General features: G+C 36.8%; 3 protein-coding genes, 1 long non-coding RNA gene and 1 pseudogene across 5 annotated transcripts; 4 read left to right on the top strand and 1 right to left on the bottom strand.

The window, feature by feature from the left end:
• Positions 1–24,482: 24,482 nt before the first annotated feature.
• LOC145103743 (uncharacterized) lies at positions 24,483–26,813 on the top strand. 2 transcript variants are annotated; one of them, XR_013706829.1, is made up of 4 exons: positions 24,483–25,105; positions 25,266–25,357; positions 25,679–25,727; positions 25,809–26,813. It is a non-coding gene; the product is annotated as an uncharacterized LOC145103743 (long non-coding RNA). The 2 variants fall into 2 exon arrangements; XR_013706828.1 differs by having other exon boundaries at positions 25,679–26,813.
• Positions 26,814–32,364: 5,551 nt separating this feature from the next.
• On the top strand, positions 32,365–33,350 carry LOC145104202 (uncharacterized). Its single transcript, XM_079041476.1, has 2 exons — positions 32,365–33,272; positions 33,344–33,350. The coding sequence occupies exons 1-2, from the start codon at positions 32,365–32,367 to the stop codon at positions 33,348–33,350; spliced, it is 915 nt and encodes a 304-aa protein (XP_078897602.1).
• A 36,547-nt stretch (positions 33,351–69,897) lies between these two features.
• On the top strand, positions 69,898–70,510 carry LOC145104200 (kirola pseudogene; annotated as a pseudogene).
• Positions 70,511–86,650: 16,140 nt separating this feature from the next.
• Positions 86,651–88,865, top strand: LOC145103741 (MLP-like protein 34). Its single transcript, XM_079041010.1, has 4 exons — positions 86,651–86,934; positions 87,113–87,580; positions 87,745–88,212; positions 88,372–88,865. The coding sequence occupies exons 1-4, from the start codon at positions 86,685–86,687 to the stop codon at positions 88,644–88,646; spliced, it is 1,461 nt and encodes a 486-aa protein (XP_078897136.1). The 5' UTR covers positions 86,651–86,684; the 3' UTR covers positions 88,647–88,865.
• A 23,159-nt stretch (positions 88,866–112,024) lies between these two features.
• On the bottom strand, positions 112,025–112,952 carry LOC145109776 (protein C2-DOMAIN ABA-RELATED 7-like). The gene is made up of 3 exons (XM_079046939.1): positions 112,700–112,952; positions 112,499–112,594; positions 112,025–112,412 (listed from the first exon to the last, which is right to left on the bottom strand). The coding sequence occupies exons 1-3, from the start codon at positions 112,814–112,816 to the stop codon at positions 112,113–112,115; spliced, it is 513 nt and encodes a 170-aa protein (XP_078903065.1). The 5' UTR covers positions 112,817–112,952; the 3' UTR covers positions 112,025–112,112.
• Between the last annotated feature and the right edge of the window lie 31,227 nt (positions 112,953–144,179).

Raw genomic sequence — 144,179 nt, 5'->3', positions numbered from 1 at the left:
GGTTTATGGTTTGACCCGCAAATTACCTTGTATTTCCATAAGGTCATACTTTAATATGCTAATAAGACACAAACAAACAAAATCCCCGTTGAATATTTTGCAAAACTTTTAACTGCTAAACAACATATGTAAATATTTAATATACAACAAGTGGGAAGGAGGTTTAGCACGGAAGCAACATGTCATAAACTCGTTATTAAGATCCTAATCCATTGATGTACCACTTCCAAACCGTAAACTGGATATAAGGAAAAACTCTTCATATCCGACATTCATACAAAGTAACGCACATAAACATACATACACATGCACCTAAACTATACATATAATACACATGCTCATACACACACACACACACACACACACATATATATATATATATATATATATATATATATATATACACACACACACACATATATTATTATTCTTATTATTATTTAACTTTGTTGTTATTAAACCTTATACTCACATGCACACACATACATATACATACCAAACCATATACCATATACTTACATGTTGATACATACATACACATGCCTGTATATACATACACATACATAAACATACATAAATACTCTTGCACATAAATATACATACACAGAAACCTAAATTCTAAACCATAAACGATGAATCCTTAACACATACATATCTTAAACCCTAAATCCATATATATGTTAAACCATAAACCCTAAACTCATATATATGTTAAACCCTAAAGCCTATAATCACATGATTACACATATATATACATACAATAGACATACATATATGTCACATACACATAGGCATACAACATATGTTAAACCCTAAACTTTATACTCGCATGCTTCCAGACACATACATACATACATCAGAACTTAAACCCCATACTCAGATGTTGAATACATGTACGCACACATACAACTACACATACATGCACATTTATAATAATAATAATATAATTATAGTAAACCTAATATTAATTAAAAACATATAGTTATATAATAAAAAAATTAATTATGATAAATCTAATAAAATAATAATAACAATAATAATCAAAATAATAGTAATAGTTATTATTATATTTAAACTAATAATATTATAAAATAATTATAATTATATTTATATTAATAATAATCTGAAATTATAATTATTATATTTAATATTAATATAAATAATAATAATAATAATAATAATAATAATAATAATGAAAAGGAGGAAGACAAAACAAAAGGAGGGAAAAACAAAAAAGAAAAGGTGGGAAACAATTTCCAGATTCATACTATTATATTTCCTATGAAATTCCAACAAAATTTTAATTTTTAATATTAATTAATATTTCGTTGGTATTTTGTAGGAAACTTCCGATGCTTTTCTGCCGGAAACTTTAGGGTATCTATTTCCGTAGGAAATGTGTAGGAATTTTGTTGGATTCTACTTTTGTCGTAAGTTTTTAGGAAATTCAACGAATATTTCCTACAAAACACTTTGGTTGGAAATATTTTGTACCTAAAACCAAATATTATAGTAGTGTATAGCTCGTGTTCTCTAACTTGAAAACACAGCACACCATCGTCATGGTCAGGCTAGATCACTGAAATGAGCATTGCATAGATGAGGAGTGTGTATTTCAGAAATCTAACCATGACCTAAAACATAAAATTATAAATAGGGTCGTATAAGCACGAGAATGAGGCAACCTCTCCCTTATTTTCTTCATAAAGTGCACCTTGCCCTTGATGGTTAATAAAGCCTACTAATAACCCTGATTCAAACGACATTTTAGAGAATATAGCTAGATATAGAAACACTTGCAAAAATACAATCACACACTCGTGCACATACAATTACACCAACATGAATAATTTCACACAGATGAAAAAAACACACTCGTGACCATTCACATACCTGCTGTCTTACAACACTTACGAGTGTATTTATCATTCACGTTGTGTTAGGATCGAGACACGAACACGAAACTCTCTCTCTCAGCTCACGAATTATAGATTAACAAGAACACAAAGATTTAAGGTGGTTCGGTCTATTTCTGACCTACGTCCACACGATGGTAACTTGGAGTTTTTATTTATCTTCAGTGATGTTGGTTTTTTTTTCTCATTTACAAAATACAGAGTAATCTCTTATATAGAGATGGAAATCAAAAGTAGTCAAAAAAAACACAGCCGAGTCTTAAACCAGACTTTAAGAAAAAAAGCCTCAAAACATGGTCCGTAAGAACCGGATCACCATTCCTTTTTAATCAACATTTTTGACTAACTTTTCTGTGGATTCACACTCAACAATCTCCCACTTGAAGCCACGGAACAATCTTCACTTGTGCTTCAACTGTGCATCTGTATTTCTGTAAAACACTTTTGATCTTGACTCCATCCTAGTTACCCGGCCTTCTCTTCAAATTATCCTGAAGGCCAGTTGAAGCTATGCAAAGCTTCAACTTCTCTAAGGTGACAACCTTAGTCAACATATCAGCTGGATTTTCAGTTCCTTTGATCTTATTCAACTTCAGAGTGCCATCATTAATTCTTTCTCTGATGAAGTGATATCTCAGCTGTATGTGCTTTGTCTTCGAATGGAAGACGGGATTCTTTGCAAGATGAATTGCACTTTGATTGTCACAAAATAATGCACAATCATCTTGTTCTTTGCCAAGTTCGTTGAGAAAATTCTTCAACCATATAAGCTCTTTGCTTGCTTCAGCAACTGCCATATACTCTGCTTCTGTGGTTGAAAGGGCAACACTTTTCTGTAGTTTGGACATCCAACTTACTGCAGTGCCGCCCACTGTAAAGACATACCCTGTGGTGCTTTTGTATGAATCTTTACAACCACCAAGATCTGCATCTGCATAACCATTCAGAACTACGTCTTTTCCCTTAAAATTTAATGCCGTCTTTGAAGTCCCTTTCAAGTATCTCAACAACCATTTAACTGCTTCCCAATGTTCTCTTCCCGGATTGGACATGAATCTACTAACAACTCCCACTGCATGAGCTATATCTGGTCTCGTGCATACCATTGCATACATGAGGCTACCAACTGCGGATGCATAAGGAACTTTAGCCATTTCTTTCTTGTCTTCATCTGATCTGGGTGACTGAGCTTTAGAAAGCTTAAAGTGACTTCCCAAAGGTGTGCTTCTGATCTTGGCATCTTTAAGGCTGAATTTCTCTAATACTTTCTCAAGGTACTTTTCTTGAGATAGTGTTAAAGAACCATCTTTGTTTCTGAATATACTCATCCCGAGTATTTGCTTTGCAGCTCCCAAGTCTTTCATTTCGAACTCTTCAGACATCTGTTTCTTCAACTTCTTGATCTCTGACATGTCTGAACCGGCAATCAACATATTATCTACATAGAGTAGTAGAATGATATAAGAACCCTTAAACTTCTTGATGTAACAACAATGATCATTGTCACATCTCTTGTAACCAACTTTTCTCATGAAGTTATCGAACTTCAAATACCATTGTCTGGGTGCTTGTTTCAGACCATACAAACTCTTCTTCAATTTACACACCAAGTTTCCTTTGCCTTTATCCTGAAAACCCTCTGGTTGTGTCATGTAAATGTCTTCATCTAGGTCACCGTGTAGAAAAGCTGTCTTGACATCTAGTTGCTCTAGATGCAAACTTTCTGCTGCTACAATACTGAGAACAAGTCTGATAGTGGTCATCTTCACTACTGGAGAGAATATTTCATTGAAATCAATTCCTTCTTTCTGTTGAAAGCCCTTGACTACTAATCTTGCTTTGTACCGTTTGGTACCATCATGTTCATCCTTGACCCTGAAAACCCATTTATTCTGAAGAGCCTTCTTCCCAACTGGAAGCTTTGTTAAGTGCCATGTGTTGTTCTTCTCAAGCGACTTCATTTCATCTTTCATTGCTAGCTCCCACTGCAATGAATCTTTCAACCCTATAGCTTCAGAGTAACATTGGGGTTCACCGTTTTCTGTCAAAAGAATGTAGTTGACAGATGGTGAGTATTTGTTTGGTGGTCTTGTGACTCTGGAAGATCTTCTTAGTTGAACTTGAGGTGTGACTGGGGACTCTGGAGTTAGAGGACTGGTTTCATCATCTTCAGAGTCATTACTGGAATTATCCCCTGAGCTCCCACTGTCAGTTGAGTCATCCCCAGATTCAGGGATTTCGACTGAAGCTTCTTTCTTCTTTTCATCATCTTCAAACTCAACATACTCCTTCTGAATTTCTGGACTTTTGTTGTTTCTGTCTTTGTATAACTCAGTTTCGTTAAAGGTGACGTTCTTGCTTCGGATTAACTTTCTGTTTTCACTATCCCAAAGCCTGTAACCCATTTCGTCTGACCCATAACCAATGAATGTACACTTCTTGGTCTTTGAATCAAGTTTATCTCTGTCACCATCTTTTAACAAACTGTAAGCAGTACAACCAAAAACTTTCAGGTGTTTGAGACTTACTTCCTTCCCTTGCCACATTTCTTCTGGTAATTTAAAATCCAAGGGAACACACGGTGAACGGTTGATCAAGTAGGCTGCAGTGTTAACTGCATCAGCCCAAAATGTCTTAGGTAAACCAGAATTCAACCTCATGCTTCTAGCCCTTTCATTCAGAGTTCTATTCATTCTTTCAGCTACACCATTCTGCTGAGGGGTTCCTGGGACCGTCTTGATCATCTTTATCCCTTGCTTGGCACAATAGTCAACAAACTCCTTGCTTATGTATTCACCACCATTATCCGACTTCAGGCATTTTACCTTCAAATCAGTTTCATTTTCAACAGCAGATTTCCATATCTTAAAAGTATCAAATACATCAGATTTATTTTTAAGAAAATAGACCCATACCTTGCGTGTTGAATCATCGATAAAGGTTACATAGTAGTTTTTGCCTCCTAGAGATGAAACTGGTGTTGGTCCAAATACATCCGAGTGAACAAGCTCCAATTTCTGAGCTTTCGGTGTCTTCCCCGTTTTTACAAAAGTAACCCGCTTTTGTTTCCCGAGAACACAAGATTCACAAAATTCAGTTTCGACTTTCTTCAAGTCTGGAAACTTTCCTTTCTGAGCCAACATCTTCAATCCCTTATCGCTCATGTGTCCGAGTCGTTGGTGCCATAAATTAGATGGACTCGGATTGGTGGTTACTGCATGAACACCATCACCAGGTATCTCTACCATGTATAGAGTGCCTTTCTTCTTTCCTTTGGCAATCACCAAGTTGCCTTTGATCACTTTCCATTGTCCACCCCCAAAGTGAACATCAAGTCCTTCATCATCCAACTTACCAACTGAAATCAACTTTCTCCTTAAGTTTGGGATAACCCTGACATCTTTCAATGTCCAGGTGGTTCCCATGGAGGTCTTCAAATCTACGTCTCCTATACCCGTAATATCAAGCACTTGATCATCGGCCAAACTAACTTTGCCAAAGTCACCTGTTTGTAGGTTCTTGACCATATCTGGGCATGAGACAGCATGGAAAGAAGCACCCGAATCCATAATCCAGGATTCCATTGAGCTCTCAACACAGCATATGAGAAAATCTCCCAATTCTTCAGAGGATACATTGTGTACTTCTTTCTTTTCAGCTTGTGGTTTTGGACATTGGTTTCTAAAGTGACCTTTTTCTTTGCAATTCCAACATTCAATATCTTTTCGGTTCTTGGACTGCCCCCTTTTTCTAGACTTTGATCTGCCTCGACTACGTCCTCTTTCGTTTCTTCTTCCTCTACTTTCTGTATGCAATAAAGAACTAGAACTAGAACTAGAAGTCTCACCATTGCTTCTCCGTCTGATATCTTCATTTACAATCAAGTCACGAATACTCTCGAAAGTGAGTTTAATAGTGCCGGATGCACTACTAACAGCTGTGACGGTGCCTGACCAACTATCGGGCAAAGATGATAAAAGGAGGAGCGCTTGTACTTCATCTTCAAACTTTATTGCAACCGAGGCTAAACGAGAGATAATCGAGTTAAACTCGTTTATGTGAGCAGTAACTGACATGCCTTCCTTCATTTTGGTGTTAACCAATTGTTTGATGAGGAACACTTTGTTGGAAGCGGACGGCTTCTCGTACATGTTGGACAAAGCCTTAAATACTCCATAAGTAGTTGTTTCATTAACAATGTTATACGCAACACTCTTTGCCAATGAAAGCCTAACTACACCCAAGGCTTGTCGATCCAACAACTTCCATTCTTCATCATACATGTCATCCGGTTGTTCGCCCAACATAGGCAAATGCAAACTTTTCTGATACAACATATCTTCAATTTGCATCTTCCAAAATACATAATCGGTTCCATCAAACTTGTCAATTTTGATTTTACCATCTTCTGCCATTTTTGCAATTTTCTGAAAGAACAGGGACCTGTCTTGCAATTTTCTGAAACTTCAGGGACCTGTCTTGCAATTTTCTGGAACTTCAGGACCGGTCTTTGCAATTTTCTGAAACTTCAGGGACCAAATCTGAGTTTTTCAAATTCTGCTACAGTGACGCTACAGTGACGCTACAGTGACGCTACAGTGACGCTACAGTGTCGTCTTCTCCGGCAAGTCTCCGGCGTACAGTGTCGTCTTCTCCGGCAAGGCTCCGGCGTACAGTGTCGTCTTCTCCGGCAAGGCTCCGGCGCTACAGTGTCGTCTTCTCCGGCGAACTGGTTTTCCCGGTCACTATTCCGGCGAACCTTTGACCGGCGATTTGGACGTCTTCCGGTGGTCGAAAAATTCAGAAAAAAATATTTTCGGAATCTTCGGAATGAGACCTTTCCAACGGTATACACCAAAATCGTTTTTGACGAAAACAAATTTCGACCAAAAAACTGAAAATCACCTTCTGGAGCTAAACCAACGCTCTGATACCACTTGTTAGGATCGAGACACGAACACGAAACTCTCTCTCTCAGCTCACGAATTATAGATTAACAAGAACACAAAGATTTAAGGTGGTTCGGTCTATTTCTGACCTACGTCCACACGATGGTAACTTGGAGTTTTTATTTATCTTCAGTGATGTTGGTTTTTTTTTTCTCATTTACAAAATACAGAGTAATCTCTTATATAGAGATGGAAATCAGAAGTAGTAAAAAAAAACACAGCCGGGTCTTAAACCAGACTTTAAGAAAAAAAGCCTCAAAACATGGTCCGTAAGAACCGGATCACCATTCCTTTTTAATCAACATTTTTGACTAACTTTTCTGTGGATTCACACTCAACACGCTGATCAGGAGTCACTTAACACTACTTCAATTTTAGTCAAGGAAATGATATTGTGTGTTTATAAAGCTATAATAACAAAACAAAATAACATGAAAGGATAACCTACTTGTTAGAATGTTCTCAAAACATGTATAATTGTTAAATGTACTAAAAACAAAGGATTATTTATTACTTATTTGCAACGGAAGCATGTTTGATCATCCGAAGATCCCATGCTTAGGCCCGGTTTTAAGAGGGGGGGGGGGGGGGTGGGGCAAGAGGTGCAGCCGCACAGGGCCCCGAAAAAAATAGGGTCCGAGTTTTAGTTAAATTATATATTTAGTAACTAAATATATATGAATTTATTCAAGTTTTTGCATAAACGTTGGGTAGCCCAATTTATTCAAGAATCTAGCGAAGAGCGTTTATATAAATTTTTCAGTTTTTTGCATATTTCCGACGGCAGCAAGAAAGATGAAGTAGCGATACATAACGATTTAAAACATGACTTTCAAAGAGGTTCCCAGTTGAACTGTTGAAATGAAACTGGATATATACATAGAAATTTCTAAACAATATGGAAATCCTAACGCCATAAACCAAAGCGTTTCAGTGTTGCTATATTCAGAAATCGACAATCGTAATTATTTGGTAGACGAGTGATAGAATCGAGACAGACATTCTAAATCCAAACCCAACCAAAGAAAGGAAGGATACTTGTTAATTAAATGTGAAGTACAGCATTTATAATGGTGTCAATTTCAAGTACATCATTTACAAAGGATCCCAAGTGTCGATTGTCGGAATTAAATTCGGCATAATGAGTGTTTGTACCAACTTTTGTTCCTTTTTACAGATGTAGATCGAAGCGAATGGCGTCCGTCAACTTCAAGACCCATGCTCACGTATGACGTACCGAGTGAGAAAAGCCTGTGTGTTGTTAATAGAAGTTGCAAAGTTCTCTGATTATTCCAATTAGACCTCTTTGGCCTACACCCCCGGCTAGGTCCCCATCCCTTCATAAAAACCATCGATTAGATGAACGTACAAGTTACAACTAACCTTTACTTTGAATGAGTGCCATTTATTATCTATATAGGTAGGTGTGTGTGTGTGTGTGTGTTTATATGCATAGTGGAGTGATTTGAAGGAAACAGAAACAAATATAAAGAGCGAAGACATATTTATTTATATCAAAACGGTGTTTGTTAAGATAGAATGCAGCATGTACATTAAGGAAGATTAAAAAGTGCAGAGTTCTAAGGTTCCATGAATCAAGGGTCAAAATCATGCGACTTAAACTCGTAATATAAGGAGAAAGAGAACCAACAATCTCGACCAGTCAATTGTCTCTCTCTCTCTCTCTCTCTCTCTCTCTCTCTCTCTCTCTCTCTCACATGTACAAGTCAAAGATCTCACATATATTCAGCTATTGGTTGATTTCTTTTCCAGCTAATACTAGCTGACAATAAGGAACTTTCGAATGGAACAAGTTTTTCAAGAGGACCAAGGAGTAAAATCAAGAAAAATAATGAAGAGAAGGAAGGATTCTAGAGCAACAGCTCCAGTAGTTTTTCTCATTTGGCTACTCCTACTTTTCACTCATTTTCCTCCATCAACAGCCTATGATCACGACCGCTCTGCAGTATTCTCTAGTCGGAAAGCTAAATTCTTTCAAGCATCACTGCCACGGTTCCATTTGGTTTCAAGTGAACCGGGGATTGGATTTGGAGTTGCAGGAGAAGGCAATCTTTATGATGAAGACAAACGAATAATTTACACAGGTCCTAACCCTCTTCATAATTAGTTTCACTATCGAATAAACCCTTTAAAGATCCTTGCTGCATATATTCTGCACCAAGTTTGATGTTGTAGTCTTAGCGAGAGACATATATGTCCTTTGGAAACTATAAGTTTCATAAGCAAAGAGTATTATGTGATGGTTGTCTGCTTCTAAAGGGGAAATGCTACTTTTTAGTCATCAAAAACAAAGTGTCTCAAATCTGTACTTAGTAGGTTTTAGCAAGTACCTTTTAGTCCATAAAACATTAAATTGCAAGTCAAAATATAGTAAATCCTAAAAACACTTGATCTGTTTTTGTTTTGCCATACTGGTTATCATTACATAATATTGAAATCAAAGTAGTCTTGGTCTTACTCAAATTCAACATGATCTGCAATTTTAAATGATATATAGAGAGGGTTAATGATACAATGCCCCCCCAATAACTGGCAATTTTCTCTTTGAGTCAATAATCTCTTAATCGTATTCAATAGAGTAAAAATATTTTTTGGCATTTCTATTAAAACACCAAAATAGATTTTACGAGTATCTAATCCTACATGACATCAAATATGACATTCAATATGGTAGATGTTCATATTATGTCCATGTGGATATTTTAAAGTTTAGTATTATGATTATAACTATTATCGTTCCTTATTATTATAATCAATGGACAAATCGAAAAATCAAAACTGGTTCATCAACTTCACTGGATTTGTGTTACCATGGAAACATTGATTTGTGTTGACATCACCATTATATTCACCGGTTCTCCCATCATCTTCATAAACAAACTCTAATTTCATTGATGATTATTATAATAGATAATAATAATAATAATAATTATAATCATAATATTAAAATTAATAAAATCCAAATGGACACCATATGGATACAATTGTTGGGGATTGACGGACAAACAAATTACATATCAAAATAACAACATAAGCACAGATCTTAAACTTAAATTTAACAGTCCCCAAAGCTATATATGATCCGTTTAAAATAATTAAACCAACAATCATTCAACCATAAAATGTTTAGATACTACATATCTTAGAAGTGGAGACTCATTTTCCAGTGTATATCATAGTGCACATTAGTTATTAGCCCGTTGTTGTATATCACAGCTAGGCCCAAATTGTATTTGTATGATGTATATATGTATGTGCAAGTGTGAATGGGAAGTCAATTAAGATAATTGCAATCTATTATGGTATCAGAGGATTGATCCTTCTCTACCTACGGTCACTCTCCTTCTTTTCCACTAATGTGATCGGTTTTTCTTATTCTCCATTCTCATGGCCGAGGACAATCTAAAACCCATATAACATCACTAATATTAAAGCTTTTGTTCCCTTGATTCTTGACTTGAATCAATTGAACTATGATGCTTGTAGAGTTCTTTTCGAAACATATTGCAAAGCCTATGGTGTTTTCGATCATCTTGATGGCACCTCCAATCCAAAAGACGACAAAGATGGCACAACCTTGATTCTCTTGTTGCCATGTGGATTTATGGCACCCTCACTCAACCTCTTCTCACTATGGTTCTCAAAAATGGGTACAAGGCTCGGGATGCTGAGAAATCTCTTGAAGATTTGTTTCGAGACAACAAAGACACGTGGGCAGTAGAACTAGAAAACAAGTTGCGCTCTATGGTTCTTGGGGATCGAACCATTGTCGAGTATTATCGAAAAACAAATGTTGTTGTTGAGTTATTAGCCAACACCGGGTCTCCCGTTTCCCAGTTTGACAATATTGCCACTCTTATTCATCATCATGAGCCTCTTCGAAGCATTCTTCAAGATTGCTCCATGCTTGTTCTTAGAGAACAATGATTTGACCAGACCCGTCCCTCTCAAATCATTCACTCAAACCATTCTTCGGCTTGCCAAGTTCTCCATATTGATGTTGATAGCTCCCGATCTCATGCCCGGAGGAACCCTACCCGTGCTCCAAACCACAAAAATAACAACCAAGGACCTCCTTGTGGCAACCATTGTAGCCACAGTCGTGACACTTGCCACCAATAACCCTTTGTCCGATGTCTACATCAGCAGAAGCTGTTGCCATCTTCGGCGCTGCCTTGGCTCACCTACCTCCGCCTTGGTGGACTCACTCTCCGTGGTACAATTACCAACTGTTGAAATGGCTTCCTACCTCCATCCGTCACCAATCAACCGCTTGACAGCAGCCCGAAATCCTCGGACAACCTCTAACTTTTTTGGACCAATCTGGATTCCATGTTCCTCAATCATCTCCCATGCAAACACCTTGGAATTGATTCACCTTAGTATCAAATTATCAAGCCAAAGACATCAGTCAAGCCTTTAGGTCTATGTCTCTACAAGAGCCTAATGATTCTACATGGTTCATTGATGCGGGTGCTACTTCTCATTTAGCCTTAGACTCAGGTATTCTTAATTCCTTTAGTAATAATATATATTAATCCAGTTTTGGTTGACAATGGTTTCTCTATTTCTGTTACTCACACTGGTCACACCTTCATTCCTTCCAAACACATCCTCTTCATTTACATAGTGTTTGTAACAACCATTTTTCATTTACATAGTCGAAGATTTAAAAGGGGGGGGGGCAAATATAAGGTTTTTGGAGAAAATCTGATGCCACGACATGGTGTATGGAATATCGCGACATGGGATGGCACTTTTGGATCACGTGTAGTAATGAACAACATGATGTGGCAAGAAGGAGGCCATGATGTGGTGGCTGCTGCAACCCAAGCCCATGATTTTTAGGGTTTCTTCCATATTTAAAGCTTTTAACCCCAAGATTAGGGCATCCTCTTCACCCTCCATTCCTCCTTTTCAAAACACTATCCTCTCCCCTTGTCTTGTGAGCTCTTGATGGTGTTTTGGTCACTTAAAGGTTGAAGGAAGGCTACGTGGAGCTAAGGATCAGGTAGCAAGCTCATCTCTATCTCTTGGTGCTTCTTTTGGACTCTTATAAGCCTCCAAGTTTTCACATTTTGGTTCATCTTTTGTAAATCTAGGTTTTAAGCTCCTTTCCTTCGTGACATGTTGTTATGAATGGTTGGTTCATCTTTTGTAAATCTTGGGGTCCCTTGGTCATCATATGGTTCAGATATAGTCTTTCATGTTGAATGATGCCATGCATGGAGCTTTGACTCCATTTCTTACCATTTTTGATGTAATATTGAGAGAGACATGCATTGGACATGCATGTCCATAAAGTAAGGATTTTTATGGTTCATTTGATGGAAATGAGGCCTTCTAGAAAGTTGGAGCAAAGGATTTAACGAATTAAGTCCTTAATGAGAAAAATGGCTTCTACAGTAACCACGACGTGGCCAAGAGGTCACCATGTTATGGCGGGGTTCAGCCTCGTGACTATTTTGTCCAGCCATGTCTACGACGTGGCTAAGAGGTCACCAGGTCGTGGTGGACATTGACTTGGTTGACTGCTGACCAATGACTTTTGACCGGTTTGACCTTGGCTCAAACTTGAAGGATTTGGGTTGTTGATTGAGGTTTGTTCTGTGTTTAGTGTTAGTCGATTCGTGGTTATGATATATGCAAGGAGCGAGAGTGTTGTTGTGCATCTCTAGTTCCTTAGTTCAGGTGAGTTTCTCACTATGCCTTGCATGACATTGTATATCCTTTACATGATAGGGTAGAGATACTATTAGAGTACAATATGCTAGTTGACTAGGATAATTCCTTGTTATGCATGTGCAGTGTATGACACTTGGTTTCATGGTGTGCTAGACTGATAGAGTCTTGCATATGGATTATATGATACTGCTAGGTGTCATAATTGGCTAGGGTAGTTATAGTATTGACTATTTCTTGAATGATTACTCTACATGTTGTATTTAGTAAAGATTAGATAACCTTGGAACTCTTGGACTAATGCCTGTCTGCATGGTTTTTGTTTGATTTATTTCTTTTGGGTGGATCACTTATTTGACTGTATATCTGATCTCTCACTATATATGACTTATGCATTGTATGGAATATCATGATGTGGCCCCTGACATTTATATGTAGGACCGGGATTTGACCCTTGGAATTGTAGGGAAAGACCATGGTGGGAACAATGACAATTATATGAAGATCAGGCTTTGGCCCCTAGCAGTTGAGTTTCGGTTAGACCTGTTATATTTTTGGGCAGGGCCTATTATGTATGTTTGGGTTGGCCCTGTTATACTCTTGGGTTGGGGCAGTTACACATGATATGTGTATGTGGATATGAGATTTGGTTGATATGTGTTAGAGTTGAGGATTTTATGTGGATGCATTATATGTATGGTGGAATATGCGGTATACTTGGGAACTCACTAAGCTTTATGCTTACAGTTGTTGATTAAATTTTTTACTGGTTGTTCATGAGAAGAGCTTAGTGGGACTATACACATGCATCAGAGATATCCGTTTATGCAGTTTTGTAATTCAACTATGATAATGTATGGTTTCAATCAAACGAATTTCCATTAAGAGTTTTTGAGATAAAGGTTTTAATTGGTTAATCTATTTTATCAAAGAAAAATCTCTATGTAGTTTTTGGGACATTACAGTGTTCTTGTTACACCCGATATTATCAAAAACCTTGTCTCTTTTCGTAAATTTACTAAAGATAACAAATTTTCTATTGAATTTGATGAGTTCGGTTTTTTGTGAAAGACTTTCTGACCAAATAGGTTCTGTGAATTACATGTGATTCATATGTAAATTACATACGAATCACATGTAACTCATATGTTATTCATTTTTGATTTACATGTGAATCACATGTAGTTCATATGGGAATCACTTGTGATTTACTTGTGAATTACATGTGATTCATATGTAAATTACATATGAATCACATGTAACTCATATGTGATTCACTTGTGATTTACATGTGAATCACATGTAATTCATGTGTGAATCACTTGTGATGTACTTGTGAATTACATGTGATTCATATGTAAATTACATATGAAGCACATGTAACTCATATGTGATTCACTTGTGATTTACATGTGAATTTAAGGGTGGTAAATAGGTAAATAAAAGATTGGAAAGTTGTTATGATTGGAATACTACAAGTGTAGATATGAAAATTTAAGATTGGAATTGGAATTGAAATCGGAATGTGAAATTTTGGTTGGGCGGAATGGAATTTAATACTAAAAATGAAATCTTTATTTATATTTAAATATTTTTTGTTTATTGTAAATGCATAAAACAATTTTTTTTTTATTTTTGTATATGTAATGAGAACATTTTGGTCCTTAATAAAAAAGAAAAAATGAAAATATTGAGTACCTTTGATGGAAGCAATCATGGCCATGAAAGTCTATTCCACATTGGTGGAATATTTTGAACTAGTTTCAGGAAAGAAATTCCAAGTTCAATTCACTGGAAACAAAGAACAAAAAAAATTGAATTTAGAAATTACTTTTTCTTTATGTAATTCAAGTGCTCAAAAGTTGTTATGCTGTGAACAAAAAGAATTCAAGTTAATCATTATACATAATGATGAAGTGGTAAGTCTTTATGTTCTAACAAATACCTGAGAAAAGATCATTTGAGATGATAATATGAATATATGATCGTCATCTAAAACATATGAAATAAAAATATGGGGTTTTATAATGAAAATGAGTGATTCTAAAATGTTGACCTAAAAAAACATGTCTATTCTATTTTATGTGGATGAAAAATGGTGATATATCCTATGAAATCACAAAGCACCCAAACATAATGAAGATACTGCCATATATGCCATCTCTAGATCTATAAAAACTCATATCTTAATTTCAACAAAGGTATACGCCTTTGAATCCATTCTAAATTTCAATCGCAAGGTTACATTTGATTTATATATAGGCCTTGAAAGCGAACATATTTTCTATCAACTTTAGATATTATATTCAAAATTAATGTATGTTCCATTTAATTTTATGTCACGATGTAGAGAATTGCCAAATGCCAATTTGCTAAGTTATTTTACTCATCAGAAAAACACGAATGAATTAACTAGATGAAATAATGTTTTGTTAAATAAACAAGCATCAAAGTTTTCACAAAAAAAATCAAATAACTATAGCAATAGAATTCAGTTCCGATGACGGATAGTTGAACATGAAATTACAGTGATTATTTGCAATTTATCAATATTCACTGTCATTTCATTGTATTTTTGAACATTTTATGCTTATTACAGTGATTATTTGCAAGGTTCATCTTAGATGTGGTTTTAATATGTAAATATTTACCTGGTGAACAATACTAGAAAAACATGTTGTCAAAAGCATGTTATCCCCATTTCAGAAAGGAAAATAGTTCATCATTGTGTTGAAATTCAAGGTACATGTTTGCTTGAAAAACATTTGCACTTCTTAAAACATCAACTTGATCTGAATGGTCAATCACAAGGTCTAATGGCACCTGGGAAATATGAAGATTTGAAAGAATTAAAAACTGTTGATGCTTTAAAAAAAATATGTGAAGTGGATAATTAGAATATTACTTACGAATGGGTTGATCTTCTTGGAGTCACCACTGAGTCTATTCATAGCATCTCATATACAAGCAAGGTCAACTACAGCTAGAACTCCAGTAAAATACTAAGAAAATATCATGGATTATTATAAATGAACAAAGCAATGCAAAGTTGTATACTTGAATTAAGCCAATATACCTTGATATTAAAGCAACGCAACTAAATCTGGTTCAGGACTTTCGTCGGCAACTTGCGTGCACTTCAGAAAACCTGACAATTTGAATACAAATTGACTATATTTTCACCAGACGGGTCCATGTTAAAGAGAACAACAATATTCATAAGGCCACACATGAAGGAAAAGAGCACTAGAATTTTATATTTTCACGAAAATGTTCTTTTTAATAAGAAACCTTCTAAACTCTAAGTAATTTCAATATCACGTACTGTATTGAATCTGATAACTAACTCAGTATACGAACAAGCATATAATAAGCATATAGATTGTCAACTTAATTTTGGTAATGCAGAAAAAAAAAGTGAAATTTGATCTAAAAAACCGAAGAAATGCAGAAAAATAAAAAACTCTGTTTAGGCAACTTCTGGTGGAGGAAAATTGAGACCGAGATCGAGAGTTAGGGATCATTTTCTTCGTTCAGGTATTCAATCCACATAGGAGGTCGATATGAAGTCGGCGATTACGGTGTACTCCGGGGAACGAATTGATGGAGGATAAAACGATTCAAAATCAAAGCATCTTCAGTGGAGTTTTTTCTATGAAGAACGTGAGATCAAGGAGTGTGGCGGCGACAATGAAAGCTGGATAGATCTAGATGTAATCTAAAGCGAAGTGATGATAACACATCTATGTGTGTGTGTGTGCGAGAGAGAGAGGGAGAGAGAGATAGATAGATAGATAGAGATAGAAAGAGAGAGGAATGGATATGTACGTATGTTTGGAAGTCAGTTTTTACATTCCTAAATTGCCCTCTGTTTGATTTATTTAACATGCCCCATCTCTTTAGTTTTTAACTATATATATATATATATATATATATATATATATATATATATATATATATATATATATATATATATATATGTGGTTAAGTTCAAATGAGAACACTATTTAATGTGAGAACGTGAGAACACTACTTTATGTTACTATTCTACTATGAATTTAATATGTATAGTATTGTAGTAATTATAATATGAATATATGCAATTTTATATTGCTATTCTACTATAAAATTTATATATATATATATATATATATATATATATATATATATGTAGTAATTTAGTAAATTCTAATGTGAATGTTAAATATGTGATTGTTCATATATTCAGTGATGAATAATGTCATAAAGCTGTACATACAAAATTTTAATGTGAATATTAATGTGTGATTGTTCGTATATTTGTTGATGAATAATGCCATATCATTGTATATACAAAATTCATAGTAGAATAGTAACATAAAGTAGTGTTCTCACGTTCTCACATTAAATAGTGTTCTCATTTGAACTTAACCCTATATATATATATATATATATATATATATATATATATATATATATATATATATATATATATATATATATATATATATATATATATATGGAGTGGTTCAAATGAGAACCACAAATGATTAACAACCCTAAGAACCCCCATTAGTTAGTAAATATTTACATGATATTCTTATTAAAGATGTGAAAATCCTTTTTTTTCTCTTTTTGATACAAAAGGGCACACTGGAAATTTTTGTAGTATAATATTTTCATTCTTATATGCTTTCATATTTGAACACAAAACTTATATAAATTACAAGTTTATACAGTCCATTTATAATTTAATTCACAACTTAATACAAACCATTTTACAATAATTCACAAACTCAAAGAAATCAAAAATTCAAACTCTACTACAACCACCACCACACGCTGCCACTAACCACCTGTACGAGCATCGCAACCATCATTTTCTTCTAAATCAGATCTGTAAATGAAGTCATGCATTAATAACTTAAATACTACATTCACAGTCTAATAAAACCATTTATTTCACTCATTTTGAATTTAATGCAAAACTATTATTAAAACTAATGTATTCTTACATACTTATAAAACACAAAAAATAAATATATATTCAGAAAAAAATTAACAAAAAAATTTATACATAAATCATTCATATTTTAAATTGTGATTTTATATATTAAGCCGTGAATAAAATTTACATTATTTCAAAAGCAAACAAAAAAATTATAAAATAATCACAAGTTAATGTCAATTCATTCACAGCTTAATACAATCAATTCATAATTTAATACACAAAATTCACAGCTTAATATAGTCAATTCATAGTCTAAGAAGAAAATTCACAGTTTAATGCACTCAATTCACAGTTTAAAACACAAAAATCACAGTTTAATATAGTCAGTTCATAGTCTAAGAAGAAAATTCACAATTTAATACAATCAATTCACAGTTTAAAACACAAAAATCACACTTTAGTACACAAAACTCAAAGTTTAATACACAAAAAGTAAGCATCCACAATCATATTTTCAACTTAACACTCTTTATATAGTCAATTCAAAATTTATACACAAAATTCATAGCTTAACTTAATACAAGTAACTTCATAGCTTCATACACATAACTCACAGCTTAATCCAGTCAATTTACAGTTCAAACAGAAAATTCACAGCTTAATGCAGTCAATTCATAGCTTAAAAAGAAAATTCAAAGCTTAATTCAATCAATTCACAGTTTAAAACACAAAAATCACAACTTATTACACTAAATTCACATTTTAATACACAAAAAAGTAGTATTCACATCCATATTATCAACTTAAAACACTTATTACAATTAATACACAATTTTAAATAGAAAATTCACAAGCTAGTATAATAAATTCAAAGTTTAATTCAAAAAAATTATACATTCACAACTTAATAACAGTTAAAAGTAAGATTAACAAAATTATACGACAAATGAGAGATTAAAACATAAAATTTACACTTTAACAGAAAAAACAAACAAAAAAAAACTATATCATAGAGATCTACAACAGATGCAAGTAGAAAAACAAGTAGAAAACAAAACTTAACAGAGATTTATCTATAAAAATCGACATAACTGATTTTTTTTAAGATTTATCTTCAAAAACCAGATCTGATCCAGGCCAACATGAAATGCACCAGATACACCTGATCCATACATGAAATGCATCGTACACATCAGATTTGATGAAGATCTGGTGTTAGGTAGTAGATCTGGCGTTCGAAACTTCGTTAATCTTGAGATCTGGTGCGCCGACCAGATCTGATTTGAATTGGAAATGCACAAACACATCAGATCTGGTGATATCCGATGCAAATCTGATGAGATCTGATCCAGATCTAGAGAGATCTGATGTGGATCTATTGGTTCACAAGAAATCGGAGAGAAAATGATGAATATGGCTATAGATCTGTTGGAGTGACGGTGGATGATGAAGAAGATGATGTCGTCGTCGGAGGTATGTATTCGAAGTTGATGCAGCCGTAAATCTGATCTCGCTGGTCGTCGGTGGTGGCGGCTACCGACAAAAATCATAGCTCTGTAGGTGGAGGAGGATGAAGCTAGCGATGTATATGGTGGTTCGATCAGGTGAATCTCGGGTAGAAATCACACATCTGGATGACGACGACGGTGCAAACATGGATTCCGGCGAGGTGGACATCGGTAGCGACAGGGACGGCGGCTGGAGGTTCCTGCCACCGATGGAAGGAGGGAGAGAATTGATGTGTTTATTTTTTGAGAACTATGAATGAAAGAATCAAATCTAGCTTTTAGATCTAGTTTGCAACATCTAATAAAGTGTTTGTGAAACTAGACTCAAATGTGTTGTTATTTACAATAATGCCACTATTTTATTTTAACAACCTAAAATTAGAAGTTCTTAGGGTTCTTATTCTTTTGTAGTTCTCATTTGAACCTTTACCTATATATATATATATATATATATATATATATATATATATATATATATATATACCTTAATAATCATTTAGCATGTTTTGCTGAATTTTAAGAGGTACACCCTTTTATGCATCATGTATAACAAATTTATGCATTATAGACCTTAAATCGGCTTTAAACCTGGCCGCTTTCCTTATCTGTAGCAGGTTTTTGACTTGGTCATTTTATCCTTGATCGAGTCTCTTGAAGCATGAAATCCCGGCAAATATCTCTCAGTATTAGCCATCTTCCCCTATATATCAGGCCCTATTCATCTCCTTATTTAAACTGTTCATCTCCATCTCAAGTTACTCTCCATTCCGGGCCATCTTCCCCTATATCTCTCTTCCGGCCGATTTAAAGACTTGCTCCCCTCATTCTCTTCCCTATCTCTCTTCAGCAACTCGCAACAACAGTATACTCGCTCACCACCTCCTGTGTCTCTCCCTAAAGAAAACCTATATACCTTCGTTTCCATAACAATCAACCACCACAAACAGAAAAAAATACCATCAAAACCGCCACTAATTGCTACAGGTAAAACCTATTTCGGTAACCTGCTAGATTTTCTCAACTTCTTTATGCCTCTTTTGGAACAAAGGTATGCAAAGTTTGTTATCAAGTTCAAATATGTTGCAGATTCTATTTTTGTGTGTCTGTTTGTGACTTTTTCTGCTTGATTTTTTCAACTTTTGTACGAGCTCTAAATGAAAATCTGTATTATTTTGATTTTTCAATCCAGAGCAGGAATGGTTCAAATCGACCACCAGGTTTGATCTTTTTTACTTTCTTTATTATTGTCGTTATCCTATTTCCCAGGTTGGGTTCATCAATTTTGTCAATTGTTGTTACCCCCACACTCACCACCTTTTTTTCTCTTGCCCTTCCTCTATATAAGAAAAACCCTAAAACGACCTTTCCATTTTCCATCACCACATCCCAACAGGAACAGAAACACACTCACACACCACCATTTACCATTGCCATCCTCACCTTTTCTCTTTTATGCTTCCTCCCCAACGTTTCTGGCCCATATATTCATTTTGATTTGAACACGATTTGAAAGAAATAAATTGTTTTTTGTCAATATGGTTCCAATACAAATGCTTCTTGAGATGGTTCTTCTTGCTCTGCTTCCAAATCCGTTCTTACGTAAGAAGAAAAAAAATCAGAATCAAAACCTTTTTAACCAAAGTAAGTTATATTTAATATGATCGTGTGTGTGTTGTTGTGTGTTTGTATCTGAAATTGTGTATGCAGTTGTGGTTGTAATTTGGTGTTTCTTTATTACTTACATAACACACACCCCAGGTGTTTGCTATAATGCATGAATGAAGGTTTTAACTTTTTTTTATGAAAATCCAACAAACTGTAAATGTGAGCTATGTTAAGATGCTCTCATGTTTGAATAGGGTATGCATAATAGTTGCATATTCGATATAATTTGATAATTGAAGCTGTAAGTTCTCCAAATTTCATTTTATACTTGAATTTTCTTCTTTTAATGAAATCCTTTTATGTTTGTGTTAAGATATATCAAATAAGCTTTATTTTTTTAATTAATAGTAGAGGAGATAAATGGATTTTTTTTCAGTGGGGATAAATGGAGAGACTTGAAATTTTGGTTAAATGAATGAGAAGGACTCAATGTGATAATTTGAAGTTTTGGGGTGAATTTCAAAATAAAGGGCATTATGGTCTAAAACATGTTTATGTTTCCTTCTTGCAGATTTACCAGGTAAGAAAGCTAATTGATTCTCCAAAACTGTTTTCGATTTTATTGATTCTATATGTTTTTGGATGTACCGATTCAATTTTTTTTTCTCCAAGCAGATTTTCCAACATTAACACTTCTCAGACAGTAAATACAATATGAATCTATGCTAACAATTTTTATTTTATTTTATTTTTGTTTACAAGTACTTCAATGTTTGATTTTCTTGATGCCTTTGTTCTTTTTGTTATAAGTTTATGATACTTAAAGCATTTGATAGTTATTATATTTTTACAAAATTACTAAAATGATTATTTTAAGAGGTATTTATTTGGTTATAAATTTAGTGAATCATGTGCAAGTCTGGATACTCTGCACAAACCAGTTGATAACAAGATGAAATCATCCAATAACCTTGTTCATGTCGGTTTGCAAACAAATAAGGTATAAGAATTTAAAGGCCTCTCAACAATCATTATTCGTATTGAGGAAGTTCGGATTTTTTTTTCAAAGTTAGTGTTTTCAAGTTGTTTTGTTGATTTTATTTTCAAATATGGGTGTGTGCTGGGATGTATACCCTTTTTTGGTTCTTAGGTGTTCATATAAAGTCATAAATGACAAAAACACAAGTTTATTTGTATGCCCTAACTATATTTTGTAATTTTCTTTGTTGATGTCGTATTCGTTTATTGATCCTCTACAGATGGTGAAAATGGTTTTTTTTTGGCAATTGATGAGTAAGTTTTACTGTTTTATGATTTTAACCTTCTTTTGATTTTTTTTTGGCAGTTTGATTGACGTGGAGAATGTTTTGTTGATTTTAGCTAAATTCTATCACCAAGCAAAGTGAAACTGGAAACGATCCAAAGGGCATAAACGGAAAAGCAAATCATGCAAGTGGCAGTGAGGATGGTAGTGCAAAAGGCAAAGCAAAAGGTATAAAGGGTGGTGATGACATTGGAGCCTACACATATTTAAAAGGTTTGTGTTTAGCTATTCGAATTCCCATTTTAGGGCTATATGCAAGAAATACCTTTTATGAGTAATTATTAGGTTTTTTTCTGCTCTCAGTTTTAATTGGTTTTGGTTAATAAGTAATTTGATTAGTGGGTGTAGTAGCTAATAAGGATTATGAAATAATTTATAGTCTCCCATTCACTTGATGATAATGGATCAAGTGATTATGTTGCCTTTTCCGAAAGGGTACTGATGTTGTGGCTTTCCAGAAGCCAATTCTACCAATGTGCTTTTTCCAGGCTATGGGGAGCATCTAAAGGTTCTAATGACAACTATATCCCTACTAAATTGAGAGTTTTTGTGTTGAATTAAGGTTGTGATGTAGATCCTAGGCCAATGATTGCATTGCATAATTTTAGTTTATAACATTAGATTTTGGCATTGCCGATTTGGTTTATTTGCTTGGATTATGCAATGAATAAGCCAAGCCTGTAAATTACCTTTTAATACTTTTGTGATACACACACAATACATATATCATTGATTTTGGCCTATGATTGCATTGCAAAATTTTAGTTTATGAATTCATGTCTAATGACATTCTCAGAGAGCACTTATCAAGTTGGCATGTGTCAATAAATATCTTATTTATTTTGTTATAAATATGATATTTTTTGCTTTTTTGTTTGTTTTTGTTGATGTTTGTCAGGAAGATTCAAGCTAATTAAGACTTGCCCAAAATCATCATTCTAGATCATTGTTTATGGTACAAATATTTTCCTATATATTATTTATATGTATTCAATAGTGAAAATGCTTTTTTATTGTAAACAAATGAAAAATAATAGTTGATAAACAACAAAAGACGTTCATAATACTTTTGAGAGGATTGTGTTTCTGGTAAAATGATGATCAATAAACAATGATCTAAAATAATCTTGAATATATTTCTCCTTTTATTTCCCTATGTACATTTTCATATTAGTTGTGCTAGAACAATTATTTTAAATGTCTATCAATAATTTATCGTAAAAAATGTTTGGTTTGTGGACATGTTCATTGTTAAAACTTTGATGCGACCGTATAGAGCAAAGCGGCGGATCAAACTTCAGAAGCTCAACCATGAAATTTGAAGTACTATTGGACTAATGAACGACGTTCGTCTATCCGTATTTAGTTATACGACTGTTGAATCCGTATGATCTTCATTGATCTTTGAATTTTTTACCATTTATGTGTGAACGGATGATGTTAATTAGACTTAATCAAATTATTACAGATTTTAATATTAACCGGGTTTTACCGGGTTAATTGTCACCGACTCAACCTATTTTTTTTATAAATCCGATTGGGTCTTTCCGAATGGAAAATAGGCAAAGGCCCGCTTCTCCTTAGGCCAATTAGTTCGACCGAACATGACGATTTGGATTTTAAAACACTGATAATTATAAATCATTTTTTTATAATATAACATAAATATTTTCAATTTAACATAATATAAAATTACCAATATTCCCTCCCATTGTATATAATCAACGAAAAATGCAATTCACTCAGTATAAAGGCATCCTTTTAGACGCCGGATCAAATTCCATAAAACCATTTGTTAGGTTTAATCAATAAAAAAAGTTTTTATTTATTAATTTATTTATAATTTTTTTTAATAATCTGTCTGAAGATGACATGTTTTCACTCAAGCCGGAGAGAAAACAATCTCTAATTCGATTACGTTTCGAGATGACAATCAATAAAGTTATAAGGACAAATAATTCCAAATGCAAGTACTAATTTTTCAGAATCGGCTTTCTCGCATGACCAACTTTATATGACATTATCCGAAAGAATATCACGTGTCAATACAAAAGTATTAGTGAACGATGACGAACAATTCAACGATAATGAAGTCTATAAAGAAAATGTGATATATATAAAAGACTTGCATGATTAATAATGCACAGTCAATCATGTGTTCATGTACATATCTAAAGAATCTCAAATTTTCATTTTTAATAAATATTATTTTGTTTTTGCTAACATGACTTTTATTGATAATTGTTTAGATGTATTAAATTATTTGTGCAAAAGAACTAATCGGCTTTAGAAACTAATCTCTAAAAGAACGATTTGCACCCGTCGATTAGCGCGGGTAAGTTGCTAGTACCTTAATAAGCATTTAGCTTCAAATGCTGAATTTTAAAATGTACAAATCATATTGTTATATGTACAATAACTTTATACATTAAAAAAATCATAAATCTTAGGTCAACAATTGAAAAAGTCAAGATAAAAATTAAGAGATAGTTTATTAGCTGGCCTTTGAAGTTTGATTTAGTAGTCCTCACTTTCATTTCAGCCACTTGAATCGGTCAAACCTTACTTTCATAACAACTTGAATCGGTGAAACACGATCTATATTAACAGTTTAACACATCTTCGAAGGTTGATCTGTAACTCTCTCTTCGTCCGGAAGAGCGACAACCTTTACGGCCGCCAACCCCCGACACCACCACCACCAGTTCTTCCTTCTCCCACAGTTGGCTATGTGTGGCTCGAGTGAATGTGTTCGACAATTGCTCACGGTGGTGTCATGTTTTGTTGAAGGTCCGACTATGGTGTCGGGCTTCGATTTAGATGATGATGGATTAACCGTCTACCTCTGCCTCCACTATTAATCGCCGCTATCAGCAACCTTCACAGCCACCAATGGCTACCATCTAGAAATGAAGAATAGTAGCCATCCCCACCACTTTTGTATTTTGTCTCTTAAAATCCCTAGCCATTCCATCTCTCTGTATCTGAAAGACCAAATATATTTATCATCTATGTCTCTCAATCTCAGGCCACAACTGCCACCTCCTAAGAAGTCGTCGACTTCCACAAACCCTAGGTGCCTCCACGACCACCATGCCACCATCTTCAAGAGTAATCGTCGTGTTCTAGGGCGTCTGACCCGCTGGAGTCCATGACGACTACTAACACTGGTAGTTTTTTTTGTCTAATGTTAATTAATTAATTTTGTTATAGTTCTTTTTATCTAATACCTAATCAGAACTATGTGCTCCATTGAAGTGATCTTTCGACCAATTTAATATTGTATAACAACACTTTCAAGTTTGGATGATTATGTGTGGGGGTGTTTAGTTTTTCAGGACATTTGATGTTTTATTAGACGACACTATATGCAGTGGTTTTGGGGTGTGCAAGTTCGACTTTGTTGGTGGCTTGGATTTTAGGTATCCTCTGTTACGATCTCAAGTCCTAAACATCATATTTAGAAACTAATAATCTACATTCAAAGTAAGCAATGATTTCAACCCTATACGCATCAGTCTTCTGTGTTTTATGATCTTTACGTGTAAGTATTAATCAATATCTGTAAAAAGTTTTAATTTTGAGATTTCCCCAATTTTTCAATATTTCTGCTTAAACATCAATGATGAAGCCTTAAATTGTCTGTTCACAATCTAGGGTTCTTTCTTTTTGCATTTAGTATATATTTTCCTATTTTTATATGGGATTCTAACTATTTTTTGTTATTTTTCATGTAACAAAAGTCGAAACAGAAAATATGAAGGTGGTGGAAGATATGAGTTAGTTCTGTTGGTATGTAGTTCGGTTCTTACAATTTGGGGTATTTCAGTAATTTCACTTGCATTTTGATCACTATGGACCTACTACCTACAGAGTGTGAAGTTGTCAAAGCTAGATCTATGAACACAGTTGGGCGTTTGATTGGGGAAGTAAAAAAAAAATAGAAAGAGATTGTTGTGAAGTTGATGATCCTTGCATGTTTACAACCAACCTATGTTGCAAGTTGAATGTAGGGCCGGTGGACAACTGGTTATGTTTGTCTTCTGAGGTTACATTTAAATGTACCTTAATTTAAAACCAAGGTACTTTTTGTCACATTACACACATACATATACAACAACATTCACACACACACATACACACTTAATGTATATGTTTATGTGTGCGCCTCAATGTGTGTGATTTGGTTGCTATGCATGTATGGAAAAATGACCATTTTGTCCTTACAAGTGGTATTTCAATTAAATTAAAAAGTTAAAAATTAACTTTTATCCGACCCTTCTGTCTATATTTGTTTTTTTTTGTTTAATTTCTAGGCTATCTCTTCTTCCCTGATATCATGATTTGACCAGACCTTTTATTATTGTTTGTATATATATGTTGATTTCATTTTAACTTTATGCTAACAATAATGTGTAGTTTGGTCCTTTCCAAGAAAAAAAAAGGTTGAGTGTGCCAAGGTGAAGGTAAGAACCTGTTTGAATTTGCTTGAATTGTGTCGTTGGAGTCTGTTCATGTAGGTGGTAGGTTATGGACTTCCGGATTAGTAAAAGTCTTTAACATGGTTTCACTTTGTTGCTCAATTGTAGCAAGAAGTTTCTCATTTCTTTTTTATTTTTTTAATTCCAACTTATTGAGAAAAAGGAAGTTGAAGTTCCAATTACAAAATAAACAACAAAGATAGATACAAATAAGTATATTGTGTTATACGAATAAGTATTGTTGTAATGGAATAATTAAATGCAAGTGGGATGTCATTCTAACCTCATTTTTAGTTAACATGATACCATTCTTCTCATTTGGGAAATCGGATTTTAGGTGTAACACGTGATGCCATGCGCCATTTTAGTTAACCTATTATTTAATTGTGATTCATATTTGGCTTCGTCATCATTATGTACCAATAATAGCAATGCATTTTAATTAATATGATATTAGCAAAGTACTTTCTTTTCCCATATATTTATAACAACCAATGAGCTGAAATGTTGCTATAATCTCGAATATTAATAAATTACATTGCTACTACTTTTGAAAATATGTTCATGATTAAATTTTCAAGTATGTTGCTATAACAAAAAAGAAATTGAAAGTAAGTTGCTATATTAGTAAAATCTGAAATACAACGCTACAAAGGAATTGACCATAAATGAAGTGCATTGACTAATATATTTGTTTTCTATCTAATTTGTAATAAATGTGGTTGTGATCTATTGCCATATTAGTAAAATCTAGAGAACTGATGTAATGTCTACGGTGGACTAGAGTGTGGATTTTAAGAATGCAACTTAAATATCAATGTTTTTATTGGATAATACTTATTGTTCATTGGTTTGTATCTTTTAAATATGTACTTAATGGTTTGTATTTATTTTTTATCAACACATTAATAGGTCGAAAAGAATAAGTCGCAAAAAGATAGGACTTTTAAATAGTGGAAATAATAATGTCTTTCTTGAATATCTAATAATCCTTTTATGAATTTTATAATTGTTTATAATTTATTAAGATTATTATTTTATATTAGTTTAAGCAGAGACTTTTTCAATGTAACTTTTTTTTAATAACGATAATCAATCAACATAAGGATCAAGATGTAGTCTCTATTACATATTATGTATCTACCATTTTTAAAATTTTGATGAAGGAAAAATGTTCAGGTATTCAATCAAACTGAGTCAAATGTCCACATGTTTCCCATTATGTCCAAAGAGAACTATTCGTCGAAAGAAATTTCTTTTCTTACACTCAGTTGATATATAAAATTGTATAGTTGTTGAAGGATATTATAATTGCGATGTCCGTTTCAATGGATTGGTTCGACCAAATCCAAATTAGTTTTGGTTTTCAAAACATGAATCCAAATAATCCAAATTGTATATAAATCTGATTTGAACCAACCAATCTATAACTCATTTGGATCCATTTTTACTATTCAATTTTCAAGATTCAAAATTTTTAAAGAAAATACATAATTTTAACACTAACAAACTATATTTTTAGAGTTAAATCCATAAAATTATTCATATGATGTCATGAACCGGACTAAATTCTGACTTTTCATTTTTAATTCTTATTGGTTTCATTTGTGCTAGCATAACTCTTATTGATAATTGTTTAAATATATTTGCGCAAAAGAACTAATCACCTCTAAAACTAATATCTAAAATAAACTATCTGCACCTGTCGCTTGGCGCGGGTAAACGGCTAGTGTATATATATATATATATATATATATATATATATATATATATATATATATATATATATATATATATATATATATATATATATATATATAGGGAAAAGTTCAATAGAGAACCATAATTATTGGTTCTTCAAGGAACCAAATCTTTTTTTCAATTTCTAGAGCTTATTCTTTATCGAAAAAAAAATCTAAAAATATCTAAATTCATATATTAACATTGTGAATATGAAAAATATTTTTCGGATTCACCGTGTGAATCCGGATTCACATTGTGAATTTTCAAAGATTCACATTGTGAATTTGATGTAAAAAAAAAAAAATCGAATTTGATATCATTGGAAAAAGGATAAAAAGTTATGAATTTATGTATTTTTAGTTTTTTTTTTGGGATAATGACTTAAAAGGGTAACATATTATTCGATTTGTATACATTTGGTCACTGAATTTTTTTTTCGTCCACATTTACCCCTTAAACTTGTTAAACTGTACACATTCAGTTTTTATGACCTGTTACTCCAGGTTAACCGGGAAAAATGACTTGATAGGGTAATATATTTTTCATTTTGTACACATTTAGTCCTTAATATTTTTGTACATATTTAGTCCTTAACATTTTTTTTTGTTTTAAAATAAGTCCTTTTTTGTACTCATTCAGTACTTATGAATGATTTCTTTAGGTTTTTTTCACAACATCTTACGTGAGGCAATCATTGATGAGGTGCTTGGGGTTGTTGATGCTTATGTCCAATGCGATCTCGACTGCTTGGTTGCGTAAGTCTTGTGGTTTGGCTTAGGTCTTGTATTTTGAACATCGTAACTTCTTCATACGATATCAGATTTTAAGGATCTTTATCCACATGTTCATTTTTTGAGTCTACTACAACTTTCATTAAGATTATTTCGGTTAAAATGTAAAATATTTTTACTAACGATTATATAAAAAAAACATACATACATGCATTCATAAAAAACGTATGGACAGGGGAAGACGCAGTAATACATAGTAGGTGTTGCCGAGATGAAATAGGTGTTGCCGATACATGGAAAATAGGTATAAACGAAAAAAAAAGCGAAAAATTTTCCACTGCGAACAGAAAAAACAGGTGTTGTCGGTGCAACACCGGGACCATACTAAATCCGCCACCACGTATGGATATAAAAATCGTAAGTAAAAATATATTATTTTTTAATGGGAGTAATCTAAATGAAAGTTGTAGACTAAAATACGAACGCATGGATATAAAGATCGTTAAAATCCGAGATCATATGAAGAAGTTATGACGTTCAGAACATATTACCTAAGCAACCAAGTAGTCGAGATCGCGATGGATATAAGCATCAAAAGCCCCATACACCTCATTAATGAATGTCTCACGCAAGATTTCGTGAAAAACTAAAAAATCATTCATAAGTACCGAATGAATACAAAAAAATGACTTATTTTGCAAAAAAAAAAGGACTAAATGTGTACAAAGTGAGAAATATATTACCCTATTAAGTCATTTTTACCGGGTAACCTGGAGTAGTCGGTCATAAGGACTGAATGTATACAGTTTAACAAGTTGAAGGGGTAAATATGGACGAAAAAAAAACTCAGTGACCAAATGTGTACAAATCGAAAAATATATTACCCTTTTAAGTCATTATCCATTTTTTTTTGATAAAAAATAAGTTCTAAAAGTTGAAAAAAAGATTGGTTCCTTGGTTAATTATGGTTCTCTATTGAACCCCACCCTCTATATATATATATATATATATATATATATATATATATATATATATATATATATATTGCGAATCCGACTCTGATGTTGATACAATTCAAAAGTCACCGTTGATATCTCTCTTATGTATAATCAATTCATAAGATATGTATGAAGAACAATTCACGTGTTTGGACGTTTATTTTTTATTCGACATCATCATTTAGAACTTATGTTTATTACTAGAGCCCAAAACGAATCGATCGAATACCAAGTTTATTTGTATTTGCTCATTTTTTATTGAACAAATTATCCAATACCAAACATATAAATGAATGACATTTATTTTTCATTTTTGTTTGTTTTGCAAATTACTTTAAAAGTGTTGGTTTGTTTAAATTTCTTAAGATTTTAAAGAAACATAAATAATTATAAGCGAACGAACCTAAAAAAATCATAAATGAATCAATACAAACATAAATTATATAAAAAACATATGAAAGAAAATAAAAATCATAATAGAAACATAAAAAATATCTGTTAACACTTATTATATGTCGATCGTATTTTATAACATTACTTTTTGGTATTTTCAAGAATTCCAAAAATTATAAAATTTAAGCATCTTAGAAATTTCACTTGCCTCGTTCCGACAATATAATAGTATATGAATTTAATAACCAAACATAAATAAATATAAGCAAACAAACATGAATGAACGAAAATAACCAAACGTACAACGAATATTCATGAACGTAAAAGAACAAGTGAAGTTATTGTTTATATTCATTCATTTAACTAAATTAACAACTAAATTAACAAGAGAACTATTGTTTATATTATTTTCATTAATCAGATAAATGAACGTAAAGTGGGAAGATTCACAGACGATTTGTTGAATGTTTATTTACAAATCTATATTTACAACGCTAATTTTTTATATTATGAATAGGTATTATTATATTGTGAGTAGGTACCTAGTTGTGGAACTTTAATTTTTTTTTTATTTATTATTGTTTTAGACGCATTGTCACTTAATATAATATACAATTAATGCAATTGGCAATCTAGAGATGGGGCCAGCCTCACCAAATAAGATATGGTACGTGATCTGAATATAATCTCAAATAAACAAGGACAATAAAATATAAAAAAATTGGGTGGATGCATCCACCAATAAATTTCTCCAGTAAAACGCTGCTAGTTTTGGTAAGACAACCGCACGTTCGTGGAATATTTATTGGGATCACAAAAATGAAAAAAAGAAAAAAAGGACATAACAATGTTCATCTTTTAAGAAAGTATACCAGAATTTTAACCTTACTTCTATGGTGGAGGAGGCTTAACTGATGGCTTCTTCATACTTCTTTTTAGCTCGAGGGTTTTAGTAGGCAGCCCATGTGTTGAATTCCCATCATCAATTGAGCTTCTGAAATAGTGGTGTTTCGCGGCTCGCTCTAAAGGGAATATGTACTATATCAATACAAGAAACTGGATCTTACAACAAATAAAACTGTTGGAAATGCGGATTAATACCTTGAGAAAAAAAGGTTTAGATTTTATCTATTTTTCAATGATCTAGTAATGGTTCAATGAAATAATAAAGTGCATTGAAAATCATGAAATCCATAGTCACATCCTCACAAGTTCATCGTAGATAAAACTCTTGGAATTTCATTACATGAGTTTTATCGAATGTCATGGACTCAGACTCCAATACTTATAACAAATAATATATGGTATATACTTAGTTTTGTTTTCACAAAAGAAATAAAACTTTTTTTTTCGTAATAAATTAATGATCACAATACAATGAGTGAGAAGACAAACGAAGAAAACTGGATCGTTAAACCTTTTTATATGATAAAATCAATTCTTTTAAAAACTACATCCTTAGATCCAGAAACATAACATTGTTATGCATGATACTTTGAACTCTATTAAAAGAAAAGAAAAAAAATAACTGAAAAAAAAATAGAAAAAATGAAGGAAAAAAAAATAATAGTATTAAGGTAGTTAGAAAAATTTAAGTAGTAGAGTTGGTTAGTTTATTTAATGTAATGTCACTATAAGAAGCTTGTAAATTTGGCAAACACCTTTTGAGGTTGAAGGATTTTTTATGGGTATATTTTTAAGGCATGCAAAAATGAGTGAAATTGAGGTTGATGGGTAGTTGTAGGATGGTAAGTATTTGAAACTTGAAAAGTTAAAGAGCTCGACAATATAAATATATGCATGATTTTGAATATAGGTGATGTCTTGTTTTGTAACTTTGATAACCAATGCTTTATAAAGGAATTGAAAAACGGAGAGTTATCCTCTCTTGGAATATCTGATTTATTCGTTAGATTATTTGGTTATTATCCATTAGCTTGTCGTTATCTTTGTTTTCTTGTTAATCAAGAACTCTTTGTATTTAAACCATTTTGATAGTTGAATAGACGATAACTTTTTAATCCACTGAAATTTTCATGGTATTAGAGCAGGCTTCACAGGCTTGCAACGAACCTAACTGGAGATGACCGGTGAAAAACCAGAATCCTCGAAGGAACCTGATGGGACTCCCATCAATTCCAATTCTCCCTACTACATCCATGCGTCGGAGTACCCCAGGCAGATGCAAGTTAACGACGTCCTAGCCGATAACAACTATAATGACTGGGCCCAGGAGATGAAGAACTTTCTTTTCGCCAAGAACAAGGTTGGGTTCATAACTGGGTCAATTAAGAAACCAGGAGAAGATTCAGCCGTATACATGCCTTGGATGCGTGCAGATGCGATGATCAAGGGATGGCTAACTACGGCCATGGAAAAGGATATCAGAACAAGCGTCAAATATGCAGACACATCGAAGGAGATCTGGGATGATCTGGAGGAGAGGTTTGGAAAAGAAAGTGCTCCAAGAGCATATGAGTTGAAACAGTCACTCACCATCACGAGACAAGAAGGAACATCGGTTTCAGCTTATTACACCAAGCTACGGGGACTGTGGGACGAGATCCAGACCATATCACCACTTCCACGCTGTTCATGCTCCAATTGTACCTGTGATATTGGCAAAAGGCTTAATGAGTTCAAAGAAAAAGAAAAGCTCTACGAGTTCCTCATGGGCCTTGACAGTGAATACTCTACAATCAAGACGCAAATTCTTGCCATGAAACCCACACCCTCTTTAGGAACCGTATATCACCTGGTGGCTGAGGACGAACAACAAAGGGCATTTTCGGTATCCAAGAAGACAAGCACAGAGGCTGCATCATTTCAGACCTACACTCTAGGAAAGAAAGAAATCACTGCAGATTTCAGCCAACAAAGGAAGAAGTCTGCATCAAAAGACATTAAGAAGGTGACAGGAGAAGAGGTGGAGCATTGCAACCACTGTGGTAAGAATGGTCACAATAGAGACGGATGTTTCAAAAGAATCGGGTATTCCGATTGGTGGCCGAATAAAGCGAAACAGGAAAAGAATAAAACAAAGGCAGCATTCGTTGATTCAGGAACTAGTCCTATTCCAGGTCAATCGAATGAGCAATACCAGAACCTGATCAAACATTTCTCTAAAGATGGGTCAAACAGCAACACCGTACCCACAGTAAACATGGCTGGTAAGGTCGAAATTGATGATTCATGGGTCGTTGACTCTGGTGCTACTGAACATATAACATATAAACAAGATTTGCTAGAAAACAAAACGAGAAATCCATTGGACCCATCAGTTACAATACCCAATGGAGATCTTGTTTCCGTTGATGGAAAAGGAAATTGCACTTTACAGAATGGAATCAAAATTGAAGGGGTCTTGCATATTCCACAATTCAATTGCAATTTATTATCAGTCAGTCGACTGACTAGAGATTTACAATGTGCCATAACTTTTCTTCCTGATTTGTGCTACATGCAGGACTTACACTCGAAGAACTTGATTGGCGCGGGTGAGTGCAAAGGTGGTCTCTACCGAATGGGCTTGGCAGCAGAAAAAAAGAGTGCTATGATGACAACTGTTGATGTTGAGCTGTGGCATAAGAGGTTGGGTCATGCGTCCGAATCAAAGTTGAGCCAAGTCGATTTTTTGGAGAATCATTCTAGGAAATTAAAAGAAAGAGTTTGTGATTCATGTGTAAAAGCTAAACATACTAGGCTTCCATTTGCTCTTAGTTCAATAAAAACAAATAGTTGTTTTGATTTGTTACATGTTGATGTTTGGGGCAAGTATCGTACTCCTTCGATTTCCGGTGCTTCTTATTTCCTTACCATCGTAGATGATTTCAGTAGGGCTGTTTGGGTTTATCTTCTTAAACACAAGAATGAAGCAAGCAGCTATTTAATTGACTTTCACAACATGGTGAAAACGCAATTTTAAAAACAAACCAAGCGAATAAGAGCAGATAATGGAGGTGAATTCATATCAGGCTCCATGAGAGATTTTTATGCTAAGGAAGGAATCATATTGGAAACCACATGCCCACATACCCCACAACAAAACGGGGTTGTGGAACGAAAACATAGACACATTCTTGAGATCGCAAGAGAGTTGAAGTTTGAGGCCAATGTGCCAATCAAGTTTTGGGGATAGTGTGTTCTCACAGCCACGCACATTATCAATAGATTACCCTCAAAGGTCATTAAACATAAGACCCCATATGAAGTCCTGTTTGGACAAAAACCTAATTATGACCACATGAAAGTATTCGGATGCTTAGTTTATGCAAGAAACACGGAAACCAAGGGAGATAAGTTTGAAGTGAGGGGGAGACCAGGCATGTTCATTGGATATCCACAAGGCAAGAAAGGATATCGAATATTTGACCTTACCGATAAGAAGATCATTGTCTCTAGAGACGTCAAGTTTGTGGAAAATGTTTTTCCTTTCTCTGATAATATAGAAAGGAATAATAGCGAAGCAAGGCTCGATGATTTTCTAGGCAACACTGTCGAAGAAAGTGATGAACTAACACGAAGGGAGGCTGATCAAGGTTTACTTAGCGAACCTGAATTAGACCTGGGTACATGTGATGAGAACGAGACCACCATTGATCTAAACTTGTCTGAAGATCCAGCAGATCATGTTACAGAAGACACAACTGATCAAATGCAACCCACTGAAGAACAGAGAGATAAAAGAAGCAAGTCTAGACCCAAATATCTTGATGACTTCATTGTGGACTTGCCATCTTCGGTAGACCATGCATCACCCACCGCCAATCAACAACCTTCGACGGTACATCCTATGGTTAATTTTTTGTCTTATGATCGGTTTAGCGATTCACACAAAGCTTTTTTAACTTCAGTTAGCTCAAACTATGAGCCGAAATATTTTAATCAAGCTGTGCAGGATGTTAAGTGGAGAGAAGCGATGCAAAAAGAAATAAATGCTCTTGAAGAAAATGGAACTTGGTCACTTGAGGAGTTGCCAAAAGGAAAGCGTGCTATAGACTCCAAATGGGTCTATAAGATTAAATACCAACCAAATGGCGAAATTGAGAGGTACAAGGCATGGCTTGTTGCAAAAGGTTTCACTCAGTTGGAGGGGGTAGACTTTCATGACACTTTTGCTCCGGTGGCGAAACTTGTTACTGTCCGAACCTTACTTGCTGTGGTTGTAAAGAGAGACTGGATCATGCATCAACTTGATGTCAACAATGCGTTTCTGCATGGAGATTTGGATGAGGAGGTGTACATGAAGATACCTCAAGGTTTTAGCAAAGAAGGTGATACTAGAGTATGTCGGTTGCGAAAATCTCTTTATGGTCTCCGGCAAGCATCACGTAATTGGTATCATAAATTTACAACGGCTTTGCTCACAATCAATTTCAAACAATCGCATGCGGATCATTCACTTTTCATATACAAGCAACAGGGAAGTTTTGTTGCAGCCCTTATATATGTGGACGACGTCGTTATTGTCGGGAATGATGTTTCTAAGATACAAGACACAAAAATGTATCTAGACAAAATGTTTAGCATCAAAGATCTAGGCCCATTGAAGTATTTTCTTGGACTAGAGGTGGCTCGAACCTCGGATGGTTTGGTTTTGAGTCAACGTAAGTATACTTTAGATATTCTTGAAGACAGTGGGATGCAAGGTTGTCGACCTTGTAGCTTTCCGATGGAGCAAAATCTGAAACTAGATCAAAGCAAGGATAGTCCTGTTGTTGATGCTAGTCAATACGAGCGTTTAATTGGAAGACTTCTTTATTTACAAGCCACTCGGCCGGACATAGCATTTTCGGTAAACATTCTGAGTCAATTTGTTTCTGATCCAAGGCAAACACACTTGAATGCAGTGCACCGAATTTTACGGTATTTAAAGGCAACACCAGGTCAGGGAATATTTTTTCCAAAAGGTGGAGGAATGAATCTTGCGACTTATTGTGATGCAGATTGGCTTGGCTGTCCTGCCACCAGGCGTTCTCGTACCGGGTATTTGATTCTACTTGGAGGTGCACCCATCTCCTGGAAAACCAAGAAGCAGTCCATTGTTTCCCGCTCTTCAGCAGAGGCAGAGTATCGAGCCATGGGAACGTCTGTTAGTGAAACTTTGTGGTTACGTTGGTTATTGAAACACTTGGAAGCTCCTCCCGTTGGTCCTACACCTTTGTTTTGTGATAATCAAGCAGCAAGGCACATAGCTAATAATCCTGTGTTTCATGAACGAACTAAGCATGTTGAAATGGATTGTTATTTCGTCCGTGAACGAGTTGAGTCCAAAGAGGTTCGTCCAATGCATGTTCACACTACACATCAAGTTGCTGACTTATTTACTAAGGCTTTGGGTTCACAGCGTCTTCATTTTTTGCTTAGCAAGTTGGGCATTCGGAACTTACATGCTCCAACTTGAGGGGGAGTAAAGGAATTGAAAAACAGAGAGTTATCCTCTCCTGGAATATTTGATTTATTCGTTAGATTATTTGGTTATTATCCATTAGCTTGTCGTTATCTTTGTTTTCTTGTTAATCAAGAACTCCTTGTATTTAAACCATTTTGATAGTTGAATAAACGATAACTTTTTAATCCACTGAAATTTTCACTTTATTGGATTGATATTCGGGCGAATTGATAGTTTGCTTGAGTACAAACAAAGTCTAAGTGTATGTATTTTGATATCGCTTAATATTTACATGCATTTTGCGCGACATCTTTATATTTTAAGTTGTATTTTGTTGAAAATTAAGATGAAATGTGTTTATAATGTTCTGGATTGACATTTTGGAGAATATAGACGTTGTTGGACTAAAAGGAGATGGTTATTGGATTGTTCGATTAGAATCAATGAAAAAAAGTCAATTGTTGGAATGAAGATTTTAGGCGATGCGTCTTTAGACTTATACACGACATGTTGTGTTCGCCGACTTAATGGATACATGAAGATTTCATAGATGCGACATGTTCTATTGACCTATACCACACGTTTTACTGGTGTTTTTGAAGGTTATAAATAGACAAATTCTTAACCTACAGGACAGACATAAAAGAGTAGCTGTATTTGAGCGACCAGAACCCTATTAGGAGCGAAATTCGAGATCGAAGTTCACAATTGGAGTGGAATTTTGAAGAATCAAGGGTTAAATCATGTGGAAAGCATTCATTTTGCTATTGTTATCATGTCTAGCAACTTTATTACGTTTCATGTATGTTTCTTATCTTAGATTATGGGCTAAAAACCCTAATATTTCCACTTAGAGTACATCAACCCTTAGGTTTTGGTTTGATTACAAAGAATTGGATTTATTAGTTGTCTATATATTATGTTTGCTTGATCACAACTCCTTATGTATTAAAGCTCAATTTTTGTTACTTATAGTTGAGTTTTACATAGTTTAGTTTACCATTTTAAATGTATTGACTTGAATTATATATGTTTTATGACTTTTAAGACTGTATGACTAGTTATAGACCAAATCATAAGGATAGTTAAATATGATAAACATTTAGTGTGACTGGGTGACTTTTAAAGACTATTGAAGACAATTAGCAAAAGATCAAGTCTTGCATAATACAATGGAATACTGATAATAAGCATAGTTAATTTATCTGACCATTGTCCTTAGAATCATAAGATTAATAATCATACCATGATTACTAATCAGTCTAGGAATCGGTAGACAACGAAATTAAATCCATTACACTTCTAAGAAATCGACCATAACTGAGGGGTGAAACGAATCTAAGTAAAGGTACTTTATCATTCTTGTTTCTAATCTAATTTCTAGTTATTTTCGTTTCGTTGAACTTAGTTTTAGTACAAATCACCTTTGGTACTTTGCTACTCTAGTTTAACTGATATTTAAACATTTATAATTAAATCATACTCGTTCCCTAAGAGTTCGACAATTCGGTATTGCCTCAGATATACTACTATACGATTGGATACACTTGCCTAATTATGCAGTTCCTAGTTTTAATAAATATGTTACAAATTTAAGAATGATAAATTAACATATCACCTTCTGTAGACTAATTTTACTTGTCTAGTTTGTTGGAGTATGATTTGAATTCTCTATAAATGGATGGAGTTATTTTGTTTCTTTCTTTATAACTATTTATGATAAGATACACTAAAAATAAAATGATTTTTAGTGGCATAGAAAAAGTGTCACTAAAAATCAAAAAAAGTTCCATTAAAAGCACCATTGACAATCAATGGCACTAAAAGTTTGCCACTAAAGGACTTTAGTGACACTTTTTGGTTGTAAGTTGCACTTTTATGGGGTTTTAGTGGCACTTTTTTTTATGCAACAATGAAACTAATTTGGTTTTAATGGCGTTTTTACGCTACTAATATGGTTGTCAATATAAATACAATTTTCATACTTTTAGTGACACAGTTTTTCACAAAAAAAAAAATATTCATAATATAGGTTTGACTTTTTTTTTTAAATTTTAATATAATATAAAATAATTAAAAGATAATTAAGATAATATATAGAGAACACGTTACCATTACTTAAATTCAAATGTAACTTGTTTAACAACAGTATTTTCTAACATATACAACATAAAATGCTTCATAAAATATTAATAAGTCTAAATTGAGTGCTAGAAAAAACCAAACATAAAACTATCACTTATGGGGGAAGAAACACGAAACTTGATTGTAACATCCCTATTTTCAAGGCTAAAAATTTCATTTTTAATTAAGTAACTTATAAAATCGTTTACTGAAAACATCATCAATATCATATCAATCCATAATCCCATAAGTCAAATATCATAAAACATGTCGTGGAATAATAATAATGTCAGAGTACAATCCCAGGGATCTCAAAAATGCGGAAATCATATGTGTGTGTGTGATGTGCAGCTACCGCGTCGGCTCCTTCACCTTCGCTGAAGAGGTACCTGAAACAAAACTGAAAACTGTAAGCACAAAGCTTAGTGAGTTCCCCCACCATACCACATACCACATAACATACATACTGCCGGACAATTTTGGGGGTGCCCGACTTACCCTGTCCGACCTTTCTGGAGTGCCGACCTACCCTGTCTTGCAATTCTGGGGTGTCGACCTGCCCTCCGGTTTATCCCAACCGGCTACGAGGACTATTTCACCCCTTACTACTACCACATAATAATATAGTATAGACATCCTGTCAGGCATATCTGGGGTGCCCGACCTACCCTTCGGTCCTAACAACCGAACTTCGGGACTATTCCCCTCTTACTACCACTATCACGTATAACATATCATGCTAGCACATAAACATATCAGATAGTAGCAAACCAGAAAATTATCACAAAGACAACCATCTCAACTATAATCAACTACTAGTGGGCCGATATTGGTGCCTTCGACCCACTTCTACTGGAAGGCAACTCACCTCAGTGTCGTGAAGTGTTTGAACTGTCCTCTCTGCCAGGATCAACTCCTCTCAAATGCTACACATAATCATCTTCCTTAGTTACCATTTCATGATCAACTTAGGTTAAAGTCAAAGTCAAAGTCAACAACCTGGTCAAAGTCAACTTTCGGTCAACTCGCCGAGTTGGTCCACCAACTAGTCGATTTCCATGATACAGAGTTGGGACCCTTTGCAACTGACTCGGCGAGTTCATCCTTTGACTTGCCGAGCCCATCTTCATGCTAGTTGGGACGGTTAGTCCTTGACTCGTCGAGTTCCTCATGAACTCGTCGAGTTCATCTTCATGCAAGGTGGTGCTCTTAGTGCTCAACTCGTCGAGTCCATTTTCATATTCTTGGGACATAGCCTTGAACTCGTTGAGTTAGTTCATACACTCACCGAGTCCCATTATTTCCAGGTCCTTAATGAGCCCAACCGACTGAGTGGTCTTCTAACTTAACACATGGTCCACTATCAGAAGGGATTTGGTGGGGAAATGCGACCTGACTCGCCGCGTCACATGGGTGAATCGCCGAGTCCCTCTATATCCAAAACTATACACTCGATTTCAGCTGGTCTTAATGCATCCACAACATAGATCTGACCTCTTAGGGTCCATAATACATGTAAAGTCCCAAACTTGATGTCCATGCATGGGGTATTTGGCTCAAATGGCCCTAAAATGGAGTCTACAAGATGCATGGGGGGTGCTTATGGAAATAAAGTTGGCACCTTTATGCCATAAGAACCCTCAATGGTTCCAGATCTGAAGTCATACCCTCTTAGAACCACAAAATCTCGAATGTGACTCTATAAAAGTTTAGAAAACGTAGAAGTGAACCCTAACTAGAGATCTAAGAGATAAATGGTCAAGGTTGAAGCTTTTTACCTCAAATAAGCTGGAAATGGGACACAACCTCTGGATCTACTAGCTTCCACTTGAACTCCCAAGCTCCTCCTTCCTTCTCAAGCTTCACAACCACCACAAACACAGAAAAATGGCTCAAGAACACTCAAACAAGGTTAGGGTTTCGATTTAGGGTTTTCTGGACACAGGGAGGCAATGAGGGAGGCCACAACTGGAGTGTTGAGTCGTTTAAATAGGGTACAAACCCTTAAAATTAGGGTTTCCTCCAGACTGGCCTACTCGTTGAATCAGAGCATCCGACTCGGCGAGTAGGTTCTTCCACCCGCGTCCAACTTCAACCTCTACTCGACGAGTTGGGGTCTCCAACTCGTCGAGTCCCAGAGTAAATGTGTAAAAATTTATATTTAAATTACGTACCAGAAACCGGGCGCTACAAATCTCCCCCACTTATTTCAGACTTCGTCCTCGAAGTTTGCGACTGCGTCTGGAAAAAGCTCGGGGTAGTGCTCCCTCATCTCATCCTCCGGCTCCCAAGTCCATTCTGAGCCCTTGCGGTGCTGCCACTGCACCTTCACCAGCTCTACCTCCTTGTTTCTCAGTGTCTTCGTCTTTCTATCTAGAATGACTATCTGTTGCTCGATATAGTTCAGGTTGTCATCCACCTAGATATCCTCTAGAGGCACCACTGCGGAGTCGTCTACCAGGAATTTCCGCAGCTGGGAGACGTGAAAAGTACTGTGAATCTGGCTAAGGTCGGCTGGCAGATCCAGCCTATATGCCACCTTGCCCACCCGGGCCACAACCCTGAAGGGTCCAATGTACCTGGGGCCCAACTTGCCCCGATTCGTGAATCGGATGACACCTTTCCAAGGTGACACCTTCAGGAGGACCATATCCCCGACCTGGAACTCCAGGTCCGATCGGCGCTTTTCGACATAACTTTTCTTCCGACTCTAAGCAGTCTGAAGCCTGCTCCGGACCTGCTGGATCCTTTCCGTCGTCTTGAGCACCACTTCGGTTATCCCCATGACCCTCTATCCAACCTCACCCCAGCATATCAGGGCCCTGCACTTCCTTCCGTATAACATCTCGAAGGGAGGATGGTCGATACTCGCGTGGTAGCTATTATTGTAGGAAAACTCTACCAAGGGAAGGTAGGTATCCCAGCTGCCACCGAAGTCTAATACGCACCCCGCAGCATATCCTCCAATGTCTGGATGGTCTGCTCGCTCTGACCATCCGTTTGTGGGTGGAAAGCAGTGCTAAAGTGCAGACAAGTACCAAACTCGTCGTGAAATTTCTTCCAAAATATGGAAGTAAACCGCACGTCCCTGTCAGAAATCATGGAGACTGGCACTCCGTGTCGGGCTACAACCTCTCGAATATAGATATCGGTCAGCTTCTCGGCCGATATGCTCTCCTGGATCGGTATGAAAGGGGCACTCTTGGTCAACCGATCCACGATGACCCATATGGAATCCACTCCCCGTGCGGTCCTGGGAAGCTTGCTGATGAAATCCATGGTAATATCTTCCCATTTCCACATGGGGATGTCCAATAGCTGCGTCTTGCCATGAGGCCGTTGATGCTCCGCCTTGACCTTTCTGCAGGTCAGGCACCTCTCTACGTACCACGCCACATCCCGCTTCATGCAGGGCCACCAATAGTCAGGACGAAGATCTCTGTACATCTTCGTCGCCCCGGGATGGATAGAAAACCTGGATTTGTGGGCCTCATCCATCAAAATCTTCCGTACTCGTCCCCAGTACGTGTCACACCCCCAAACTGAGATGGCTGAAACATTCGGAGGCAGAGGACGTCATGTACAGTATCATAACAATGCACAATAGTAAAACAAGCAACAACATCCATTTCATTAATAGAATAGTTAATACATGTGTGTTCTGTGTATAGTTGTAAGACACCAAAAATATATCAAAATAAAAGACGAGTCTTGAACATGCTCCGTCCTCTCAAAACTTTTCCAGTGTACCTGCCTACTGGTTCCCTAAGAATACAAGTTATTTTGAAAGAGAGTATCAACATTTAAGTTGGTGAATTCATAAGTGTTTTAGTGTCAAATGTTTGTTGTTGTTTCATGAAAATGTTTGTATTTGTATAGTGAAATGTTTGTATACTTCCCAGAAAATCCTATATTTTCTTCTAAAAATGAAATGTAGTCTTCTACCCAAGACCCGACTGTTTTGTATGTTTGTTCTCTTGTAATAGTGTAAAATGTATGTTTGTACTTGAAATAGTATAAAATGTATGTTTTCCATATTTGTAAACCATCTTTACTAGAAAAATAGTATGCATTTCTCATGAGAGATAATCACTGTATGAATGTAATGGAAAAATGAAGGTTTACAGCAGTATTGTATGAAATACACTATTGATGCATTAACTACCTTGTAACCAAAATGGTTGAATTAAGGTTAAAATGTGATAAAGTTATAACCATGCTTGATTGACTAGTGTGAAACTCGACGTTCTTCAGGCGTCAAAAAAGTTATGACATTTGTCACCCGTAGACCTGCAGGTCCCACTGTAGCTAGCAGCGAGGTGTGGGATTGTCAATCCTGTATAGATCTATACACAAACTCACGCTCTCCCTCTAGGAGACTCTGGTTATAAAACGTAACATAGCAATAATATTGCTATGTCAAGAAATAGTATCTCACGTTTTAGTTATCTTGTTCACGTATAGTATGTAAGTTCCTTTCTGTTCTTGTAAAAGAATAGTATACTTTGTAATGAATAGTAGTAGTATGTATGTATTGATTCATGTATTTTTCATCTGTTCTAGAAAATAGTTTGTATTGATCCTCTAAACTATACCTATTATAGTTTACTAGTATGTTTGTTTTGAACTGTAACTGATTTGGAGAAAAGACTCAATTGATCAATGTATGCAACTGAGTTAAGTATGTACTTTGAAAATGGAGTTTAATATTCATGTATATATTTAACAAGTATAACTATGATTTAGCCGACAGTCGGACTAGTGATCCTACCCTAAGCCCACAACCAAACAAAAAAACAGGAGTCAAAGTATTTAGCAATAGTCCAAAGTCCATTAAAGCATACTTATACATAAATATATAGATGAATACGATTTGGATAATAAACAACAATCTAAAATAGTTTTAAAAGAGTTTTTGAAATGATTTTAACAGTTTAATAAAGCATAAGAAATCCTTTGTTTGTTTGTTTTCACATGTAAATGTAACACCATTCTATTGTGTTTCTACTTGTATTCCCCCCTAAAAGCATTTAAAAGGGTAAATTGTAGGGGTATGAACTCACCATGTGTGAGTGATTCGTTTGGATGTTCGATATAGGATGATTGTTTCCACAAGCTAGCTCCCGGGACCAAAACAAGTCTTAAATAGCAATTCACGTGATATATAGGCATGAAATTAGTGAATATAACCTCTAAGGCATTAAGGAAACAACCTAGGATGTAAGAATTACTTACAAAAGAAGTGTTAGAAACGAAATCAAGAGGCTACAAGGTGTTTACGGCCAACCTTAGGTGTTCATGGCCGCAAAGGGTTTTCGGCCTTTGAAGACTCAAGTGTTTTCGGTTGGAACTCGGTGTGTATTCTTGGTGTTCTTGATGTAACTAAGAAGATGCAAGGGTTCACGGCTGTAAACACAGAAATGAGGGGTGTTTGATCGATGAAAAGGAAGAACAATAGATGTTCTTAACAAGATCCGAAGGTGGATTGGATGATCTTCGGATGATAGATGAGAGAAAACTTGGGTTTTCAGTTGAAGACTTTGAGAGAAAAAGGCTTGAGTTTGCGGCTAGGAGTGTAGAAGTGAGGATAAATTCAGTCAAACACATATATATAGGTAGAGTTTGCGGTCCGAGGGAGGTTCATGGCCCGAAGGAGTTCATGGCTGTGAAGGCTTGTTTGCGGTCCGAGGGTTTAGTGCCCAGCGAAGGTTTGCGGTTCTCAGGTGAAGGCTCTTCGGTTCCAAATGTTTTTCCCTCCAAAACACATAATACACATGAATACAAGGTTTATACACCTATAATTCATTACCCTAAATATATTAAGATAATAAAAGAAATAAGTTTGACCTTTATTTGATATGTTTGACTTTAGTTGACCAAGTTTGACTTTTACAAGGTAGAAATTACGGGTTGTCTCATCATCCCCCTGTTAAAGGGAATTTCGTCTCGAAATTAAGACTAAGAAATATACATGGATTAAGGGAAAAGATGAGGATACTTAAGTTTCATTTGATCCTCCCGCTCCCAAGTGAATTCGGGTCCCTGCTTTGCATTCCAGCGAACCTTCACTATCGGAATATGGCTTTGCTTGGTTTGTTTGACTTCCCTATCCATGATTTACGGGTTGTTTCATGAAGTTGAGGCTCTCATTGATCTCGATTTCATCGAGTGGGATACCAAGAGTCTCATCAGATAGACACTTCTTTAGGTTCGACACATGGAAGGTAGGGTGTACGTTACTAAGTTCCTGTGGTAGTCGGAGTTTGTAAGCTACAGGGCCGATTCTAGCGAGAATCTCAAAAGGCCCAATGTACCTTGGATTTAGTTTGCCTCGCTTTCCGAAGCGTATCATGCCCTTCCAGGGTGAGACCTTCAATAGGACAAGGTCACCAACCTGAAATTCCAAGGGTTTCCGTCTTTTGTCAGCGTAACTTTTATGTCTGTCTCTAGAGGCTTTCTGTGACATCCCCGAATTCACGGCCAGAAAAGACCGATTTAATTTATGCTTTTAAAATAAAATCAGAGTAATCCTTTTATTAAAAGAGTTGCGGAATTTGTTCCCAAAACAAAATATGATAAAAATTTATCAAAGCATTTCTTAAAGAAATGTATTTTCATTATATAACAAAATCTCGCGATGTCATGTTCCGATACAGACCAAAAGCATAAACGACACATTATAAGCCTTACAACAGTTATTTACAACTACTGACCTATAATCCAAAATATCTTGATAAGTCATCCAACTTACGCTCTGGTGCCACTACCTGTAATACAAAGAAAAACTGAGTGGGTCAGGCTTGGGATCCTGGTGAGCATATAGGGATTTCAACCCACAATAAATAATTATATTAATTTCATCAACCAACAATAACCCGATTACCCATTCCCGTTATCCTCACTTTACGTCCCTAAAAACAACTATCACAAGGGACCTAGTCTAAGGATTTTCATCGGGATGGACACTACTGTAAAGGGGGTTCCTCAACAATAAATGTCCTAAAGGCAACCATGAGGGGGATAGAGTACACCGGTGAACACATCGTTCACAAACACCTACATGTTATGAACCTGCCATCGTTCCACTAGACTGTCTAGAAAGAGTCTGTGGTCGTCATCTATACGCCGCTAGATGACTAGATCAACAACAACATCGAGGCCTCTCATCATTTTATTTCATCACACATCAACTATCTACCCACGTTCTACCCAACATATTTGTAGATATATATATATATATATATATATACACATTCATATACAGCTTAAAACCTGTATAAAATATTCATTCAATACTCATTCCAAATAACAGATAATAGATAAACACATAACACGTATTTTATAGAGAGTAATTCATATCTATGTGTTAGAAGAAAATGACTACAACTCACTTGATAAAACGATGCTTGGACAGCACTTCGGCTCTTAAAGTAATATTCTTTGATGAAACCAGGATGTTCTCTCAAAAACCGGGCTTCACGCGGGCAGAGTTTCGGCTCGAAAACTCTTTTTCTCGGGATCTTCGGGGCTTCGGGACTTGTTTCGGAGCTTCGGGATGATACCGCGACTTCGGGGGTATTACTTGCAAAGTAGAAGAAAGTTTAAGGGGTGAAGGATGAGAAATTAGCAATAATTAACGGATGGACTCGCATCCTATTTATAGGAAGAGGCTGGCCTCGGCAACGCAGGGCGTTCCTCGGAGGGACGCAACGCGTTCCGGGTGCGCAACGCGTTCCCTCGTACGCGGCGCGTAGGAGTGGGGCGAGGTTCTCTATCCGATGCAAGCTTGTGTCAGCTACGACGTGGCTCATCTGAAGCCGAGCAAAACGAACGCGGGGCGTTCCCCTTCTTAACGCGGGGCGTTCCCTTCGGATAAGCTTCGAACTTTTTTTATTTAAAAACTTCAAAAATTCATATCTTTTGCATACGAGCTCCATTTTTGACGTTCTTTATATTAATGCGTAGGTGAGACGATGCTCTACAACTTTCGTTTAGACTCCGTCGTCTAATTTTGACTTTATTTTTAAAGTTATATTTTTAACAGGCCGGGACAGGAAAAGTCCGTTAAAAATTCATAACTTCTTCATCCAACGTCTGTTTTCGTCTGTCTTTTTACCGTTGCACTAATATCGACGAGATCTTCGATTCTCGTTTAGATTTTCTCGGCTAGAAATCACTCGATGTCATACTCGAACTTTCGGCTGCATACTGCTAAGTCGAAACTTCGAAAAATCATAACTTCCTCGTACGAAGTCAGATTTAAACGTTCTTTTCATGCATGCTCTCGGTTTAACGTATTCTATGACTTTCATTTAGATCGCTAAGGCTAAAAAATCGCTCTATCGTAAATTCACTATTTACGTCGCGCAGTGTCGTACCGGTTCTGTCGCGAAACTTCGACAAGTCATAACTTCTTCGTTATAACTCGGATTTCGGCATTCTTTATATATCCGGAATCCTTGTCACGACAACTACAACTTTATTCATAGATATTGGTTTTATCTAATATTTTATTTTAACGCTTATTTTTATCCTTAATTCACTTAAGTAACACAATTAAGCATAAGACACATAATACTCAAATAATACATTTTTATTATTTCAAAATGAGTTACAAAGGTTAACCTAGACTGTTACATTATCATTAATGCCTAGCCTAGAAACACGGGCGTTACAATTCTCTCCCCCTTAGGATGATTCCATCCCCGGAATCACACATCAACAAACAAATGCGGATAACGACTCATCATGTCACTCTCCGTTTCCCAGGTGAGATTTGGCCATTCGTATGTTTCCAACGGACAAGCACTAACTCTACCATCTTGCGTCACAACTTCTTAGTCTTACGGTCAACGATTGCCTCTGGTTCTTCAATTAACCTTTTGTTTTCATCAATCCTTAACTCAGAAATTGGAATTATGTCGGGAACTTCTCCCGTGAAATTCCTCAAATAACACACATGGAAAGTGTTATGAATACCATTCAGTCTTCGGGTAATTCGAGCTTGTAAGCTTGGTTCCCAATCCTCTGAAGAACTTTAAACGGTCCAATAAATCTTGGACTTAACTTTCCCCTTTTACCAAATCTTATAAGTCCCTTCCACTGTGAGACTTTAAGCAAAACCGAATCCCCAACTTCAAATGTCATCGGTCTTTGCTTTTTGTCAGCATAGCTCTTTTGACGATCCTGAGCCGCTAACATTCTCTCCCTAATTATTTTCATCTTTTCAGCAGTCTGATGGACTATCTCGGGTCCCATAAACTGTTTTTCCCCAGCCTCAAGCCAACAAGACGGCGTACGACACTTCTGTCCGTACAAAGCTTGATAAGGTGCCATCTTAATGCTCGAGTGGAAACTATTACTGTAGGAAAATTCTACCAAAGGTAAATGTTCATCCCAGTTACCTTGGAATTCTAGGGTACATGCTCTCAACATATCTTCAAGTGTTTGTATCATTCGTTCGCTCTGACCATCAGTCTGTGGATGGTAAGCTGTACTCAAACACAACTTGGTACCCAATTCCTCTTGTAGACTTCTCCAAAACCTTGAGGTGAAGCGGCTGTCACGATCTGATACAATCGTTAATGGAACACCGTGAAGCCTCACCATTTCCTTCACGTAAGAATTCGCAAGCTTATCCATAGACCATTTCTCATTGGCTGCTATGAAGTGCGCACTCTTAGTGAAGCGATCCACGACCACCCAAATCATGTCGTGACCGTTCTTTGTTCTGGGCAGTTTAGTGACAAAATCCATAGCGATGTCTTCCCATTTACCCATAGGTATAGGTAAAGGTTCTAAACTCCCATATGGTTTCTGATGTTGTGCCTTAGCTCTAGCACATGTCACACACTCGGCCACATACTTTGTGATATCAAGCTTCATCTTCGGCCACCAGTAGTAGGGTTTTAGGTCCCTATACATTTTAGTGCTGCCAGGATGAATCGAGTACGTGGTTTTGTGAGCTTCTTCCATCCGAAGATCTCTTATTCCTCCTGCCTTAGGCACCCAAATTCGATCTTGGAATACCTTCAGTCCGTGACTGTTTATACCGAACACTAGCGTTTTGCCCAAACGTTCTCCCTTTCGGTCATTCTTCTCAGAAGCTTCTTCTTGAGCTTTCTTTATACTCTCCACAATTGTCGAGACAACTTCTATTCTCAACGCTCTTGGTCTTTTTATTTCAAGATTGACTTTCCGACTGAGAGCATCAGCAACAACATTGGCTTTACCGGGGTGGTAAAGTATGTCACAGTCGTAGTCCTTAAGTAACTCTAGCCAGCGTCTTTGCCTCATATTCAATTCTTTCTGATTAAAGAGATATTGGAGACTCTTATGATCAGTGAAAAGTTTGCACTTCGTGCCATAGAGGTAATGCCTCCATATCTTTAGAGCAAATACTACCACTGCCAACTCCAAATCATGAGTTGGGTAGTTCTTTTCATGCTCTTTTAGCTGTCGAGACGCATATGCTATCACCTTTTCTCTTTGGGTCAAAACACAACCCAACCTAACCCCAGACGCATCGCTATAGACAGCGAAGTCCTCAACTCCGTCGGGTAGAGAAACAATCGGTGCTTCACATAGCTTCTTCTTTAGCAACTCGAATGCTTCTTTGTGCTTATCACTCCAAGTATAAGTAGCTCCTTTGTGGGTCAAAGCTGTCAATGGAGTAGCGATCGAAGAAAAGCCTTGGATAAACCTTCGGTAATATCTGGCTAATCCCAGAAAGCTTCGGATCTCCGTGGGACTTTTCGGTTGTTCCCACTTCATCACAGCTTCAATCTTAGCTGGATCAACCATTATCCCTTCTTGGTTGACCACGCGACCCAAGAATTGGACTTCTCGAATCCAAAAATCACAGTTGGAGAACTTGGCATACAACTTCTCCTTCTTCAAGACTTCCAACACTTCTCGTAAGTGTCTGTCATGCTCCTTTTCGCTTTTCGAGTAAATTAGAATGTCATCTATGAACACTATCACATATTTATCAAGGAACGGTTTACAAAACCTGTTCATCAAATCCATGAATGTTGCTGGAGCATTAGTTAGAAACGACATAACCAAAAACTCGTAGTGTCCATATCGTGTTCTGAATGCAGTCTTCTCGATATCCTGCTCTCTCACCTTCAGCTGCAGATATCCTGACCTTAGGTCGATCTTTGAAAAATAGCTTGAGCCTTGCAGTTGATCGAACAGGTCATCTATCATTGGCAATGGATATCTGTTCTTTATCGTTGCCTTATCCAGCTCTCTGTAATCAATGCACATCCTCATACTCCCGTCCTTTTTCTTTACGAATAACACCGGAGCTCCCCAGGGTGATGAACTAGGTCTAATGAAACCTTTGTCCAATAACTCCTAAAGTTGCATCATCAGCTCCTTCATCTCCGTTGGCGCTAGTCGGTAAGGTGCTTTTGCTATTGGCGTCGTTCCTGGTAACAAGTCGATACGGAATTCTACTTGTCGATCAGGCGGTAATCCAGGAAGATCTTCGGGAAATACTTTCGGATAATCACACACCACAGGAATGCTCTGCATCTCCTTTTTCTCCTTCTTTGCATCAATCACGAATGCGAAATATGATGTACATCCTTTGGCCAAACACTTTCTGGCTTTCATTAGAGAAATAATCCAAGAATTTACTCTGCTTTTGTCCCCATACACCATAAATGACTCTTTCCCTGATGGGTTTACTTTTACTATCTTCTTCCTGCACAATATTTCGGCATCATTGGCGCTAAGCCAATCCATTCCCAGCACGATGTCGAAACCATTTAGCTCAATAGGCAATAATTCCTCGTGGAACTTATTCCCATTTAAATCAATTAAGATGTTTTTCATACGATGGATAACAGGTACAAACTTGCCATCCGCAACTTCAACTAATAAAGCATTATCTAGTCTATCGACAGGCAAAGCTAGTTTTCTACCAAATTCATGCGAAATAAAGGAGTAGTTGGCTCCCGAATCAAATAAAATTTGGGCAGACAATTTGTTTATGAGAAAGGTACCTGAAACGACATCAGCTTCATCTTTCATAGCTTCAAGTGTCATCTGAAAGACTCTCGCCTTCGGTTTTGGTGGAATGTTGGATTTTGCTGCCTCCTTCTTTTTCGAGTAGTCTCTTGAGATGTGCCCCTCCTCACCACACCCATAGTAGACTTTCTTAGTGATGGTGCACTCGTTTTCATAGTGCCCTGGTTTTCCACATTTTAAACATGTGACTTCCCCGTCACATTTCCCATGATGCTTCTTCTTTCATTTGTCGCACCATTTCGCTTCGCCTCCTCCTCCTCTCGAACTAGACTTCGAGAATTTACCCTTTTTGTTATTGGACCTCGAAGGTACGTCGAACTTCCTTTTCTCACCAACATCTGTCCTCTCCAGACCCTTCTCCCTGATCTGAGTCTCAGCATTCTTAGCAGCCCATATGGCGGCTTTCAAAGTGGTTGCTTTCTTAACCATTGTACCAAAGTCCGCTGGTAATCCATTGGCAAACTTGTTGACCTTAGGGAGTTCAGTTGGAACTAAATATGGAACAAGCTTCATCTTTTCCATAAAACTAGCAGGGTATTCAGTAACACTCATTCTTCCCTTCTTCAAATTCTGAAACTCATTATTGATTTCTAGAAGGTCCTGTTCAGAGCAGTATTGCAATTTCAGTTGCACCACAAAGTCTTCCCAAGACATCTTGCTAGCTTCTCCCTTGGGCATCGAGTCAGCTAACAGCTTCCACCAACTCAATACTCCAGATTTTAACAAAGGGATCGCAAGAGCGGTCTTCTGTCTGTTGCTGCATTCGCAACTCTCGAACATTGTCTCCATTTCGGAGATCCAGTTTATAACTTCCACCGGCGTCGGGCTTCCGGATAGACACGGTGGTTTGGATGCCATGAAATCTTTGTACTTGCATCCACGTCCGTCGTTTCCTCCATCCTGGTTGTTACGTCTAACTAACGGTGGGTTGGCTTGACCAACAATCCCACTGAAGTTTCCTCCATCCGACTGCTCTTCATTCAATTCGGGCTGTTCAATTGATATTGTAAGTTCTTCACGATTCTGCTGAAGCAGACTTCTAGTTTCTTCCATTTGACGATCAAACATTGTTTGAATCATCGCTTGTACACCAACCATTGTCATTGGCTCAGGTGCTGCTGCTACAACAGGTACTTGCTTAATTACAGGTGGTTGATTCTTGTTTTCGTTTGCGTTTCCAACTCCGCTTCTAGTTCTTGCCATTTTTTGATCTATACACCGAATAAGGTGAATTTAGATCCTCATTCATGATAGATATTTAAATCATCCATATCACTCCGAAACGTTTACATGCTAGTTCTAATACCATAAACCTACGCTTAGAATCCTAAACACATAAGGTTTCTAGATCCGGTTGGCAACAAATCGTAGATCTGAACAAATAATATCATATATGGCAAACATATAACATTTAGCACATAAAAGCTTTTTAGGCATCCTTCTTAAATAAACTAGTGCTCCTGTCTAAAATATAACATACACTTATCTCACAATCTTCACTTAGCATTCTAAGTTTAAGTCTAGAAATCCTACAAATTCCTAGTTCGCTTAAACTAATGCTCTGATACCAACTGTGACATACCCAAATTCACGGCCAAAAAAGACCGATTTAATTTATGCTTTTAAAATAAAATCAGAGTAATCCTTTGATTAAAAGAGTTGCGGAATTTGTTCCCAAAACAAAATATGATAAAAATTTATCAAAGCATTTCTTAAAGAAATGTATTTTCATTATATAACAAAATTTCGGGATGTCATGTTCCGATACAGACCAAAAGCATAAACGGCACATTATAAGCCTTACAACAGTTATTTACAACTACTGGCCTATAATCCAAAATATCTTGATAAGTCATCCAACTTACGCTCTGGATCCACTACCTGTAATACAAAGAAAAACTGAGTGGGTCAGGCTTGGGAGCCTGGTGAGCATATAGGGATTTCAACCCACAATAAATAATTATATTAACTTCATCAACCAACAATAACCCGATTACACATTCCCGTTATCCTCACTTTACGTCCCTAAAAACAACTATCACAAGGGACCTAGTCTATGAATTTTCATCAGGATGGAAACTACTGTAAAGGGAGTTCCTCAACAATAAATGTCCTAAAGGCAACCATGAGGGGGATAGAGTACACCGGTGAACACATCGTTCACAAACACCTACAGGTTATGAACCTGCCAGCGTTCCACTAGACTGTCTAGAAAGAGTCTGTGGACGTCATCCATACTCCGCTAGATTACTAGATCAACAACAACATCGAAGCCTCTCATCATTTTATTTCATCACACATCAACTATCTACCCACGTTCTACCCAACATATTTGTAGATAAATAAATAAATAAATATATATATATATACATTCATATACAGCTTAAAACTTGTATAAAATATTCATTCAATACTCATTCCAAATAACATATAATATATAAACACATAGTACGTATTTTATAGAGAATAATTCAGATCTATGTGTTAGAAGAAAATGACTACACACTCACTTGATAAAACGATGCTCGGACAGCACTTCGGCTCTTAAAGTAATATTCTTCGATGAAACTGGGATGTTCTCTCAAAAATCGGGCTTCACGCGGGCAGAGTTTCGGCTCGAAAACTCTTTTTCTCGGGATCTTCGGGGCTTCGGGACTTGTTTCGGAGCTTCGGGATGATACCGGGACTTCGGGGGTATTTCTTGCAAAGTAGAAGAAAGTTTAAGGGGTGAAGGATGAGAAATTAGCAACCATTAACGGCTGGCCTCACATCCTATTTATAGGAAGAGGCTGGCCTCGGCTACGCAGGCCGTTCCTCGGAGGGACGCAACACGTTCCGGGTGCGCATCGCGTTCCCTCGTACGCGGCGTGTAGGAGTGGGGCGAGGTTCTCTATCCGATGCAAGCGTATGTCAGCTACGACGTGGCTCATCCGAGGACGAGCAAAACGAACGCGGGGGCGTTCCCTTCGGATAAACTTCGAACTTTTTTATTTATTTTTATTTAAAAACTTCAAAAATGCATATCTTTTGCATACGAGCTCCGTTTTTGACGTTCTTTATATTCATGCGTAGACGAGACTATGCTCTACAACTTTCGTTTAGACTCCGTCGGCTAATTTTGACTTTATTTTTAAAGTTGTATTTTTAACAGGCCGGGACAGGAAAAGTCCGTTAAAAATTCATAACTTCTTCATCCGACGTCCGTTTTCGTCTGTCTTTTTACCGTTGCACTAATATCGACGAGATCTTCGATTCTCGTTTAGATTTTATCGGCTAGAAATCACTCGATGTCATACTTGAACTTTGGGCTGCATACTGCTAAGTCGAAACTTCAAAAAATCATAACTTCCTCGTACGAAGTCAGATTTAGACGTTCTTTTCATGCATGCTCTCGGTTTAACGTATTCTACGACTTTTGTTTAGATCGCTAAGGCTAAAAAATCGCTCTATCGTAAATTCACTATTTACGTCACGCAGTGTCATACCGGTTCTGTCGCGAAACTTCGACAGGTCATAACTTCTTCGTTATAACTCGGATTTCGGCATTCTTTATATATCCGGAATCCTTGTCACGACCACTACAACTTCCTTCACAGATATTGGGTTTATATAATATTTTATTTTAACGCTTATTTTTATCCGTAATTAATTTAAGTCACACAATTAAGCATAAAACACATAATACTCAAATAATACATTTTTATTATTTCAAAATGAGTTACAAAGGTTAACCTAGACTGTTACATCATCATTAATGACTAGCCTAGAAACACGGGCGTTACACTTTCAATCGTTCACGAATTTGAAAAATCTTCTTTGTAGTTTCTTGGATGATTTTCGGACCAGTGAGAGTGCTGTCAGGAACTTGTCCTTTAGCTAGTTGCGTGTCACCCACCTCAGCCCAACACAGAGGGGATCTGCACTTCCGGCCATAGAGGGCTTCAAATGGAGCAACTTTGATACTAGTATAGTAGCTGTTGTTGTATGAAAACTCGACGAATGGTAAATGGGCATTCCATGCTTTACCAAATTCAATCACATAAGCTCTCAGCTAGTGTGAGTAGTGAAATCACTAGCTCACTAAGTCAATTAAGGTTATTATTTATTAGTGTGACGCATAAGACGTTTTAGTTTCTTCGGCTATTCCCTTCTTGGAAAGCTACTCTTGAATCTCTTCTTGTTTCCCCTTGACTCCTCTGCTGACTGCTATGATGGAGTGGTTACATCTATCTGGGTTTGTCATGCGAGAATGGAAGTGTCATGCGAGAATGGGTTTGTCATGAGATTAAGTGTAACTTTATGGGGTGATCCTTACCGGGTCCTCCTATAATTGCGCAATGTATACAAGTTGTATATAATTTAAGATTAAATAGACCTTCGAATAAGTGATCCTACTCCAAAACCACAACCAAACAAGGAACATGAAGTGAAGCATAGATCACAAATTCTAAGTCTATAAAATCTCAATTATATAAAACCTTGGAAGTATACACTCCGGAATCATAGACCTACCAGAAGGGTCTTTTAAATTTTCACATATGTTATTTATAGTGCCTAAAATACTCCTATAATATTTTAATGTAATGAACTTGGTATGTTTTAAACTTGTTGTTGTCTTATAGTATAATAAAATACTCCTATAGTATTTTAATTTTATGTTCCGATCTAGAAATCCCTTGAATAGAGTCAGGTAAGTTTTAAGACTGTTGAAACACCACATCACTCCGAACCACATGTCGGTCATATCTCAAATGAATATAGTTGATCAGGCTATATTGATCCCAGATATGATTACATAACTGTCCAGGTTTGAGCGTAGTGTACAACCTTTAAATACTTATGTTCTGTTCTTCTTGTGATACTTGTTCTAGTATGTATATATGTATAAGCATGTATGTATACTTTTATAAATATTGTTATATTTTTAAAATATACTTTTAGTCAGAGCACTTCGGCCCCATTGCATTTATAGTTGTATATCTTTTATAGGTTGATATACTTAGTTCACTATAAACAATGCTCTGATACCAATCTGTCACACCCCCAAACCGGAACGGCGGAAACATTCGGGGGCGGAGGACGTCATATGTAGTATCACAACACATGCATCATAGTAATCAAAGTAACAAACAACCATTGCATTAATATGAAAGTGTTTACAAAGTATGTGATTCACAAAAGATAGACTCCAAAAGTAAATAATAAAACAAGTCATGAAGCTACTAAACTCCAACTTCTGAATCCCAGTGCGCGTACCTGTCTACTAGTTTCCTGAGAATACAAGTTATTTTGAAAGAGTAGATCAGCATTTAAGCTGGTGAGTTCATAAGTATTTAAGTGATGAAAAGTAAGTTGTAAGTTCTTTTAGAAAAGTTCGCCTGCTCCTCCAGAAAATCCTATATTTTCTGATGTGATGAATGAAAGTAAAAATGACTCTACAATTCCTTCTATGAGTACTAAATGGATACAAGTTATATACAATTTAGAGTAAACAGACAATCGATTGTGTGAATCTGCCCTAAGCCCACAACCAAACAAGGAACAAGGAATGAGGCGGAAGTCGCACATCCCATTGTTTGTTAGATCATCACTGTATATAACCCTGGCGTATTCATTTGGTACTTACGGAGTTGACTGTAATAGTTCCTTATATTTGATGAAAACATTCTTTAAGAAAATCATATATTTCCTTTAGTAAAATGGTAACCACAATAGTTCCTTCTATAATCACTTAGTTTATACTAGCTATATATAATCTAATATCGAACGAACAGTTAAATGGGTGAATCTGCCCTAAGCCCACAACCAAACAAGGAACAGGGAATGAGGTGGAAAGCACACATCCAACTGCCTATCGGATATTAATTATATATAACCCTGATGTATAAACTAAGGTATTATAGAATTAACCACTAAAGGTCCTTTAAGTTATACTGGTTTAATAAAATGAATTAAACTTTTTACTGGTAAGTTTCTAGTTTAGTTTACTAAGTGTTCTATCTGAGAAGTATGTTTTTGTACTAGAAAATGGTATATTGAATTTGTATACTATGACCTGACCCATACCTGATACTCCTTATGATTACTTGGTGTGTACGGGATATATATATATATATATATATATATATATATATATATATATATATATATAGCTAAGATCGGATAGATAGTAGACTGGGTGAATCTGCTCCAAGCCCACAACCAAACAAGGAACATGAAATGAAGCGGAAGACAAACATCCTACTGTCTGTCGGACCCGATTAATATATATCCCTGATGTATCTATCGAGCAATCATAAAGTTAGCATTATAGGCCCCTTCTAACTGAATGTACTAACACTCGACTGTTCTGTTTGTCTTTTGTATTGATGTATGTCTTCCCAAGTTTAAGACTATCTTTACTAGAAAATAGTTTGCATTACCTTTTATGTGAGAAGATCACTATATGAATGTGATGGGAAAATGAAAGTGTACAGTAATGTTGTATAAAGTAACTACTGAACACTAACTACCTTAAAACCAGTTTGTTAATTAAGGTTAAAATGTGAGGTGGTTATAACCATACTGATTGACGAGTGTTTAACACGACGACCTGCTGGTGCCGAAACTGATGTGACATTTGTCATCCCTTGGCCTGCCGGCCAAACTGTAGCGAACAGTCGGGATGCGGGATTGTCAGTCCCGTATAGATCTATACACACAATGTCCGCTCTCCCTCCAGGAGACTCTGGTTACAAAACGCGGCATAACAAGTATATTGCTATGTCATGAAGTAGTGGTTTCACATTATTGTTATCTTGTTCTTATTATCGTATGTTCCTTCTGTTCTAGTTATAGTATGTTCCTTTCTGTGCTTGTTATTGTATGTTCTTTCATGTTCTAGTTATAGTATGTCCTGAACCCCTAAACTATACCTATTATAGTTACTAGTATGTTTGTTTTGTACTGTCCCTGATTTGTAGAAAAGACTCGATTATCTACTGAGTTATGCTTGTACTTTAAAAACATAGTTTTATAAACAACAAAGTTGTAACAACCCAAAAATTTACTAAAAATTTAAACTTTTCAAAACCAATCCGGGTAAATAAAATTATTCAACCATCAACATAGTTCACAAATTGTTTTCAAAATGTTTTCATATAAGAGTTCCCAGAAATCCAAAATCATAAAATGTGAGGATGTGTACGTCACGCCTTCGCCTTGCCATGGTCACCTGAAGTACCTGAAACAAAAATCAATAAATGTAAGCTCGAAGGCTTAGTGAGTTACCCCCGAAATACCAACATATACCACACAACAAGATAATAACAAACAACATATATAATGAGCCTTCAGCATGACTGGACTGCCTCCTCAGGGCCTACAGCCTATCTGGACCGCTCTCGAGCCTTCAGCATGACTGGACCGCCTCGCAGGGCTTACAGCCTATCCAGACCGCTCGCCGGGCCTTCGGTCTAACTGGACCGCCTCCTCAGGGCCTGCAGCCTATCCGGACCACCCCGGGTATGTTGGCCTACAGCACGAAGCAGGACCGCCTCAACCCAATCCCCCAAACAAACAATCATGTGCACATGGATAACATACAAACGATAGCATGCAGATAACAGTCAAACCGATCTAACAGATCACAATCATAACAATGATCCTACAACAAGGATCTAAATCAGTAGGCTTATCATATAATAATCCGAATACAATCCATAAAGGGCCGACCTTGCTGCCTTAGACCCTGTTGATATAGTGAGGATAACTCACCTAGCAAGTAGTGCAGAACTGAACTGGGAGTCTCCAACCGCTGCCTCACTGATCACCTTGACGGCCTAAAAAATGGAGAATACTAAATTAATAAGTGGGATCTCCAAATTGCCAAAGGGTCCATATTGTCCATTTCACTAAATTGGGCCCAAGGCCCAATATCCATCCACTACTCCAAGTCCAAAAACACAACCCAACAATGGCCCAATTTACAATTGGGCCTAACTTCCTAATTGGGCCTTACCATAGGACCCCTTATCGAAACTGACCCACTCAGGGACCAACAAGGCCCAAGTCCAAATAGTCTAACAACGGCCCAATCCCGAAGCTCAATGTCCAAAGTCCAGTCAGAGGACGTACGCGGGGCGTACTCCTCCGGTATGCTGGGCGTACGCCAGCCCTATGTTGACCGCCATCGGGGTGGTTGACCCCGTACGCTGGGCGTATAGGAATTACGTTGGGCGTACGCGGGGTTAAACCAAAACCCTAATAAGTGCTTAATGGCTTAAGCACTTAAGTCCAACTTCCAGATCCATCAACCAAATGTGCCATTGAACCATAAAGTTTCGAACTTTATCACTTTGGACATCCAGAAAGTTCTTAACACATGGTCTTAATCCATTAAGACCTTCCTACTTCATGCATGAGACAAATCTAGCTATTGGGACTTCATTTTTATCACTTAGGACCTCTTATAAGGTCTGAAAGGACAACCCATTTCGTCCAAGTCATCACATGCACCATTTTGGGACTTTTGGACAAGAAAACTTCCATAAAGCTAGAATAACTAGATCTATAACACACAAGCATAAAGTTCCAAGCTTTTTACCTTCTGAAGCTTCTAGGGCACAACACAACTTCAAATCTATAGCCTTGATCTCCTTCTCCAACTCCTTAGTGCACTGACTTCAACTTCAAAGGTTCAAAATGCACACCAACTCACACTTCACACACACAACTAGGGTTTGGAATGTTCTCTGGGGTATGGAGGCTGAGGATAATCAGAGGAAATGAGCTATAAGGGTGTTTATATAGTACCCAACCCTAAATATTAGGGTTTACACCTGACATGAGTACGCCCAGCGTACATGAGTGTACGCCTAGCGTACTAGGGCGCGCCTAGTACGCTCAGCGTACCCTTATGTACGCCCAGCGTACTCATTCTTGACTCAAAGTGGCAACTTTAGTCCTTATACTTCTCATGGCCCAACTCAACCAACTCCAGGGACTTCAATTGTCAACTTATAAAGAGGTGGGATTCGAAATATACCTGCGGAGTTCGGGATGTTACAAAAGTAACCTAACTTAAAAGAGTTTTTGAATTGATTTGATCACTTATAAAAGCATAAGAAATTCTTTTATGTGATGGTTATCACAGATAAACATTAACACAATACAATTGTGTTCAACTTGTATTCCCCCCCCCCCCTTAAAAGCATTTAAAACATTTAAAAGATTGATTATAGGGGTATGAACTCACCTTATGTGGGTGATTCAATTGAAGATTCGAGTAAGGATGAGAAGTTCCACGAATGAAGTCCCGAGGCACAAACGAGTCCTAAATGACATATATTGATACATATATGTATATAATTAGTGTTTAAAACAACTAACATGAAGGGAAACAACCTTAGGAACTAGGAAACACTCTCAATGGAGTGTTAGAATCACATGTGATTGATCACAAGGAGGCCACGGCCAAACTCTATGAGTTCACGGCCTTGGGAGAGTTTACGGACCAAGATCCTTTGAAGGGTTTACGGCCCTTACGAAGGGTTTACGGCCGTAAACCCTTCAAGATCTTGAATATCTTGAAGATGGTGACAAAGAGTGATGAATCAAGGCTAGAATAAAGGGGTCGCTAAGCATGAACAACTAAAGGAAGAGATGCTTACGTTTTGGGAGTGAAATGAGAGCTTTTCTTGGATGATACTTGAGAGAGAATGGAGTGTTTGCGGCTGGAACTTGGAGAAATGAAGAAAAATGAAGCAAACTCTCATATATGGAGGGTAGTTCACGGCTAGAAGAGTGTTCACGGCCGTGAACCTCATGTGTTTGGTTTTGTGGTTCGGGTGCAGCCTTCTGATCTCGATCTAATACTTCAAAACACTCAATCCTTAAGTGTACTAGGCTTAGAACTTATTAGAATGTCCCTTAACAAGGCTAAAATGCAATAGAATTTAGTCTGACTTTTGGTTGATTGGATTCACTTTACAAGATAGAAATTTACGGGTTGTCACCATACGTTTATCAGTGATAGCACACTGGTAAATTTGGTTGAACCTGCTAATTACAAGGAAGCAATGGCGGGACCTGAGTCTGCCAAGTGGAAAGAGGCAATGGACAGCGATATCAAGTCCATGTATGACAACCAAGTTTGGAATTTGGTTGACAATGTACCAGGTCATAAGACAGTTGGGTGCAAATAGATCTTCAAGAAGAAGAACGTGTGGGATAGATAGGTACACACTTTCAAGGCTCGACTGTTTGCGAATGGATTTACTCAATCCCCAGGGGTTGACTATGATGAGACATTGTCACCAGTAGCTAAGATTAAATCTATTAGGGTAATGTTAGCCATATCTGCGTTTCATGACTATGAAATTTGGCATATAGATGTCAAAACCACTTTCCTTAATGGAAAGTTGGCTAAGGATGTTTACATGAGTCAGTCATAGGGTTTTTGTGGATGCTAAGTACCCCAATAGATTGTGTAAGCTTGATAAATCAATCTATGGATTAAAACAAACTTCTTGCAGATGGAATCTTTGCTTTCATGAGAGAGTTAAAGAGTTTGGCTTCTCTAGAAGTGAAGATGATTCTTGTGTATATGTCAAAGCTAGTGGGAGTATATTCACCTTCGTGGTATTGTATGTTGATGACATACTACATATAGGAAACGACATTCCAACTTTGCAAGAGGTTAAGTCTAGGCTTGGAAAGTGTTTCGCTATGAGGATATGGGAGAGGTTGCTTATATTTTGGGAATAAGGATTTTGAGAAACAAGAGTAAAAGACTAATTGGACTTAGTCAAAGTACATATTTGGATAAGGTTCTAAAGCGTTTTAGCATGGAAAATTCCAAGAAAGGAGAGCTGCCTATCCAAAGTAATACCAAACTGAGTAAGACTTAGAGTCTGAGTACTGATGCATAGATAGAAAAAATGATTTGAGTTCCATATGCTTCCGCCGTTGGATCGATCTTGTTTGTTATGACATGTACTCGCCCTGACGTGGCTTTTTCCTTGAGCATGGTTAGTCGATATCATGGAAATCCAGGTAAAGCTCATTGGATATCGCCCTGACGTGGCTTTTTCCTTATTCTTGGTGGCAGCGATGACTTAAGAGTTACTGGGTATAGTGACGCCAACTTTCTGACAGACAGAGACAAATTTCGTTCTCAATCTAGCTGGGTGTTTACCCTTAATGGAGGAGCTGTAACTTGGAAAAGTTCCAAGCAGGAGACGGTGGCTGATTCTACCTGTGAATCAGAGTACATTGTAGCAAGCGAAGCATCAAAGGCGGCTATATGGTTGAAGAACTTCATCGGAGACCTTGGAGTTGTGTCATCCATAAAGGAGCCAATAGAGATTTTCTACGATAACGAAGGAGCGGTTGCCTTGACAAAGGAACCAAGATATCATCGCAGATCTAGACATATGGACAGAAAATACCACTTTATCAGACATCGAGTAGAAGGAGGACACCTTGTCGTATAGAGGGTATCATCTGAAGAGAATCCTGTCGATCCCCTCACAAAGGGTATGAGTAGGGTTAAGCATGCTCAACATGCGAGGAGCATTGGTATGAAGGATGATGTTAGTTTTAGTGATTAGATTGATATTTAGAAACTTGTAACAAATAAATGTAATTGACATTTGATGATTAAATAATGGAGATTTAGTTATGAGTAACTTTTGTAAATTGTTTATCATTTTGTTTCACTTTTGCATGTTTTACTTCCTGAATAATTAGATTATTCAAATATCCATAGTCGATCATACTTTGGAAGTAAGTAATGAATTAAGGCTGTCGTGAATTGGGTTGTAGGTTGTCTAATGGTTTAGACATAGCAATGGTTTTCTGCAAAATTCATGAGTACTTTTGAAATGGGGATTTAAGTATTGGATTAAACCACGCTCAGAGAATTACTTCATGGAATTTATCACGAGTAATTCTAAGACGATAATATCGTATAATCTTTAAACGAAGATATATGAGTTGTTGTTTACGAGTTGGTTGTGAATTGATAATGCGTGAATGCATCAGTAACTTGATGTTATAAAATGTATTGTTGTGCATGATTTGATGAGTAAACAGTGCAAGCATATAAGTCAAAGTTTATCTGTTCATTTTCCCCAAACGGGAAAAGCGATATCTTGGGCCCCTCGATGATTTGGTGTTGACTTATGTGTCGGGCCCGGTCAGGACTTAATTGATATGTTCAATTGTAGTTCTTTGTCATTACAAATCAGAAATTAGGAAACAAAACTGTTGGACAATGATAATGATTATGTTCCATGTCATTTGTCCACATGATATGTAGTAGAATAGAGGATTATATGATCACTTATCTCAGGACACGTAACTGACTAGGTCAGTGTTCGACAGCGGCTTTGAGAGCTACAATTTGCTAGACAATTTTGAAGTTATACTTGCAATTATAGTTATTAGACTTATCCAAGTGGGTGACTGTTGGATTAGGTGTCTAAGCCCATAACTATAATTGGTATGTACTTGAATTAATAGTAGCACAGTCCTTTTGGGTTGCCTTCATACTAGCATCATGACAGGATGACCTATTGAGAAAGAGGAATAATTTATTATTTGATTAATAAATTGAAAAAAATGATTTATTAATGTATTATGGAAATAATATGTTAATTAGAAATCATATTATTTAATTAATATTTAATCAGAAATTAATTTGGAATTAAAGGAATTAATTAAAAGTCCAAGGGCCTCTTGGATGGGGTTCTTGGGCTACTTAGGCCTTAAGCTAAGTAATTAGGGTTTCCTCCTTAAAACCCTAACTTTGGCTCTAAGCTACTGACAACTATATAAAGGGCATACCCCTTTGAGATTTCGGCCACCATTCTAACCCTAAGAAGAGCCAAAATCTTGAAGCTTCCTCCTCCTCCTCTCTCATACATCCTCTTGCTAAGTATGTTTGTAAGCCATTAGGGGTGTTACACTTGTGACACTAGTTCTCAAGCTTCAACAACTTCAAGGAATTGTTTGTTATTACTACATAACATTCAAAGGTTAGTATGCTATCTCTTATTATGAATTTCGGTTATAGTAGATGCCTCAAACGGTTTATCCTTTTGTGTTCAATACTTGCATGTCCAATAGTGAAAACATAGATCCTACAACTAGGGTTGCATGCACACATAGGGATTGTTTGTTATGCTCAAAACCAATCAATATATATATATATATATATATATATGTATGTATATATATATATATATATGTATATATATATATGAATAATCACTTGAGAATATGCATATATACTTATTCATATATGAGTTTACTTATTCATATGAATATTACATTCATTCGTTGTGCAAGTACTCAGGAGGGTTTTGCGGAAAAAAAATTATGTCCTAGTGGTGGTTACAGTGGTAGTGGTTTATATGCACATATGAATATTAAATTCCTCCATCGCGCTGCTACGCTGGAGGGTTTTGCGGCAAAATGAAATATTTGGCCCAATGGTCGTCGTTAATATTCACACATGAATATTTCGTTCATTCATCGCGCCGGTATGTGGGAGGGTTTTATGGCAAAAAAATGTGGCCTAGATTTGTTCTCACGTCCTTAATTATATAACTATTTTCATTTGAACATAACTATCTTTCTCTCTCTCTCTCTCTCTCTCTCTGTATATATATATATATATATATATATATATATATATATATATATATATATATCAGAGAGAGAGAGAGAGATGTATGTTCCATTGAGATTCAAAATAAAATAAAGATCTTGAGGTTTAACCCAAGCCATATAATTAACATCTGCCGCTCTAAACCTCCATCATACCGGCACAACAAGTTTAGTTATAATCATAAACGATTATGTAGCGCCGCCTGTTCCTTTCACCTCCGCCACCTTCCCTACAACCACAACCGCCACCGTCACCACCACTACCACCACCTCTGCCACCAATCGACCCCACCACTGCCAGCTCCGTCACTTGCATCACCTCTACCTCTGCCACCACCGCCTCCTCTGCCACTATCCATTATAATCATATATGATTACTTAACCTGTATACATACATATAAATATAATAATTTATGATTAGGAATATACGTATAAACGTGTATAATCATATATGATTATACCTCTCTGTCATATAATCATTTACGATTGGGTATACCCTGTTGTTGCCGGTATGCTGGAGCTTTAGAGTGACAAATGAGAAATATGTGGCTAAGGTTGAATCTCAAGATCTCTATTTTTTTTAATCTCACGTGAAAAGTCACACACACACACACACACACACACACACATATATATATATATATATATATATATATATATATATATATATATAAAACGTCCCAAAACTAAAAAAAAATTGTTTTTATAGTATGTAAACCATCAACCAAACATGTTTGTCAAACCATAAAATATTCAGAGTAAACCAAATAACATCCCAAAAGTACATCAGAGTCAATAAGCGGAAAAATCAAGGTGTGTGCAATGCGATCATCCCGGGCACTTCCCCTTCGATCCGGGAGTACCTAAAACATAAACAGAAAACCATAAGCACAAAGCTTAGTAATTTTCCCAAAATACCTCATACCATACATATCAAACATACAATAGGCCATGCCCGACAGCCATCGGGCCCCTCCCGGCATCGAGCCCTGCTCGGAACAGATTCGTTTGTATCATGTGATGGGCCCCGCCCAACATCCCCATCAGGCACCGCCTGGAACCGGGCCCCGCCCGACATACATACAATACATACACACATGGAAGGTCACACAGAAAACTGAAATAAAGATAAAAATAATCCATGGGTCAATATTGGTTCCTTCGACCCACTAAACACTAGGAGGAGACTCACCTCAAACTGCTGAAAAATCAGATAATTGCTCGGGCTGCTATCCGAGAAATCTCTGCACTAAATACGATCAAATAACATCCTAATTAATAATTAGGGCAAAAACCATATCCAAGAGTCTAAGTCATTAATCCTGACTCCTAGGGTAAAAGTCCATTTTACCATTGCCTTATTTGGCCTAAATATGAAAGACCATAACCCCAAAATGGCCCAAAAGTGACCCAAAATCAAAGGAGGCTCACAGCATGGTGTACGCCCCAAATTAGATTTTTATCAACTCCTAAACGCCCATAAAGGATAGCTCAAATGGTCTGTAGTAGCCTATGCTCTATAAGACCATGGTTTTAGGACAAAAAGTGCATAAACATGAACAATATGAGATCTAGAACATAGAACTCGAAGGTGTGAGCTTGATACCTTCTAAGGATGCACAAGAAGGTGTAAAGTCTGGATCCAAAGCTTGAATGCACCACTTCTTCTTCAAGGAACTCTCTTCTTCACCAAGAACCACCCAAAAGTGCTACAAGATCACAAAAAGCTCAATAACACTCAAAAGAGGGCTAGGGTTTCGTGGGTTATCTTCTTAGGTAAGGAGGCCGATGAGAGGGCATCCTCAAGATCCATAATGATGCTTAAATAGGGTCTAAACCCTAAAAATTAGGGTTTTTCCCTAGACAACGTACGACCGGCGTAATAGGAGTACACCCGACATACTAGGAGTACACTTGACATACTCCCTCCTTCGCAAAAGTTTCACTTTCACCCTCTTGGTACCAAATTTGCAAATTAATTTAATAATAAGGTTCGAAATAATAAATACTTTGGAACCGAGTGTTACAATTCTTCCCTACTTGAATTAGACTTCTTCCTCGAAGTCTGCTGCCGCAAATAGCTCTGGGTAATGCTCCCTTATATCGTCCTCATGCTCCCACGTCCACTCCAAACCCTTTCAGTGTTGTCACTACACCTTCATGAGATCCACCACGTTGTTCCGCAAGGTCTTCGTCCTCCTATCAAGGATCGCCACTGGTCTCTCTATATAATTCAAGCGATCATCCACCTGAATGTCCTCTAATAGAACCACTGTAGAATCACAAACCAGACACTTCCGCAGTTGAGAGACATGAAAAGTGCTATGAATATGACTAAGCTACTCGGGAAGATCCAAATGATATGCAACCTTGCACACCTGGGCTAAAACCCTGAAAGGACCGATATAACTGGGGCCCAGCTTGCCCCGCTTCCTGAATCGAATGACACCTTTCCAACGTGACACCTTTAGGAGTACCATGTCTCCAACCTGAAACTCCAAGTTTGACTGGCGTCTGTCTGCGTAACTCTTCTGTCGACTCTGTGCCCTCTGAAGTCTGTCGCGAACCTGCTGAATCAGTTTCGTCGTCTTGAGTACCACCTCGTTACTCCCCATGACTTTGTGCCCTCTGGAGATGTTTCCAGATTCAACAGACTTCGAGGACGAAGTCTAAGACAAGTGGGGGAGAATTGTAACGCCCAATTCCTGGTACGAAAGTAATTCTCTAAATGTTCATTTTATAAGAGCTACTCGACGAGTTGGTAGCCCTAACTCGTCGAGTAGATGCGAGCTGGACCGCAGAGTTTAAGTGGACTACTCGACGAGTCAGAAATGGACTCGGCGAGTAGGTCCATCAGGAGGAAACCCTAATCCTTAGGGTTTGCACCCTATTTAAGCAACATTTTGAGTCTTCACCCCAGCCTCCATCACCTCCACAGTCCATTCTCGAAACCCTAGCAACCATTGAGTGTCTTAAAGCCTTTCTTGCCATTTTTGTGTGATTTGAAGTTAGGAGAAGGAAGAGATCTATTGGTGATTCAAGAAGAGGCAGGAGATCCAGAGTTTTTGTTGCATTTCAGAGCTCTTGAAGGTATAAAGTTTATACCTTGGCTTATTTTCACTTAGATCTTCATGAAAGCTTGTTTGTTGCCAATTTTGGGTCCTTTCCAAGCTAATTTCGGGGAGAGAGCTTTTGGGATTGTAAGGACTTTAGATCTAGGCACTTTTGAGCTCTAGAAGCACAAAGTTGCCACCTTTATTCAGCCAAGATCCCATTCTATGCCCTAGACTCTCATTTCTAGCTTGTTTTGGGTGATTTAGCTTCATAGCATCATGCATGCATGTAAAGTTAGCAACTTTACGTGTTATTCTAGCCTAAGGAGTCCAGATATATGAATTAGAGGAAGTGGAATCACCTAGGATCAATTGTATAATCTGAGCATGCAATGGACTCGCCGAGTTGTTCTTGGGACTCGACGAGTCTGATCGATGTCCCCAAACCCTTCTTTGATTATGAGTGAAACCACTGAGTTAAGGAGATGACTCAGCGAGTTAGAAATGAGTGAGACTCGGAAACAAAAGAACTCGACGAGTCCAAGGAGAGACTCGACGAGTAGAATCGAGATGTCCCGATGTTGTGACCGATAAACTCGACGAGTCGGTAGAGGGACTCGGCGAGTTTGGTTGACTGAGAGTTGACTTTGACCATGGCGTTGACTTTGACCAGGAGGGTAAAATGGTCATTTTACCCTAAGAGGGATTATCAGTTTTGATTAAGTGTTGTTATGGAATTATAGCCGGAGAGTCGCCGGAGCAGCAGATAGGGATCCCTCACCCAGTTTTTCAGCAGTCAGCCATACGAGGTGAGTTTCCTTCCAGTAGGAACAGGTCTACGGCCACAATGCTGACCCGTTTAGATGATAGTAGTTCCGGACTTCGGTCCGATGCCGGGGTGGTCCCGAGAAGTAGTTATGTATGCTTGATGTCTTCGTCATTCATGCATGTTTATGTTATGTGTATATGTTCCGGACTCCGGTCCGATGTCGGGCAAGCCCGATGCAGTATATGTGATTATGTTATATGTTCATGCTTATGCTATGTTCAGTTTATTCCGGACTTCGGTCCGATGCCGGGCGGGGCCCAAGTTATTCCGGACTTCGGTCCGATGCCGGGCGGGGCCCGATGCAGTGGGCGGGGCCCAAGTTATTCCGGACTTCGGTCCGATGCCGGGCGGGGCCCGATGCAGTGGGCAGGGCCCAATTTATGCCGGACTCTGGTCCGATGTCGGGCGGGGCCCAATGCAGTGGGCAAGGCCCAGTATTTGTTATATGTGTTATTGTATGGTATGAGGTAGTTTGGGGGAGCTCACTAAGCTCCTTGCTTATAGTTTCAGTTTTGGTTTCAGGTACTTCAGCTAGCAAGGGAAAGGTCTCGGGATGATGGCATGACACACACCACAGTTTTCTTAGCCTGGGAGTTTACTCTGATGTTTTATATGAGATCGTGTTATGATGACAGATTTTATGAGATTTTGAGATACATGTTTTATGATCTTATACCACGGCGATGATATTCATGTTTGCTAAATGATTTTGAAAACGAAATTTTTGGGTTGTATTTTTCGGATGTTTCAAGGTTATTCAAAAAAATAAACAAACATGAAGATCTAACAATTTAGAAAATTTAAAATTATAAGAAAAAAGTAAAAAAAATAATTATTAAAATTGAAGTGCTTATTTATCTTTTAAATTTAAACTAATAATTCAAATAAATAAACAACTAAAATAATTAGATTCAATTTAGAAATTTAAAAATTATAAGGAAAGTTGTATTAATTAATTGGCCATACATTTGCTATTACATTTATTATTACATTTAAGTATTATATAAATTTAATAAAAAAAACCACAAAATGATATATGTATATAATTTAATTTAAATTTACCACAAAATAACATGTAACATAATGCATAAAAGAATGACAAGTGACAAAATTATTTTCATTTATTAGGGAAGATATATATATATATATATAAGTTCTAGAAATTACGGAAAGTGATTCATACATAACAGTTTTTTGCATACACAACAGTTTATGTATTATAGAGTTGTAAAGTATAACATTATAAAACATTAATTGTTATATATGGAGAAAACTTATTGTGTACAAATCATCTCCCATAAATTACTCTTGTGCATCTTAAAAGTGCATAAATTACTGTCACCCCTATCATGTTACATTGTCTATATAGAATGATATCTTGAAAATAGTAAGTGTATTAATTAAATTATAAATGTTGGAGTTTGGGGGCCAAAATTTTCTATATAAGGTCGCCCATGTATTTTCCAAGAACTCATCAACGATCTTGTAAAGAAGTGGTTAAATTAGGGTTGCGGCATTAATAGAAAGATGGCTCTATCCGGAAAATTAATTGGTCATGTAGAGATTAGTAAAAAGGGAGATGTCTTCCATGATCTCTTTAGGCACAACCCACATCAGATTGTTGCGATATCCCCTGATAAGGTCCATGACTGTGAACTGCATGCTGGTGAGAGGGGGGTCGTTGGATCGACAATCTGTTGGCACTATACTCATGGTACGTAATATGACAAACACTATTTCTGTTTATTTATTCATACATACTTGTTTCATTAAGAATCTAGGGTCTTTGATAGATTTGAATTTGTATAGTAAATCATCATCAGTTCAATACTGTGATTCAATTCTTTGTATTTCTGCATGAACAACAGAGGGAAAGAAGAAAACTTCTAAGCAGATAATTGAAGCAGTCAATGAGGAAAACCACATGATTGTGTTTAAGATTATTGGAGGAGATCTGGTGGAGGAGATATACAAGACCTTTACAATCATCTTGCATGTTGAACAGAAGGGTGATGGACAGGTCGCGACTTGGACCTTTGAGTTTGAGAAGCCAGATATAAGTACCCCCTATCCAACTTCTTTGATGGACTACCTTTGCAATCTCGTGAAGGACTTGGATGCCCATAGCAGCACTAAGTAGTTCTGCAATATTTCTAATTTATCAAAGACGGTAATGAATGGAAGTTCTAGATGTGTGTTTCTCCATTCAAAGAATAAATTAAGATGGTGAATAAAGAAACAGACGTGCTCGTGTTGTTATAGTATCGATGAACCTTTGCGATTTGGTGTGATATTATGATATATTCATGTATGATTAATCTCCTTTCTCAGTAATTTTTGTTGTTAGAATGTTTTTCGATCCCCAAAACAAATCGTGAGATATAACGATCGATCTCTGAACCTACACATGTCATGACCTTTCTATGAACTGGAACAAGCATCTTTAATCCAATTATACGCTATATCTTAGAAGAATCTGAGCTAAGAAATATAGCATCTTTTGAAAAGTATACGAAGTGGGTAGCCTTTGACTTTTCAGGGGTCTATTTAAATATTTAATCATAACAACGACTCAAATATGAGTATTTTTCTATTCTATATCAAATTTCTAGTTATTTTTTACGTAAGTCAAGCTTGTTATTTCCATATATTCATGTTGTCTACTTTATTTTCTCGATCTATGCAATTAATAATCTTCTTTGATTTATCCACATCTTACGTTATCTGGTATGGACTCGGATTACCTATATGCTATGACTCGTCTTTGCAATACGATTCCGGGATTTGACTGTAGCGGTTTCACTAATAAGGACACCCCCCCCCCCTAAATCCCAAAAAGCTTTGGCGTGTGCCCTTTTTAGCAAAATCGTCCAAGATATGGAAGTCGACTTTGACATGACTGTCAGACAGAAAGCAGTCTTTGAGTGTCTGCGGGCACCTCATGCTCAGGATTTTCTGCTAACTATCCCTATTGATGGTCTTGGCCAACATATGTCTCCTGTGGAGTACCGAACTATTATTCGTTACCGCCTCATGATTCCCATATTCCCAATTGACGATATATGTCCAGTTTGTCGCAAGGCATGTTTGGATACCTTTGGGGAACACGCCGTTCATTGTAGAGAGCTCCCCGGTTTCAAGTATAGACATGATGTGGTTCGGGATGTTCTCTTTGATGCTTGTCGGCGTGCTGGTATTTCTGTGAAGAAAGAAGCGCCAGTGAACTTTTTGACGGACCCGCAGGATGGAAGGTCCACACTTAGACCGACTGACATTTTGGTCTTTGGATGGATAGGAGGGAAGCATGCGTGCGTGGATCTTACTAGGGTCTCTCCTCTCGTTGGTTTGGGGAGCGGGGGTTTCACAGTTGGGCATGCCGCTTTGAAAGCCGCTGCGTGCAAAGTGGTAAAACACGAGAATGCATGTATAGCAAATCAACATGTGTTTGTTCCTTTTGCATTCGATACATTTGGTTTTCTCGCACCAGAGGCGGTGGAGCTCCTCAATAGAGTCCAACGGGTCATGCATTCTAATGTCATATCTCCTAGATCCACAAATGTAGTTTTCAAAAGAATTGGTTTTGCTATCCAGAAAGGGCTTACGGCGCAGCTTGTTGCCCGTTTGCCTTCAATCGATATGTATTGAACTTACTGAAATATTTTATGTAATGAGAATTATGCCCTTTATTTAAATTTATAGTCATTGCAGCAGAAAAATCAGGGATTTATTTCCATAAAGTGTGAGAATTTGCATCTTTATATGGTCTTGGACGTGATAAAAACTTGTTTGAATCCTTATCTTTGTCTCTCAATTTGTCCCATAAAGTGTGAGAATTTGAATTTGGGTCTTGGCATCTTAATATGTTATCTAAATTTGATCTGGTCAACTCTTGTGTCTTTGATCCTTACTGATACGAGATGGCTTTTGGGTAATTGGAAGTCTCCTGTCTTTTATGTTATTGTATTTCTTTTTTGAAAAGGTCTAACACCAAAGTAAAAGAATACACGAATACTGATATATGGTCTTGTGGAGTCATCTTCTACGAAAACCTTTTCGTCGGATTCATACTTTCCGGGGATGAAAAAGTTGTGGCGATACTGGAAGATTACTAAGGAGATTTTAGGTGTCCGACGCATGCCCACTCATCATGAAATTGCACGATCTGAATTCGGATTGTTGCTGCACAATCTCCAAAATCATGGATTCACCATGGTTCAAAAAGGCAGCTCTGAAAACCCCCTAATCCCTCTTCGAAAAATTCAGTTGGGATATATGAAGTGATTAAGGATTTGACTATACATGGAGAGCTTGTATGTAAGGTATGTCACTATACAGGTAACAAAATGCAACTACTCTTTGAGACTTTGACTAAATAAAAGAAACGTGGCTAATAGGTTAGGCCATGGCAGTGGTCTTGAGTACCATCTTAGACACGTATCAGTGACATACTTACTCAATTATATATTTTTTTGGCTAGAAATATAGTGATAAAGGATTTGACTATACATGGAGCAATGGTTAGATTATATATACCAACTTATTTGTATTCTTGATTTTACGATAATCATAAAAATGGTGTGCAGTTCCTCTTTTTTGCATTTGTATAGTTGCTAATACTATGTTTCTGGTGTTCCCGACTCGAGTAGGCATCTCACATATGACCACAACTTCTGATTATGATATTTATCCATGTCCAGATTACCCGTTTTGTGCAGGTATAGTCTGTGATTGTGATTGTAATTGTGATTGTTAGTGAATGTTTTTTGTTGCCATTAATGTGTACTTTTTCTTATGGTTCATAAATCAACAAAAAGAAACAAATATATTTGGAATTTGTTTGTGTTATAAGAGTAATGATGTGCTAATCTAATTAAATATTTAATACCAAAAAACAAAAGAGCCGGTTGTTGTATTGATAAACCCGGATAAGAGTGCTTACAGTTGATTAAAAGAGAGGCATCGACGTATGTTCATTAACAATTTGGTATTTCATTTTGTTAAAAATCAATTTATGGATTTCTTAATTAGACGCTGATTTTGATTGTGTTTGTAACATGAAACTTGTATAATGCTTACAAATATGATTTTACCTATTACTATTTTCTGTTAAGAAATGCAAGTATATTGTTATTTTGAGTAATATATTGTAAATATGTTGCTATTTTTGCATAAATAATTGCAGTACATTTATATCATTTGTCAAAAAAATGTAAGTGAGTCACTCTCTTTGAGTTTTTTTTTCGGTTTAACGTAATGGGTTACTCCATTGGCTTTTTTTTATTTTTATTTATTCAGATGGACGAAGTCTTACTTCTCATTGATGATGTTTTGCACCACAATGAGTCATTGTTAACGATTATAGTGAGTTTAAAACCTACCTTCATTTCTTTATATTTGAGTATTGTACTTTCATTTCTTTGTATTTAAACATTGTACTTTCATATCTTTGTTGTAACACCCTATTTCGGGACATTTCCTAATTCAGGGTTTGTGGGCTGTAATTCGATCAAGTAAAGGCTTTGGGCCTTTAGGAATTAAAGTTTAGACCTTATTAAAGGTTGATAATATTGATTATGAGATCTAAACGCTTGATTCATGTGCTGGAACTAAGGGTAAAATGGGAAAAGTTAGATGTCGGGCTTCTTGCATGGATTATGGTTTTAGTTCAATATGTGTTAAGCCAAAAGTAACTATATAGAATTGTGAGGCTCTTCAATACCTTTATGTGCATATAAAGAACGCCGAAAACGAAGTTGAAACGAAGAAGTTATGGCTGTTTGAAGTTGAATCGGAAGTTAGGGGTTTTGCCCTACGCAGGGCATAGGCAAGCTACACAGGGCGCATATATTAAATAAGGAAATCAATTTTAATGATCTACACATGGTGTAGGTTTTGCTCTGTAAGGCGTGGCCGCTACTGACCAAAACCCTAATCCGAAGGCTTTGAGCCCTATTTAAGGGCTCTAACTTCTTGGAACCCTTCCCATTACCAGCTTCCATCACCTCATATCATTCCTTTGAAACCTTAGCCACCAATTGTGAGTTTTGGAAGCACTAGTGTGATTTTTCTGTTCGTAAGGTGTCTTGCCAATCCAATGGTATTTTAATCGATTTCGTTTAGATCGAGGTGATGATGTTGGGAAGAGTTTCAGACGTCTCCATCTAAGACTCATGATTTCTTTACGATTGTTGGTTATTATTCACAGAATTGTCATATGCCATTTGCATACCGAGAGTCGTGTCTAGAGGGTATTTAGATGAATTGGTTTTAGGCTTCGACGTGGAAGATGTCAGCCAATAAGGGAGTAAGCCCTGAATGGAGAAGGACTGAGTGTTCTGCTCGAAGGATCAACAACCAAATTGATTTTTAATGGTTCCGGCATAATGGGTCGGAGGAAGTTGCAGTGTAAGTTCATTGGATTTCTGGTATTAGAGATTGTTGAGATCTTTTATGGTGGTGTGGATTAAGGGATTGGTCGGATTCATGCTTTCAGGGTTGTACGTATAGTCCTTGTGTTGGAAGCTTATAGACAAATATATCGCTGTAGTTGGTTGTCCCTTCTGGGACAACGAAATAGACTTAAAAGGAGTGTATGTCGCTCAGGTTGAATATCAGTTGAAGTGTAACATCCATAAAATTCATGAAAATTTTAAACTTTTAAAACCAATCCACAAATCATCATTGTTTACAATATAGTTTTCAAAACATGTTTAATATCATAGTTTTCCCAAAATCATAAATCAAAACACGAGGAGGTGTACGATCACGCCTTTGCCTTCCCGCGGTCATCTGAGGTACCTGAAACATAACCCAAAATTATAAGCCCAAATCTTAGTGAGTTCCCCCAAAGTAACAACACAACACATAATCATAATAATAATAACAAACAACATGCATACAAAACCTTCGGTCTGACTGGAACGCCCCATCGGCCTATAGTCTATCTGGTACGCTCACAGAACCTTCAGCATGACTGGTACTCTTATCCTTGAGCAGATAGCAGGACCACCTCAACCCAACATACCATCACATATCAACATATACCATATCAAACCCTAGCTAGCATATACAGACAGTCATACAGATCTAACAGATCACTAAGCATAGTATCATCCAATATACCAGGATACAAATCTAACAGATCACTACAACATACAAGAATGCGATAAACCAGGATAACAATCCAAAGGGCCCGTCCTTGGTGCCTTCGACCCAAAAGTACAGTGAGGAAAACTCACCTCGCGAATTGAACAGAACTGATGAGGTCCGACTCCGAATCTCAGCTCTCTAACCGATACCTACACCAAGTGACCAATTCCATCAAAATCCCAAAATACCAAAAATACCCTCAAGGTCAAACTTGGTCAAAGTCAAAGTTAAAGTCAATTGGTCAAACCCACTAAGTCAACTGATTAAATCCAGCTGAGTCAACTCAACCGAGTACGTGGGGCGTACTCCGGAGGTACGGTTAGCTTATGCGAAGCCTCGCAGAAGACCACCATCGGGTTGGTTGACCAAGTATGCGAGGCGTAGGCGTACCCTCGTAGCCTCCAAACTCCAGTTAGTGCTTAATGGCTTAAGCACTTAAGCCTATATTTCAAATCCATGACCAAAACACACCCTAGAGTCATAAATTTTCCAACCCAATGACATTACACGCCTAATAATAGCTTAACACAAGGTCTTAATCCATTAAGACCTCCTACAAGATGCATGGAGCAAATCTAACCAAAGGGACTTCATTTTTATGGCTAAGGACCCCTCCTAGGGTCTCAAATGACAACTCAAAACGTCCAGAACATGCCATGCTCAAGATGAGACTTTTGGGACCAAAAAGGTGATATAAAACCCCCATTTCTAGATCTACAAGATTAAAAGACAAAGGTGCAAGCTTTATACCTTCTGGAGCTTCTCAAGAAGGCAAAGATCCCTGATCCACAAGCTTGCTTCTACACCAAGGCTCCTCAATGTATCTTATTTCCTTCTTCAACACACCAAGAACACACACTTAAACGCAAAACACACACTCAAAGGGCTAGGGTTTGCAAAAACATCTCAAGGAAAATGAGGTTGAAGAGGTGAGGGAAAATGAGGCTTAATATTGCTTAAATACCACCCAAACCCTAAAAATTAGGGTTTTCCTCCTGAAGCTAGTACACCTTGCATACATAGGTGTACGCCTAGCGTACTAGGGCATTCCCTAGTACGCTCAACGTACACACATGTATGCATGCCGTACTCATCATGCCTTAATTACGAAATTGCCACTAGGGCTTCAAAGCACAATTTCTTGGACTTAGGGACTAAAATGACATGAAATAAAATTAATGGGATGAATTTTAAAGTACAATCAGGATGTTAAAGTTATACCCCACTTGAACTACACTTCGTCCTCGAAGTCTTCTGCAGTGAACAAATCTGGATAATGCTCTTACATCTCAGCCTCCAACTCCGAGGTCCACTCGGAGCCCCTCCGATGCTGCCACCGTACCTTTACCAAAGGTATCTTATTGTTGCGCAAGACCTTCATCTTCCTTTCTAGAATTGCTACTGCAAGACAGTAGGATAACTATTTTCTAGTTGTGGTATGATTTGAGGCCCACGCAAGGAATAGTGTTCATTGGTCTGTTGTAATCAGGGAATAAAAGGTTAAGGATTCATGTTATCTCATTCGGGAACCTAAAGCAGATGCAGGGGTGCAATCGAGATCCATGGCTAGGTTCAGGTTGAGGGTTGTGTTAGGACCTCTCTACCTTTTCTTGTCTGATGAAGGCTTTAGGGTTCGAAGCACGACCCGAATACCTGATAGGGTCCATCGGTCTGGGGGTTCGACTCATATTGATATTTGGTTAGGTATTTTTATGGGTAGTTGGCAAGACCATGGGCTGGGTCCATGACAGTTATGGAAGTGTTGTAATACTATGGGGTAGCCGTAACATTCACTAGGTTGTTAGATAGTTGTGGGAGTGTGGTAAGTCTACGACTTGGCTCATGACATTTTATAGGATGAGTTAGGTCGTTCTAGGAATGGATGTGAGACTGTGGAAGGGTTGCATATTATAGTATTTTATGGCTCCTGTGGTTTTGGTAAGTGTCAGTGGGATGTTGACTGGGATCCTACAAGTCGGTGAGATGATGGTCATATGTCTATAGGCCCACCGTGCGCTGGTCGGGAATCTTCATGGTTGCAATTGGGTGATGGCAAGAACGGTGAGGAACCGTGAGCTCCTCATTCCAATGGTTGGATGGTATCACGACATGTCGTGGATCCTCTTGGATTTCACCTTTGTATTGGATCAGTAGTTATGTCGTGGAGATCCGTATGGTGTAATTTGTTTGGTCTTTGGCATAATTGGGTATTTTGAGCACTATGGGAATGTTGTTGATGGCTCAGTAGCCGACGGGTATGGGTCAGGTTTTGGTAAGATTTTGACTTGTTGGAAAAGTCATAGTTGTTTATCGGTAGTTCCTCGTGGAGTTCCTTAGTGGATCTATGTTTGTTATTGCAAGCTCAGTTTTGATCGAGTTAAGTTGCCTGTGGTAGAGTTCATTGTTGGAATCCTGGATGAATTGTTTGTTAACTTGTACCCTTGAACGCATGGGAGTACGTATGGTACCCAAGAATTTTTTTTTCCGATTGACCATTAATACGCTCGTGGGAGCATGGGATGATGATGACTTGGTAGGAAGTCAAGTGTGTATCTGATAACTTTTAGGTGGTTTCTGAGCTTGGGGTAGGTTGATATTCTTGATCGAAATATTTTGAATATTGTTATACTCGGTTTAGTAGTGTTCCTAGTCAGAGAATTAGGATAAGTATGTCAAGTTCATGATCTTCAGCCATTATGTTTGTCCCTGGAAAATTTAGGTTAATAGATTCCCAATTCTATAAGGTATAATTCGGTTTAATCGTAGTTTTGAGATTTTCCCAGTTTAAGTAGTTCGCTATGAGTGGTGTCGTACTGTTGGGGGAGAGAGAGATGGTTGTTGCAGTTGAATGTTTTCAAGTATTTGGATTGTTGTTGGTATCAATTGGGTTCTATATGGTCTCTCGAGTTTTCAGTTTGGAAGTGTTAATGTCATGAAGCGATGGGATGGATAAGTGTAACAGTGCTAGTATAGATTTTAGGAATTCTAACCAAGTCAGATTTCGAGGACGAAATCTAATTTAAGTGGGCAAGAGTTGTAACACCCTGTTTTGGGACATTTCATAATTCAGGGATTGTGGGATTTAATTTGATTAAGTAAAGGATTTTTACCTTGAGGAAGTAAAGTTTAGACCTTATTGAAGGTTGATAATATTGGTTATGAGATCGAAGCCCTAGTTTCATGTGATGGAACCAAGGGTAAAATGGGAAAACTTATAAGTCGGGCTTCTTGAATGGATTTTGGTTTTAGTTCAACATGTGTTAATCCAAAAGTAACTAGATAGAATTGTGGGGCTCTTCAATACCTTTCCGTTCATATAAAGAATGTCGAAAATGGAGTTGAAACGAAGAAGTTATGGCTGGTTGAAGTTGAATTGGAAGTTGGGGGGTTTTGCCTTATTCAGGGCATAGGCAAGCTACACAAGGCATAGATGTTGAATGATGAAATCATTTTAATGATCTACACATGGCATAGGTTTTGCTACGCAGGATGTAGCTGCTGCTGACTACAACCCTAATCCTAAGGCTTTGAGCCCTATTTAAGAGCTCTAACTTCTTGGAACCTTTCCCATTACTAACCTCCATCATCTCATATCATTCCTTTGAAACCCTAACCATCAATTGTGAGTTTTGGAAGCATTAGTGTGATTTTTTTTTTGCAATCTTGAAGAAGAAGTCCATTAGAGAAGCAAGTGTGAGCTCCAAGCTTTGTAGATCCAGTTGTAGATCTAATTAGTTCATGGGGTTTTTATGCTTTTGTCCTTTGACCTTGGTCCTTATGAGTATGGGTTACTCCAGGCCATTTGAATGCCTCCTTCTGATGTTTTTGAGGTTATAGAGTCATAAAAATGAGAGCTTGGGCACTCTCATCTATCCATGCATGAGTTCTTGAGTAAAATGTGTCATCTTGGACTTAGAGTTTGGTTGTGTGTTCATCTTGGCCATGCAAAGGGATAATGTCAGCGACTTTATCCATTAAGACATTCATTTAGATCACATATGGGAGTTTGAGAGTTTGGCTTGCTGTATTAAGAGCTTAATAAAAGTTTTTGGGATCAGGGGCTCTACGCAGGCATAGCCTCTGTACGCAGGATGTAGCTTACACTGGACGCATATTAGTTACGCAGGGCGTAAGTCAACTGAGTGTTGACTGTTGACTTTTTGACCGGTTTGACTTTTGGTTAACCATGTTAGGACATAGTATGGGAAAGGCAAAATGGTCTTTTTCCCAAAGGAGGTTTAATTGTGAGCCTAGACCTTTCGTGGGCCAATCATTTCTTTAATTGTTAATTAGGGTTTTATTATGGATATGTTTAGCAACGGGAGGCTTGATATCGTTTGCTCGATTGGGTGGTTTATCTTGTCTTCGGGATTGAGGTGAGTTCTCTCACTGTAGTCATGGGTCAAAAGCACCAATTCCAACACATCATATTTTGTTATGTATCCTTGTGTATAGGATGTTGGTATGCGGTAGTGAATTGTCGTGTTGGTAGATTTGTTCTGATTACATCTGCTAGGTAGTTGTTATTTGTTCATGTGCATATCTCGGCATTATGTGGTTGGGTTGAGGCGGTCCTGCTTTGTGTTGAAGGATAAGATACCCGGGCGGTCCAGTGATATTGTAGACCCAAGGGAGCAGTCTATCTTATACTGCAGGCCCGGGATCGATCCAACTTTGTTATGTACGCTTAAGAGAGTGTGGTTGGGTTGAGGCGGTACTGCTTTGTGTAGTAGGACAACAAATCCGGGAGCGATCCAACTTTATGTCGCAGGCTTGGGGGCGGTCCGGTCTTATGCTGTATGCCCAGTATACACGCATTGTGTGTGTGTGTGTCTGTGTATATATATATATATATATATATATATATATATATATATATATATAGTTGTGTTGGGTATATTAGGGGAACTGATTAAGCTTCGTGCTTACTCAGTTGTTTATAAATGCTTTTCAGGTACCATTGGTGAGTGCAGGAAGGCGAAGGCTTGATCGTACACATCCTCCTATTGATTCGCATTTTGAGACATTTTTGAACTCTGATTCTATGGTTTTGATTTGAAAACAATGGTTTACTATCTTATGGTTTTGTGGAAATGTTTAGTGAAAAAGAAAATTTTATCATGGTTTTTGGGATGTAACAATTGTATTTAAGCACTGTGCCTTTAAAAATATGCCCATTATAGCAATGTACAAATAAAAAGCAATTTTCAATGCTATGCTTGGGTACATACATTTTTTGTTTTTATGTTGATTGAAGTTGAGAACGCATTGTTACAAATTATTTGCTTTGTAGGTTCTTGTTGTTCGTGCTCGTGAGTAGATAAAGAATGAGCTTAGGACGGAACATGAAGAAATTAAGGCCAAAAAAAAAAAGAAGTTGTCCAGATGTATAAGGACACTTTGAAATCAAATATTAATCTTCATTTTGCTAGTCGAATATTATTAATTAATTTAGTAGTTGAATTTTAATTTTAGTTTAATATATGCACTGAATTTCATTTTGTAAAATTTGGTTATAGATTTAGAACAAAAAAACTAATGATATAAGTGTCATCAACAACCGAAATGGATGGTTTTCTGAGCTTTCTCGACAAGTTATTTTGTAGATAAATTACTCAATAGCAACGGATTGGTGACAAAATCTAGAGACATATTAGCAACGAAATCTAGAGATTCCTTGAGCAATTTGTGTCATCGCTAATCCGTCACTGACACTTAGAGACAAGAGTTTTTTCGACCGACGAATTCCATCGCTATGGCCTTTAGTGATGGAATTCGCCGTCGGTGATACCTCTGTTTTTAGTAGTAAATGAATTGTCACATCATCATTTATTGTTCCACAAAAATCTATCATTTTTTCCATAATGCACTACTAAGTTTAATAGAACATATTTTAAATTTCGTTTTCGAGAAAACCACCTAAAGTTCTTGGTTATTTTGTTTAAACTAGTACAAACAATGCTCGGGATCGAGGAGTCAAACTTGATAAATCCCACATGAATTCCACTCATTGTAAGAAACCAGGAGATAATACTTCTAGTTTTTTTGAGTTCCTAGGTTACCCATAATGGTAGGATGATCTCAACAAGATAGGAGAAGGTCGTAGTCAAATATCCGGTGGATGAGGAATATGTAATACTCCTACATGTCACAAAAATGGAGGTAAGGTTGTTAGAAATAACAATACAACTCCATTTTTTTATGTAAAGAAGTGGAAGGCCTTTACGGGTCTTATGAGTACTTCAAAATTTCTTGATGAACGGTTAAATGGTAAGATTAAAAAGTGAATTGGATAATGTAACACCCTTTTTCTTTGATCAAATATTTTAATCTACAGAATTCATACATTTTAAAATCACCAGTTGCATAAATAAGCTCTCATAGTCATAGTTCATAAAATTTAGCCAATTAAAAGTACTTAGAAGCGGGGGGGGGGGGGGGGGGGGGGGGTTAAACAATCAAATTATCAAAACAATAGTTCAAGTAACTAGACAATAACATGACCTTAAAAAATCCCAAGTCATTATATAAGTATTCATTCATTATTGCCACCTATATATATATATATATATATATATATATATATATATATATATATATATATATATATATATATATATATATATATATTTCAAAATATGAGTTATACATTAGAATTACTCAAAATCATTTTTACAAAAATATTTGATAAGTTCATGTCATAAGTCTTAGAAAATCCTTTAACTTATTGAAAACTCTTAAATTGTTGGTTACATAATCATAAGTCATCATTCATCATATACTCATTATCAAAATAACCTCATGAGAATCATAATCAAATATCATCGTGAAAGTTATAATGAGAGTAGATTCAATGTCATATGCTTCTAACTCTTTCTCATTTTTAATTATGTCCAACCTCACAAGTAATAAAGTCATAAAGTGAGAAGTGTCTCATAAAGTCATCGCGGGAGAGTATATAATAATGTATCACGTCAAGGCTAACCATTATAGTGGACTCCCGAAGTCATATCTAGGATATATGCCCACTCGCATATCAACATACTAGGTAGCTAGCATTGCATGCCAGTGAGGCGGTCTCTAGATTACCATCTCTAGTTGTAAGTCGTTAAATATCATCAAAGTAATTTACCACAGATTTTATGTTGTACAAACACAAGTTATTCCCATCCTAGAATTAATTCATATGGATGCACATAGTCATGAGAAAAATCATTTGAAAATCGTAACAGTCATTAAGTCTTCATATATATGCACACAAAGATACGTATTATATTTCAAACAGAAGAAAATTTTTTCAAAACACTTAGTCATTATTCATTTTACAAAATCATCATTTATTATCCTAGGGACATTTATTCAGTAAATACTCACCTTATTCCAAATCTATTTTTAAAAGTGACTTGAGCATTTAGAATCAAGGTGGAGCATTATAAATCAGGTTGAAGCATTTTGGCTCAAGGTGGAGCAATTGACCAAAAGGTGCATGGACTCTCGTGATTTTTTTGTTACTCTTTTTAAGCTAAGTGAATATGAATACTCCCTCGTGTCGTGTTGACGTATGTAACATTGATCGAGTCATGTTAAATATTATTTCTTTATGTGTGTGTGTATGTGTGATTTTGCATTCTTTCTCGTTTATTCTATAACAAGTGGTATCATAGATATGGTTTGTTCTGTCGATTGAAGAGATGTTGTCCTACAAATTCGAGTTTGAGAAATTCAATAGTTTGAATTAATTCACTTTGTGGAATGTGAGGATGAGAGCTCTTCTAGTTTAACAGGGTTGTGCCCAGTAGTTGGTAATAATACTACTAATAGTAGGGTCCTTTTAAGTTACAGATAATAAAGGTTTAAGAAATATTTGACAAGAGAGAAATAAAACAGATTTTGTTTGTTAATTTATTAGAGATCAATAAATTAATAGAAACTAGTAACTCTTTTAGGGTTTAAATTGAAATATAGTTGCTTTATGACAAAACAACCACTTTTTGGAAACACTAATCTCACCCAATAAATAGAGGTGTTTGGGTGACTTTGAAGGGGTGGAAAACACTCAAAATTCGTAAAAACCCTGATTCTCTCGAAACCCTCCTCCACCAGCCAAGGTGCAGTGCGCCCTTACTATGTGCATCGTGTCCTTCCACATATTGGTTTTTTGTGCTTCGTGTTCATTGTGTTCGGGAGCTAGGAATGGTGTCAAGTGTTTCTGAATCTTATCTTGGGTGCGACTATGAAGGTGGGTATCTATGTTGGGCTCTTAGCACCCCTTCTCCATCAAGATCAAAAGAAGGTTACAATGTGACCACTTATGGGTTTTCTAGGTTACAACAATAAAATTAATGCAACGGATTCATAATCATATTATGTGTACATGCAACCTAAAAGTCTATGGCATTTTCTCAATTTATAGCAAAATACTTACGAAACAAACTTCTAACCTATGTAAATAGAAAATTACAAGTTTAGAACACGTACTTTTTAGCAAAAATCAAATAATGCAAATAATCCTATTGAGTTCTTCCTTGGAAAGCAAGCATCAATAATGTGGATGCCTCTAACGGTTCAAACCCAAACCCTATGGAGAGAGAGAGAGAGAGAGAGAGAGAGAGAGAGAGAGAGAGAAGAGGATGAGAGGAAACTCGATTTCTCTATATGGAGTATGTAGGGATTAGTTTTGGTTAGGGATATGGTACTTGTTTATAGTGGGTGGAAACTCTAATTTGAATAATAAAATAATAGTATTTTAAACCAATTCAATATAGTTTCCTTATCAGCAATAGGAGGCTTCTAGAACCCTTCTGGTTCCTCCTCAAAACCGTCCAAGGCATGGGAGGTTTTAGAATTGTCTCCCTTGCTCAACTATTGAACAATTTCAATTCAACTCTTACACCTTTAATTATTTGCAATTAATCCAAAATTAATTATCAATTAATTTTTATTAATTCTTAATTAATTATTAACTATTTTTAATTATGAGGACGGCCCAATAAGGACTTTACTTATTTTTACTAATATTATATCAATTTAGTTAAGACCTTAGACACCTTAATCCAACTACTACAAGGGTATGCAAATATGTTTGTTTTACAAAGTTGGATATTGTTTGCTTGTTGTTTTAATTGTTTAAGTTTAAATTATTAATTAATTCATAAAATTGTGACATTGTTTTTTTGGATGATCAATCACATGTGAGATCATACAAACAATAGTATGTCAGCTTGCTTTCAACTTTATGGTTATTCATTTAATCTAAAAGTTGTAATCCAAGTTCAAAATAATTATTAATTTGTTTTGAATTATATGGACCTGATACACCGAGCATCGACTTGACCTATATGTTTTATGTTTGGTTGTGTTTTTGGTCTTTGTGACCATCATGCAATTTATGTTCTTTTGTAATATGTAACTTCTAAATTGTAATAGTTTAGTTAGGAAATTTATATTAACATATAAAATTGTAATTTATTGAAAACTAAAGATCAAGAGAATAATCTAGCAGTTTGGAGTTACATGATGTTCTTGCTGACATCAAGTTTTGGTGGTTGTTCGAGTGGAAGCTTTGAAGTGTCATTGTCCTTAGTACGATTTGTCTCTCCTATGATGGCTCATTGGGGACACATATAATCGAAACAAATGGTATCATTACTTGCATTATGCTCGTATCTGGATGATTATGTGGTTTTATTTTTGTATGTTTGTTTTCGTAAAATTAGAATCACAAAACTGTTAAAAGTTAACAAAGAAAAGACTTTTATAAAATTTATAAAATTAGCTCAAATTTGAATGGTTTTCAAAAATCAAGTTAAAATGTTTTAACTAAACAAAACGAAATCCCGTTTTTTTTTTAAAACTTAAATCTGACATTACCTATGAAAACATACATTTCGTTATAATCTTTTAACGTCTATAGCCAACACATTAGTGGATTACAAATAATTTGCCTTTTTGTTTATTTAACCTTCAATATGGCTTTTGATTTTTATAACTCCATTTTGGACGTATTGATGTATATATTACAAATTGGGACCTTACTTATGTTGGAAATTATATTATTGCAACTAATGTCAATAATTTATGCTCATTCGTAATAATGAAAGAATTAGTGTTACACAATAAAGAGAACTAAAATAAAATAAGAAGGAAAAATTTTGTAGGAAGATAATAATTTTTTATATACATATTTTTTAGCAAACAAACAAAATGAATATTAGATGATTCACATGAAAATTTTTTTCAAAAAATCGCCTTCATAATTCATTTTTAAGTAAATTAAGAAAAAATTTACTTTTATAACAATTTTAACGAATATCAATAAAATCATCGTAAAAATAAATCATCAAAATGTTTTTTTGAGAATTTTTTTATGAATCATGTTATTTTTTATTCATCTAATGATTTATTTGTTTTGTTCACTAAACAATCATGCAGAAAAAAAAAATTCTTACAATACTACCAAAAGTTTATTTTACCATATCTATGTCCTAAAGAATTGTTATCTAGTAATTTTTTAAGCATTTTGTAATGAATACAAACAAAAGCCTGTAATCACATGTTCTCACAAATAAAACATGTAAACCATTGATGATAAACAAAATCATGTAGTAATTTATAATATAACGCAATTAATTCCACTAAAAACGTTTAAGTCTCAACATGTTGTGGTTGCTTTTAATAATCATGGTAATTTTGCCGGTAATAATGGGCACTAATCATATCTTCATTCTTAGTAAACCTTCATGATCAATGTGCACATTTAACGGTAAATTTCTTTTAATGTTTAAAAAATAATAGTAATAGCATTAAGTAAAACAAAGCTAAAATATTTATTATATATCTCTTACAAATATGAATACTGACGGAACATCATGAACTCTAACCACCATATAATGTTTAGAAAGTCTAATGTTTATAATATATTTATAGACTTTAAAACAAAAGTGCTTCCAGCCTAGTAACGTTCTCATTTGCTTTCCATCGCAAAGGTGGTGAGTTCAGTTCCCATCAACTCCAGTAACCTAACTCGGAGAACCAACACGCCCCACCCACTAGTAAATAATTATACATATTACTTTTACCTATTTACATGGTTATTGTAGAACAACTTTCTAAAAAAAAGCATATTCTGGTATTTTTGGGAAATGATATTCATTTTATAAAGGCCAATGTGCTGTAAGGTTTTTCCTCATCCAGAATTTAAGATTCCACAATCACCTAACCAAAAAGAGATGACTCTTAATGGAACTTTGGTTAAGGAAACAAAGATCAAGTCAGATGGAGATGCATTCTTGGAACTATTTTGCTACAAACCATACGAGATATCATATATGTGCCGACCGAGTATCCAAAGTTGTGATATACTAGATGGTAAATGGGGTTCTCTAGGATCAGTCATTATCTGGAAATATAGTCATGGTAAGTCCTCTAATCTTCAAGCATCTATTGATAATATAATCATTTTCAAACTTCTAGCAAAAGGAAAAAACAACGGGGGTATGCTTTAGAACTAATATTGAAGTTTTTCCTTTTGTTTTATAATGTGTTTCTTCTTGCATGATGTTATACGATATCGATTGTGTTTCTTCTTACATAGATGGCAGTGACTGTACGGCTAAAGAAGTGATTGAAGAAAATGATACGGAGAAGAAATTAGTATGCTTCAAAGTGGTTGATGGGACTCTAATGGACTATTACAAGAGCTTCTTCTTGACTATTCATGTAGACACAAAGGGAGAGAAGCACTCGGTGACATGGAAATTGGATTACGAGAAGCTTAATGAAAATATTGAAGATCCGAAAACTTTGATGGATTTTTGCCTCAATGTCACCAAAGATATCGACAATCACCAGCATAAGCATTTTAATGAAAGTGAGATGAATCTGAGTGGAAACTTGGTCAAGGAAATAGTGATCAAGTCAGATGGAGATGCATTCCTTGAACTATTTTGCTACAAACCATATGATATATCAAATATGTGTCGAAACAGGATCCAAGGTTGCGATATACTAGATGGTGAATGGGGTTCTGTCGGATCAGTCATTATTTGGAAATATCATCATGGTAATTAACTCCCTTAATCTTTAAGCATTCGTTGATAATAATATAATCATTTTCAGACTTCTAAAAAAAGAAAAAACCACAACGGGTATGCTTTAGAAGTACTACAGAAGTTTTTCGTTTTGTTTTATAATGTGTTTCTTCTTTCATGATACTATACGACATAGATGGGAGGGACTGTACGGCTAAGGAAGCGATTGAAGTAAACGACAGGGAGAAGAAACTAGTGTGCTTCAAAGTGGTTGATGGGACTCTAATGGACTATTACAAGAACTTCTTATTGACTATTCATGTAGACACAAAAGGATCCAAGCACTTGGTAACTTGGACTTTGGCTTACGAGAAGCTTAATGAAAACGTTGAAGATCCAAAAAGTTTGATGGAGTTTTGCCTGAACGTCACCAAAGATATCGACAATAGCCAACATAAGCATTGTAATGAAAGAGAGATGGATCTTAGTGGAAACTTGGTTAAGGAAACAACGATAGAGTCAGATGGAGATGCATTCCTTGAACTATTTTGCTACAAACCATATGATATATCAGATATGTGCCCAAACAATATCCAAGGTTGTGATATACTAGATGGTGAATGGGGTTCTGTTGGATCAGTCATTATTTGGAAATATCATCATGGTAATTAAGTCCCTTAATATTTAAGCATTCACTAATAATATAATCATTTTTAAACTTCTACCAAAATCTAAAACAACGGGGACATGTTTTATAACTTCTACTAAAGTTTTTCCTATTGTTTTATAATGTGTTCTTCTTTCATGATGTTATACGACATAGATGGGAGGGACTGTACGGCTAAGGAAGTGATTGAAGCAAACGACAAGGAGGAGAAATTAGTGTGCTTCAAAGTGGTTGATGGGACTCTAATGGACTATTACAAGAACTTCTTATTGACTATTCATGTAGACACAAAAGGATCCAAGCACTTGGTAACTTGGACTTTGGCTTACGAGAAGCTTAATGAAAACATTGAGGATCCAAAAACTTTGATGGAGTTTTGCCTTAATGTCACCAAAGATATCGACACTCACCAACACAAGCATAACAACTAAATTTCGATATGAATATCAATAAAGACTGTTGAACGGTTATTTTAAGTGCATCTCAACTGTCACTATGGTCATGTATTATTCTATTTGTGCAAGCAAAACTCATTCTTAAGTGCTTTAATCAAATTGATCTTGTCCCTATGACGAACAATATATGTATAATAATGTTTCGTGTTTAATGTAACTATATTGTTTTAATTAAAAGTGCTTTGCTTCATTTTATCTTTAGTTTTGTTATTATTTTTAATCTATATCCTTTATAACTTAAGCAAACTTTTACTGATTTGTCGGAAGCACCGCGTTGCAAGTTCGCATGACATCTCTAATTCACATCCATTTTCTTATAACAACCTCTACTAAGCCTTTGTTTCCTAACGTGTCATTCAATTTTGAGAGACTCTTCGATGGCTGCAGATACGGTTGTATTTGGTCGTTTATTAAAAGCCTTTGATCTTTCAATTGCCATTTTAACATGTCATTTTTGCGTATATAAATGAGGTATCTTGGACAATCTGTTCAATAAATGATTTGTTTATGTTTTCTCATTTGTATAGTTTAGTGGTTGTTGATTTGTGCATTTTGGTTAAGACGAAACACTATAATTTTGTTTGTTCTTATTGATTTTTTTTATGTTCATTCATGCTTATAGTTTATTGGTTGTTGATTTCTGCATTTTTGTTTATATGAAACATTATAATCAACCGTGTTCTTCTTTGTGGAGGCAATATGTGTACATGAAAGTGTTAGAATTGCACAACATTGATATGGTTTTGATTGAGTGAGAGGTAGCTATGTGATATATCTATGTTTTGTTGCTTTACTTTGCATTGTTTTAACGTGTTGTATTTTTTTGTTTGTTGATAATGTCAAGCGAAGTGCCTTGATGGTACTGATGAATAGAGTCTGATAGAGAATTTTAATGGATTGCTCAAGCAATGAAACATAAATGTATCTAGTGGTGATCATCTTCCGTTTGAAAATGGCAAATTAAAAATAGGAAATAATGAAAAAGAGTTAAGATGATTTAAATTGTTTTACTGTTTGTTACCATTGGGTGGGTGTGGTTTTTTAAACGTTTTATGTAAGATTAGTTCAACGATCGTTATATGTTGAAAACTTTTTTCATTTAGCAATTACTAAACACCACACATAATTACACATGTATACAGCGTTATGTTGACCCGCTATATCAGATTAATAGTATGTGGTTTCTCATATACGTTGTTATGGGTAGAATTTTTAACTTACTAATTTTAACTCGAATCTGCACTAACATCCCGGACGATCCCAAGATCTTGGATTTAATCATTATCTTAGACTGCCATCGTAATATCTTCCTCGTAATATGTTGTGTTCTTGCATTTACTTTCATTTACTTATTGTTGTTTGATTGATAACAACTTATTCTATTATTTACTTGATTGTTAATTTGTTTTCAATGTCAAATTTGATAAGATACTTTGTTGTATCTTGGTACCTTTTTTAGTATCTCGAGCCTTATTACACGAATTCACTTACTAAATCACTATAACACTATTTTTTTCCCAAATACACCTATTTTCATTACAAAATACTACACTTTATCAAATAGTTTTCTGAACATTATCGTTTTCTTCCCATGATATTGGGTACAACCACAATCTTCGGCACATTTCAAGATCTTAAGCATTTTACTTTCACTTACCTTATTTCAAACATCAAACCACACTTACCAATTTGGTTACGAAATTTGTTTGTTAATTTTTTACCAAAACAATTTGACGTCATCCGTGGACAAGTGGTGCTATCACATTTTTCTCTTTAAAGTTACTCAAAAAGCTTTTTTTCATTTTTTCAATCACTTACACATTTTTGCAATAAAAATGTCTTATTTACCAAAATCCACTTCTAGCACTATTCCATCCATCTCCGCTACTCAAACCTTACCTCCACCTCAAGCTATCAACTCACAAAGAATGAATGTTGAGATTCCTAGAAAGAGTGTTCCAACACCCTCACCAGTTCAATATTCAGGAAATGCAACCTAAGAAATACTTATTATTATCTCAAACAATAAGATCATATCCATGCTAACCAGGATGGACCGACACATCATTGAACAAAGTGAAACCAAAAGGATGTTGTTTAATAGAGTGAAGAGGTTGAGCTCAGATTCGAGAAGGCCTATGGAAACTATACTAATTCCATATTCATTCATGTAGCCTAGGATACTGAATTTTGAAAGCGGTTCATCTTTAGAACAACCAGCCAGATATTTCATATCAAGACCAGCTCCTATCTTCATAGATGGTGTAACTCCTAGTATGGGAGTCCCTGTCTCCCAAGATCTTTGAGGGATAAGTCCAATCTTAAACAAGGAACTCGGACAGCTAAGAGATATGATCTCAAGTATATCAGGTGTCATTCACCCGGTACTAGAGGTCATCTGTCAGCCATAGGTTTCGAGATTCGCACCCCCGGTCAGCGACATTAAAGTTCCAAAGAGGTTTCACACACCTAACATGAAAATGTATGATGGGACCACGGATCCTGAAGAGCATGTCACCCGATATAAAGAATGCATGAAGAAAGTTCTGATTCTACAACATATTAAGTAGGCTTGTTTATGCAAGGGTTTTGGTTCAACTTATATAGTATCCACTCTGAAGTGGCTCCTAAATGTTCCTCTTTACTATATTACTTCTTTTGAACATTTGGTTAACTTGTTTAATAATCAATCTTCTTCTAATAGGACTTTTGAAAAACTAATAAGTGGCCTTTACAGAGTAACTCAAAGAAATGACTAATCCTTGAGGGATTATATATGTTAGCGGGTTTGGGAAAGAAGCCCTATATATGCCACCCTTAGATGTTGCAACAGCCATGAAATCTTTCAATATGGGACTAAAGAAAGATTCTCCATTCTAAAGGATCTTGTCATGACCCCATGCAAGAAATTGGATGAGATCAAGAATAGAGAACTAAGACTTATCAGGATAGAAAAGGACAAGAAGATTCAGAAGAAGACGAACACGCCCTACTATCATCCTAAGAGGAAGAATGAATCATCCTCCCAAAAATCCTATTGGGCTAAACCTTACTCAAGACCCAAGAATCATAGGGTTAATGCTTTGGAAAATGAAGAATATCCTACGATATCTAATTACTGTTTTTTTGGTTCACGTTTCAGGTCTACATTAAGCAATGTAGGATCTTTGGTACAAGGCGAGATGGCCCAGGAAGAATGACAAAACCCCAAGATGGAAAGACAAATCCAAGTGGTGTGCTTACCATGAAGATTTTGGACACCTTACCGAAGATTGCTTCGCCCTCAAGAAGGAGATTAGTTACTTATTGAGAAAAGGATATTTCAAGGAACTCTTGGGAAGAAGAAATGACAAGAATAGCCAAAGATCCCAAGATCCTAAAATCCTTCCACAAAGAATAGCATCTCCACCCTCTGATGCCAATGTAATTAATTTTATCTCTCGTGGATCTGACATTTTTGGAACTTATTATTCTGCAACTAAAAGACATTCAAAAAGTTCAAAGATGGAAAAGGAAGATAGACCAAGAAAGAATGTATTCTTGACCGAAAAAAAGGAGATCTCTTTCGATAAAGATGACAAGGAGAATGTAATACACCCACACCATGATTGTAACATCCTGATATCAGGTATTTTATTATTTTCGTGTATCTTTATCAAAGTTTCACAAATGGTCCTTTTGAAGAAAAAGCTTGCATTGTGGTTATATTTTATTATTTCTGTGTATCTCTCTGTGAACATCTTGGTGATCTCCGTCACCATCTCTATCCTCTGCTTGAGCGAAAGATACTCTTGGGCCAACCTTTCTCTCTCTCTCTCTCTCTCTCTCTCTCTCTCTCTCTCTCTCTCTCTACCAATGGAACATACTTGGTCTAAAACATCTACGAGAACTACTCCCATGTCACCGCAGACTTTTCAGCAGGAGAAAAAGACTAAGTCGCCAACTTTCACCAGTCCTTCGCTCCCTAGCGAACAAGGTTCAGTGTAAACTTCACCTTCTGGTTCTCCGGACACGAACAAGTGACAAAATAGCCTTCAACATTAGATATCCATCTCAAAGCAACAATCGGGTCCTTGACCCCATAAAACTTTGGGGGCTTTGTGTTACTGAATTCTTGGTACTATATCGACCTCCTCCTACTCCCTGAAGTCTTGCAGCAACGACGGATGCAGTGGTTGTGGCAACGACAACCTCGGTGACAGCAAAATAATGCTCGTCGAACATCTCGATCATAGTGGTCTTGATAGACCCAAACACCTCCAGGATCTCCTCCCTGACTGCTAAATTCACTTGAGTGGTGGTCAACTACTTGATCTTAGCCTCTCTCAATCATGCCCTCTCCGGGCCATCAATGCCTCCTGAACCTCTTGTCACCACCATACCAAAAATAAACAGGGAACACATCAAAATCACATCATAGCTTAATACACTATAGCTCAACTACTCACTCCTTGGGATTCATGACTTCCTTGACACGCGTACGAGTCCTATGGTTTCATTAGTATTGGCCCATACTACCTTCCACAACTACTTGTATTTGTCCCAAGATTTACCACAATATCCATGGGCCACTAGGCCCACTAGAACTAGGTGTACTCATACACACAACACATACACACTCCTAAGAGTGGCCACTAACTCCTAGTTCATATTAGGACTCTACCAACTCCACTCTCATCCCATGAAACTTCCACTAATATTGCGGTCGCCTCGTGTATGCTAATCATACATAGTGTCAAATCTGATAGACAGTCAAATAAATGTATTTACCCTAAGCCCACAACCAGACAAAGAATAGGAAATAAGGCTAAATCAAGCATTTTAAGGCTATAAAATCTTAGCTATGTATAATTATAGTGTTGGGTTTTGAGCATTGTAACACTCCTCAGGTATACATGCAACCCTAAATACCTTGGATCTATGTTTTCTCTATTATACATGCAAACTTGAACTTTCCAAGGTATTACCCTAACTAGCATACAAAACATTGATACTTGGGAAATAAAACAAGTTAGAAAACATACCTTTTGTTGTAGTTGGAAGCCATGGACCTTTAAGAACTTAGTGCCCCAAATGTTGCACCTCAAATGGAATCACACAACACCACCAACAATTGGAATAACTTGAGAGAAGAACACTTGCACTCATAAAATCGGCTTGCCCTCTTGTGTTTCCATTATCTTAGGCCTAGGTAACCACTAGTGCAAATTTCATGAGCTTTGGGGTTTCTTATATAGTGTAGCAAACTAGGGTTACACCATGTAAACCCTAATGACTTTCCATATCCCTCATGCTCCATGGGTTAAAACCTCCATGGAGTATCCATGGGTCACCACTTGGGTCTAGCCCAACATGAAGAACTGTGGATCATAAGTCCACATTATAAGAATAAATGATTTACATAATCAATCCCCATATATTTAATTAGTCTCTTTTGATCACAAAATTAATTCCAAATTAATTCTTGATCAATACTAATTAAATAATATGATTTCATATTAATATATTAGAACTTATAGTATATTAATAAACCATAAATGACCTCTTCTCAATTATCCATCCTTCAGATTGTTCCGGTGCCATGCAACCCAAATGGACCATGCTACTCTCGGGTCAAGTACATACTAATTATAGTTACGGACTTAGACACTAATCAAACAGTCTCCCACTTGGATAAGTCTAATAACTATTATCGCAAGTATGACTCCACAACCCGACTAGCAATCGTAGCTCTTAAAAGCCGCTGTCGAACTCTGACCTAGTCAATGACGCGTCCATTAGATAAAGGATCATATATTCCTCCATTCTTGATATCATATGGACTGAGACATGGATTATAATCATTCTCTCTGTCCATCTATTGTTTCCTGATTTCCGATTTATGACGACCGACTAATTAAACAAATAAAATCAGTACAGGCCTGATGTCATCACTAAATCATCGAGGGGCCCACAGATATCGCTTTTATCCACATGGGGCAAAAGGAACGGATAAACTTCGACACAAATGCTCGCATGTACTTACTCATCGAATTACACACAACAATATGTTTTATAACACCAAGTTACTGGTGCGTTTACATATGTCAATGTGCAACCGACTTGCAACTACAACTCACACGTCTTGGTTTCAAGAATATAAGATGTTATCGTCTCATGATCACTCGTGATAAAATACATGAAGTGATTCAAATGAGCATGGTTTGAATCAAATACTCGAATCTTATTCCAGGAGTACTCATGAACACTGCAACCTCTTTGTCCTAGACAAACTACAGACCCATTCATGATAGTCTTGCCTCAATACCTACTTCCAAAGTATGATCGACTGTGGATGGTTTGAATAACCTAGTTATTCGGGAAGTCAAAACATGCAAAGCGAAACACAAGAATAATACTAATCCTATATGACCCCAAAACTTTTTAGCCAAACAGATTACTCATCATTCATTGTATAATGTTTCGAATAATCAACTTAACACTTGAATGAAAACAATAGTTATGACATGCTCCAAGCATGCACACTATGTTTGTCTAAACGATTGTTATGCCATGCACCAAGCATGCACACTATGTTTGTCTATGGTCCTTTCTAGGTGCCAAAAGTCACAGAGACTTGACCAATGATATTACAAAATATTCTTTTGGAGATTGTTACAAGACAATTCCATGGAATGAAGTCTCAAATTCAAAGTACATTCCTTTGAACATCCTTCTAGCATAAAAGTTTCTAACTTTTTCATCTATTCTTCAACTCCCACTATGCAAACATTCCATATTTTCCATACGACAACTCATTATTAATAGACTCCTGTCTTTTCATAATAATGTCAATATGATCCTTCCATTACTGTACTTCCAACTGTCCTTAAGCGACCAATCTTTGGCGAATCTTAGATTGTCCTTAACAGTTGTTTAACCACTTTAGTCATATCCGGTTCTATTCCTTTTTCTCTCTAAATTCCCTAGGCATCCGGAAAATTAGAACACAAGAATATTATAGCATATGAATCGATCCTATACCCGAAGCATATGGGACACGATTCATAATGTCTAACATAAAGACATGATTCTTAATCAGTCTTTTTCTATAATATTTCTATTTGCCATGTTCTCATAATTTAGATTATGAAGAGGGATGCCGTAATCATAATCAAATTTGAGAACGCAATTAACATTTATATATATAGAATTTCCTTATGTTGAACCATTCCAACATGACATTCATATATATTTGACTAAATTTGATTAAAATCTCAATCTAAGCTTTTAGAATTAAAATGAAGTATAAATTCTTCTCCCTTAATTATAGCAAAACAACTTTTCAAACCCTGCAACTTTGCGAATTGAAACTTTTGTTTTCTATAATTAACATTGCTAACTTGCAACACTTACCATAATAATTATGCTCCCACTAGCATAAAAATTATTATTAGCATAAACACTTATGCTCCCACTAGCTTTGACATGTATTTAGAAATTAGCTGGATTTCTAGAAATCAATACTTATTGACTTTCATTACCAAAGTTCAGATTTCTGATACGAGATGCTTCGATAAGACTTTATCTAGGCTTCTCAAAATCATACACCTTTCCTTAGATAGCTCACATGTGTGTCTTAACAATTTTAGAACTTACAGCCATAAGTCTGAAATGTTTAGACCTTTTGTGACAACCGTCAAATTCAAGTCAAAGTCCTCAAGTCAAACCGATCATACTTAATTAGTAATTGTATGCTAAAAGTTATTCTATGTATAAAAATGTGCATTTGTATGTCAAGAATTCAAGTGTCTCAAAGAATCTATGTGTTTAGCAATGTAAAAATCCTAAAAAGGGAGTTAAACGCATCAAAACACGACTAAGGACCCTTTCGGGGACTTAAAACAATCATAAACGGAGCATAACGGGGTTCACAAACCTTGCATTACGAGATTATACGATAATAATGGCTAAGGTTAAATCTTTCCCAAATCTCTCCAAGTATGTGAAATATCTCCCAAATCTCTCCAAGTATGTGAAATCTCTCCAAGTATGTGAAATCTCTCCAAATATGTGAAATATCTCCCAAATCTCTCCAAGTATGTGAAACCTCTCCCAAATCTCTCCAAGTATGTGAAATCTCTCCCAAATCTCTCCAAGTATGTGAAATCTCTCCAAGTATGTGAAATATCTCCCAAATCTCTCCAAGTATGTGAAATCTCTCCCAAATCTCTCCAAGTATGTGAAATCTCTCCTAAATCTCTCCAAGTATGTGAAATCTCTCCCAAATCTCTCCAAGTATGTGAAATCTCTCCAAGTATGTGAAATCTCTCCCAAATCTCTCCAAGTATGTGAAGTCTCTCCAAGTATGTGAAATCTCTCCCAAATCTCTCCAAGTATGTGAAATCTCTCCCAAATCTCTCTCAACTTTTTATAGTCATCCCGACCCTTAACTTAGTCAAAAACCGCGCAAAACGAGAAGTTTATTTGAAAAACGGCCATTTTGGGCCGAACCCTCTTAGAGCCGAACCTCTTAGAGGCGAAACCCTAAGAAGCCTCCTAGACCGAACTTGCAAGGACCGAAGCTTCTGGAGAACCGAACTCGCATAGACCGAACCCGAACTACCCTTCGCTTCTAGCCTACTTCGCCTTCGGTCCCTCTTCCGTGTTCGCCTGCGAGACTGCTCGGACCAAGCCCCCTCTCGGTTCTAATGCATCAAGCGAACCTACCTTCGGTTCTAAGCTCCTAAGACCGAACCTCCGGCCCTGACTTCGCAGATTCGCCCCTTTTCACCCGGTTTTCGACCACGACTTCGTTTTAAGCCCGTTTTTCATTATTTTAACGTGAGATTTTCGCCCAAACTCATATTTTGACATATAAGACTCTATATATTCATACTTTAATCACATCCCATGGATTTATTAATTATAAATCAATATTTTACATTAAAGAAAAGGGCTTAGGATATTTTATGTTACAAGTGGGTCAAGTGTGCCCACTTGCCTCCATGTGTCACTTCCTCATTAACCCAACCCTATCCACATCACACAAACCAATGCAAACATCCTATCATCTTTGCAACTTGCTCCAGCTACATCTATATAAAGAAATCCTTGGAAGAGCTCTTGATTTACTTTGATCATTTCCATACTTTTACACTTTTCTTACCCCACAAGGAAGCTTATTTTCTCTCTACTTCCAGCCACTTTTGGAAGTGTTCTTGAGTTGCTACTGCACTTATTGGTAAGTATTTCCTCCTAACTCAAGTGCTATTACTTGCTTTCATAACACTCTTGGATCATTGACTCATATATTAACACCAAAAATCGTTCTTAGGATCATCCAAGTCTTCCCGTGTTCATCAAGTACTTTGGCTTGATATTCCTTAACTTCAACCTTCCACTCTTCAAGTCATCACTCAACGTGAGTTCATACCCCTACATTTTCTAGTTTTCTTCAGTTTTCAGGGGGGGAATACAAGTTAAAACACCAAAACATATTCAAAACTTAACTTGACAGATTACAACATAAAAGTTGTGACCTGTTCACGAACTGTTTTACCCAACTTAAACTTAATATCTTTCAAAACTGTTTAATATGCAACTAGTTCAGGTTTATACCTTTAAAATGACTACTTTCACATCTCCATATGATTTTTCTACGATTTATGGTGATTTTTACAAAACTGCCTATCATTTCAGAAACGAATTCGGACCAGTCTGTGATTATGAACACTTTCACATACGTTAGAGACTTCTAAAAATCATAATAAAAATTATGAATAAACTAGACACATTTTCTAAACTCTCAGAGTTTACGGAGTTAGTTTTCGACTTCGTATGATTTTTATATGATGATTTCAAAACAGTGCAGAAAGGATAAAATCTAGTTACATAGTTTACCATATTAACAACACTTTGTAGTATGTTGAGCAAAGTGCATAACGATAAGTTTCTCAATGTTTGGATGCATTTTTGTTAGTTTATCATCATAAATAGAAATTATTCATTCATGTTAAGGTTTTTCCTCCATTCATTTCGAACACATATAATAAACTACATTAAGTATAGTTTATGAATTTTCGATAAAAGCATACTACATGGAAAAGGTTTTACTCTCAAAACAAATGGGTTTTTCATATACTACTTGATAAACTATAATAGTAATAGTTTATGGATTTATATCACAAATGTATTTTTATAAAAGGTGATTTCACTTCCTCCACGGAAGAGGTTTTATACTCAAAACTATATGTAAACTAGTTAACGTAAGTTGTGAGACATTCTCCTTCGGGGTACTCTTAAGTACCACGGAAAATCCTGATTTAGTTATAACCAGAGTCTCTTGTAGGGAGAGCGTGATAATTGTGTATAGATCTATATTGGGATTGACAACCCACACCCATGCTGCTTGCATAAGTCCGATCGGCCGATCGGGGGTGACAAATGTCATTTCGTTTCCGACGCCTGAAGAACGTCGCAGCAGGTTATTCTGTCGTAGTATGGTTATAGCGACTCACATAGGGAGTTAACAATCTTTCAAGTTTACAGGAAAAATTCTAAAATAAAAAGGGATTTTTACTTCTAAATCAAACGAGTTTATGTCGATTTAAACTTGCATGAATTACTTTAAGTATGGAAAAATACTCGTATATTCTCGGTCTTGACGTTTAAAACTACATGACTTTTTATAAGGAAAATATTGGATTTTCTTTAGAAACACATTACCATTATGAACATTATAAGTGCAAAACACACACATATTCTCTGTCTTGACATTTAAGACTACATGACTTTTATAAGGAAAATATTGGATTTTCTTTGGAAACATATTCCTATCAAAACTACATTTCATCTAGAATTGTTAGACTTTAGCTATAATTGCTAAGTGTATATGCTAGAGTCATATAAGAATCTAGTCACAATCGACTTAGAATTGGTGGGCCCGCCTTACTTCCTGTTCCTTATTTGGTTGTGGACCTAGGGCAGACCCATTATATTCGACAATTTATTTAACTTAAATTTTTATATAACTTATATACACTTGGTGATTATAGAAGGAATCTACAGGTCTTTCTAGGGTACATTATTGCATAACATAGGAGAATTCATTTCGCGTTTAATAAAGAAAATATTGAATTTTCTGAAATCATACTCTATCGCTTTTTAACAAGGAAAACGACTTCTTTCTCAAATAAAACTCTTATGAACTCACCAACTTAATTGTTGACGCTTTTTCAAACTACTTGTATTCTCAGGAATTCAGTGAAACAGGAAATCAACCGCTTTTGAGGATGGGACGTTAAATCGTCAAACATTTCATTTTTGTCATCATAAGTGTAATTGTTTGGAAACATGTAAACACATACTATTGTATAACTTTTTCAATTATATTTATGATGGTTGTATTTACTTTGGGCACTATCATACTCGTTGTTGTGATACTATACATGAAGTCCTCCACCCCCGGACGTTTCCGCCATCCTTGGTTTGGGGGTGTGACACCTTTGCCATTTCTCACAATTCGAATTATAAAGAGGGATTCCGTAATCATAATCGAATTTGAGAATGAAAATATCACAATTTCTATCTCCTTAAAATCTACTTAGTGAAAGCGTTTCCTTACAATCATTTTCATGAATCGGAGAGAAACCTTATGACACTTAGATTTTTTGGTGTATGTGTTCCTATCCATGTGATATTGTCATGACCATAATCATAAGACAAGGTTAGTGACAAATCCAAACTCATATGGACTGAACTTGTTCAATCTTAATTTCTTGCCACCTGGCAGCACAAGGGCCTACCATTGCTTCCAGGTTGTTACACAACCAATTGAGAACTCTCAGAACTCACATGCATAGTCAACTTTAACTGGAATGGGCACAGAAACAAGAATATGTCAACACGATAGGTTATAAACCTCAAGTCGTGTGCTAGTGATAAACAATAGGTTTTTATTCTTGATTAGTTCTTGAAGCTTTTCCAAGATCTTTAAGACTCCTAATGCCCTCTTGACATATAAGATTCTCTTGTCATGAATCATTCATTGACAAAACAATATTCAAGAGTCAGTGCATATTTTAATCAAGACAAACACTTCACACAATTGGCCTTAGTTGGTCTTTGTTTTATCCAAAACATCACGACTTACCAATTTCAAATGTACAAGAGTAGAAAACTTTTACTCTACATTTGATAAGTGTCTTAAACCTTTCTTAAGATCATGTCACTCAAGGTTACAATCTTGGAGTATCACTCTAAGACTTGTTTTGGGAACGAAGTATGACTCATCTTATTGATTTAAACTATTTCAAAAGTTCATGATTCCTCTTCTTAGCCATACAAATGCATTAATATGTCTTTAGAGGATCAATTGTGATATGGTTTTTTCATAAACATTAAGATGATCATAAAACACGATACTAAAGTACTCTCCCATCTTTTCAGATTGGAGAAACTTTTATCTTTTTGCCTAATTTGATTCTTCTCATTCGTTTTGCCATACATTGAACATTTTCTAATGTTACAAAATTATACTTAAACTTGTAAGCATAACCATGTTTACTAAACTTTTGTAAATCATGACGAATAGTCTTATCGATCTTTGTGGTGGATCTTGACCAGCGCACACCCAGTGTACCCGATCCCCTAGTCCTTCACTTAACTCACATATATATATATATATATATATATATATATATATATATATATATATATATATATATATGAACAAGGAATTAGTCTTAATTTACCAAAGATGAAAATTCTCATTCATCATACAATACAACTTACATGATTCCAAGTTTCTGTCCAATTGAAACTTGGGTGATGAGAATCTTTCCTTATTTGGCAAATACTCGACACTACCACAAACGAAAGAATCAAATTTATATTGCTAACATAGAAACATACAAACATCAATTTTGACAATTGCCATTGCAAGGAGATATAATAAAAATAAAACAAAATTTTATTTATTTATAAAATGCGGAAAAAACTTTTCCTTACAATGCAATTACAAATGAAAATTATGTTATTACATATTTCTTAGCAATCTATCATAACTCTTAAGCAGCAGCTCAAAAATCTGATCTTCGAACCATGCGATTGAAATCCATCTTCGCGATCAGATTCAACATACTCTTCCTTTAAGCTTCCTTCTCTTTGCATGATCCTACAAAACATCAAAATGCAACCTTGTCACATCATGTATTAAGAATTAACAACTAGGAACTTAATAGAGTTAGACAGTAGACTTACCTGAAGCAGAGTCAAACTTTTTGATTCTACCTTTTCTTAGATCTTTCAGGTAGTCAGGGCAGCTTCGCAACCAATTCCCCTTCTCTTGGCAATAGAAACATATAGACTCTTTGGGAATGGTACACGGAACAATCTCAGACTTAGCATTTCTCTTTACCTTGGAAAGAGAAATCTTTTCTGGACTTCCAATGTTTCCATTGTCAATGTCCATGGAAGTTTGAAGAGTAGATCTTCCCATCAAATTTGCTTTTCCAGTACGCCACATCATGGCTGATTCAGCAACAACAAGCAAATAGTTAAGATCAATAAGGTTCATGTCGTGGTCTGTCACATAGTAGTCCTTAATGAACTCACTATATGACTCAGGAAGTGACTGAAGAACCCAGTCAACAACCAACTTCCTTGAGAGTTCGACACCCAATACTCTCAGCATGTCAATATGTGACTTCATCTCCAAGACGTGAGTACACACATGCCTTCCATCTTGATGTATCATTGCAAGTAGGGCTTGAGTGACCTTGAATTTTTCAAGTATTTGAACTTGTGGGTCTGGGAGAATTATTGGAGGAGGTGGAGGAAGTGAAGTATGACTTCCACGATCCAACCGCGGGACATCATCTTCAAGAGGAAATCTTGTTCTAAAAGATTTGGGGAGACCATAGTTGTCTGAACTAGACATCTACAATGGGAGAAATTCAAGTTAGTTGATTTAAGTCCTTAATATAACACCCAAATGAAATATTAAGGCTAGGACCCAACACAATATTTTATAATTTGGAAGAGGGGTGCCGTAATCCAATTGCAAAATATTTGAAGGTAGGTAAATGAAACGATTTACTAATTTCCATCACGAAAAACGAAAAAAGAATTTGAGGTTTTAAGTGAATTGAAATTCCTAGATCCTTTGAGATTCATTGAAACTTTCAATGGCATGTTTAAATCTCGATTGTGTCGTTCAAGTTTGTGACTGGGATGCCGAGGATCACAAACAAGGTGTGAATAACCATGCAAATTAGCTTGGTACACCCAATGTTACAACCACCTAATCAATGTGTCGGTTAACCACACACGCTCCATTGATCTATGACTAACATCAAGCTACCCTTTTCCATGCACTGTCAGTCCCAGATTAGTGTGCCGGTTAACCACACACGCTCCACTAACGACTTAACAAGGTGCAAAGTGCAATTTCATGGGTTAGCACCATATTCACATTTTCCTAAGTAAATAAGATTTGGGAATTTATAAGTGTTTAGTTACTTTATATTTATCATTATACTTTTAATGAAGGGAGAATTAGAGTCTTATCCTACCCGTTCGGCTAACGACCTTCCACCAGTCAAGGAAGCGGTGGGTGAGAGTGGACACCCATTAAACTACCATTTTATAAGCAGTAACCTTATACCCCCCTTATAGACCGGCTTCGTGAATGAGGCCTACTAACGGTAAGACTGACTTTACTCTTATACATATATATATATATATATATATATATATATATATATATATATATATAAACCTATAATATTATAATAGTATAAGGGTTGAATTTTAAACTTTTAGAATTCTCGGGTTTGGAACTAAATGTGTCAAAAGAAGACTCTACATTTACAAATTCCAAAACTTGAGGGCAAGTTTTGTAACTTTCAAAACCTTTTGGAATCCATAACTTATGAGTTTAATAAAGATTTTATGAAAAAGACTCTTGACATTCCATAACTTGAGGACAAGTTATGGAGTTCATAAAAATATTTATGTATGACCTTTCAAGTTCCATAACATGAGGACAAGTTATGGAAGACACAAAACTATTTTATGATGGCATTTAAAAAGAGACTTTTCACATTCCATAACTTGAGGACAAGTTATGGAATTCATCAAAAAAAATTTGGATCCAAATTGTAACTTACAAAAACAATCAATTTATCAATGATCTAAATTAAACTCATAAGCGCTAGACAATTCATATCAAACAAATTTCATGTAATTAGCCTAACCATATAAACTAATACAAAACATGAAAATTTCACAATTATCTTCTAAATTGGATAAGCATGATCATTACCACATCAAAAACAGGTTTATAAGTTCAAAAACAGCTTAGGGTAATGATCCTAGTCCAATTCCAGCTTAAAAACTCGAAAATCTGCATTCAGGGGCTCCAACTCGTCGAGTGTAAGAATAAACTCGACGAGTTGGTCAGTTTTGTGCTTGGACTCGGCGAGTCCCCCAGTGGACTCGACGAGTCCACTGTCCAGAACAGCAGAAAATCGATTTTTAAAGCATTTTCAAGCAAGTAGTATCAAGTATAATTGAAAACAACCCTAGGATCTGATACCATTGTTGGGTTTTGAGCATTCTAACACTCCTAAGGTGTACATGCAACCCTAAATACCTTGGATCTATGTTTTCTCTATTATACATGCAAACTTGAACTTTCCAGGTAACTAGCATACAAAACATTGATACTTGGGTAATAAAACAAGTTAGAAAACATACCTTTTGTTGTAGTTGGAAGCCTTGGACCTTTAAGAACTTAGTTCCCCAAGTGTTGCACCTCAAATGGAATCACACAACACCACCAACAATTGGAATAACTTGAGAGAAGAACACTTGCACTCATAAAATCGGCTTGCCCTCTTATGTTTCCACTCTCTTAGGTCTAGGTAACCACTAGTGCCAATTTCATGAGCTTTGGGGTTTCTTATATAGTGTGGCAAACTAGGGTTACACCATGTAAACCCTAATGACTTTCCATATCCCTCATGCTCCATGGGTTAAAACCTCCATGGAGTATCCATGGGTCACCACATGGATTTAGCCCAACATGAAGAACTATGGATCATAAGCCCACATTATAAGAATGAATGATTTACATAATCAATCCCCATATATTTAATTAGTCTCTTTTGATCACAAAATTAATTCCAAATTAATTCTTTATCAATACTAATTAAATAATATGATTTCATATTAATATATTAGAACTTATAATATATTAATAAACTAGAAATGACCTTTTATTAATTATCCATCTTTTAGATTGTTCCGGTGCCATGCAACCCAAATGGACCATGCTACTCTCGGGTCAAGTACATACCAATTATAGTTATGGACTTAGACACTAATCCAACATATAGGTCATACACTTAGTTACCAACAACAATAATGTCAGTTTCATAAAGCACATCAAAGCAATCCCCTAAGCTACCAGGCATCATAGATCAGGCAATTCTATCATGCAATTCATGAAGATTGCTTAGCCTATATACTAGCATGCAGTAAACCCTAGCCATCACATCCCTTATATATGGCTTAAGACCTAGAAAATTAGGGTTTTGCATAATGGACGCCACCACGTTGTGGCCAACACCATGCCATGTAGTGGTGTTTAAAATGAATGCTCATTTTCATCGGATGAGACTTCGTCGTGGTAACTTTACTACCAAGTTGTGGCCACCAAGGACTTCATACTTTCAAGACATTAAAGCCACAATTATAGGAGCAATATACTTGGAAATTGGTGTTACAGTCTAAAACCAAATATACCCAACTCTTTTGAGGGTTCATCGTAGTGTGTGGGGGGGGGGGGGGGGATGGTTTATGGGTAGTTCACTGGTGGTGTGAGGGATCTTGCTGGAAGCAATTTTCCGGAAAGAACATAGTGTCGCTCAAGTTCTCTCTCGTGTTCCTTGCCTTGAACACGGGCACCTCAACCTTATATTTTTCTAAGCTAGGGCTTAGGGCCTTCAATTCTAAAGGGCCCAATATTCTCAAAATCTAACCCAATATTAATATATCTCAAATCTCGGTTAGTCCATTACTAATTGTCTGATAGGCCACATCAAAGTGAGCGATCTTGATTCTTGAAGACAAAACGCATGCAACACATCAATGCAATCCTAAAAACCAAAATGCCACATTTATTATCTATTCTTCTATCTCGATTCTCAATTGTTCAAATCCTCAACGCCAAACAGTATGTGCTTAACTTCTTTTCAAGTTTTCCATTATCTATTAGGGTTCGCCGATTAGGGTTAATTATGTTCAGTTATCCGTTGATTACAAAATACAAAATTTCAATTTTCAAGTCTTGAATACTTCTGTGTGAAATTTGCCTTTGGAATTTTCGAATTGTGTTGGAACAAACTCAAGGAAGTAGTTAGCGAGTCAAGGCTATCAAGCAACATGTATTTCCATTAATTCATTACTTCCAGTAATCTGTTTCTTCATTTGTAGTTGTCTTGGTGATTCACAAAAAGCATATACATAATAAAAAAAGTTAACTCCATAATTTATAATCTTTTTAGTTTATTATTGTCAGTCCCAAGCATGGATAAATGATGAGGGTTTATAACTTTAACATTGTAAAGACCAAAGGGCCCCATATTTTTCGTTCGCTTAAAGCCCAAAACGGTTGAGCCGCCCATGGTCGTGAATAATGGTAGCTCCCATTCTTATAGGGTTAATTCTTGTCCAATAGATTGGAATGTCAATTCTTGTCCCGTTGATTGAACTGTCGAAGTTATTTTTTGTGTTAATTCAAGTTCCGATGAGTGAATTGATGAAACCAGAGACATCTCATTTTCACAACTTTATCACCACCATCACCATGGTTTCCGACCGCCATCATTTTCTGGCGACCACCATATTTTCCGTCCACAAAACCCAAATAAAAATGCAATTGAAAACACTGAAAATTAGATTTAAAAAACCAAACAAAAGCACTACCAATCGCATCAATGGAAGGTATATAAAGCCATAAAGCCATTACAAGTAGCATTTCCATGAGTAACATCCAACCTCATGACTTACAATTTTATAATTCACAGATAGTAGCATTCCCCGGTATACGATGAGCATGCCCAAAACTATTATGGACCCATTTTTTCTAAAAACAAAACAAGTGCAACACATAACATATAAGTGATTACATCTCCTAAAATTCAACGCACATAAAAGAGAGTTGAACAACCATCATGGCGATGCAATCATTGCTCAAAAGAACAATACTTAACAATTAACAGTGAGTCGAACTGTTTTCATGTATTGAGCACTAGGCGGAGGATATAATAGAGATGAAGGGACTGTTGGGTCCTTCTAACAGCAAAATGATGAATGCTCTAGCGATGTAGAAAAAAATAAAGTAACATTATTGAGGATACCTCCTAAGGTTGGATGGAGTGGGGAGTGGTAAACCTCGACATGTCTGAGTTGGCCTCGACAAACACCATGCTACCAACTCGGCATGCCGAGTTCAGTGGGTTAACTCGGTAGAAGGCTGCCGATGAGAGAGAGAGAGAGAGAGAGAGAGAGAGGAAGTTTTTTTACTATTTAATCATTTTTTTCATTTTCAAAAAAAAAGTAATCCCTTTTCAAAAATATAACCATTTTTTCTCAAATTTTCAAATTTTAGACCTTCCATCCTCTACTATAAATAACAACATCCTTCTTCATTTTTCACCACATTCAAACCTTCTTAATTCAACTCTCCTAACCTTTTATTTTCCATATTTTTCAAAAGCTCATCGCTAAAAACTGGCCCGTGTTTGGTCAACGGATGAAGAGATCATATTGGCTCACTCATGGGTTTATATAAGAGAAGATTCAATCAACATTAACGTCACTACGACTACTTTCTGGATGAGAGTGGCTGAAAGATACAACTGTGAAGCCGGTTTACCTCGAAGTAAAGATCAAGTCTTCTCTAAATGGAGACATGCAAACGCAATTTTAGTGTAGTTTAACAATGTGTTTTATAGGGTGAGGCGTGAAGCCGAGGATGGTGAAAATGAAAATATTTTGTTAGTTATTGCTCTTGAGGCTTTCCGTGAAGAAGCTAACAAACCCATCCGCCTTGTTGAGTTGTGAGGCCGTGCGACAAATGACGTCAACATTAAGCTTGTTTTCTTTTAATTTATAGTAACTTATGTGTTTTAATTTCTAGTTGTCTTGTGTTTTGTTTTAATTTCAAGTGTGTTATATTTTTTAAACATGTCGTGATTTACTTTCAAGTTAATGAAATTTAAGTTTTTATTAAAATAATTTGTTTAAATTAATTTTTTATATAAATTAAATTAAAAAAAACAATTAGGATGACAATTGTGGCAACCCATGCCCTATAGATGGAAAACTTTTGAAGCAGTGTGAAAAATTCTAGATGGAACCTACGTGGACTATGGAAAGTATGGCACTACTCCATCTGGCCTAAAAAAACTCCTCGGTTATTATTAATAATGTCATTGAGGGATACTATCAAAGTATTGATTTGATTTAATTACAGGGAGAATATGAGTCCGATATAAAGCCTTTACAGAGAGGATATACATGAGTAAATTAAGCTACACATTACATCTTTGACTAACTAAATATGGTATATATTTCTACTGAGATGATTGTGGGATTTTGGAGATGTTTATGGAGGTATGCATAATACGCCCCCGAAAGATGGATTCTCTGTTGGAGACTCCAATCTTGGATCTAAATTTGAGAAAAAGTCGGCGAGCGAGCGATTTAGTGATAGCATCAGCGAGTTGATCTTTGGAATTGATGTGATACACTTTTAGCAAACCATCAGCAACCTTTTCCCGAATGAAGTGGTAATCTAATGCTACATGCTTCATTCTTGAGTGATAGATTAGATTGGCATATAGATATGTGGCACCCGTATTATCACAATGTAGACTTGGTGGTTTTGAAGGTGTGATGTGAAGTTCCAGTAACAAATTTTCAACCCACGTGACTTCTGATGCTGCATTACCAAGGCCTTATATTCCGCTTCAGGATCGGGAGACAGTTTACTGTCGTGTGGATTTTCATGAGACTATGTTCAGTCCAAGGTAGATAAGATATATCGAAGTGGACCGACCGCCATTATTGATGCTACCTCTTCAGAGTAAGTAAAGGCAGTGATATTTATAGGTGTTCCTCGCTTTAAAAACAACCCATGGTGAATGGTACCTTTCAATTACCGCATGACCCGTTTCAGAGAATGCATGTGTTTTGTTGTGGGAGAATGCATGTATTATGACAGTTTCTTAACTGCAAAGCAAATATCCGGCCTAATGAATGCTAAATATTAGAGAGATACAATGATTTTTCGGTAGGTGGTTCGTTTAGTTATGGATGATCCATCTTCCAGAGAGAGCGATTCGGATAAGCTTAACGGGGTAACTACGTCTTTTGCACCATCTATGTGAAAGTTGGTGAGACGATCATTGACGTGTCTATGTTGAGATAAGAACATGCCTTGATGAGTGGAGATAACCTCTATTCCCAAAAAGTGATGAATATTACCAAGATCTTTGATGGAAAATCTTTTGGACAAGAGATCCATAAATTTGTTGATGAAGCTTGTGCAGTTTCCTATCAAAACAAAGTCATCCACATACACTAAAAAAATACATGAGTATCCCTTTATGACTGACTATATATAGAGAGTGAGGCATTTGATTGAGACTTATTAAACTCATAACTTAAGAAGAAGGTTCTAAGTTCCATTTAGCATGCTTGTGGTGCTTGTTTGAGACCGTAAAAGGGACTTTCGAAGTTTGCAAAGTCATCCACATACATCATTATGTAGTGTGCCTTGCAAAAAGGTGTTGTTGACATCGAGTTGACAAAGATTCCAATTTTTAGCAAGGACAAGTGATAGAACGACTCGAATGGTGACCGGTTTAGTGAATGGGCTAAAGGTTTCAAAGAAGTCTTTGCCCGGTTGTTGATGAAAACCTTTTGTGAGTAGACGAGCTTTGTACTTATCAATGGAGCCATCCGATTTTCGTTTAACATGAAATACCCATTTTCAAATAATGGGTATGTGTGATGATGGTGGAACAAGCTCCCACATATGGTTATGGAGTAAAGCATTGTACTCATCGTCCATGGATTTCCTCCATAAAGGATCTTTTATGGTTTGGGAGACACAGGTTGATTCGATGGTGGGAGGAGGGATGAACAGTGGTGTGGTTGATATAGTTGTTGCCATTATATTTCGAGTTGGGTTTTCGGGTTTGTGGGGGAAGAAGTTAGGTCAGGTTGAGAGGTGATGGCGTGATAAAAGGGGACGTAGGATAGGTCGGGGTGATGAGGGAGTGACATGTGTTGGTGTAGTAGGGTGATCATAATTGTTGTGTGGGATTTGAGGTGGTAGGGTGGCGATGTGAGTGGATGCGGCAGATATGTGTGGAAAGGAAGCGGATGGTTGAGGGAGGAGATGGGTTGGTAATAGGTTCGTAATGGGTGGGTAATAGATGCTGTAGGGATAGTGGTGTTGTGGACGGGCATTGTAGTAGGGGTTGTGTAAGGGGTGTGGATAGTGGCTGAATGATATATTTTGGTGGAGGAAAGATCATCAATTTTAATGGGTGTTTTGGTAGTGGCATGTGGGTCACACAATGGGAAGATATGAGTCACAAATTGAACGTAACGGTAATGATAAAGGCGTTTGGTTACGATGTTGAGACATTTGTAGGCGGACTTAGAGGTGGAATAGCCAAGAAAGACACACCGGGAAGATTTTGGATGGAGTTTAGATGGGGAATAGGGTTAGAGCCACGGATAACAAAGGAAACCGAACGGTCTAAGTTTGGTTTAGTTTGGTGGTTGTTGATACAACTTTTCATAAGGGGCTTTGTAGTTGAGGATGGGTGTGGGTAATAGATTAATTAAGTAAATCGTCGTTTGAAACGCATGTGACCAGAAACGTAAAGGTAGATCAGCGTAGTTTAGGAGGGCTAGTCCGGTTTCCACTACATGTCGGTGACGTCTTTTGGCGATGTCATTCTGTTCGGGGTGTGAGGCGGTGTGGTGAAGTGAGAGATACCAAGAGATTGGAAAATAGGAATAAGGGCTTGGTATCCCCCCCCCCCTCCCGGTTATCCGAGAAGATGGATATGAGAGGTGTTTGAAAATAATGCCCAACTAAGTTTTTGAAGTGAGAAAATATTGTAGAGAGATCAGATATATGGTACATGGGATAGAGTCACACATATTTAATGTGAAAGTCAAATATTACGTACTATTGGTAGTCATCAATAGACTTTTGTGTTGGTCCCAAACATCTCTATATATGAGTTGCAAAGGTTTTGTAGTCATAAATGAGGTGTCATTAAATGGAAGTTTATGACTTTTATTGATAGAACATGACTCACAATGAAACTTAGAGTTCAATAAGTCAGTTTAAAAATGACTTTTGGAATCGTAAAACATCTTTTTAAATTTTTTGCTTTTTGAAAAAGTCAAAAGCACAGTAAGTTAGTTTGAAAAGTAATCTCAAAGACGTAAGTTTGAAAAGTAATCTCAAAGACTTGGTATATGTTTCTATTGAGATATTGAGGGATTTTAGTGATGTTTAAGGAGACGTCCATAATAGATACCTCCTAAAAAAACTACAACGGCTATATTTAAATTGGGGTTTAGGGTTTGGTGGGTGTGAAAGTCACAGAAACAATGGTGGTGGGAGCAAATTGACGTCCGAGACTTTTTGTCCAGGGTTGGGTTATGGGAGCAAATCGACTCCAAGGAAGAGAGCAACACACCTGTTGCAATAATTACAATAAAAAATAATACGGGAAAACAAATCGCACGTCACAACCAAAATAATAAACAACTACAGACAAATAACTCCCAGTTCTTGAGTTTATTTAATAAGGAAAGGAAAAAAATGTGTGTTGGTTGATTTTTTAAAGAAAGAAGTGAAAAGAATTCCTGGAGTTTTGTTTGAAGAACGGGAACGGAATAAATGGGAATGAAAAGATATACATATTTGCCTTTTTAACTATTTCTGGATCGAAATGGAAAGAAAAAACAAGACTCTAAGTAGTTTGAAATACCAAAGGGCTTCTAGCCCAGCGGTATTTGGTGTTGCCCTCCCTCCTTGAGGTTGAGGGTTCAAGTCCCGTTGTGAACATATGTGGATTCAAGGTGTAGTTTAGGAGTATGTTAGATTTGTCGTATTAAAAAAAATGTGTTAAAAAAAATTCATTGAAGAGCAAGTGTTCGACAGTATTCCTGAACGAATGTTTCCACCTTACAGTTCCTTTGATTTTGACGACTTCAATGGCCTTATTTATTTGAGGCTAATACGAAGTAAAATTAAACGATATGGAATCTTTTTTTTCTGTTTGATTTGACTAAATATATACTCCATACTTACAAACTTAATTTATACTCTTACAAGTTCATAATCTACATAAAACCCTAAACGATTAAATGGGGATCTTTAACAGGAGTGATCTCTATTTGCACCTCAATTTCACCGGTTTCCACATTTCTTAATCGTAGAATCATATCTTGTGTGATTGAATCCTTATTCCATACAATAAAGCTCTCTTCTGCTAGGTGATTATGTTCATCTGGTTCAACTGTCTCAAGTTTAGTACCAACAGCGAGATCATTCAAATCTGTACGCATTTCAAGGCACTCAAGATACGGATTTACATCTACATTTGCTGTCCCTAGGTTATCATCTTCACTAAATGTGTCTTTATCATACACTGTCTGAAACACAACAACATACTTTCATTCATTAACATTAGGGTTATTAAATGTTGGAAAAACCCAAATTAGACATAATAAAATCTTACAAGTTTGATTGGTTCCTTAGGATACTTAATTGCTAGTGTTAAAACATCATTCCAAACAGGATTGCAATCGTCCTTAACCACTTTGGTCTTTGTTTTCTGCATTAAAATTACACATATAAACAATAATCTAAATCACCTAAATCAAAGTGATTTTAATTTTTCATTTAATTTCTATTAAAAAAAATAATTAAAAAAATTAACCTGATGATCCAATGTTGCAACAACGTAAGGATCACTTGTACCACTGGCCCTATCGCGAACAGCCAGATTTGTCCCTTTGTTCACTGTTAGCCTCAAGATTCCCTTTACTTCTTCCATTCAATCTCTGTAATTTTGTTCTTAGTTTTCTTCCCATATGATTATCAAAAATGGTAGAAGTTGCCCAATTTAGGTTTATTAGTTGTTGCTAAATTTAAAAATATAGAGGATCACATAAAATGGTTGATCGATAAAGAACGAGACCTTGTCAAACCCTTCTTGTCATCTACTCCATCAAAAATATATATATATATATATATATATATATATATATATATATATATATATATATATATATATATATATATATATATATTGAATAATATACATGTATTTTATTATAGTTTATGTCGAGGTTACTAAAAATGTATCGTTGGTTTTGGGCTTTAAGCTTTTTAGCAATCTTCCAAAAGTATAACCATCTATATATAAGGCCCTTCTTGTATACCCTATGAATTATTTCGTAATAGTTGTTTGATAATATTCTCAATTGATAGTTCGAATGATAGGAATTATCATTTGAAAATCTATATAATAAAGCGGAAAATAAACTATATATATTTTTTTAAATACAGTTTTCTAAATCTGAGTTCTTGATGAAAACTAAAAAAAATAAAAAATATGCAGGACCACAACAAACTCTTGCACTATGTCATTCAATATATAATTTAACCATAAGTACATAACCACTCTAATATACCCATGAAAGAAAAATGTTAGGTGCAACATGAAGCTTGGACGATAAGCAAAATGTATAAAATATAATCCCTTCGTCAAGATGTTGACAATCTGAAAAATAGCAAATATAAATTTAAATTATCCAAGACAACACAATGTAACAAATATAAATTTAAATCATCATAAAGGTATTGTGTGCCATGGTGAAATACTAGTTGCGTAGCAAGAGTGCAAGATAAGTGGCGCAAATATTTATTAAAAGAAATGGTAAAATCGCACAAACCGAGTGGCCCATGTTAATCGGTTTCATGGGTTATATGGAAAGTCAATCATAAAACATTAGCAATATTTTAGACGTACAAGGTTCAAACTTCGGATCTCCTATGTTGAATTTCACACATCAACCAGTAGGTACCAATAGCATGTCAAAAAACAACGTCGGGGGAATCAAACTCGGGAGCTCCAAGATTATGACTCCATAATAAGGGTGGAAATATAAGTGAACAAACAAGTGGTAAACGAAGTGCATGTGGTACTCAAAGATGTAATCTATCATAACTAAGCAACAACATAAGCTAAATACCTCTACCATATGTGTTTTTCCTATCTAATTTACACCATACATTGTCGCCATATGTGTAACCTAAGTTAGGTCTCTCTCTCTCTCTCTCTCTCTCTCTCTCTCTCTCTCTCTCTCTCTCTCTCTCTCTCTCTCTCTCTCTCTCTCGCGCGCGCGCGAGCGCACATGTAACCCTTTTAATAAAAAAATGTCGTTTCATAGTGGTTTTTTCCGATTTGGGTTTTCCTCTTTGAATCATGATGTTTGTGTGGTTGTTTGATTGCGCTTTTCAGCATTAACATTGATTATTTTATAACAAGTGGTATCATGAGCATTCAAAGATTTGATAGCATACACAAAGATCTGAAAGCATACTTGTTGTTTGGTGGCACTTCTTGAACCCTAAAGACAATTCGTTATTTATATTTTCTTACGAAGTGTAGTTATTTGAAGATCATAGCTATTTGCGGTTTTCTAACCCTAAAAGAGTTTGTTGCCTGATTGTTTCTTGGTCAATCATTCTTCCATTACGGATCGACTTTCTTGGCATTTATTGGTTAGCCGATGTTTTTGTTGTTTCGATCTCTCTTCAAATGGTAAAAGCCAACCTGCATAATCAACTTTCTTGAAGCAAACATAAGCAACTTCTCCTTTCTTGGCCAACTTTAGTACGGATCATTGTTTAAAAAACTTTTTTTATATTCATCCATATGAAACTTTAGTGGTCGTTTATACCAACATCAGCGTTGTTTCTCTATAGGCACGTTATTGGTTCTTTCTTGGCAGCATTGTACTAGCCCATCATCACTTCACTTAAAGCCAAAATAACACGCGGCTTTATTGATTCTCCGTTACCATTTTATTTTCATTATTTTTTGGAGAAAGCTTATAGCACAAAACATCGACATTTTAAAAGCCTTATATCATCGAGTTAATTTCAGCCAATGATGTAAAAAACAAGTTTTTAGTTGAATCGGTCTGGTACCGGTAACTTATAATTAGTTTCTGGATCGACTGTCGAGTCAACTCAGTTTTCAGAATTTTCATCATATATACATATGTAAAAGCAAGAATTTAACGTCCACATGTTCAAACATTAAAAATACACATAATAACAAGTAGTATATAAATCAAAATACATTAAAAAAAACACATAATCTTAAGAGTACGTTAATCCAAATACACCAAAAGAAACATAAGTTATAGTATTAAAACAAAATATAGTTTTAGATGAATACAAATGTATCAAAATCAAACTAAACCACGAATTTTGAGACATTGGAGTGTTAAATGAACCAAACTCATGATCGCTTAGTAAATGAAATTCACTATCAACTTCATCCTCATAAAAATACATTGTTATTTTCTCATCAACACCGGTTCAATAACGGTTTTTATAAAAATCGGATGGTTTGTTCTAGCCCTTAAATAGGCTTAAAATTGGTGCCAGTGGAATTGTTTTCTTTCCCAAGTCCCGATCCAACCAGTTTGACATCTAATTCGACTCGGATTTTAAAACATTGATTTGGACATTCTTAAAACCCAGTTATTTGCAGCCCAAAATAAGCCACTGTGTATTCGTTGTTTTTTAGCCTAATATCATCCTATTTATCAATATTTTCAAAGAAATATTCAGCCACGTTTTTAAGCCCATTATCAATTATTCAAGCCCATTAATCAGTCGAAAAGTGTTTTCTAGTATTTTTCTTTAAGCTACGCTATACAAAAAAAATTCCTGACCTTCATAAATCAATTTCCCTTTCTTTATGTTTGGCGCGCGACAGCTAGCTTATTTTTCGAGTTTTTTATGTTGTTGTGTTTGGCAAGCCAAAAAGTAGCTTATAAGTTAGCGTTTTAAAAAGCTACTTAGACTAGCTTTTTAGGAGCTTTTTTAAAATTTTCCAAATATACCCCTTAATTAATCATAGAAACACATTCTCTTAAATGCCCTTTTATATAATTTTATATATTTCAGCTAGCTTTTTAGCTAGTTTTACCAAACATTATTTTTTATCAGCTAGCTTTTCAGCTATCAGCTAACTTTTTATTTAACAGCTAGCTTTTCAGCTATCAGCTAGCTTTTCAGCTAGTACGCCAAACATATCTTTAAATTGATTTTTGGAACCCATTTAAATCAATTTTTTCTAACGATTGATTTTTGTTGCCCTTATAAATCGATTTTTCTTTAGCCTTTTTAGAGGTTATTTAAAATTACATTTTTCATAGCTAAATTCAAATATAAAGTTATGGTTCTGGATCGTGGCATTATGGTTTACTTTTTGCTAGTGAAGATGATAGATTTTATGGTTCAACCTGATTATGATGATGTGTTGAATTATTTTGAAGAAGATATATGTTTAGAATCATCCACAATTAATGGATTTTCATTGTGTGGTTTGAACTCTTTTGGAGTTTCAGGTTATTATCAATTTTGTTGCTGACTTATAGAGGCTTTCGTGTTTGGGGTGTTGGGATCCTCATCAGTCGATAGTTGAAGAAAATAAAATTGAAGATCGTTTATTCAAGAATTTAATATCTTAAAGTTTTTTCAAGAATTTAATACCGTAAGGTATTTTCAAGACTCAAATACCGAAGAGTATTTTTCAAGCATTATGATACCGAAAGGTATTTGGTCGAAAGACTTTTATGTCGCACGACATTCGGTTTGAAGTTTTTATTTTCTTAATATCTCATTTGTAATTTTGGATAGAGTTTATCTAAACAAAGTATCAGTTTTAGTTTGCATGTACATTCATAGGTATGTTATATGCTATGGTATAAAGTTCATTTTGACATGAGCAATTTGACATTTTTGATGCATAATACTTTAAATGTATTTTTAAAGTACTAGTGATGATCTTGAAGGTTCGTATCCAGTGGTGTTTAAATGATTTTATATCACCATTTTTCTCGTCTATGTCGTTTGAAAGAGTTTAGTCCTTATAGACTTTTGTTAGATTTTGGGTTTAAGAATATCAATAATAACTTGGATAATTCAAGGATTGTGTTTTATATACACTTTCCAAAATCTATGATTTCGACCCTATTATCTGAGGTATCACATAATCTAATTTGGGATAATACAACTTAAATTCCTATTTCTAAGTACTCATGAATATTGCAGCAATCTGCATGCAATGTCCAATCCCTATGGACAATCTACAAACAATTCAGTACAATGTTAATTCACTACTTACTTTCAAAAGTATGAACGACTGTGAAATTTTTGAATAATATTTAAATTACTCAGGGAAGTAAACATGCAAAGTGAAACACAATAATATACTAATTAACTATGGTATCATACCCCTTTAATATAAATAAATCTCTATTATTTAATCACAATAACAATTACGAATTTGTTCATTGTATATTGTTTCGAGTAATCAACTAATCACTTGAATCAAATAACATCAGTCATGCCATGTTATAAACATGACTATTATGCCTCTCAATGGGCCTTCCTTTGTGAACTGATCAATTAGACATTACTCCAATGTTCCTCATTTTACAATACCTAATTCTTATCGTTATCTAAGATTTAGTGGAATTTCATCGTTACATGCATTGACCTTCTTTGATGTCGACGTTCTAATGTCAAAGAGACTGAGCCTTCGATATTAGAGAATGTTCCACTGGAACTTGTTAGCTAGAACAATTCCACGGTTATGAAGTCTCAAATTCAAGGTACACTCCTTGAACACTTCTCTTGTATTAAAGTTTCCAACTCACATGTAGATTTAATAACCATATCTAATTATGGAAACATTTCCATATACCCATATGACCATCAATTCTGACCAAGAATCATCTCAATCTAAAACATGTCACTACGGTCCTTCCCACATAATGTCATACTTCCAACTGTCCACAAACAACCAATCTTCAGTAAAACCTCATAATGTTCTTGAAAGTTGTTTAACAACTTTAATCACACAAAATTCTAATCCTTTTCTAACAATGCTAAAGGAATTTGAAAAATTAGAATAAGTGAATATTATAACATATGTGATTGATCCTATATCCGAAGCATATTGGACTCGACTTATTATCACACGGATTTAATATATGTTTAATTTCTTGCTACAATATTTCTTTATATGGAATAACATGATATTCATATATGTTTTTGACTAAGTTCTATTAAATTATATGAGCTAAACCTTTAGATTCGAAAAAAGTATGAATTCCCTCTCCCCAAGTTTACCATAGCAAACATTTCCTTAGAGACAATGTTTCCCATGAAAATGTTGTCATCACGTAATAACAACATAACAATTATGCTCTTCTATCTTTGACATGTACCTAAAAATCAACTGCACTTCTAGGAATCAATACCCTTTGACTCTAATAGGGAAATACATATTTCTATTATGCGATGCTTCATTAAGTCTCTAACTAGACTTCTCAAGCTTATACACATTTGCTGGATAGTGTATGCGTGTGTTTAAACTCTTCAAGAGTGATAGATATCTATTGAAAGTTCAAACCATTACTTTTCATTCCTCACAATTCGAAATATGAAGAAGGATGCCGTAATCATATTGTGAATTTGAGAATGCAATTAACACAACTAATATACATATTGATCTTTATCAGATCTTTAAAATCTATTAGCGAAAGTATTTCCTCATAATCATTTTCATGAAGTAGAGCGAAATCTTTTGCCACTTAGATTCGAAGGTGCATATGTTCTCATCCATGTAAATCTTTCCTTTTCAACCTACAGTCATACGACTAGGTTTAGGACAAACCAATTTCAAACTTAGTTTACTTTCATGGACTGAACTTTGTTATTCTAAATTTCTTGCTTTCTGGCAACTCAAGACCTACCAGTGCTTCTTTGTAGTTAGCAGCCCACCCATATTGATCAGTGTACTTTCATTGACCAATGCGCTTTACTTTTGCATTTAAATGGAAAACATATAAATCAAAAGTATTGCCAACTTAACTGAAAGTGCACATATATAAGAATGTGTCAACTGGAACAAAATAGGTTTTCAACCTCAGGTTGCGTGCTAGTGATAAGTATTGTTGTTTGACACTTGCAATTTTCAAGATCAATACGACTCCCACCGACTTCTTGACATATGAGCTTTCTCTCAAGGAACATTCCTTAACGAGCTAAATCAAATATTCAAACGTCTATGCGGATTCCCGATAAGAAAACACTTCACATAATTAGACTCAGTTTATCTTTTGTTTCTCGGTCAACAAAAACATCAAAACTCAAATTCAAAATGTGCTAGAGTAAGAAAAGAATGATTACTCCACATATATTACGAGGTGTTATCATTCTTCTTATTTTGGAATGAGTTTGAAGACATGATATAGAGTTACTAGAGCGTAGATCTAAAACTTGATTTGAACAAAGTATGATTCATCTATTATCGAACCATCTGCAACAATTTTCGATTCCTCTTCTTAGTCATACAATTGCACTAAGATGTTCTTTGGGGATCTATTGTGATAGAATTCCATAATTACCAAGATGATCATAAAACATGATACTAAAGTACTCTCCTTTCCTTTTAGATTGGAGAATATTTTATCTTTCTGCCTAATAGATTCTTTTCTTCATTCTACTAGTCTTTGAATCCTTTCAAAAGTATTAGAATTATGTTTAATATTATAAACACAATCATATTCACTGAAGCATCAGTAGATCATGAAGAATAGAGTTATCATCCTTTGTAGTAGATCTGAAGAGTCCATATCAACATGTACTAGATCCATTAGTCGTTCACTTTCCTCACACGAACATGTGAACAATGATTCAGTCATACGTTTTCTATGAAAAGGATTCTCATATATAATTCGAATTGTACGAATCCAAGTATCTGTCCAGTTAGTGATGAGATTTTTTTCACTTTGTCAATTATGACTATACCACAAGCACGATATTATAAGAATCAAATCCACAATTAATATTGCTATTATTAGAAACACACTTATTGATGTCATTGCAAGGAAATATAAAATAAGGAAACCAGATAAACCAAAACTTCAGTTTTATTGACTAAAGATAAAATTGGAACTTGTCCTTCCACTGTATAAAATGAGAAACTATATTTCTAGACATCTCCGAAGAGTAACAACAATCTATTAAAATTATCCTAACTCCTTAGTAGTAGCTCCAAATTCTAACTGTCCAACTATGCGACTAAATTCCATTTCCTACAATCAGATTCAACTCACTTTGCTCAAGATTCCTTCTTTCTTTTAGATCTAACAATACCATCAAAATGTGATCATCATATTATGTATTAAGAGTCTACGAATAGGAATTTATGGAGTTAGATAATGGATGTACCTGAAGTAGAGTCACACGACTTAACTTTACTATCTTTAAGATCCTTCTGGTATTTTGGGTAGCTTCGCTTCCAATGTCCCTTCAATTGGCAGTAGAAATAGATCGACTCATTGGGTTAAACATATGGGATGATCTTAGAATGAGCCTTTATCTTTACCATATGATCAAACGGTTTGACCATGGCCGATCCCTTTCGATTGGGAAGAGAAATCTCTTCTTAATCACCAATTCTACCATTGTTAATGTCCATGGAACTCTTGGGATTGGACCCTATAAGCCTTTCTTCTTCAGTTGAGTTCTTAAGCATTTATGCTTCAACAACTATCAACATTGAGTCAGATCCTGTAACACCCCGAAGTTGAGGTACTTTCAAATTTTGCCCTATGTATTGATAAGTATAGAATTTTAGTCCTTGAGTTCAAGAAAGAGTGCAAAAGGCCAGTTGTAGCATTTTGGTAATTATGGACAAGGAGTAGTACGTTGGGTGTACGTTGTGTATGTTGAGCGTACTAGGGCGGATCCTATTACGCTCGGTGTACACCACGTACGCAGAGCGTACGTAATAAACCACAAAGCTTAATTTTTAGGGTTTGGTCCATATAAAAGCATCATTAACTCTTCATTCTGCATTCCCTATCCAACCTCTAATCTTCATTTCGTTATTTGCAACCCTAAACCCTTGTGTGTGATCCTTTAAGCTCAAAAGTGTGTAATTTTTAGTGCCTTTGAAGCTAGGTGAAGAAAGAAGCATCATCTTGGAAGATCAAGACCTTCTAGATCCAGGAACACCTCACCTTCAAGATCTATTTTGAGGTATAAAGTTATGAACTTGATGATTCTATGCATAAATCTATGTTAGCCATTGAATTTGTGTCCTTTTCGTCCCATCATTTGGTTATTTTGAGAATAAGCTACCCCAATCCATTTAAGCTATTCTTTTAGTTACTTTAGGTGTCTAGAAGCATAAAAATGAAGTCTTGGTCATATCTTTCTTTGCATGCATGTGTTTTCAGGTCTTAATGGGTTAAGTGGTTGAGGTTTTCGATGTTAAGACCTTATTGGCCATGCAAGACCATAAATTTGGGAACTTTATGGTCAAATCGTTATTTGAGACATGGATCTGACTTTCGACGTGGAACTTAGGAGTATTAAACTCTTAATGAGGAAAGGGCTGAATAGGCGCGTACAATGGGCATACCAAGTGGTACGTTGTGCGTACGCGGTCAGCACCCTGTAATCTGGTCAACCAACGAGTACGCCCCGCGTACAAAAGAGTACGCCCAACATACTCGGCTGAGTTGGCTCAGCTGGGTGTTGACTTTACTTTTGACCGTTGACCAAGTTTGGCCAAGGGATTTTTGTAACGCCCGTATTTCGAGGCTAAGCATTAATACGATGATGTAATAGTTAGGGTCAACAAATGTAACTTATTTTGAAGTAATAAAGAGGAATTACTTGAATATTATGTGAATTATGTGCTTATATAGTTGTTTATAAATACATAATAAGTTAAGAATGAAAATAAGCGTCAAAAATAAAATGTTAGATAAACCGAATATCTACGAAGAAAGTTTTAGTGGTCGTGACAAGGATTCCGAAGATATAAAGAACGCCGAAATCCGAGTTATTACGAAGAAGTTATGACATGTCGAAGTTTCGCGACAAAACCAGCACGACGATGGGTGACGTAAAAAGAGAGTTTGCAATAAATGATTTTTTGCCTTAATGATCTAAATTAAAGTCGTAGTATACGTTAAACCGAGAGAGTGCATAAAAAGAACATCCAAATCTGACTTCGTATGAGGAAGTTATAAATTTTCTAAGATTTGGCATAGTAGTGTACAGCCCGGAGTTCGAATTTTAGATTGAGCGATTTTTAGCATACACAACCTAACCGAGAATCGAAGATCTCGTCAATAGGATCTCAACGATAAAAAGATAGATGAAAACGGACGTCGGATGACAAAGTTATGAATTTTTAACGGACTTTTCCTGTCCCGGTCTGTTAAAAATATAACTTTAAAAATAAAATCAAAATTAGCCGACAGAGTCTAAACGAAAGTTGTAGAGTATGTCTCTACCTACGCGTGGATATAAAGAACGTCGAAAACGGAGTTTGTATATGAATGTTACGAATTTTAGAAGTCGAGGGTGTAATTTGCGAAGGATGTCCGAAGGGAACTCCCTGCGTAGAAGGAAGGAACGTCCCGCATTCGGATGCTAGGTCTCGGTTCGGCCACGTCGCTCCATCCGATGAGTGACACGCATTTGTACGAACCTCGGATACCACCCCGATCCTACGCCTAGCGTTCGCATGAGAGCCCTGCGTACGAGGAACGCGCTGCGCTCCTTCGAGGAACGCCCAACGTACTGCGAGGCTCCGTCCTATAAATAGAGATGCGAGGGCATCACATTTCTCACAACTCAAATCCAATTCTTTCTCTCTCTACTCTCTCTCTCTCTAAACCTCCCAAACACGCCCAATCCTAGGAAACCTCCCTAGCATTAGAAGAAAGCCCCGGAGCACCCGAAGGATCCGAGAAAAATAGTTTTTCGGCTCCGAAAGCTCCGCCCCCGCAGAGCCCGGTTTCTAGAAAACCTCTTGGTTTCGTCAAAGGAAATCATATTTTTAAGAAGCGAAGCGCTATCCAAGTTGGAATCACTACCTTATCAAGTGAGTGCATAGCCCCTTTCATGAACATGATTTTGATACAAGTATTAAATTATAGGTTTATGTGAGAAATATTTGATACTGTCTGAAATACGTGTTAAGAGCATATATGATAAATATATGATGATTTAGGATACATAGTAGACCTAAATAAATTAATATGGATATTAGGTAGTGTGACAACCCGGAACTTCTATCTTGTACAATTGATCATTTATATCAATATTAAACTCGATTTTATCACCATTTGACACCGTTTAAGGGTTTAATGGAGCGTTCTAAGCCTCGTACAATCAAAGTTTGGGTTCTAGGTCGAGTAATACCAAGTCATAGTACAACATTCGGGCCATACACTCTCTTGGGAGGAGTGTACGGCCGTACACATGGGTGTGCGGCCGCACACCCACCCCTCAACCGTACACTCACCTTTATATAAGGAGGAGACCCCTTCATTCACTCTTTTTCCCTTTTGGCTGCACACTACTTTCTCTCTCTAGAATCTTCACATAAGGACCCTCTAAAGGCTTCAAAAACGTAAGTATTCTATCATCTAGCTCGTTATACTTGTAAGACTCTTAATCTAAGACCTAAATCATCAAGTTTCATCTTGTTCTTCATCCTTTGAAGGTGTACGGCCGCACACCTTCATAAGGTGGTCGTACACACCTTAAAGACTCTCCAAAGTGAGAGTTTGGCCTCCATCTGCTAGTTAGACTTGGTATTAGCATGGAAACACCTAAAAATCGACATTTTGGGCATGAATGAAGAGTGTACGGCCGCACACCCCTCTGTACGGCCGCACACTCCCTTGTACGACCGCACACGCATCCTCCTGGCCATACACCCACTTTGATGCTCATTTTTGGTTCCAAACTTGCAATAACGCTCAGATTCCGACCTAGAACACTCTTTGGATGCTTGTAGGACCTTGGAAACACCTTAAAACACTCCCCATCATGAGTGTACGGCCGTACACTCATGGGCCGTACACCCATGGCCGTACACACCCAAAGGGTGGCCGTACACCTCCCTCGTTCGATCATATAAGGTCCCAACACTTAGTCAAGCATTGCCAGGTCCTTAGGGTGGTTTCACGTCATGTTTGGTCATGAAATACCCTAATTCTAATACACATATGTGTTACCATATGTTAATAGGATCCACTTGCCTACGAAACACCAGTTGACACTCAGCATCCACACCGATCATACGTTCGAATCCTACATCAAACTGTGAGTTCATACCCCTACGTTTTTCCAAGTTTTTCATGTTTTCAGGGGGGAATACAAGCAAAAGTACAAGGAAACTTGTGCTCAAAATATATTATTTTGTTTAAGATAATCATATTTTCAGTATGCTTTTAACACGGAAAACAGTTTTACCAACCGATTAAGAAATCAACACGTAGATACAGTTTTCCAAACTAGGGTAACGAACTTTTGAATCATATAGTAAAATGTATCATTTTATAAAGGATTCATGTTTATCATAAAGGGATTTTCAGTATTATTACTTGTAAGTTTGTAAGTCTGAGTTGGAGACACCTCCTTGGTAACACCCCCACAGAAACTGGGTGTAGGATTAGCACTTGTAACCAGAATCTCTTGTAGGGAGAACGTGACTATTGTGTATAGATCTATACGGGACTGACTATCCTGCACCTGGCTGCTAGCTACAGTTGGACCGATAAGGCCAAGGGTGACAAAGTCATAAAAAGATATTGCCCCCGCTACGTGCCATATCAAGTCTAAGTACGGTTATGACACTCACAACCTAGATAACAGTAATTTACATTTGTAATAATGAAACAAGTAAACTAATTTCAAAGTAATAATCGATTTGACTACTAATAGTTAGTAGTAATACTCTTAGGATTTTAGTTCATCTCGTATTCTTTAGTTTTATTTATGTAATAAGACTAATACACCTCACCAGGAGCAAATAGGGTTTTTCAAGAAAACTACATCTAACGATATAAGTATGGTAGATACTTGTACACTTCAGACTAGAAACAGATAAACAACCATCAACCTTAAGGAAAATATAGGATTTTCCTGGAACAACTCAACCTTTCATAAACGGACTGGTTAACAAATAACTAATGGATAATCAAACATCTTTCATAAGAAAATATAGGATTTTCTTGGGAAACACTTTTCAAAGACATCAAAGAATCATTTTTACCTAACATTCTTTACATCAGAAAATATAAGGTTTTCAGGAGAAACATAACACATTTTTCGAAACAATAAAGAATAGTTTTCTAAAGCATAAACGCTTATGAACTCACCAGCTTTATGCTGATATTCTTTCAAAACTGCTTGTATTCTCAGGGAATTAGTAGACAGGTACTTCCAGGAGTTCGGAGAAGTCGGAGCGTTAGAGTCACGTCTTTCCATTTTACTTTTGATATGAACAAAACTATCTATTAAACAATGTAAACCTTTTTCGTATATGTATTCAATGTCTGGTTGTGTTTACTATGCTTGCTATGATACAATTGTTGTGATACTACGCATGACGTCACCCGCCCCCGGATGTTTCCGCCGTTATTTCTGACGGTTCGGGGGTGTGACAGATTGGTATCAGAGCTATTGTTTATAGTGAACTAAGTATACCAAACCTTACATGGTATACAACTATAAACACTAAGGGGCTGAAGTGCTCTGAACTAAAAGTATGCTTTTGAAATATAAGTATTTTTACGAAGAGTATACAAGTATACCTACATACCAGAAACAGTATTATAGGTAGAACAAAACAAAAGTATTTGGATGTTGGACACTGCGTGTAAACCTGGGCAGTTATGTAATCATGTCTAGGGTCAATATAGCCTGGTCAACTATATTCATTCGAGACATGACCAACATGTGCTTGGGAGTGACTGTGGGGTTGCAGCAGGCCTAAAACTTACCAAGTATCCATACAACAAGACGTCGATAGAACAAATCAGACAACCTAAAATACTATAGGAGTATTTTACTAGAGTCAAATTCATTGCAGAAATTCACTTCCAAGTGTTACTACTCGTTCCTTTTAGCAATAACTTATTTGCATTGGTAGCTTTTCCTTGTTTATCGCTTAGTAGAACACTCTAGCTATCATAGTGAGATATATATTGCTTCATATCTCTTGATTCGATTCCAGAGGACTTACCATCCTCTTCTTCCTGGTTGTTTCTAGAACAAGATGCCTCCCCGACGAAGGCCCATCAGAAGGAACGACAACACACCACCACCACCGCCACCTCCTCAATTCGATCCTACTATGTTCCAGGCAATTGTTACTGCTGTTGTGGCGGCCGCGATGTCACAGATTAATCTTGGCGGATCTGGCGGGTCGGGAGGTGGTACTCATCCCCAAAATCCTGAAGGGAGTCAAGGGCACCAGAAGGAGTGCTCCTATAAAGACTTCATGACTGCGAAACCCACATCCTTCGACGACAATGGAGGTGTTATTGCCCTGACTCGATGGTTCGAGAAGATCGAGTATATGTTCGAACTTTGTTCCTGTTCTGAAGCCAACAAGGTGAAATTTGCCGCTTGCACTTTCACCAACAGAGCATTGACCTGCTGGAATGGTCGGGTCAAATCTTTAACTCTGCCAATAGCAAATGCTATGGGTTGGGAGAGCTTGAAGGAGCTCATGCTAGCTGAGTACTGCCCACGAGGCGAAATGCAGAAACTGGAGCACGAACTCTGGACCCTAAAGATGAAGGGTTCCGATATTGCTGCCTACACTTCTAGGTTTGAAGACCTAGCACTTCTTTGCCTGAGAATGGTCATCCCAGAGAGCAAGAAGATTGAAAGATATATCTGGGGATTGACGCCCCCAACTCAAGTGAATGTCTTGGCCGCCAGGTCAAACACTTTTGACATCGCCAAGTGTTTGGCACAGACTCTCATAGATCACAGCGTTGATCTCGATAATGTGACAGCCAATCCTGACCCAGCAAAGGGGAGTGGTGAGAAAAGAAAGTTCTGGAAGCAGCGAAAGGGCCAGTCTTCGCAGGAGCCCTCCAAGAAACAACATACGGTGGCAGTTCAAACTGCTACTACTCCTGCCGCTGCTCCTGCAACTCAGGCACCTACCAGTGGATATACTGGTACCCTCCCTTGGTGCAGCAAATGCAGTTATCATCACCACATCCCCGACCCATGCCGTGAAATGCTCTGCAGCAACTGTGGCAAGAAGGGTCACATGGCTCGAAGCTGCAGAACACCAGTCCAACCAACCAATCAGGCCTCTGGAGTAGGTGTCGGTAAAGCCTGTTATGGTTGTGGGGAAGTCGGGCATTTCAGGAGAAACTGCCCCAAGGCAGCAACGACCGACAACACAGGGAAAATACTATCTATGGGGCAAGAGGAGGCAGTTGCTGACCCTACCGTTGTTACGGGTACGTTCCTCCTTGACAACTTTTATGCATGCATTCTTTTCGATTCTGGTGCTGAGAGAAGTTTTGTTAGTCATGCATTCAAACATCTTCTCAAACATAAATCTCAACCCTTAACCGAAACGTTTACCGTAGAGATGGCTAACGGTGAGAAAGAGAGCACTAATGATATAATCCGCGGTTGCACCCTTACCTTAAATGATCATTCTTTTCCCATCGACCTTATGCCAATTTCCATAAAAAGCTTCGATGTCATCATCGGCATGGATTGGTTGAGCCCTAATCGTGCTGATATCCTTTGTTACGAAAAATCCATTCGTTTCAATCTTCCCTCTGGCGAAGCTCTCATGATCTATGTCGATAAACTCAGTTCAAACCTCCGCATCGTTTCGTGTATCAAAGCCCAGAAACTTCTGCGAAAGGAATGTCATGCATTCCTAGCTCATGTCATTAACGAGAAACAGGAAATTAAAGACTTCGAGAGCATCCCCGATGTCTGCAACTTTCCTGATGTCTTTCCCGAAGAGCTTCCGGGAATTCCTCCCGAACGCCAAGTCGAGTTTCGCATCGACTTAATCCCCGGAGCTACCCCCGTGGCTAAATCCCCTTACCGCTTAGCGCCAACAGAAATACAGGAGTTATCTAGTCAGCTCAATGAGCTGCTCAGCAAAGGATTCATCAGACCGAGTTCCTCACCCTGGGGAGCCCCGATCTTGTTCGTGAAAAAGAAGGATGGATCCTTCTGGATGTGTATTGACTATCGTGGACTGAACAAACTCACCGTTAAGAACCGTTACCCTCTTCCTCGAATCGAAGACCTCTTCGATCAACTTCAAGGAGCCAGCTACTTCTCCAAAATAGACCTAAGATCAGGGTATCATCAACTGCGAGTCCACGAGAGTGATGTTCCTAAGACATCATTTCAGACTCGGTATGGTCACTACGAATTTGTAGTAATGCCCTTCGGTCTAACCAACGCATCAGCGGTATTCATGGACCTGATGAATTGGGTGTACCGTTCTTTCCTAGACAAGTTCGTAATCGTGTTCATCGACGATATACTTGTCTATTCCAGAAGTGAGGAAGAACACCGACAGCACTTGAGATTGGTGCTGGAAACTCTAAGGGCGGAGAAGCTGTACGCGAAATTCTCCAAGTGCGAATTCTGGATTCGAAAAGTAACCTTCCTAGGTCACGTGGTAAGCGAGGAAGGCATACACGTGGACCCTTCCAAAATCAAGGCGATAGAGAACTGGTCAGCACCAAAGACGCCGACAGAAATCCGTCAATTCTTGGGTCTAGCTGGCTATTATCGCAGATTTATCCAAATTTTTTCCAGAATTGCCAAACCCTTAACCACTCTGACTCAGAAAGGCATACCTTTTTGTTGGAGTGAAAAGCAAGACATTGCGTTCCAAACGTTGAAGCAGGCCCTGTGCAGCGCACCTATCTTGTCTCTACCCGAAGGGACGGAGGACTTCGTTGTCTACTGTGATGCATCCAATCAGGGCCTAGGCTGTGTGCTCATGCAACGGGGAAAAGTCATTGCTTATGTGTTACATCCCCTAATTTCTCGGCCAGAAAAGACCGATTTAATTTATGTTTTTTAAAATAAAATCAGAGAAATCTTTTTAAAAGATGTTGCGGAATTGGTCCCCAAAACAAAACATGATAAAAGTTTATCAAAACCTTTCTTTAAGAAATGTATAGTTTCATTTCATATCAAAACCTCGGGATGTCATGTTCCGATACAGATCAAAAGCATAAACAAGACATTATAAGCCTTACAACAGTTATTTACAACTACTGGCCTATAATCAAAAAATCTCTCATCATCCTCCGACTATGCTCGGGGTCCACTACCTGTAACATAAAAAGCTGAGTGGGTCAGGCTTGGGAGCCTGGTGAGCATATAGGGATTTCAACCCACAATAATAATAAACTTATTAAGTTCATCAATCAACAATAACCCTGATTACCCGTTCCCGTTATCCTCACTTTACGTCCCTAAACACTTATCACAAGGGACCTAACCTAAAGAATATCATCGGGATGGACACTACTGCTAAGGGGTTTCTTCAGCCATACATGTCCTAAAGGCAACCATGAGGGGGATGGAGTACAACAAATGAACACCCAAGTTCATTAACACCTACAGGTTGCGGGCCTGCCAGCGTTCCACTGGACTGTCTAGAAAAGTCTGTGGTCGTCATCCAAACTCCGCTAGATGACTGGATCACAATCACATCGAGGCCTCTCATCATTTTTATCACACATCAACTATCTACCCATGTTTTACCCAACATATTTGTAGATAAAAATACATATACAGTTTAAAACTTGTATAAAACATCTATTCAACAGTCACCTCAATTAAACAATTAATATAATTACACGTAGCACGTATTTTATAGAAAATACTTCATATCTAGGTGTAAGATGAAGGTGACTATACACTAACTTGATTTACTGATAATCGGGCAGCACTTCGTTTCCTAAAACGATCGTTTCTAATAAAACCGGGAGTTTTATTGAGAAACCGGGCTCTACAAAGGTAGGACTTCGAAACCGAAAAGATAAATTTCTCGGGATTCTCGGGCACTTCGGGGCGTATTTCGGGTGTTTGGTATGATACCGGGGCTTTGGGGGAAATTAGAATAGTGAAAATATGAGTTTAGGGGTAAAAAGTGGCAAAAATCCAAATCTAGCCGGGAGGGTTCGCATGCTATTTATAGTGTGAGAGGGCTCGGATCCGAGGGCTAAGAAGCCTCCACGCGTCAGCAGATCCGAAGGGGCAGCACATGGGTTGCGAATGCGAGGTCCTGGTGGCAGCTTCTTAGTGGACCGGAGTCTAGGTCCGAGGCTTCGGACGTGGCACTATATGCGAGGGTCGGACACGCGAGAAAGGGGTACGAGGCAGCTTCTGATTGGCCGAGCCTTCGGTCCGAAGAGAATGCGACACGCGTCGACAGGTGGCCTCGGATGACTCAGCAGATCGGACATGTGGCACGATTTGAGCGAGGGTGAGGTGGCCGAAGTCCACCTATGCGAAATTTCTCGGATTTTGCATTTCTTCTCGATTTTTGCGCCAAAACTTCTAAAATCCATAACTTTCGCATACGGGCTCCGTTTTTTACGTTCTTTATATGCACGCGTAGGTAAAATTACGTTCTACAACTTTCATTTAGACTTTCGTCGGCTAATTTTGAATTTAATTTTTATATTATTATTTTTAACAAACCGAGACAAGAAATCCGTTAAAAATTCATAACTTCTTCATCCGACGTCCGTTTTCGTCTGTCTTTTTACCGTTGTGCTACTATTGATGAGACCTTCGATTCTCGTTTAGGTTTTATTGGCTAAAAATCACTCGATCTAAAGTTCGAGTTTTTAGCTGTCTATTGCTTAGCTGAAACTTAGAAAAATCATAACTTCCTCATACGAAGTCAGATTTGGGCGTTCTTTTTATACCTACTCTTGGTTTAACGAATACTACGATTTTCGTTTAGATCACTAAGGCTAAAAAGTAGTTTATCAAAAACTCACTTTTTACGAAGTCAGCTGAAAGCATTTTTCGAAACAATAAAGAATAGTTTTGTAAAGCATAAACGCTTATGAACTCACCAGCTTTATGCTGATATTCTTTCAAAACTGCTTATATTCTCAGGGAATTAGTAGACAGGTACTTCCAGGAGTTCGGAGAAGTCGGAGCGTTAGAGTCACGTCTTTCCATTTTACTTTTGATATGAACAAAACTATGTATTAAAAAATATAAACCTTTTTCGTATATGTATTCAATGTATGGTTGTGTTTACTATGCTTGCTATGATACAATTGTTGTGATACTACGCATGACGTCACCCGCCCCCAGACGTTTCTGCCGTTATTTCTGACGGTTCGGGGGTGTGACAGGTAGTATCTCCTTGTGAGTATGAGTGAGATATACACGGAGGGAATAACTTTAAATCTTGTCATTGATCCGAGAGCATGGATTAGACTTAGTCAATTGTCCTTAGTTCGATAGTATGGTTAGGACATAGTTATTTGTTATTAGATCCGGGAGTATGGATCATACATAACCGATCCGGGAGTATGGATTAGGTAAAGAGGTAAATTTTAGATCCAGGAGAATGGATCAGACATACCCGATCCGGGAGTATGGATTAGGTAAAGAGGTAAATTTTAGATCCGGGAGTATGGATCAGACATACCCGATCCTGGAGTATGGATTGGGTAAAGATGTAAATTTTAGATCCTGGAGTATGGATTAGGTAAAGAGGTAAATTTAGATCTGGGAGTATGGATTAGGTAAAGAGGTAAATTTTAGATCTGGGAGTATCGATTAGGTAAAGAGGTTAATTTTATAGTATAGATCGTGTCATTGTAAGGATCGACGGGTGGGGTAAAGTTGATTATATATGGTGAAATTGTATATATTGTGAGTTCTAATATATATATATATATATATATATATATATATATATATATATATATATATATATATATATATATATATATATATATATATATATATATATATATATATATAACATTGTGGGATTGAAAACCCTATGTACTCACCAGGTTTCCCAACCTGACCCACTCAGTTTATTTGTATCATATGTGTCGATACGAAGCTACATTACACTGAGAGATTAAAGGAGATGTAAATCACTAGTGTAAATGAATGTAAGGTCTGTTTATGCTTATGTTTCTGTATTGACGATGACATCCCAAAGTTTTAATATAAACTAAATACATTTCTTCGGAAATTCTTTGATAATATCTTTATCATGTTATTCTGGGAACAAATTCCGCAACACTTTCTTTAAAAAAAAGTTACTCTGATTTTATTATAAAGCATAAACAAAATCGGTCTTTTCTGGCCGTGAAATTGGGGGATGTCACAATTTTTGGGGAAAATGTTATTAATTTAGAAATGGGTAATGTTTGGATATTTAGGATTTGGATTGAGCCGGTTGTCGGAGCTAGGATTTATTCAGACTACATTCAGACTGTGAGGTGAGTTTTCCTCATTGTACTTACAGGTCGAAGGCACCAAGTCCGACCCATTGGATTAATATCCTGGTTTACCATATGTTGCTATGTTGTAGTGATATGTTAGATCTGTAACCTGATATATAGGATGTTGTTATGTTGTAGTGATATGTTAGATCTATATCCTGGTATATAGGATGTTGCTTTTCTGTGGTGATCTGTATGACTACCTGTATATGCTAGTTATTGATTATTATGTTATATGTTATATATGTTGATATGTGATGGTATATTGGGTTGAGGCAGTCCTGCTTTGTGCTGAAGGCCATGATACCCAGGGCGGTTCGGATAGACTGAAGGCATGCAAGGTGGACCAATCAGGATGAAGGCCTAGAGAGCGGTCCAGATAGGCTGAAGGCCCGGTAAGGCGGTCCAGTCATGTTGAAGGCTCTTTATGCATGTTGTTGTTAGTTATGTTTATGTGGTGGTAATTTGGGGGAACTCACTAAGCGTTGGCTTACAGTTTTCATTTTGTTTCAGGTACTTCGGAGGACCGTGGTAAGGCGAAGGCATGACCGTACACATCCTTGATTTATGTTGTTGATCTTGGGAGACTCTGATTTTACATAATGTTTTGGAAACAATGGTTTTGTAAACACTTCTTTTTATTAAATGGGTTGTTTTGAAAAATTTAAATTTGTTATGATTTTTTTGAGATGTTACAAGTTGGTATCAGAGCCTTGGTTTGAGCGAATTGGAGGAACATCCGTGTAAATCCAGGCTCAAACTAAGAAACTGTAGAAGTTTTAAAAATGATTTTCAAAATTGTTTTCAAGATAATCAAGAAATGATGTGATGTGTACGATCAGCTGGAGTCAATAAGTATACCCCAAGTTACCACACAGTTATCTGCTATTACGTTTATGATTGAACATCATGCTAGTGATAGGCTATGTATCTTCAAGGATTGCATGATAGAATTGCCTGATAAATGATGCCTGATAGCCTAGGGTTTCTTGCTTGTATGAAATTGACATCATTACGGTAGTTGCTTAGTGTATACATCATAGTTGTACATAACTAAGATTCTATAGCCTGAGAATGTTTGGTTTAGCCTTGTTTCTTGTTCTTGTTTGATGAAGTGCTTAGGGTAGAATCAGGTATTCGACCTTCTATAGGATCCAATGTTATGTATGATTAGCATACGATAGTGTTGTTGGGTTGGTGGAAGTTTCATGAATGAGTTATGGGGATCAGTCGACCAGATGAGGAATGTCTAGCCTTTCTCTAGAGGTGATAATAGGATGTATGCGAATCTGTGTGTCTGATGTTAGGGTTGTTGTGATGATCTTCTGAGACAAATATGGGTAGGTATGGAAGGTAGTATGGGCCCGTACTACTGGAAGCTCAAGACCCGGACGCGTAACAAGGAAGTCACAACCCCTAGGGTCTTGTTGTGGATTGCTCCTATGGTACGATATGCGTCTCATCTGACATCTTTCTGGTTTATTTTCAGTATGGTTTTCACGAGGGGATCCAGATCAAGAGCAGGAGCGAGTGGCCAGGATAGGCCAGAGTTGTTCGAGGATCAGGTGTGACAACCGTTGATGTCTGGTCAAGTCAAAGTCAAATAAAGTCAACAAGTCAAACCGGTCAACTCAATTAACCTTCGTATATTTGGGTCTACATCATGCTTACTATTGTACAACTCACTATTTTAATGAAAATTATCATTTAGGGATATCAAGTGTTTGGAAAATATAGACCCTAATCAGAGTAAAATGATGTAACTACTCGATAAAACATTAATACATACCTTACGAGAGCGTATAACACTCATAACAAGGCAAAACGGGGTTTACAAACCTTGCGTTTCGAAGTTAAACACTCGCAAAGGGCACAAACAAAGTCTTTCTTAATCTCTCTCGCTATATATATCTCTCTCCCAAATCTCTCCCAAATCTCTCTCAAAATCTATTTCAACTTTTTATAATCACTCGGGGCATCCCGACCCTTAATTTATTCGAAAAACAACTCGAAACGGGAAGATAAATGGAGAAACAGCCTTAAAGAACCGAAACCCCTCTTAAGGAACCGAACCCTCTTGAGAACCGAACCTCCCTTAAGGAACCGAACTCCCCTTGAGGACCGAACTCACTTTCGGCTCGGGTCAAGTCCCATCGGACCTAAGCCTCTCCTACTTTCGGTCCATTCTACTTTCGGTCCATGTCACTTTCAGTCCATTTCGCTCCCATGTGCCTTCGGTTCCCACTCGGGCAGCTTCGCATGCAAGTCTCCTTGGACCGAAACCACTTTCGGTTCCCAACCCATAGACCGAACCTACCTTCGGTTCTCACCACATATGACCGAACCTTCGGTTTGGCCTCGCAAGTTCGCTTCTTTTTCCCGGTTTTCGAGTAGTTTCGTGTTTTAAGCTCGTTTTTCATGATTTTAACATGGGATTTTCACCCAAATTCGTATTTTGACATATAAGACCCTATATTATCATATTTTCATCACATTTTGAGGGGGGGTCTTAAACTAGAAAATAATATCTATTGGGTGAGATATTGTGTTAGAGTGTTGACTTTCCATAAAGTGTGACACAAGCTAACCCCCATACCCACATAGGACAACCCTCAGTCACTATTCATCCATACCTAGTCAACTATTTCTCCTCTCACGCCCCTCCTCTAGCTGGTAACTTGATCAAAACCTGGAAACCCCCATCTCCCCTTCCACTTTACTCACTCTCTCACCAAAAAGCAAACACTTCTCTCTCACTTTCCCTCTCTAAGAACTCGAGACTCCAAGGCTGACTTTGAGCTTCTCACCAACATTCAATAAGTATTCACATCCTACATTGAACATTCTTCACTTCTTCACTCAAATTATGAATCTCTCATAACAAATGTCGCCATATTTGTTCTTAGATCTTCAACTCTCCAAGCTTGTACCAAGTGTTCTTGACTTTGAAACCCCTTTTCTTCATCATCCATCTCATAAAATCGCTCAATGTGAGTTCATACCCCTATATTTTCATGTTTTATTCAAGTTTTAGGGGGAATACAAGTTAATACACCAAAAACTTAACTAAATTCAAACGACAGCTTTCCTCAGAAAAGTTGAGTCCTATTCACGGACTATTTTGACCATCTTAGACTTAATATCGTTCCAAAATGTTTAATATGCAATTTATGGTGATTTTCACAAAACTGCCTATCATTTCAAAAACGAATTCAGACCAATCTGTGAATATGAACAATTTCACACAAGTTAGAGACTTCTAAAAATCATAATAAAAATTATGAATAAACTAGACACATTTACTAAACTCTCAGAGTTTACGGATTTAGTTTTTGACTTCGTATGAGTTTTCTATAATCTTTTTAAAACAGTGCAGAAATGTTAAAAACTAGTTAACAGTTTACAACTTACATAACACTTTGTAACATGTTGAGCAAAGTGTTTATCCTTGATGACTCTATCTTTTACATGTGTTTTTTGTTGAGTTACATAACAGAAATTACTCACTGAATTGTAAGGGTCCTTTATCATTACAAACATACTAGATGAAACATAAGAAGTATAGTTTATGGGTTGTCCTTTTCAAACATACTACATAAGAAGGGGATTTATTTCCACCACACAAAAAGGTTTTATATTCAAACCACACGTAAACTCGTTAACGTAAGTTGTGAGACAATTCTTCAATTGTACACTTAGAGTAGGGGTTAAAAATTCCTGTAAGTTATAACCAGAATCTCTTGTAGGAGAGCATGATAATTGTATATAGATCTATATTGGGATTGACACCCCACACCTTGCTACTAGCTACAGCGGGACCTGCAGGTCTACGGGTGACAAAAGTCATAACAAATTCTAACGTCTGAAAAACGTTGTAGCAGGTCATCCAGTTGTAGTATGGTTATAGCGACTCACATAGGGAGTTAACATCATTTAAAGTTTACGGGAAATTATACTTTCAAAAGGGTTTTAACTATTTAAAACTGCATTATTCGTTACATTTACGAAACACACTCATACATTTGGCCTTGGGATTTAAGACTACATAGCATCTTATAAGGAAAATATTGGATTTTTCTTGTGTATACAAAACATTTACAAATAAGGGTTTTCCAATCACTACAAACAAAAGCTTATGAACTCACCAACTTAATTGTTGACACTCTTTCAAAACTGCTTGTATTCTCAGGAAACCAGTGAAACAGGTAACCAACTACTTTTGAGGAGGATCCCGAAGAAGTATTCGAGGAGGATCCCGAAGAATACCCCGAAGAGGACGAAGAAGAAGAGGAATTGGAGCACGAAGAAGAATAGGAGGAGCCGAAGGATGAAGTCATCAACCCTCCTTACATCTCTAGGATGCCTGCAAACCGTTTTGGCTACAACGGGCCTGAGCCCCGTTGGGCAACAGTGATCGAGAGATGTAGCCGTCAGCAACGACAACGATCACCATTTGGCGATCAACGGGGTTACTACGACCTCAGTCATGGGGGACCGGCTGACAGAGCCCTCCCAGTCGTGATCCAGCAAATCACGAACCTAGGGGACCAGAATAGGGAAATGGCGAATCAAGTTCGGGATCTCAATGTTGTTGTAGAGCCTCAGATGCTCGTACCAGATACTTGGAAAGAGACTTCTATCCCATGGAACAACTCATTGAGGACCTTACCACCACTCGGGCGGAGGTAAGGAAGTACCAGATAAAGCACGCGACTCTCGAGGAGAGAGTGATCGCGGACGAACGCCGAATTGCAGAGCTACAGGGAGCCTCGACCTCGTCTCAAGGCCTGCAAGGGACCACCTGATACCACCCGCCTCGAGTAGTGCTTGCACTACTCACATTTTGTTATAAATTAGGTTTACGAGTATGTGTTGGGGCTACTCTTTCCTGAAGTAGTTTTGACCCTGCGTCTAAGTGATTACACTAGTCGAAGGGTCTATGTGATGTCAAAATTTTCCGTTACGTTGATATAATGTAGACCTTCTATAAGGTCAAATTTTCCTAAACACATGTACTAAATTATATCAATGAAAATTGGCATGCATTTTATTTTATTGGGATTTCACCTCAGATTGCATAACATAGCATTGCAAACGATTTGCTTATGGTAACTCTGAGATTATTTAATATATACCTCAAGGTTATATGTAATTAAGGGGCAATCGACTTAGAAAAGGTGAGTCCTTTTTGGATCTTGTTCCTTGTTTGGTTGTGGGCTCAGGCCAGACTCATTAAGTTCACGGTCTATTGAACCTTAGTTGCACACAACTAGTATACATCAAGTGGTCTTATGAGTGGATCAGGCATGGAACAAAGATTACAAGATTTCATTTGAAGTCATTACTACTAAATTCATAAGTTTATTTATATAGACTCCTACTATGAATTGCTTGCAAACATTTGAAAAATTGGGAAATACTATACTTGAAAACTAATAACCTAGTTTTACGACACCCGACTTATAACCATTACTAAAAGACTTATACTCATTTCGTCTTTAAATTTCTATGACAGAAAGATGCCACCTCGTAGGTCTGCTAGACGCACTGGCAGAACACAAACAAATCCACCACCGCCGCCTCCCCAGTATGATCCTGTTATGTTCCAGGCTGCGGTTACTGCCGCAGTGGCAGCTGCTATGTCCAAAATCAGCACTGATGGTGCCAAGAGGACAGGGAGCGGTACTAATAACTCCACTCAAGGAGATAGCCAAGGGCGTTCGAGAGAATGTTCCTATAAGGACTTCACAAATGGAAAACCCGATCCTTTCAATAGAAGCGGGGCCGTCATTGCCTTGATGAAGTGGTTCGAGAAGACCGAATCCGTCTTCGAGATCTGTACATGCCCCGAAGCAAGCGAAGTCAAATTCGCAGCTTGCACTTTCACCGGCAGGGCACTTACTTGGTGGAACGGCCACGTGAAATCTCTGACACTTGCCGTGGCTAATTCGATAAACTGGGAAGACTTGAAAACTATGATGCTGAAGGAGTATTTCCCAAGAGGTGAAGTGCAAAAATTAGAGCAAGAACTGTGGAGTCTCAAGATGACGGGATCTGACCTTGCAGCTTACACTACCCGATTCAATGATCTAGCACTCCTTTGTCCGGCGATGGTCACTCTGGAAAGCAAGAAGGTGGAGCGATACCTCTGGGGACTATCTCCCCAGATTCAAAATAGCGTGTTGGCATCACGGCCAACTACCTTCGATAGTGCCAAGGAGTTGGCACAACAACTCATTGATCATCGGGCCAGCCACGTCACTGTGACAACCACCTCCGATCAAGCAAGAGGAGGGAACAACAAGAGGAAGTTCTGGGACAATAAAAAGAAGCAACCGGCGCAGGACCCCACTAAGAAGCAGCAAACTATTTCCATCCATGCTGCCACTACTCCTTCCACTCCAGCACCGCTGAGGCAATATACTGGAACCCTTCTCAAGTGCAAAAAGTGCAACTTTCACCACAACGGTCCTTGTCGAGAAATGCACTGCAAAAGCTGTAACAAAAAGGGGCATACCGCCCGTTTCTGCAGGGCGTCTGCCCAACAAGCCAACCCGGCCGCCAACGCCGGAGCAAGTCGAGCCTGTTACAGCTGCGGGGAAACTGGGCACTACAAGAGGGACTCCCCAAAAGCTAGAAATGCAAACACCGGCGGTGTCGGAAGGGTCTTGGTCTTAGGCAGGGAGAAGCAAGGGAATATCCCACGGTGGTTACCGGTACGTTTCTCCTCAATAACTCATATGCATGCATATTATTTGATAGTGGAGCGGAGAGGAGTTTCGTTAGCCACAAATTCAAACAATTATTAAAACAAAATCCCCAAAAGCTAAAAGATACATACGTCGTAGAAATGGCAAATGGAAAGACAGAAAGCACTAACGATATATACTCAGGGTGTACCCTCACTCTAGACAATCACTCATTCAAAATCGATCTATTGCCGGTATCTAAAAAAAGTTTTGACATCATCACTGGCATGGATTGGCTAAGCTCAAATCCTGCTGACATTTTGTGTTACGAAAGGGTCGTTCGCCTTAATCTGCCGAGTGGCGAAACTCTTGTCGTCTACGGCGACAAACCCAGTGCAAACCTACAAATCATCTCTTGCGCCAAATCCCAAAAGTATCTCCACAAGGAATACCACGCCTTCTTAGCCCACGTAGTGGATAAGAAACAAGAGGTGAAGAACGTCAAGGACATTCCGGAGGTCTGTAATTTCCCTGACGTATTCCCAGAAGACCTTCCCGGAGTTCCACCCGCACGACAAGTCGAATTCTGAATCGACCTAATCCCCAGAGCTACCCCCATAGCCAAGGCGCCCTACAGTCTAGCGCCAGCCGAGATGCAAGAACTATCCAGCCAACTAAATGAACTACTGAGCAAAGGGTTCATTAGACCCAGCTTCTCGCCTTGGGGAGCACCAGTTCTGTTTGTGAAAAAGAAGGATGGATCATTTCGCATGTGCATCGACTACCACGGGCTAAATAAGCTTACCATCAAAAACCGATACCCTTTACCCCGAATCGATGACCAATTTGACCAACTCCAAGGAGCATCTTATTTTTCAAAGATCGATCTGAGATCGGGATACCATCAACTACGAGTTCAGGAGAAGGATGTGTTGGATAAGGTGTCTAAGTCCATAACTATTTCTGGTATGTACTTGACCCGACCCGGCATGGTCTATTTGGGTTGCATGGCACCATGCAATTGGATAAACTAATATGAGAGAAATAACACTTATGGTTTATTAATATATTATAAGTTCTAATATATTAATAATATTATTTAATTAGTTTGATCAAGAATTAATTTAGAATTAATTAAGTGATCAAAATATAACTAATTAAATATATGGGTAGATTATGTAAATCTTCCATATCTTATATAGTGGGCTAAGAGGCTCCATGGATTATCAAGTTGGGTTCCACCCATAGGATGCTCCATGGATGCTCTATGGGAGTTACAAACCCATGGGTCATGGAAATGAAGAGTCATGACACATTAGGGTTTACATGGTGTAACCCTAGATGTGTCAACACTATATAAGAAACTCATTCTCCACCAAAATTGGCTACACATAAGAAACAAGAGGGCTAGAGCCGATTTTGCAAGTGTAAGATTCTCTCAAAGTTTACTCTTTTGCATTTGGTGTTGTGTGAAGCATTTGAGGCATCACACTTGGGGTGCTAGGCTCACAAGGTTTCAAGGATCATAATCAACAACAAGGTAAGTTATTCTATCTTTCATTCAAGTTAAAAATGTTCCCCATGTATGCTAGATAGGAATATAACCTTGGAATTCAACTTTGCATGATTATTAGACAAACATAGATCCAAGGTTATTAGGGTTGTATGTACACTTAGGAAGTGTTAGAATGCTCAAAACCCATCAGTGGTATCAGAGCCTAGGTTTGTTTGTTGTTTTTTTTGTGTGCAAACAGCTTGAAAAAAAATCGTTTTTTCTGTTTTCTACTCGTATGAAAGTTTGCACATTTGTTGCTGGAAATGGACTAGAAACATTACCCTAAACTGTTTTGATGTTTTAAAGCTTGTTTTAGATGGTGTAATGTTGATGCTAATCCATTTACAATGGCAATTATTAAAATTACAAGTTTTTTTTAAGTGTAATTTTTGATTCTTGAAAGTGTTCATATTCATGTTCTTGAACTTATGAAGATTAGATGATCATAAGAATTGTTTGTAACCTTCATGGTAGTTTAATTCATGATCATAATGTGTTTTAATGGAGTCTATAACTTGTCCTCAAGTTATGGAAAACCAAAAGTCTCACTTTTATTAAAGCCATTAAAAGAACACAAGAGTTATAAAAAATGAAGAGTCTTCATTTTTATTACTCAATTAATTCATAAGTTACAAAAATGAAGAGTTTTAATGGAGTCCATAACTTGTCCTCAAGTTATGGGTGTCCACTCTCACCCACCGCTTCCTTGATCGGTGGAGGGTCGTTATCCGAACGAGTAAGACAAGGACTTATAAATTCTCATTAAAAGTATGATGAATATTATAAAGTAACTAAATGCTTTTATTAAATTCCCAATCTTAGTTACTTTAGGAAAATGTGAATAAGGTGCTAATCCATGAAATTACACTTTACACTTTGTTTAAGTCGTTGGTGGAGCGTGTGTGGTTAACCGGCACACTAACTTGGACTTAACAAGGTAGGTAAAGGGCGACTTAAGGTTTACCATAGCATCGGTGGAGCGTGTGTGGTTTACCGGCACATCGATTGAGTGATAAACCTTAAGGGTACCAAGTGATTTGCATGGTTACTTCACACCTCGTTTTGTGATCCTCGGTATCCTAGTCACAAAACTTGGAGGGCACACTCGAGATTGAAACATGCCTTTGAAAAGTTCATTGAATCTCAAAAGAATCTAGGAATTTCTAAGAACCAATTAAAAACCTAATATTTATATTTCGTTTTTCATGGTGGAAATTGGTGAATCGTCATTCACCTACCTTTCAAATATGTTATAGCTTGGATTACGGCATACCTCTTCTAAGTGTTCATATTCATGTCTTCAAACAATGCTGCTTCTGGCTCTAATCCTAATGGCTCCTTTACCCTTATGAACTTGTGTGGGAAAGTCACTTTTGATGGATCCAACTTCAATGAATGGATCAGAAACATCAGGATGATTACCCGCTACGAGGACAAAGAATATATCCTTGACAAGGAGCTTAAGGAGATTGATGAGACCACTGCAACTCCCCAGGAGATCGCTGACTTCCGGGCACATGAAAGGGATGCTACAAAAGTGGCATGCATCATGTTGGCCACCATGACAGCGGAACTCCAAAAGTCCTATGAGGACTTCTACCCTTTTGAAATGCACCAAGATCTGATGGAAAGATACCATGAAAGTGCACGACAAGAGAGGTATGAAATCATATGCTCTATCATAACAACCATGATGAAGGACGGGGAATCCGTCACGAGCCACATGCAGAAAATGCAAAGGAATGTGGATCGGTTGCTGAAGCTTAATGTGAACTTCCCTGAGGAGCTTGCAATAGATATCATTTTGCACTCCTTACCATCGTGCTATGATCAATTCCGCATGACATATCACATGAATAAGGAAGAGGTCACACTCAGAAAACTTCAGGGACTCCTCAAGACCGCAGAAACAGGTCTTAAGGGTAAGTCGGTTGTTAACACTCCTACTCCAAACTCCGCCCCGGTTTTGGCAATCGGGAAAGGTAGAGGGAAGAAGAGGAAGAGCTCTTCGAAGGGTACCAAAGCTAGGACTCTTGATGGCTCTTCTTCAAGTGGAACCAAGAAAGGTTTTGTCACTCCTTCTTCTGACCCTAAAGAGGCTGAATGCTTCTATTGCCATGAAAAGTCACATTGGAAGCGGAACTGCCCAAAGTACCAGCAAGATGTGAAGGATGGGAAAGTTAAACCCAACCATGCAGGTATTTACACTATCTTATCTAATAACTCACCCCATTCTAACTCTTGGGTCCTTGATACCGGTTGTGGTATTCATATCTGTTCTGATTTGCAGGGACTAAGAAGAAGTGAGAATGTGGAGCATGGAAGAATAAACTTAATCATGGGGAATAGGAAAGCTTTACCTGTCACCAAGATTGGACTTTATACTTTATCGCTAAGTAGTGGGTTTAGTTTAGATTTGAATAAATGTTGTTATTCGCCAGAAATGGCAAGAAATATTATTTCCTTTCATGCATTGTATAAACAAGGTTTCACCTTTTCATTTGATAATGAAGTTGGTTCGATTAATGCTTTCTTTAATAATGTTCTTTATTTTAAAGCATTACCTTGTGATGGTGTGTATGAAACTGTATCTGTGGTTGATAACTTAGGAAATAATGTATTGTGTATTGATTCTGTTAATGATAATAACTTGAATAAAGCATCATTATGGCATTGTCGTCTTGGACATATAAGCAAGAAACACATAGGCCAACTCCAAAAGGATGGAGTATTGGAGTCATTTGACCTAAAGTCAGATGATAGTTGCGAATCATGCTTACTTGGAAAAATGACAAAGTCACCCTTCACAGGTTCTTATAAGAGGGGTGAAGGTTTGTTGGATCTTATACACACGGATGTGTGTGGGCCCTTCAAACATGCCACAAGGGATGCTAATCGTTATTATTTGACTTTTACTGATGATTACAGTAGATATGGATATGTCTACTTAATCAAGCACAAGTTAGAGACTTTTGAGAGGTTTAAAGAGTTTAAACAGGAAGTCGAGAATCAATTGGGCAGGAACATTAAGATGCTTCGATCCGATCGAGGTGGTGAGTATCTTAGTTCAGAGTTCCTCGACTATCTTAGGGAATGTGGGATTGTCTCACAATTGACACCTCCCAGGACACCGCAGTTGAATGGTGTAGCTGAGAGGCGTAATCGAACCTTGTTAGATATGGTTCGTTCCATGATGAGTCGAGCTTCGCTACCAATCTCATTTTGGGGGTATGCCTTAGAGACTGCCGCCCATATCCTTAATCTAGTTCCCACAAAGAAAGTTGCCAAAACTCCTCATGAGATGTGGACTGGTAAAGTACCCAAACTAGACCACATTAAGATTTGGGGTTGCGAGGCTTTCGTGAGACGCGAGACTCATGATAAGCTCGAACCTCAAAGTGAGAGGTGTATTTTCATCGGCTACCCACGAAAATCCTTTGGTTACCTCTTCTACAGACCTAGTGAGAATGTGGTCTTTGTAGCTAGGAGGGCTTTCTTTCGAGAGAGAGAGTTCATAAGCCAAGGAGACAGTGGGAGTCA

Source organism: Lactuca virosa, chromosome 4, assembly GCF_052849685.1.
Source record: "Lactuca virosa cultivar CGN04683 chromosome 4, Lactuca_virosa_CGN04683_v6, whole genome shotgun sequence".
Lineage (NCBI taxonomy): Eukaryota > Viridiplantae > Streptophyta > Magnoliopsida > Asterales > Asteraceae > Lactuca > Lactuca virosa.
This window is presented reverse-complemented; position numbering and strand designations above follow the sequence as displayed.

What these genes read in the sequence shown, in the direction of transcription:
- LOC145104202 (XM_079041476.1), top strand. Translation starts at nt 32,365, where the DNA reads ATGACCGGTGAAAAACCAGAATCCTCGAAGGAACCTGATGGGACTCCC.
- LOC145103741 (XM_079041010.1), top strand. Translation starts at nt 86,685, where the DNA reads ATGTGCTGTAAGGTTTTTCCTCATCCAGAATTTAAGATTCCACAATCA. An exon ending in TATCTGGAAATATAGTCATG is followed by an intron (nt 86,935 to 87,112) that starts GTAAGTCCTCTA and finishes CTTCTTACATAG; the next exon opens with ATGGCAGTGACTGTACGGCT. An exon ending in TATTTGGAAATATCATCATG is followed by an intron (nt 88,213 to 88,371) that starts GTAATTAAGTCC and finishes TATACGACATAG; the next exon opens with ATGGGAGGGACTGTACGGCT.
- LOC145109776 (XM_079046939.1), bottom strand. Translation starts at nt 112,816, where the DNA reads ATGGAAGAAGTAAAGGGAATCTTGAGGCTAACAGTGAACAAAGGGACA. An exon ending in TTGCAACATTGGATCATCAG is followed by an intron (nt 112,595 to 112,699) that starts GTTAATTTTTTT and finishes ATTTTAATGCAG; the next exon opens with AAAACAAAGACCAAAGTGGT. An exon ending in CTAAGGAACCAATCAAACTT is followed by an intron (nt 112,413 to 112,498) that starts GTAAGATTTTAT and finishes GTTGTGTTTCAG; the next exon opens with ACAGTGTATGATAAAGACAC.